The sequence below is a fragment of the Embiotoca jacksoni genome, unplaced genomic scaffold, assembly GCF_022577435.1.
Source record: "Embiotoca jacksoni isolate LCO1_2020_lvr unplaced genomic scaffold, fEmbJac1.0.p SCAF_14, whole genome shotgun sequence".
Classification (NCBI taxonomy): Eukaryota; Metazoa; Chordata; class Actinopteri; family Embiotocidae; genus Embiotoca; species Embiotoca jacksoni.
The window spans coordinates 1,075,065-1,217,031 of NW_027185274.1; the positions used below are offsets into that span (position 1 = coordinate 1,075,065).

At 42.6% G+C, this 141,967-nt stretch overlaps 5 protein-coding genes across 19 annotated transcripts; all 5 read left to right on the forward strand.

Moving 5' to 3' along the window:
• The first annotated feature begins 250 nt into the window (after positions 1-250).
• On the forward strand, positions 251-32,085 carry LOC138197493 (alpha-2-macroglobulin-like). The gene is made up of 37 exons (XM_069148369.1): positions 251-330; positions 983-1,163; positions 1,304-1,460; positions 2,399-2,451; positions 3,146-3,166; positions 4,142-4,307; positions 4,390-4,474; positions 4,568-4,679; positions 6,828-6,896; positions 7,667-7,715; positions 7,811-7,920; positions 7,992-8,159; positions 8,516-8,644; positions 9,616-9,679; positions 9,953-10,098; positions 11,998-12,147; positions 13,705-13,779; positions 13,939-14,029; positions 14,109-14,214; positions 16,166-16,391; positions 18,001-18,127; positions 18,350-18,471; positions 18,563-18,614; positions 19,400-19,483; positions 19,724-19,900; positions 20,277-20,352; positions 20,704-20,860; positions 21,394-21,468; positions 21,724-21,886; positions 21,962-22,149; positions 23,212-23,424; positions 24,589-24,713; positions 24,795-24,885; positions 24,992-25,060; positions 25,148-25,253; positions 28,546-28,587; positions 32,075-32,085. The coding sequence occupies exons 1-37, from the start codon at positions 251-253 to the stop codon at positions 32,083-32,085; spliced, it is 4,116 nt and encodes a 1,371-aa protein (XP_069004470.1).
• Positions 32,086-34,684: 2,599 nt separating this feature from the next.
• On the forward strand, positions 34,685-61,720 carry LOC138196974 (alpha-2-macroglobulin-like). Of its 9 annotated transcripts, none has more exons than XR_011178174.1 (38): positions 34,685-34,770; positions 34,898-35,078; positions 35,247-35,403; positions 36,458-36,510; positions 37,128-37,148; positions 37,374-37,539; positions 37,626-37,710; positions 37,829-37,985; positions 38,423-38,540; positions 39,532-39,641; positions 39,743-39,910; positions 41,785-42,009; positions 42,639-42,702; positions 42,795-42,940; positions 47,719-47,868; positions 48,286-48,426; positions 48,571-48,661; positions 48,773-48,935; positions 49,267-49,492; positions 50,460-50,586; positions 50,742-50,863; positions 51,014-51,065; positions 51,381-51,464; positions 52,371-52,547; positions 52,743-52,824; positions 53,602-53,758; positions 54,090-54,164; positions 55,387-55,549; positions 55,625-55,812; positions 57,090-57,302; positions 58,291-58,409; positions 58,523-58,613; positions 60,124-60,192; positions 60,280-60,385; positions 61,045-61,083; positions 61,338-61,391; positions 61,452-61,475; positions 61,512-61,720. XR_011178174.1 is itself a non-coding variant. In XM_069147380.1 (37 exons), the coding sequence occupies exons 1-36, from the start codon at positions 34,685-34,687 to the stop codon at positions 61,340-61,342; spliced, it is 4,377 nt and encodes a 1,458-aa protein (XP_069003481.1). In that variant the 3' UTR covers positions 61,343-61,379; positions 61,416-61,720. The 9 variants fall into 9 exon arrangements, 4 of the variants coding, with proteins under 4 accessions (XP_069003481.1, XP_069003483.1, XP_069003484.1 ...); XR_011178175.1 differs by lacking the exon at positions 61,452-61,475 and adding an exon at positions 61,416-61,451 and having other exon boundaries at positions 61,338-61,379; XR_011178172.1 differs by having other exon boundaries at positions 61,338-61,475.
• Positions 61,721-64,582: 2,862 nt separating this feature from the next.
• Positions 64,583-116,039, forward strand: LOC138196976 (alpha-2-macroglobulin-like). Of its 6 annotated transcripts, XM_069147390.1 has the most exons (39): positions 64,583-64,668; positions 64,796-64,976; positions 65,145-65,301; positions 66,357-66,409; positions 67,027-67,047; positions 67,273-67,438; positions 67,526-67,610; positions 67,731-67,887; positions 68,325-68,442; positions 69,432-69,541; positions 69,643-69,810; positions 70,048-70,272; positions 70,902-70,965; positions 71,058-71,203; positions 72,825-72,974; positions 73,392-73,532; positions 73,710-73,800; positions 73,912-74,074; positions 74,406-74,631; positions 75,599-75,725; positions 75,881-76,002; positions 76,153-76,204; positions 76,520-76,603; positions 77,510-77,686; positions 77,882-77,963; positions 78,741-78,897; positions 79,229-79,303; positions 80,526-80,688; positions 80,764-80,951; positions 82,229-82,441; positions 83,430-83,548; positions 83,666-83,756; positions 84,934-85,002; positions 85,090-85,195; positions 85,855-85,893; positions 86,148-86,321; positions 86,358-86,417; positions 86,478-86,501; positions 115,831-116,039. In XM_069147390.1, exons 1-36 carry the CDS (start codon positions 64,583-64,585, stop codon positions 86,150-86,152), a joined length of 4,377 nt encoding a protein of 1,458 aa, XP_069003491.1. In that variant the 3' UTR covers positions 86,153-86,321; positions 86,358-86,417; positions 86,478-86,501; positions 115,831-116,039. The 6 variants fall into 6 exon arrangements, with proteins under 6 accessions (XP_069003491.1, XP_069003487.1, XP_069003489.1 ...); XM_069147386.1 differs by having other exon boundaries at positions 86,358-86,501; positions 115,819-116,039; XM_069147388.1 differs by having other exon boundaries at positions 86,358-86,501.
• On the forward strand, positions 89,546-115,895 carry LOC138196975 (alpha-2-macroglobulin-like). The gene is made up of 35 exons (XM_069147384.1): positions 89,546-89,631; positions 89,759-89,939; positions 90,108-90,264; positions 91,319-91,371; positions 91,989-92,009; positions 92,235-92,400; positions 92,488-92,572; positions 92,693-92,849; positions 93,287-93,404; positions 94,394-94,503; positions 94,605-94,772; positions 96,647-96,874; positions 97,504-97,567; positions 97,660-97,805; positions 102,578-102,727; positions 103,145-103,285; positions 103,439-103,529; positions 103,641-103,803; positions 104,135-104,360; positions 105,328-105,454; positions 105,610-105,731; positions 105,882-105,933; positions 106,249-106,332; positions 107,239-107,415; positions 107,611-107,692; positions 108,470-108,626; positions 108,958-109,032; positions 110,255-110,417; positions 110,493-110,680; positions 111,958-112,170; positions 113,159-113,277; positions 113,391-113,481; positions 114,633-114,701; positions 114,789-114,894; positions 115,554-115,895. Exons 1-35 carry the CDS (start codon positions 89,546-89,548, stop codon positions 115,604-115,606), a joined length of 4,389 nt encoding a protein of 1,462 aa, XP_069003485.1. The 3' UTR covers positions 115,607-115,895.
• Positions 116,040-118,899: 2,860 nt separating the features above from the next.
• Positions 118,900-140,763, forward strand: LOC138196978 (alpha-2-macroglobulin-like). 2 transcript variants are annotated; one of them, XR_011178177.1, is made up of 37 exons: positions 118,900-118,985; positions 119,113-119,293; positions 119,462-119,618; positions 120,674-120,726; positions 121,344-121,364; positions 121,590-121,755; positions 121,844-121,928; positions 122,047-122,203; positions 122,641-122,758; positions 123,751-123,860; positions 123,962-124,129; positions 124,367-124,591; positions 125,221-125,284; positions 125,377-125,522; positions 127,165-127,314; positions 127,736-127,876; positions 128,030-128,120; positions 128,232-128,394; positions 128,726-128,951; positions 129,919-130,045; positions 130,201-130,322; positions 130,473-130,524; positions 130,840-130,923; positions 131,830-132,006; positions 132,202-132,283; positions 133,061-133,217; positions 133,549-133,623; positions 134,846-135,008; positions 135,084-135,271; positions 136,548-136,760; positions 137,749-137,867; positions 137,981-138,071; positions 139,251-139,319; positions 139,407-139,512; positions 140,172-140,210; positions 140,465-140,530; positions 140,567-140,763. XR_011178177.1 is itself a non-coding variant. In XM_069147393.1 (36 exons), exons 1-36 carry the CDS (start codon positions 118,900-118,902, stop codon positions 140,467-140,469), a joined length of 4,377 nt encoding a protein of 1,458 aa, XP_069003494.1. In that variant the 3' UTR covers positions 140,470-140,763. The 2 variants fall into 2 exon arrangements, 1 of the variants encoding a protein (XP_069003494.1); XM_069147393.1 differs by having other exon boundaries at positions 140,465-140,763.
• The last annotated feature ends 1,204 nt before the right edge of the window (positions 140,764-141,967 follow it).

Below are 141,967 nucleotides of genomic sequence, written 5' to 3' on the forward strand. Positions count from 1 at the left end.
TTTTAGCAAATGGCTGCAATGAAACAAAGAGTGAAAATTTTAAAGGGGTCTGAATACTTTCCGTACCCACTGTATATATATATTCAGAAGGATTATATATTATCAAAACTGGTGTAGTTACAGACAGCTGTCTATCAATGATTGACAGATGAAGTACATACAGATGATCTGCCTTCAAGTATACTGGGTCAAATGAGGTGGATCTGAAAGCAAAGGTAAAGAGACACTCTGAGGCTCGTCTCAGTCAGTCATGGGTCTGTCAGGGAGTCAAACATGGACGCTGGTCTTCTGCCTCATCTGGATGCTTGTTGGACGACTGTTGGCAAAACCGTAAGTTTACCTGTACTGTCTAAAAGAAATTCAACAACAGCACGTAGCTTTCATGTAGTCATTTTTATGATGTGTGCTAGTTAAGACAGTATAAACATGAAATATATCCAATGTACATTGAAAAATATTAAGGAAATTCAAGAAAGCACATTTTTCTGAAATCTATAATTGTAAAATTGCATAAATGACGCTTCAAAAAGGGCGCAAGCTGTTTGATTTTAATGTGTGGCTTCATCTAAAGTGCTCAGGCAGTTGTAATTGTGTCAGAAAATCAACGCAAGCTTTTAACCCTCCTGTTGTCCTCGGGTCAAAATGACCCGCAGCTGTGTTCAACCAAGTTCTATTTTATTTCTATATTTTTATATTTTTTGGGATCATTGGTCATCATTCTTTAAAGAAACCCTCACAGCCTCCTTGTCACCAATGGTCCCAAAAAATATGAAAATAAAATAGAACTTGGTTGAACACAGTTGCGGGTCATTTTGACCCAAGAACAACACGAGGGTTAAGGGTGAACAGGGATAAACTCTAACTTGGCAAGGAAACACAGCACACAGTGGACCGCAGGGCACTGAGGGAAAGAATACACTGGTTGTGTGCATTTGAGGAGGTTGTTTTGAAAGCAGTAGTGTCTGTGTTTCTGTGTCTGCAGGTTGTATATGGTGACAATACCTGCCGTCCTCGAAGCCGGAGCTCAGACCAAATTCTGTACGAGTCTCCTGCAGGCCAACAAGATTCTGGTCATGACTGTCTCTCTGGTGTCCAAAAATAAAAAAACAATTCTTCTGCAGGAGACATCTGACACACAGTTTCATACCTGCACTGAATTTCAGGTCCGCTGTCCAGACAAACACAACTCATTTGTATTTGACTAATTTATAACAGATACAAAATAGATTGTAGATGAATGTACACTGAAAAGAAACAATAAGTCGCTCCTTTGGCTGATGTCTAAAATATTTTTGTGTCACAGGTTCCTTTAGTACAGGATGAGGAGGTGCAGAAGTTTGAGGTGGAGGTACGAGGCGACACGTTTTACTCAAAAGAAGTCAGAAAAGTCATGATCCGAGTGTATCGACCGATGGCATTCATCCAGACAGATAAACCGATCTACCTCCCCGGACAAACGGGTAACTATTGGAACGAGGAAGACAGGGAACAAACCCTTGATCATTATTTTATTTACTAACATTTATTGTTGAATTAGTGGTGTGCTTATATTGCTTCAGTAGTGACACCAGAGAGATCAGTTATTACATATATTCTACTGTCAATGGTCATATTCTTTTTGCAATACTCATTATTTACAATTATATTAAATTATATACAATTATATCAAACAGTATTTACTCTAATTGTCTCTATATAGCGTGCACTCCCTCTCATTGTTACTGCCTTTCCCACACAGGATTCAAATTACCTGCACGTGCACAAGACAGTTACACTAAAATGATGCATGCATTACTGCTCATAACGTGATCTAATTGACAGAAGGCTCTGTGGTCTGGCTTTTGTTTTGAGGCAGTGACAGGAAATATAATATTGTTATTGCTGGCTAAAAGTAGGGCAACACAAAAAACTAATGGATATGTTGTTTTGCTTTGAGAACGTAACGGGTTAAATATTCCAATGTACTTTGAGATGCACAGCTGTAGATGGTCAGCTCTTAATGTAGTTAGTGTGAACCAGCACACCTCCAGCAAGTCATGAAGGTAAAAAATCAAGGTAATAAATCAAGCTATTTTATTTCAAAGAAATAAATATAGCAATATTCCAACATGAGAGAATTCAAAACGTGTTTAATTCTGCAGTGCCCACGAGGGAATGTAGCTACAGTCCTTTGTTAAATTTGTGCTTTACTGAACAAAATTTTTTGGAAATGCTGATTGAGTTTTCATAAATTCAACCATATAACTTGTGTTTTTACCTCCCAAAAGTTTTGAAAGTTTGATATCAGTGTCAAACCTCACTTGGTGTAAATTAGTCGTGGGGCTACGTTACCTGTTTGGATGCGTAGCATTGCTTTACATTTCCATGAATGCTTCATGTAACATCGTTTTTCTGCCAGTGCATTTCAGAGTCGTTACACTGGACTCCAAGTTGAGACCTGCTCATCAGCTGGTGAGTGTCTGAACCTCCGTCTTCTTCCAGACCCCATAAAAAATAAAACAAATAAAAATTCGCAGTTAGTGAGCCCGTGTACACATCAGCTGGTGCAGTTGAACTATGTCTCCTGTCAGTCTGTATAAATGAGTCAGAGCTCGCCCTGTTTACGCTTGAAGGTCTGTAGTACAATCCCAACCCCTTCTCGTAAACCTGCCTGTGATGAGTTGAAGGTCCTCAAATATTTGTGTGAATGATGCAATGCATCTTCTGACCGGTGACATTGTTTCTTTTGTGTGTTTTTTTTTTTTTAAAACATTTTGTTGCAGAGAATTCAATTTAAAACATAAAAAAACAAGAGTACTAACTTATTAAAACATTTAAACTCTATCATGACTGAAGGTCTCTGCTGCACAAGTCATATGGTTGGCTGTATGTTTTAATGATCAGTATGAGGCTGCACACTGAGGAGCAATCAGTCACCAAAGGAAATACTGCTAATCACTGAACGTTGACAACAGAAAGAAAGTCTTGCAGGTCATCATACGGCCGGATTGAAGCACATTTACACCCACACGAGTCAGAGGACTCTTAATTTTTATAATCAAATGTTTGTGAAAGGTTGTTCGCAAACCAGTTTTGTTCATGTGTGAACATTTGGGCCACTTATAACAACTCACAACAAATCTCTTTATTTTTTTCCCTCTTCCAGTACAACATCATTGCAATTGAGGTAAGACTTATACCCTAATGTCTCTAATGTGTTAAATCTGCTGAAGTCTGGCAGGTTATCACTGCTAAGATTATTTGTGTTTCTGGCCATCTGATGACTGCCGCTCTCCTTTTAGGCCTGTCAGTCCATCTTTTGTCAGATCCTGAAAGAAACATAAAATTCAGTGTTCACCAGGCGGAAAAAACAAGCCTGGCTGCGCCAACAGCTTCAGTTTTCTTTGCTGTGATAACAGTCTGGAAATTCAGCTTGTAACAGTGCTTGCACAACCACTCTGAAGGGCGGACCAATCAGCGACCAGTGTCGGTTGTTAACTGCGTCTGTACCGCCCCTCCTTCACTGTGATTGGACGGCTGGTGCACAGCATTAATATATTTTTCAACTCTCGCCAACCAGAAAAAAAAAATCACATTCAGTGCAGAATAAACACTCAGCACCTCGTCAAGCTGCTGGCGTTCATTAAAACGATCCAAAAAATATGCTGTACTCAGAAAAAAACCCCACTACCAAAGTGTTTTTTTTTTTGTTGCAGCGGTGACAGAGTGTCGGCTGGTTTTGGCGCATCCTGATTGGTTCAAATTACCTGAAGGTTTATGCCCAGTAGAATTAAAACGACTGCAAAAGATTCCCAATGGAGAGTGAACAGACACATATTCATGGAGTGAAAACCACAGTGTCAATGGGTCAAAACATGATTCCAAATAAATGCTGATGCTTCTTAGTAGCTGGTGGATGTGTAACTAGGCAACAGTTTGGTACCAACGTTAACCCTAACTAACCCCTTAAAAGGTGACATGTTAAAGGCTTCTTCTTGCAGTTCTCCCATCTGTTTGCAACTCCATTACAGAGTGAGATAAACAACTGCAGACTGATTATAAATGCTTAAACAGGATGAATTTACCATGACTTTAATATGTTTTCAGTCTGTTTGTGTCTCCAAAGTCCCCCATTGTTCTTCCTGTTTATTTGATCTAACAGGATGCAAAGAACAACTGGATTGGACAGTGGCTGAACGAAACATCCAGCAGTAAAATCCTGCAGCTCTCTCACCCTTTGAACTCTGAGGCCCACGAAGGAACATACTCGGTTATTGTGAGCATCGATGGGAAGAAAACACTACACAGCTTTAAAGTGGAGAAATATGGTGAGTTGTGTTCCTCTGTTACTGTTAGTGGTTTTTATTTTTAAATAACTGAAGAAGACTAACAACCACATTTTCTCCACAGTTTTGCCAAAGTTTGATGTCAAAATAGATGCATTTGATGAAATAAGTATTGAACTGGATGAAATAATAGCCAACGTATGTGCAAAGTAAGTAGTGGATTTTATATTTTTATGCACGTGACACTTGTAGGAGTTGAAAACTTCATTTTGCCAAACCCGTTTCTTTCGTTTTCCTCTCAGTTATACGTACAGACAGCCTGTTCTCGGCAGCGCTGAACTGGAGATTTGCCGAGTTGGACATAGTGCATTCCGCGGGAACAGTTCATCCAGGTGCAAAATCAAGACAGTGCAGGTATTGGACCATCTAACAAATGTTATCTCTGGATCGTCATCAATCCCACCCAGCCCTAACGTGGGCTCATGTGGATGTATACTTGGAGATGTTTAGTCAAAAGTCAGCAGTGTTGTGATAGTTGTCGTTGATCTATCAGTCTAGCCCAGCCTCCTCCCCGCTTGGACTCCTTTAGATGGAAAAATGAAAACGTGTATCATGCAGAGAGAACGGGAGGCCCACTGATTTCACCCAATAGGCTCGTTCGAGATTAACTCCCCCTGGAAAGCGGGCAGGCAGCAGCAGTCGGGGGCAGATAGTCAGACAGTTTTCAGCAGTCTGAACCAGAACAGGGAGTCAGAGAAAAACTCTTTTGGAGCTGATATCGATCTAATAAAATGTTCTCCAACTCGGATATCCGTTTGTATGCAGTCTCTAATTGTTTTAATTATGACAGAGGAGCTTATTACAATATTAAACTGGTGATCTGAGATCTGTGTTTATGGATCAACCTCCAGTTTACATGAATTCTCATGTAAATCTGCAGCCTATCAGTTTGCACCTGTAAATAAATCAGGCAAGCAACCTGTCCCTGTAAAATGAGAGAAAATAGACTTCAAAAATAAACAAATAGTAAAATACAGAGGAAAAAATGCAAGTGTTGTTGCGGCAACATCTGAACCAATCAGCTGAGAGCCAGATGTTTCCCATCATGCTTTGAGGCCGCACAGTCAGTGGAGAGCAACTGCAGCTGCCTGGCTCCAAAATTGCAGCTGCCTTAATCTCGCGACTTCATCCCCCGATGTCCGAAATGGAACCGGCATGCATCTGCTCCTGCCTGCCTCGTTTTAAAAAGGACTATTGTGTCTCTGCCTAAAACATCACCCATGGTTCCATCCCATAGATCAGTACTTGAAAGTTATTGAAAAGGTTCTCTACAGATTAAACAAGGCACTCTGATAACATTGTCTGGTTCATGGACAGCAAACCTGCATCAAAATCAGTGCAGCAGATCCAGAGATGTGAATGTTTTTATGTCAAGCGTTCTGCTTCGTTGTCAAAAACGGGTGCCTCAGTTTAAACTCACATCTGGTGTGTTGTGCTAGTCGTGGCTAGTGAAGCTTTAAGCCGGAGCATGAATCACTATAGAAGTATTCTGTATGGGAGCTCATGTTTCTGACACCACACCCCCAGATATTTTTATTGTTAAATTTGTCGTCTTCAACCCCAACCAACACGGACTCAAATGACAGACCTTGAGGACATTTATCAGACTTTATGCAACTTCGCCTGGCGCTACAAAAGGGCTTTTCACATACACAATGGGGGTTGAACGGTCCAAGTAAAAAGTCCGTCCCGTTGGGTTGTCCGGTCACAGTCCAGGCCATATCTGTATGGTTCGGTCCATGTGAAATAGGCAATGATGCAGCCAGGATTTAAAAAAAATAAAACTGTGCAACTTCTCAGTTGGTACGGATGAAGTGTGGAGAGTAGCTGTCGGTCAGTCTTGGAAATGGTAAGTGGATACGACAATGTGCAGTTAGAGTCCCCGTCGTTTCAGCCTTCTGTATGGGAGCATTACAGGTTCAGTGTTTCTTATGATGAATACGGAAAAAAAGGGGTGGATAAAACGGAGACTTTATGCGAGCACTGTGCAGTACATGTTGCTTAAGCTAGTGGCAATACTTCCATTCTGATGAAGCATATAAGAAGACACCACCCAGGTGTGTCACCAGACAGCGAGAGGAGGAAAGAATGACTCCTTCACCCTACAGTATTTAAACAGCTTCTCGGTGCAGATTCAGACAGAAGAAACTCCACAACTAAAACAATGGGTTTGTTTATTGTTAAAGACTGCTAAAAGCTCCCTTAATACGCAGCAGCTCTCCACCAACACCTGAAAACACACTGATGTAAAACAGATGGAATTCCCCTTGCCTTTGCAAATATTTTTAAAAGTGCATGAAGTATTTGAGTTGTTTCCCCAGTTTATTTTCTTTTATTTGTAAAAGAACAGCATAAAACAGCTGTTACTTGAATTTAAAATTCCAATTTACAGTATTAGTTTGTAGCATGTTTGGGTTACATACATGGTAAAACATGGTAATAACTTCATAGGACGCCCGCTCACAATCATGTCATGTTATTCATTTCTCCTCTACTTTCCAGATGAACAACAATGGCTGTGCCACGTTTACCTTCGAGATGTCCACATTCACAAAACTGAATTACCGAACAGCAAATTCAAATCCTTGGATAAAACAGGTGAGTTCAAATCAACTGTATTTGCTTGTGCTTGTGAGACCATCAAATTCACTAGGAGAGCAGAGTGAAAGTAACTCTTTACAAGTTAATCTTTTAACACTTTTCTTGAAGTTGAACCTGAACTTAAGTTAAAACTCAACTCCCACGAAGAGTACAATTTTACTTTAACCTTGAGTTGTTTGAACGTGAAGTTTTTCATAATGTTGACAGTCAACACTTAAAAGTGTGAATTATTTGACATTTATGGAGTTAAAATTTCATCACATTAAAAAGGTTTTAGGTAATACTGACTACATGATAACATATTCATCACAAATTCATATTGAACAAATACATGCAGTGTGATTATATGTAGTGTGCAACATGTAATGACTGATTAGTATATATGTTACATTCCTGCCTTGTACACTTATGGTTTTGAATGATAGCCCCATTTTATTTATCATTATAATTATCATAATTAATATAATATCATAATTTCTGCCCATCACTTAGATTTTATTTGGTTGCTTTATTCTCAAAAGTTACAAAGACATAACTAAGGCATGCTGGGAAATGCTAATATGGCAACAAAGCTGCACAGTAAACACCGGGAGTGGTGTTGAATCATGCTCCTCAACACTCAGCGAATGAACACTGAAATATTACTCTGCCAAAGAGTCTCTCTGAACACAAGCTGTAGTCTAATTAGAAATTAAACTCCCAAAAGCCAACTCTTTGTTTAACTCCAGGGTATTCCCAAGCATGAAGATCAACTTCTCCTCAGGGCCAAAGTGAAAGAGCATGGAACAGGCAAGTCGTAGATTACTATCCATTATATTTTCAAAATGACTAAACCACTTTTTTTGAACCCACACATTGTTGTAATATGGAAGCTTTTCTTGCAGGCATTTCACACTCACAAGAGAAAGCTGTAAAGATTTCACATTTTGTTGGAAAGTTGTCCTTTATTGAGACACCGGAGATTTATGACCCAGGATCCAACGTGGAAGGAAAAGTACGTGACTTTCACACAGGATGACTGAACCCGTGTGTGTTCTGTATGATACAACTTTGTGCCTCCAACAGGTGAAAGCAGTTCACTACAACAACACACCGATCCATGACATGGAGATCCAACTGTTAGTCAGGCAACAGTGGGGAGCAGGTCTGTCACACACCATCACAACTGACCGAGATGGCGTCGCAGCGTTCTCTCTCAGCACGTCAAACTTTCATGGGGACGTCAGACTCAGAGTAAGATATTCTTAAGGTTATCTCTGGCGGTCGCAAGAAGATACGTGCTTTTTCATTTGTCACTTGCGCTGTAGAATATCTGCCCTCTGATTGGTCGAAATGCAGAATAGGTTTTCTGTGCTTGTTTGTTGGATTTGTTTGCAGCCCTGAGAATACACTTGATAGTGCTTATAATGTCATTTCCAAAATGTTTCCCTTCGCCGCTGAATAGAAAACAGACGTGATGCAATAACAATGAATAAGATGGAGTTTCTTAACAGTGATTCATCTCTATGATCCAGGCTCAGGAAGTGAAAGACGGGTCAACCCTATTACGCTATAAGGCTGCAGAACACAACTTGTTCTCGTCGTCTCAGGGAAAATTGGCCAGTTCTTTGATGCTGAAGAGGAGGGTAGAGCGACTTCGCTGTGACACAGAGGAGACCATCTTCATTCAGTACATCATTACTAGAGACAGGCGGGGCTCGATGGACATCATGTATTTGGTGAGTGGTGGTGAAGTCGCCTGCTTTTAGTCAGGCAGCCGGCAGCAATCTGTGCTGACTGACGTATCAAAAGGGATGAATTCTCGTGACTTTGATGATTGTTTACCTCTAGCACCATCATGAGGTTGACATTTTCTCTTTTAAGTGTCTCAACTGTTTAAATGGACTGCCATGAAATCAGACACACACACACTCGTATGTCCCCCTCAGGATGAAATATAATCACTTCGATGAACTTGAACTTTTCCAGCACCATTACTAAATCTGACATTTTATTAGTCCGATATTGAATATTGAACCAAATACCTGTGAAACTAACCTCAGCAGTGTTTAGTGCTAATTAGCAAATGTTAGCATTAGTGGCCGATATTGGCCTAACAGAGATATCTGTATCATTATGTCCAATACTAAGTATTATATTGTGTGTGTGTGTGTGTGTGTGTGTGTGTGTGTGTGTGTGTGTGTGTTTATACTTATTTTTAATTATTACATTCTCAGCAAAGTTTACTGTTTCAATGCACTAAAGTAATTTTGGACTTTAAATAGTTTAGTTTTGAACCTTGAAATACCCTGAAAGCATTACATATCTTGGTAACAAGTGTTTAATAAGCATGTTTCGGGTCAATATGTTGATATTCAGTGAATAATCTCATTATAGGTCAGGCTGTCCTTAGCATGCCATAAATACATTTATGTGCTGAACAAGGTAGTAAACAGAGTATCTTCCATGGTGGTAAACTATTTATCTCGTTGAATTTGTGGAGATAACAGAGTTTGGTGAAATAAATAAAATAAATAATCAATAAATTAATCAGAGCCACTATTGTAGCTCAAATGCATTTTGGTTACAGGGACCTATGATCATGAATTATTCACTGGATCACAACAGCTGCAACAGCTAAAATCTGTGTTTTAGCTGAACAGGGTTGATAGGCAGATTGTTTGAATTATTTTTATCTTTACCTCTGCAGGTCTTGTCCAGAGGAACCATCATCTTCCACGGATTCAAAACGGTAGATGTGGCGAATCGAGAAGGTGCGTTAACTAGCTTCGTTAATGAGTTTAGCTGTAGCTTGTGTTGTTTTAGATAATAAAGAAAGACTGAGAAGTCTTTGGAATTCGGGACAAGAAAGTTTTGACATCTAAATTTTTACACTGATTTTCAGTCTGTTAAAAGATACAAAATGTCAACTTACTTCAGCATTTAACAACAATGTAGTCAAATTAAAAGTCATTTTTCATCTCACGTGTGTCCAGCCAAAGGCACTTTAAATGCTGCCTTATTGTTTGTTTGCTTTGCTGTTTCAGTGAAAAAGGGCGAGGTCTCCTTTCAGTTGAGGGTGTCTCCGGAGATGGCACCAGAAGTCCAGGTCGTGGCTTACGCCATCCTCCCCAGTGAGAACATGATCTCCCACAGCGCCGACTTCACCACTGAGAAATGCTTCAGTCACCAGGTCAGTGTGAGAAGATGTACGATACGAGGGTCGATCGAAAGTTCAGAGCGCAGCGCAGCGATGCTCATAGCTCATAGAGCAGGAGGAAGGCAATAAACTTTGTGTGTAAGCATTTCAAGTGACAGCACTTTGATCAAACACACATTTTTATGATCACTGGTCGAGCACATTTACAACTTCACCACAGACCTGAAACTTGAGAGTTTACATCAAATTTTGTCTTACATTTTTGGAGAACAGAAAGAAGTCACAGGGAGACAAATCTGATGAGTAGAGGGGGTGTGGAGCAGTGATTGTGTTGAAACCACAGACTGTATATAAAAGTGGACGTAGCTTCCGGCTCTGAAAGATGCGGAACTAAGTTAAGCTGCAGTTCCACCGAGTGCCACTAGAGGTTGGTTCCAAAAAGCCTCCGGCTCCATAGACTCCCATTCAACTAGTCTCATCAAATTCTCAGTCAATAAAATTTCTCCACGAGTTATCTCAGTGTTGTTCGCCAAAGTCGCTGCTTCTTATTAATTTTCTGGCCATCCATCTGAAAATAATCCTGTCAATTATTATTAAATACATTTCAAAAAGCTGTGTTTTTGGAGGTGTGTCTGTTTGATTGACAGGCCTGTGGAGCAGTCAGGTTACGCCTTTCGGTGGGCGGGTTGTAGCATCGCCTGGTTTCCAATCAGATCAGTCAGATCCACCGTTCACACACCCCTCAGCTCGTCCAAATATGGTCACTACTGACTCCAAACCGTTCGGGACTAGCAAACTGGCGCCGGACAAAATCCGAACTGGAGGCTTCATAACAGCCGTTCACAAACCCATGGGCGACGTCACTGCTGGTTGCCCTCTGGTTGAAACATGCTCATTTTCAATGTGCTGTGAGCAGCCATGTTGTCATGTTGGAGGACCAAAGTGGCATCCCGTCACAATTCAGGTCGTTTCTACCGCATGTTTTCCCACTGACGCTTCAGAACGTCAAATGTAGAACTTGACAGTCCGACCCCGGGGATGTCAAAATGTATAAAAAACAACAACACCCAGTCGCCCTCCTGATCTGATCTGCCTTCTTCTGTTGTGGACAGTAATGTTCTGTTCATGTCTCTTATCTTGAAACGTGAATGTCACTGAAAACACTTCACCCAGTTTATTGCTTTATGAAGCATTTCAGGAATCTCTGTTGCCGATTTCTTGAGTTTTGACACAAAGTTTGATGTGCGCCCTCTGCTCATGAAGCCGTTGTCTGCCCAACTGTCACTCACCGTGTCAGTCTTCTCTGTGATTATCGTCTGAAAAGCCTGTGTTCATCACGGTTTGCCCAGTCTCTCTGAAGGGCGGACCAATCAGCAGGTGGCACAGTGTGATGACGCTCACGTTCCAACAATGGTGGTGGTGGTGGTGGTCGAGTTTTGGTGCACAACATACGGTATATGGTGGTCAATGCTGATTGGTTGAAGGCTGCTCCAATAGTTTCAACATTACCTGGAGGTCACCGCCCATTTGGATGCAACGACTGGAAACAATCCTCAGTGGAGCAATGCCAGGCTACTGATCAAGATCCATCATGACAAGACAAATGCAAATATAAGTTATTGCTTCACCCTGCAACACATGCGCATTACTGTCATCTAAGATGTTTTGGATCACTCTGTTTGTATTTTTTAACATGATTAACTACAATCCAAAAATAGGGGTTTTAGCTACCTACAACCTTTTAGCGTGAACATTTGAACTTATGCATGCGATTACTTTGATGAACAGACTGCTGAGATGAAATGGGATGTCGTCAGATGACTAACTACAGTGTCATAGGTTTACCGCTGTGTGTGTGTGTGTGTGTGTGTGTGTGTGTGTGTGTGTGTGTGTGTGTGTGTGTGTGTGTGTGTGTGTGTGTGTGTGTGTCAGGTGGGGCTGGAGTTCTTACCGTCCTTAGTCGTCCCAGGAGAGGACACCACCATGAAGCTGACGGCCCAGCCGAACTCTCTGTGTGGCGTGAACATTGTGGACCAGAGTGTCCTCATCAAGGAACCGCAGAATACTCTGACTGCAGACAAGGTAACTGCAGGAAATATCAGAAAGCAGGCAATAATAATAACGAGATGACCAACTCGCTAAGATAGAAGAAGTTTGGTCAAAAAATGAGCCAAGTCAGGTTAGGTCAGGTCCAAAGTCATATTCTAAAAGTCAAACCAGAAAACACACTTGTGTTTTTCTATGATCTTTTTCTGATGTTTATTTTAACCAATGAGGTGCCATTGTGCTGCAGCTGAGGTAATCTGCAGGGAATCTTTTCCCTCAGGCGCCTCCAAACATCACAGTAATACTCAGCGTTGACAGTCTGACGCTGGGGGATGGATTCATGGTGCACAACCTTACGAATGTCAAAGGAAACCCACGTGGTTGCTCTCCTGACCTGACGCATCCTCTTCGTTCTTACACAGAGACGTTCTGCCCCTTTCGAAATGCGAAAACCTCCCAAAACACCTCGCCAGGCTCATTGATTCATTGTTGTAGATCTTTGTTTCTAATTCCAGGAGTTTGACACCAAATTTCAAGTGCGGCCTCTGCTCAACTCCATGGTGACAAGCGCACATACCAGCAGTCACGAAAGTGAATGTCACTTAGTTGCTGATGTTGATCAAGTGATGTGACATGGAATACTTACTTCCAATATTTAGATCTTCTCCCTGCTCTGTGCACATCACTGTGCTGCACAACAGGAACACTCTCTGAACTTTGTGAATCTCCCTCCTACAGGCAAATATTTGTCCTATGTTTATTTTCTAAAGTATTTCCATGATTAACAATTTACTTTTATGTCACGTTATTGTGATGTGTGTATGTAAAAGCAGTTATCTGTTTTAAAAAGGAATGAAAAGACATTTGTATGGATTGCAAGTGTTCGGCCTTTCAGGAAGGTTTTTGCGTACCACTAGGTGGAGCCTCAACCTTATGAGACACTACATAAAGGCCTGTGTACATAGATATTGTTTTATTTGTGTAGGTGTTTGTTTTAATACCTAATAATAATTATAACAATAATAAGGTAAATCAATAATACCTTTAGATAGACAGACAGACAGACAGACAGACTTTATTGATCACACAAGGGGGACATTTTTCTGCTACAGCAGCATGCAAAGATACAGGGTAAAAGCAATAAATATCCCAGAATTAAAATACAGGTAAAAAGATACAATATAGAAAAATACAACACAGGAAAAAAAAGAAAAAAGGGAAAAAGTCTGAAAATGAAAACACACACCGGGAGCTGGTGCAACAGGCTGCCACTAGCACGGCGCCACCTTGCCTTCAAGATCAGAACTGACAGAAAACGTAGAGAGAGAGAGATGGAAAACAACATGAATCAAACTGTAGATCGTTTTACTGTCCTGGTGCTAATTGTGGTAAATCCTACTGGTATTATCAATAAACACACCTGCAGACAGCAGCACACACACCAAAGAAAGTTAATCTCTTTAGCAGACTTTGTATTTTCATCGTTCATTGTTCATATAATGGAACTGTTTAAAGGACATTCTGATGTGCATGTTTAATTAAGTTTATGTCTTAAGACTCATAATTAATGCATGTTGGAATCTGTCATTTCAGATATTTGACGTGCTGCCCGTCAAGAAATTATCCGGTGTTCCAAGAGAAGTTCAGGATCCTGAAACTCTTTTTAATGTGAGATAAGAAAAGAGCCACTTATTTATTTTTTCATTTAAAAACATGTTTATCGTGCACCAGTTTTCAAAATTCTTTTGCTGCATGATCAACTGCATCACTGATGTTACTGTCCATCTTCTTTTGCAGTCACAATTTATATTTTTCTCGTTTATATAGAACTTTGGGCTGAAGATGGCAACAAATTGGTTGTTGCCGCGTGAAACGATTACCGATGACAGGAGAATGATCTCCAGTTACCCCCGGAATTGTGAGACTTTTTGAGTCCAGTGAACCATGTCCATTGTTAATCAGGATAGTTTGAGCTAAAGTGCATTGTGTTTTTCCAGCTTTTCTTGTGACGAAATCCTTGACGACGAACACAATAGAGAAGCCGATAGAGACAATCCGCTCTTTTTTCCCTGAGACTTGGATTTGGGACCTGGTAGAAACGGGGTGAGCTTCTCTCTCAAGCTTTCATATGATGTTATTTATAGGCTCACACACTCATTCTAAAAGGCATTTAATATCAACAGAGTGTGCTTCTTTCTACCATGACAGACCTGCATCAGGTTCAGCAATTCCACAAACATTTGTGGACACACTGGCAACAAAAAGCCCCCTGGGATGTTTTTTTAGCGGCCTGATTTCATACACGAATTTGACTTCATAGCCTGATTTTATTATTAGAATGATTTAAGTTTGAAGTATTTAACAAATTATTTTTATTGCAGGGCTGGCTTTCAAATATGAAATACCTTTGGCTTCAATAATGCAAAGAAGAAATGATGAGTGGTCAAATTTCCACTTTTATTTGAGCTATTTACAGTCAAAGTTGATTACTCTTTTTCCAACACTTAAGATAAATTTAGAGTAAATGTTTGTGCACTGTGTGTCTGACGAGTTGAACTCTGGAAACTGTCAAACCTGCAGCAGGACTCGGCCTGGAACACACTGCCTGCATGGCGTCATTTCATTTTGGCATCTACATTAACAGATCAGAGCACCCACACTGCCTACTGACACGTGTGTCTCAGCTGCAGCTCATGCTTAGATTGGACGGTGCTGCGAACAGTTTCCACCTAAAATATACAGAGAAACAATCTTTGATCACATTGTTACGGTATAATCATAGAAAAAAACCCAGCGTAGACTCTAATTATGCCATGTAGACACTTTACCAGGTGAAGGTCGGGGTTGTCTACGCTGTTCTCTCTCCCTCTCTGTATCTCTCTTCTGTCACAGTGTGAGTGTCTGTGTCTGTGAGTGTCTGTGTGTCTGTGAGTCTCTGTGAGTCTCTGTGTGTGTCTGTAAGTGTCTGTGTGTCTCTTTGAGTGTCTGTGAGTGTCTGTGAGTAACTGAGTGTCTCTGTGAGTGTCTGTGTGTCTGTAAGTGTCTGTGAGTCTCTGTGAGTCTCTGTGTGTGTCTCTGAGTGTCTGTGAGTAACTGAGTGTCTCTGTGAGTGTCTGTAAGTGTCTGTGAGTGTCTGTGAGTCTGTAAGTGTGTGTGTGTGTGTGCGCTCGCGCGCGTGTGTGTGTGTGTGTGTGTGTGTGTGTGTGTGTGTCTGTATGTCTGTGAGTCGCTGTGAGTCTCTGTGAGTCTCTGTGTGTCTGTGTGTCTCTGCGAGTGTGTGTCTCTGCGAGTGTGTGTCTGTGAGTGTCTGTGAGTGTCTGTGTGTCTCGCTCCATACGAAGATAAACAAAAACCATGTGTCTGTTTACAACTCATCTCTTGTCAGACCTCAAAAATGCCATTCTGATGGCCATTATCAAAGAGAACCTCATCCAGTCAATGGTAGGACCTGCAGCCGCAGCACCGCAGCTGACAGGCTGCTGACAGGCAGCAGGTGTTGATACACACACAATTAACGCACACGGCAGGTAGACAGTGCGCCCCAAGTCTGGACACACCTGGCGTTAACATCCGTCACAGCAGTTCACAGCATTATCTCCAGCGACCAATCGGATCTCACTTCCCTGTTCTTTATGAAAATTAACACATAGCCTACATCACGTGAATATACAATTAAATAGGCACATGAATCACATGCATGAATCTGGCGCATCCAGAAGTGCTGGAGAGGAGTTCAAGATCCCTGCAATTAACAATGCATCCTCGCTCACTGGAGCCTCACTTCAATGATCCGACTTAAAGTTAGAAAACATTTTTCTAACTTTCTATAAAGTGTGTTCTGTAAAACAAAGATTATAACAGAAAACACTTAAGAATTCAAAGTATTGCTGCAATCTTCTGACTTTTGCATTCACACAGATTCTAAGCACATTCAATAATTTGATCTGGATCATATAACAGAACATTTTCCTAACTCACGTGTGTGTGTGTGTGTGTGTGTGTGTGTGTGTGTGTGTGTGTGTGTGTGTGTGTGTGTGTGTGTGTGCTGATTCAGAGCGTCTGGAACGAAGGACGTGTCCCTCACCGTCCCGGACACCATCACCACCTGGGAGACGGAGATTTTCTGTTTGTCCCCTCAGGGTTTCGGTTTGGCTCCTCGTGAAAAGCTCACCGTCTTCCAGCCGTTCTTCCTCGAGCTCACCCTGCCCTACTCCATCATCCGGGGGGAACAGTTTGAGCTGAAGGCGACCACCTTCAACTACCTGACCAGCTGCATCATGGTATCAGTTTACACTCGCAATACTACTCACATATTTAGGTGTTGAAAAAATACATGATTTCTTTTTCACTAAATATTCAAAGAAGTCTTCCAAGGAGGGGAAGAAATGCCAACAGGCACTGTATGTGAAATAGTCATGAAATGATTATTAGGATGAATGTTTTTTTACCAACTAAAACAAGGCCAGTTGTAATAACTTCTAATACAGCACAATAAAGGAGGAAAAAAAAACAATAAACACAACCACAAAAATCTGTGTTTGTGTTCTGACACAAAACATCTTCAGCATTCAAGGTTCTGAGATTGCAACGATTCAAGAACAAGGGATCCGATGCCCTGGAAAGCATGATGACGGCACCCTGAAGGACAGCGGCAACCCTAAAGACATCACGGCTCAACTAAACATCTGGCTCAAGGCAATTCACATCAGCGAGCTGCTTGGAAGGTTTAAGGTGTGGTGCCTCCAGTACAGCATCATAGCCAGACCGCAACAGCCATCCCTGCTGTACGACTTTCCCCACGACTCAAGTGGAAGCAGTGGAGAGACTGCACGAAAATGGCTGGCTGTCCCCTAGCTCGGTTCAGCTCGGTCAACCTTTACAGAAAGACCTCCATGCTCCGCTTACCAGTTTCATCAGTGGAAGGAAGAGTTGAAAGCCACCAAGGCAAGAACCGTCAGCACGCTGCATCCGTCCGATGATGAGAACTTCCGATGCACCAACAAAGACCATCAAGTGCGGCAGGAAGTGGAAGCCCCCAGGAAGCAGTGATGGAAGCAGAAGTGCACTGGAAAATAAGGAGATCGTCGGGGTGGTCTGTCAAGGACGGCTAGTGTCAGGTAAATTATTGTGACACAAGAGCCGGGGTCTCAGGTACAATAATAGCAACAGTTTCAAACAAATGCATTTAGGTTCACAAGCATCACTTCAAAAAGCTCCGCTGAGTAGTGAACAACAATCTCTCATCTCCTTGCCCTGTTAATACCTTTGCTCCCCATCCTTGCATGAGAACTGCACTCCATGCTGTATCACATCTTGACCGGATATCCCAAAGTACTGGGGGTAGGCCGATACAGGTGGAGGCACGACAAAGTCCTTATGGAGATTGCCAATTGGGTGGACTAGCGGAGGGTCAAAGCCAACAGACACCAGGCACCACCACCCAAATTTGGAAGGAGATAAGACTGCAGGGGCAAGAACAACTTCCAAGAACGTGCCTTCCATTTTGCAGCGAGCTTCCAACTGGGAGATGCAAGTGGACCTAAAGAGGAAGCTTGTCTTTCCAGAGGAGGTGGCAGCAACCTCACTCCGACCAGACATGGTTCTCCTATCCAGGGGCACAAACACATCTTAGTAGCCAAACTCACAGTTGCCCTGAGAGGACATGCTGGCCATCTCTCACCAACTGAAGAAAGTCAAGTACCAGGATCTGGTGTTGAGGCTCTTGTCAAAGGATGGCAATGCAACCTTATTCACTATTGAACTCGGCTACCGTGGTTTCCCATCAATATCAGTGCGTTATTTCTTACAGAAGGTCGCAGACATGAGAGCGGTATCAAACTCAAAATGTTGAAGTGTTTTTTTGATTGTTTGATTGTGTCTCTTGAACAGGTCACTGTGACTCCAGCCCCCTCCTCAGATTACACCCTCACCCCCCTCTCTGGTGACCAGTACACATCATGCCTGTGTGGCAACGAGCGCAAGACCCTCAGCTGGACCATGACCCCCACAGCTGTTGGTGAGCTTCACAGCATTATCCTCCAGATATCAGTAATTAAATAAGAAAAATCTCATCATCAACACATCAGACGGCCCCGAGATAAACAACTGACAGGACATGACTTCATTACTAGTAATAGTTTTCATAGTATGTAACCTTCTATTGTCCACGTGTCCTGTAAAAATACATCTGTGACCGACATCCACTGTCCTCCTCCTGAAGAAGAACTATTTCTTTCAGGGGTTGTGAATGTGTCGGTGCGTGCCGAGGCGGTGGCCTCTCATACTTTATGCGATAATGAGATTGTGAGTGTGCCGGACAGAGGTCGCATTGACGTGGTCACACGAGCTGTCTTAGTAAAGGTTTGTGTCTGAATAACAAGAAGAGAAAGAACATTCACTATTACCTTGTTTGGATGTGAAATTAAATAATTTTATGCCTCTTTCGTCTCAGGCTGAAGGAACAGAAATGACAAAGACCAACAACTGGCTGCTCTGCCCGAAAGGTCTGTATGGCTTCGACCTGTCTGTCCTGTAAAGCAGGTTGAACAGGACATATCTCTGTCATCAGGCTTAACTAAACCTAACACACATGATCACGCTAATTGATCACATGACGGTGGTTATCAATTCACTAAGTCAAACCAGAGTTTTTTCAACGTGTGTTCAAGAGGCGGGGTTTGCAGCATCTGACCAATTACAACCGTGGATAAATGTAACGTTAAACAAACACTAATAATTCAAGCACATGATCCAGGCTAAAGATAGCACAGCTGCAACTCTGTGTGATGGTGTAAATTAATAGAACCATAACATCACAGGTAGCACAGGTAAATCTGACTATAGTTGGACTCCATAGTTAATGATTTAACAGATCATGGTGCTATAGTAAACATCAACATTATAATGCTGCAATTTAACAGCTCTTAATGCGAGGATGGATTGTTTGATTGTTTATTTTTGAGGAACTCTTTAGATCCCCGTGGGGAAATTTGTTGTTTTTACTTTGAACCGTCCTATGTGCGCACACACACACACACACACACACACACACACACACACACACACACACACACACACACACACACACACACACACACACAGGAAGCAGCCACACACAGGTGGCACCAGGGGACCAGCTCCAGTTCTAGGTCTTTTTCCACTGCCAGAAGTGTGAACTCCTAACATTCATTTCTTTGACTTCACTTTAAAAGCTTTTTGATCACATCATGGACCACAATCAAAGAGACAAACCCACTTGTCACACTGTTTTGTTTTTCTCTGTTTTCAGGAGCTGCATTGACAGAAGAAGCAGAGCTTCAACTCCCTGAGAACGTGATCAATGGATCTGCCCGAGCTTCAGTATCAGTGCTGGGTAAACTGATAGACTGATCTGACATCAGAGTTCTCTTTTCTGCTTAGTGTTTTTGTAGCACTTTGCCTTGTGTTTGATGGAGGAAGACGTGGAGTAGAAATTCTTGAGTTTTTGTGGGGGACATTCTGTAGGCGACAGCTTTCATAGTTTCTGACCCACTCCGAGCTTCCTTAAAACAAGGGAAGTCTCTTAAAGAAGGCTTTTTTTTGGTCAGTTTAGTCACGTGATGTTCTCATGCAGGCGAAATCCTCGGCCGGGCCCTGAAGAACTTTGACGGACTTTTGAGGATGCCATATGGATGTGGGGAGCAGAATATAGCCCTTCTGGCCCCCAACATCTACATCCTCCAGTTCCTGGACAACACACAGCAGCTCACCTCAGCCATCAAGGAAAGGGCTTACAGCTTCCTGACCAGTGGCAAGTCTTTGTTTGCTTTATTATTGGAGTGAAAAAGAATCTTGTACATTATATAGATATTTAGACTTCGGAATATGGGACAAAAGTCGCTTTCTGATTCCAGGAACTTAACCTAAGAGGTTTTTTTCAGTGTGCAGGTTTGTTTCTACTCTTAAATGAACTTTTTCTACACCGTGTATACAAATGCAAAGGAAACAAAGATGAGAAGTAGCCCTGAGAGTTTAGGCGAGAAGAACTAAAAGCACACAAACATAAGAAAAATTAAAGCAGCATAAACGATTACATTAGAGTATAAAACTGAGAATGTAAAGAAATCCTCTGTGTGCCTTCCACAATGCACCTCGTTTCATGAAAAGCATGTTTCCTGGTCACGCAGGCTACCAGAGACAGCTGAACTACAAGGACGGTGACGGTGCTTACAGCACATTCGGAGCAGGACCCGGGAACACTTGGTGAGGACGGTCCTGAAACTCAATCACAACATGATGTGTATGTGGGATGTTTTCACCTTTTGACTTGTTAAAGAAGGAAACACACATGTGGAAGTAATAACATTAACAGTACTGGGAATGCTCACTTATTGTGGCTCAGTGTAGTTTTTTTTTCTTTTTTTTTTTTTTCTTCCAACACACTGACACAGAGGAGAGATACAGAGAGAGAATGAAAGAGAGCAGCACATCACAGAAACAGTCTCAGAACGTTTTGATCTCACCTAATACAAACCGCTTCTATTTGCAGCTCTTTAAAGAAAAAATAAATCAAATCTGGTTAGAAATGACAAATCTTGTTTTGTGTTTCCTCAGGCTGACTGCTTTTGTGCTGAGATCCTTTGTCAAAGCGCAGTCTTTCGTCTATATTGACCCAACAAAGATTGAACAGTCAAAGACTTGGCTGATTGGCAAACAACAACAAAATGGCTGTTTTCAGCTGTCAGGAAAACTCTTCCACAACAGAATGAAGGTAGGAGCGAAGCGCCTGATGGGGCTGAGTACTGTGTGTACACCTCCAGTAGAAACAGCAACAGTCACCGCAGTAGTGATGTTTAATGTATAAAAGCTGTGTATTAAACAAGGACTATGTAGGAGAGCGGGGTACTTGCAGCAGATGAATGAAGACTTTTCTCTTTATGTGGTAAAAACTTAAAATGTCCTCTCACCTTCCCTTTAATTTCTCAAAATCAAATGAATTTTGAAGTTCGCCATTTATTTACTAACCAAATCCGTATGTAATAAATTCACAGTAGCTGATTTGAGATGGAGCTGGCTCAGTTCTCCTTTGTGTACAGTCATCTTGTGTGATCTAATGATCTGAAAACCAGCAGTTTATGCTTTTAATGACGGTGGGAGCAAAAGACCAGAATCCACTGAGAGCTTTTAAAGCTTGATGGGATCAGCAGGATCAGCAGGAGCTGCGGTGACGACCCCACCGGTCCGTTTGAGCTCCAGATCAAGATGAAGATTCCTGTCGATCGCTGTCATGCTTCTTCTCTACAGGGTGGTGTTTCAGATGAGGTGACTCTCAGTGCGTACATCACCGCTGCGTTTTTGGAGATGAACGTGTCAGCGTCTGTGAGTAGACTCCGTCGTGATTCACTCACTGTGTTTGCAGAACAACACAGAAACACAACAGACAGACAAACTGTTGACAGTAACGTACACTCCCAGCGTGGCATTGAGAGTGAAGTAAAGTTTTTTTTTTTTTTATGTATTTATTTGTCCCCAGAAAAATCACTGTAAAATAGAATAAACCTGCTATGTTTGATTTCAGTAAAATAATTTGAGATCACTTGTGAGATTATTTGTTGTAACATTTTAATTTTGTAGAATCCTGTGCTGAGGAGGAGCCTGTCGTGCCTGAAGGAGTCCATTGGAAACTTCGGCAACACCTACACTACGGCTCTGCTGGCGTACGTCTTCACCCTGGCAGGAGACATGGAGACCCGGGCTCAACTCCTGCAGCACCTCGACACCGTCGCAATCAGACAAGGTGAGTCATCCTGCTGAAGGAAATCATCTCAGGCATCATTACTGTGAATGTAACCTGTGTTGTGTCTGTTTTCAGGGAGTTTCCTCTACTGGTCTCAGACAGCAAAAGAACCATCAGCCTCTCTGTCTGCGGAGATCAGCTCTTATGTGATGATGGCCAAACTCAGTGCCTCGCCTACAGCTGAAGACCTGAGCTACACCACCGGCATCGTCAGGTGGCTGACGGGGCAGCAGAACTCATACGGAGGCTTCTCCTCCACACAGGTACCGACCGGCCTTAAAGCTGCATGCTGCTGGTCTATATTTATTGGTAGAGAGATGCAGCTTTTCTGTTTGCAGTCTGGTTGTGTGGACTGCATTAAATGAGATCTGACACCCTGATGCTGCCCACTGCACGCTAAAAATAGGTGTGGCTTGATGTCATGACATGTGGACTCAAACTATTATTCAAATAAGCTTCCAAGCAACCAGGCTCGGTCAGCAGTCTCTGAATTATTCAAACAACTTTTAATCCACTGGTGGTAAAGTTTCTTGACAAATGAGACCAACAATAAAATACTTGCAGGCTGGCAGAGTTCTGAGTGTTGGTTTCCATGGAAAAGATCCTCCAAAAAAAAAACCTTTTTATCCTCAACTTCTCACTGTCATTTACATAGGCCTTTCAAAAACTCATCATTAACCACACCTGATGGTATGTCAAAAGATCGTCCCATTGGATATCAACTGATGCCCATGCTTTGGGGTGTCTTTCATTGTATAACCACATTTCATTTAATATATCATTTTTATGGGGTTTCCATACCGTGTGGGACGCGTGACCTGCTCTTGAACCTGCTGCCACACTAGCTCTCCACTGTGCTGATGTCTCCCAGATAATTGATGTCAATGCATGTAACTTATTTTTAGACACTTTAATTGACCAACATTTTACTCAATATGAAAAATAAGATCACAACAGGCATTTTGAATCTAATGTTATGTTTAAGACTTAGAGACATAACAGAGACATAAGAGCTGAGAATAATCTACCAGTTTCTTTAGTACTCAGAGGCCTAAGATGAAAGAATAAGTAGTTTATCTTTGATCTTTGGTTAGGTTAGGTTAGGTTAGGTAGTTACTTTATTAATCCCCAAGGGGACATTTTTTAATTTTTGATCATATTTTGCATCTTTAAAGTTTGATCACGCCTTTAAACAGATCACTGACAGAGGATTATACACTACAATATCATCGGTTTTCCCAATCTGGAACACACTCATACAACCAAAGGACAGAAAACGCAGCAGTAAGATGTCATTCTAGTGATCTTCCTACTGGGTGTTGCAGGACACGGTGGTGGCCCTGCAGGCTCTGTCCCTCTACTCCACTCTGGTGTTCAGTCCAACGGGCTCCAGCACCGTGAAGGTCCAGTCTCCCAGTGGACAGCTGACGTTTGAGGTGAATCAGGACAACAAGCTGCTCTACCAAGAGACGATGCTGCCGGCCGTGACAGGAAAGTACAGTCTGGAGGTGACGGGCACCACGTGTGCTTCAGTGCAGGTCAGTGAACATCAGTGTCGGGAGTAACGCTGTAATTCCACTATATTTGGTAGTTACTACTAATGTAACTAATATCTCTTTCAATTTAGATATCACTATGCGTTTACTAAAATATAAGTGGGCCGTTACCTTTGTCATGTATAAATATTAATGGGAAGGTGCAGACTATGGTGGATAAATGTTGATTATTCCGCCTAATGTCGTGCCTGCCCTGCTCTGGAGGACGAAGGAGAGTTTTGGTACCTGGTGACACACGGAGAGCGGTCAAGGTGAAGCCGCCGCACCGCGCCGAGGTTCAGCTTCTGAGTGGTGGACCAGGACCGGGTGTCACCGGGCAGGGACCCCGCACCTCAATGCTCACCGACGTGAAGCCCGTAAACTCTCAGAGCAGTACAGTCGGTTAGGTGGAGGAGGTCGGGACCAAGACCCCGATTAGAGGGGTGTTTTTGCAAGTGTTGGGGCTGCAACCTCGGCAATGTCTGCAGATGGAAACAGGGGTGATGAGAGGTTCATCAATTACTAATTCAGTTACTTTTGAAAGGAATAACTTGGCTCAGGGTTGTGATAAAGAAGGAGTCTACACACAGAAACAAAGTTTAATGCCAAATTAGTTTATTTTAAAATACTCTAAAATTAATGTGGAGTGTGAAAGTGTTAGGCATCAGTTGTGTAAAGCATGTTGGATGAGTATAAGTGTATACAACCAAACCTAAACTAGAGCTGTGGTTACCATTGTGGAGGTGTAAGTGGAGAGCTGGCCATGCTCTTGTAGCTGTAGCCACGCCCACTCCTCTAGTGCAGCTGATTCTCCCGACGACCGAACCCGACTGCACTTGTCAGTTGCTGCATAAAATATAATCCACTCTTTTCTGCTGTTAACTTTCAGACGTCCCAATTGTGCTGTACAAATCTACTGTATGTGCATCATCAAATACATCATCATCACAACTGGTAGAGAATCTGAAAGAAGCTCTCTGTGGTCCTGTAAGACAACGCTGATTGGAACAGAGATCTGTCTCAGTAGAAATGCGGCTAATGTGGAAATTAAATCCCAATCAGCACATTCATAAAGCAATGTTTACAAAATCCAGCCTGCGGGGGGGGGGGAAATAATGTTTTGTTTTTTAATGAATACTAAACCTTTACTGGTTTCCTGTTTTCCAGATTTCTTTCCACTACAACATCCCAACTCCTGCTGATGTCACCACTCTCAGCGTGGAGGTGGATCCAGTGGTCAACTGCTCCTTCACCTCTGAGAGACCCAGACTCACCCTGAATCTGAGGTCCCTGTAAGTGATCAACAAGCCGTCCTCTGTCACAGAAACAATACGAAATAATACGAAGGACTGACAGTGTGTCTGCGCTATCAGGTACAGTGGAGAGGAGAACAGCACGAACATGGTGATCCTGGACATCAAAGTCCTCTCTGGGTTTGTCCCAGACTCAGAGTCTTTGAAGACGGTAACTCACAACACTGATATTAACCACAGTAGGGAAGTTTGTGTCAGTTATTGGTGTCGTCATGGTGACAGTGATGATAATCCACCTGAATATCGTCTCCTCGCAGCTCAAAGGTGCCCCGCAGGTGGATCGTGTTGAACAAAAGGAAGATCACGTCCTGGTGTACTTACGGGAGGTGAGAGGGATTCACAGTGGAGAAACGCTACATGATGCTTTTTGATTGTGTTACTGACTCTGTTGTCTGTTTTGCTGTTGTGTTCAGTTACCGCAGGGCCTCGTCATCCCCCACCGCTTAGTGCTCGTACAGGAGCTCCCGGTGCAGAACCTGAAGCCAGCCGTGGTCAAGATCTACGACTACTACCAGCCAAGTAACACCCTCAATCACACAGCACACACGTTGTTCCTCGGTACAACAAACAGAACAGTTACAAAAGTTCAATTTGTATTTAATCTTTCAATGAGACAACTTCAAAACCTTCATCCTACACATACTACACCTACTTTGACTCAAATTTAATGAATTAAGCTACATTAAATGAAGTTTAAGGGAAAATACAGAGTTAGAGACAGCTTTATGATATTTTTATAAACACATTGTATTGCACTTATTAACAGGTACACATGTTTATTAATGCAAATACAATCAACTATAACCTCTCCTGTGTACAGCCATAAGTTGAGGCTGATGTGTAAACAGGTCGTGAATGACAACAGTGTAGGAATGTGTCTAATTAGAAGCTGAAACCGTTTACAGATTACTGTACTTTCATAAACAATGGAAATGTTCTTAAAATATTACAGTCACATTTATAGTTGGTTATAAACCATTTATTAAATGCTCACAGCCTTCTTATGAAGATACATGTATATCTGCATGTTTATTAAGATGAATAAACATGACCAGGTAAATCTCTTTATCATTGGGTGGCACGGTGGTGCAGTGGTTAGCACTGTCACCTCACAGCAAAAAAGGTTCTGGGTTCGAATCCGGTCCTGGGCCTTTCTGTGCAGAGTTTGCATGTTCTCCCTGTGCTTGCGTGGGTTCTCTCCGGGTTCTCCGGCTTCCTCCCATCATCCAAAAACATGCACCTCAGGTCAGGTTACCTGGTGCCGCGCTAGTGGCAGCCTGCTGCAGTAGCTCCCCCCTGAGAGCCCCCCCTGCTGTAGTGAAGAAATTTCCCCTTAGGGATTAATAAAGTGTATAAAATCAAATCAAAAAAATCAAAATGAGTCATGAACATATACACTCGTGGACAAAATTGTTGGTACCCTTCCGTTAAAGAAAAAAAAAAACACAATGGTCACTGAAATAACTTGAAACTGACAAAAGTAATAATAAATAAACATTTACTGAAAATTAAACTAATGAAAATCTGACATTGCTTTTGAATTGTGGTTCAACAGAATCATTTTAAAAAACAAACTAATGAAAATGGCCTGGACAAAAATGATGGTACCCCTAAAAAAGATTGAAAATAATTTGACCATAGGGACATGTTAAACTAAGGTGTGTCCTCTAATTATCATCACAGGTGTCTTCAAACTTGTAATCAGTCAGTCTGCCTATTTAAAGGGTGAAACGTAATCACTGTGCTGTTTGGTATCATGGTGTGTACCACACTGAACATGGACCACAGAAAGCTAAGGAGAGAGTTGTCTCAGGAGATTAGAAAGAAAATGGTAGACAAGCATGTTAAAGGTAAAGGCTATAAGACCATCTCCAAGCAGCTTGATGTCTACAGTTGAATTTTCTGAACATTGTATGTAATCTCTATATTTATTGGTAGAGACATGCAGTTTTTCTGTTTGTAGTCTGGTTGTGTGGACTGCATTAAATGAGATCTGACATCCTGCTGCTGCCCACTGCACGCTAAAAATAGGTGTGGCTTGATGTCATCATATATGGGCTCAAACTATTATTCAAATAAGCTTCCAAGCAACCAGGCTCAGTTGATTTCAGTCAATGAACAATAGGAATGTGCTGCTCGGTTATGCAAACGTGTCCTTTTGGTGCTCCTCACTTTGGGGATCAGTTAAAGCTGATTTTATGGTTGTAAAGAAATGTAAAAACTTCTTCGCTCCTGCTGTTATTTATCATGATTTTTTTATATTATAGATTGTTTAAAAATTATATTTAAATTTTATAGAGAGAGCCCTGCAATGAAAGCAGATGTCACAAATGTGATGCCAGATGGGGCCCCACTTTGATTTGACAGGCTCACCAAATGAATACTGTTTTCTTTATTTGCTTGTAGTTGGCAGAAGTTAGTATTTCTTTCAAAGAGGTGAACAACTGAGCAACCTCCCTGGATGTGGGCGCAAGAGGAAAATTGATGACAAATTGAAGAGACGGATAATACGAATGGTAACCAAAGAGCCCAGAACAACTTCCAAAGAGATTAGAGGTGAACTCCAACAAGGTACATCAGTTTCAGATCGCACCATCCGTCGCTGTTTGAGCCAAAGTGGACTTCACGGAAGACGACCGAGGAGGACACCACTGTTGAAAGCAAATTAATAAAAAAACGAGACTGGAATTTGCCAAAATGCATATTGACAAGCCACAAAGCTTCTGGGAGAATGTCCTTTGGACAGATGAGACAAAACTGGAGCTTTTTGGCAAGTCACATCAGCTCTATGTTCACAGACGCAAAAATGAAGCACAAAGAAAAGAACACTGTACCTACTGTGAAACATGGAGGAGGCTCGGTTATGTTCTGGGGCTGCTTTGCTGCATCTTGCACAGGGTGTCTTGAATCTGTGCGGGGTACAATGAAATCTCAAGACTATCAAGGCATTCTGGAGCGAAATGTGCTGCCCAGTGTCAGAAAGCTTGGTCTCAGTCGCAGGTCATCGGTCCTCCAACAGGATAATGACCCAAAACACACAGCTAAAAACACCCAAGAATGGCTAAGGGCAAAACATTGGACTATTCTGAAATGGCCTTCTATGAGCACTGATCTAAATCCTATTGAACATCTGTGGAAGGAGCTGAAACATGCAGTCTGGAGAAGGCATCCTTCAAACCTGAGACAGCTGGAGCAGTTTGCTCATGAGGAGTGGGCCAAAATACCTGCCGACAGGTGCAGAAGTCTCATTGAGAGTTACAGAAATCGCTTGATTGCAGTGATTGCCTCAAAAGGTTGTGCAACAAAATATGAAGTGAAGGGTACCATCGTTTTTGTCCAGGCCATTTCCATTTTTTTTTTTTTTTTTTTAAATGATTCTGTTGAACCACAATTCAAAAGCAATGTCTGATTTTCATTAATTCAATTTCAGTCATTTTTTAATTTATTATTACTTTTGTCAGTTTCAAGTTATTTCAGTGACCATTGTGGGTTTTTCTTTCTTTAACAGAAGGGTACCAACAATTTTGTCCACGTGTGTCGTCACTCTGCTTCACAATCGATGCACTCTTGAATATCAAATCATCTTCAGCTTCTTCAATGGGAGCAAATGCTAACAATTACTAATATAAACACACCAAACTGCCAAATATTTAGTACCAAAGATTTCACGTGTGTGAGTCAGGTAAAACAGCCAACCATTTGTGATGACCTATAATAACTACGAATATAATTGCTGTGTTAGAACGAGGTTTCACTGTTGTTCGTTGTGTCTCTCTTTGAACTCTTTGAACCTGTTTTTCCTTTGTGGCAGGCGACCATGCTGAGACAGAATACATCTACACGTGTGCTGCAGGTAACAGTCTGGACTCAAACACAGCAACATTGTCCCTTTAAACAACGTGAGATGTAGAACAGATGATGTATAGTGTATAGCGTGTGCTAGTCTGCTCCAAGAAACTAGTCATGAACGGTATAACCTTTTTTACGATTCATATTTTATTGAGTTTTCGGAAAATGAAAACAATAAGAACAAACATCAAATCTGGGGCAAAAAGAAAAACGACAGCTCTGTCTACAAATGAATGAGAAGCACTGTCATCTGCAGAGAGACTATTAATGCAGTTGGATAAAACGTGTATGACAATACAGAAAGTAATCAACACACAAACACACTAAATACAACAAATTAACCAGAAATAAACAATAAGTCAAATTGAATACATGAACGGTAAAACTTTTAAAGAACATGTTATTGATAATTGTGTTCAGGATAATATGCTGTATAAATAAAACCAATTACCAGTGAGATTAAAAGAACCAATAATGAGTTATTTATAATATTTATTTCCATTTCAAAACTTAAACAAATTAAACAATAGTTTAAGATTTGAAGTGATGGGAATAAACTGTATTTCTTTACTTTTATTTGCAGCTTGAAGAGTGAAGAGTGGTCAACACTGAAGAGCCTCAATGCTTCTGCCATAAATTCACTTTTCTCTGAAACGTTCACATGTACGTGTGCATAGCCTCACCTTTATGCCCTGACAGCTAACGTTCACGCAGAATGAATATCATGTTCTGTTCTTATTGCCTCTTATTTCTGCATTACAATAATTTACAAAACCAGCATCCATTATTTGCCATGACTGTTTATTCATCAAATACAATTTGCTTTCATTTATTATTATCAATTTCATTCACATTCCAAACCAAAGTTGTGCAAATGACCCAGGTGAGACTGAACCAAAACCACAATTATCATTGTAGCATTCAGATATGTCCATCTCTCTACAATTACATTACACAACTCGGAATAATCTGGTTGAATAATGAACAAACGTGTCTGTGTGTGAGTGAACTTGATGATGATGATTATAAACAACGCAGCAACACTGACAGATGAATGTGCGTGTTGCTGCACCTGCAGCAGATCACTACATAAAGAAATCTCAGTGTTCAGAGGACTTTAAAACTTTGGCCACATTCAAAGAGTATTGTAACTTTATGACATAATAATTTGGGAGAATATGATAGGTCCTCTTTAAACACAAAACCTTATAATAATAATAATAATAATAATAATAATAATAATAATAATACACTTTTTTTCAGGATACTCAAAGATGCTTTACAGGAGAAAATGATCAAAAATTTGATTTTTACATAATAAAAGTAAAAATCACACAACATTAGTCACACAGTAAAAGCTATATCATGTAATAAAGTGGGACTCGCCTCAGGACTTGTTATCTAAGGTGTGAGGTCTGAGGGGTTCGGTCCAGAGGGTCCGGTCCGGTCTCCCAGTGGCCCCCTGAAGAGCTGCTCTCCGAGGAGGAGGCGCCTGAAAATTGAAGGACACTTCCTGGACAAGTCCCTGAACACCAGAGCTATTATTGTTTCTCGTCTGTACACACACACACACACACACACTTATTGCTGCTGCAGTGGGCTTGTTGCATTAACAAAAATTCACCTCTTCCTTCAGGCAGTTTCACACATCTCAATCGTGGCCAACTCATCAAACTATTTTCAAAATATCATAAAGTAGAAGTATTTTCGAAGCCAGTCTTTAAAGTCATCTGAAAAGACAATAATAATACAGGACCTGCGATTTAAAGCTGATTTCCTGCTTACAAATTCAACAAAGATGGCCGAAATCAAACAACCTGCCACCTCCGGAAAAGACGGACAAGAAAAAGTTCAGCAGTGATCAGACGTGCAGTGATGAGTCCACCCACCTCTGTGCAGTGCTTTTCCATACAATTTCAAAAAATAGCCACAGATGCGTCTCTTCTGTCACAGTGAGGCTACAGTCGGTCACGTTACAGTGTTTCATGTAATCTGCGGTGTTTACTGTGAACAGATGCAATATGATGATTAGGGGCAACTTAGGAAACTACTCTGTGTAGAGCACTTTACTTGAGAGTGCACAAGAAGAATATTGATTAAAAAGCGATGAATGGTTTCACGGAGACAGTGCACCACCACCCCCCCGACTCAGTGACATATATTCATGGACTAATCATTGAGTCATGATTCACTAATATATTCCACCGTCTGCTCTCTGCCAACTCCTCATCTAGTTTATCATTTCTGATTGAGACTGAGATTGAAACTCAGGAATTTATGAATGATTTATTGTTCTTCCCTCCTTCCTCATATTTTTTGCACCCTATTATAAAGTGGTACTTTACATCAGTGGAAGCAGGGGAGTGCGCTGATAGCTAGCTGAGAGGGAGAATTCAGATTCATAAAATAGCACTGAAAAATATCCCAAAGCAAGTAAAAACCAACTACAGCAAAGTTGGTTGAAAATTAAGCTTGCTTGAACTTCTTGTTTCGTATCTACAATCTTAATCTCGAAGGAAAATAGCAACTCAGCTATCAGATAAATGCAGTGGAGTGCAAAAAATATAAAGTTGGTCAAGTACAACTACCTTTAAATTACGCTAAAGTCAACACACATTTTTTTTTATAGTACTTACATTAAATTACATTACATGTAACTGAGTTATTACATTGATTTAGATTTAAATGTATTTTAGATTTAGATTTTGATGTAGCCTAGTTAAGGGAGAGGGTTAAAGCCAACATTATAGCCACAGTACCAAAACTCTTCTATACTGTAAGGAGTGATGTAATCATATCTATGTTCTGTGTGTGGGGGGGGGGGGGGGGAAGTCCTGAAAATTCCCAGATTTCCTTCATCACAACGTCCAGACTCCTATGATGCTAACCCTGCAGCCAACAGGCCCTGGAGACAAAAAGCCTTCCTGAATGGTGGTTGGATTGTACCAGTTCCACATAAAAGCCTTCAAACAGGGTCAAGACGGACCCAAAATCTCCACCTGGGTAAATGTGACGTTAACTTGAAGGTGAACAGTGAAAGCTTCCCAGACAAAGTCTCCCGACAGGAGAGTCCTGTTCATGCAGCATCAAACAAGACAAAAGTCTTGTTTGATCCCCACCTACGCGTTGCAATTACAGTCTAAGATCTGATAAAACAAACAGTTTTTTGGCTCGGTGTTCTTTCGTAGTGACTACGTCTGTGCAGTTTGTTGTGTTCCCCAAAAAAGGGAACAAGCACAGCTTTTTTTCCAGTAAAACAGATCATCCAGACAAAAGCTAAAAAAAAAAAAAAAAAAAAAAAAAAAAAAAAAAAGGGGAAGTGTTGAAACTTTTAACAGCAGGTTTTATCACAAGTTTTTATATTTGGAGGTTCAACAATGTGACTGAAGCAGGTTTATTCCCTCTGGTCTGGGCTCTCTTCTCTATTCTTTCCATTACGGCTCATTCAATAATGTCTCTTTTCCTTGTTGTCCCTCCTGCATGTCTTGCAGTCTCCCACTGACCCTTGGCCCTTGTGAGGTTAGGAGCTGTTTGCATGACAAAATCGAACAGCCCACACGAAGTAAAGGGCACTGTTGCAGAACTGCGCTGACAGCAAACGCATGGGCCTCGAATTCTGGATGACACTGATGTAAAAGATGTGAGAAATGTGTACAGTAAAAAGTGCTCTGTTTAACCCAAAGACGCTGCCTCTGATATGACAAGAGGAATTCTGCGTTGTAGCTGCAAATCCAACTTTTAAAACACATCGTGTTGAACACTGGGACAATTAATGTTGTGAAGCAGTAGTTTGAAATGTTGAAACAAGACTTAATTGATCTGTAGAACACAGTTGGCTCTCTGAACGTCGAGGTGTTCATCAGTGGCCCTCTGCCACTGGGCAGAGGAGGACCCGAGAGATTCACTGAACACATGTTCATTCAGTGCATTTTATTGACAATTTCAACCTTTTCTGGGCTCACAAACACTTTTTTAAAGCAAATAAAAAAAGCAAGTTGGGAGGAAAACTTTTCACCTTTAACTTTAGTTTTCTTCCTTTGTCACCCATCTGTTCCTCCTGCCAAGGACAAGAGACAAGAGGAATCAAACGGGAGGAAGACGTCACATGTGAGATGTGAGAAATTAAATTCTCTGGTCTGATGAAACAAAGATTGAACTCTTTGGCCCGAATGCCAAGCGTCATGTTTGGAGGAAACCAGGCACCGCTCATCACCTGGCCAATACCATCTCTACGGTGAAGCATGGTGGTGGCAGCATCATGCTGTGGGGATGTTTTTCAGCGGCAGGAACTGGGAGACGAGTCAGGATGGAGGGAAAGATGAATGCAGCAATGTACAGAGACATCCTTGATGAAAACCTTCTCCAGAGCGCTCTGGACCTCAGACTGGGGCGAAGGTTCATCTTCCAACAGGACAACGACCCGAAGCACACAGCCAAGATAACAAAGGAATGGCTTCGGGACAACTCTGTGAATGTCTTTGAGAGGCCCAGGCAGAGCCCAGACTTGAACCCGATTGAACATCTCTGGAGAGATCTGAAAATGTCAGTGCACCGACGCTCCCCATCCAACCTGATGGAGCTTGAGAGGTCCTGCAAAGAAGAACGGGAGAAACTGCCCAAGAATAGGTGCCAAGCTTATAGCATCATACTCAAAAAGACTTGAGGCTGTAATTTCTGCCAAAGGTGCTTCAACAAAGTATTGAGCAAAGGCTGTGAATACTTATGTACGTGTTATATTTTCGTTCATTATTTTTAATAGATTTGAAAAAAATTTAAACAAACTATTTTCACTTTGTCACAATTCTACACGCAATATCCCAATATTGCGTGTAGAATTTTGAGGAAAAAAATGAATTTAATCCATTTTGGAATAAAGCTGTAACATAACAAAATGTGTAAAAAGTGAAGCGCTGTGAATACTTTCCGGATGCACTATAAGCACATTTCAACAAGGTCATTCAGAGAAAATAAAATGATAAAAAACCAGTTGAGGCAGCTGGCCACTCACCACTGAGCCTGACTCTGTCTGAGGTTTCTTCCTGTTAAAGAAGGGTTTGTCCTCCCAGCCGTCGCTCATGTAGGGATTGCTGGCTTCCTTTGTATAATGTTGAAAAGTTCTGTTGTCAGGACTTTACTATGTTGAGGACCTTGAAATAATTTGTGTTGTGAAATAAAATGTAATAAAAAAAGAAAAAACAAGAGTAAAAGTTACAGTGCCGTAAACAATGAGTTATTATTTGATTTAATAAAAGGCAGCAGACAGAAGTCTTCTGTGTTGGTTTATAACACTTGAGAGTTGCAGCAGACCAGCAGGTCTGTGGGAACTTGTTCCAGATATGTGGAACCTAAAAGCTGAACGCTGCTTCTCCATGTTTAGTTTTTAAACCTAGACAAAGAAAACAGACGCGTCCCAGACCACCTAAGGAGTCTGGATGGTTAATACCAGCCGCATATCAGAAATGTGTTCTAGCCCGAAACCATCTAAGACTTCATAAAGTAGTGCAGTATTTTGAAATCAATTCTTGTTGACAGCCACGAAACCAGTCTAAAGATCTGAGAACTGGAATGATAAGATCCACTTTCTTAATCATTGTGAGGACTGAATCAGCCTCAGCTGTCTGATCGATTTTTTTTTTAGAAAGATCATTAAACACATCATTACAGCAATTGACACATGGACAAGTTTCCCAAATCTGTCTGAGAGTTCCATTAAATCCCCAATATGTTCTTTAAGGGATTAGTAGGCCCACTTTGTAATTGTTTTATTGTGCCTTTTTAAAATTCAGGTCCATGACAACACATAGACTTCCAGCTTCGTTGAACCAAATCATTAATTTGTTCAATGCACTTGCTCAGCGCTTATATGGGATTATAGTCCAACCATAGTTATCTGAACTAGACATGCTGGACCAAAAGACACAAAACAATCCCTGTCCTTTAAGTAGGACTCAAATAGCTTGTGTAAATGATTGACTTGAGATACCGGGAAATCATACAGAGGAGGTTTGTATGATGAGTGGGAGTGTGCTGGTGTGGGTGAAGGGTTCCTGTATCAGCAGCTATTTAACAGATGCTGACTCTGAGGATCATCGCAGTCCGTCATGGGTCAGCTGGGGATTCAGATGTGGACATGGACACTGTGTGTCTTCCTGAGTTGGATGTGTGGGAGTCAAGCGGTGGCGGGACCGTAAGTTCATCTGCACTGTCGGAGGAAATAATAGAAGTAGTTTGGTGTGTTTACGTATGCAGTGTTTTCTCCCATGTCAGAGCCGCTGAGGTGACTGCTGTGTGTGTGACTCTGTCTGCGTCTGTAGGCAGTACATGGTGGCTGTTCCTGCCGTTCTTGAAGCTGGAGCTGACACCAAATTCTGCGCGAGTCTCCGGCAGCCCAACGAGACTCTGGTCATGACTGTCACTCTGATGTCCAAAGAGAAGAACACGACTCTTCTCATACATTCATCCAGTGAAGAGTTTCGTACCTGCGCCGAGTTTAAGGTCAGCTCCCGAGATGGGTTTCCATTTAACATCCAAATACACTTTTCTTTCAGCTGGGGTTTTATAACACATAAAATGCTTTTATACACATCCTATGGTTGATTACATTTTTGATTTGGAGTTCATGTCTCTTGACTTTTGGCTAATTGGAATATCTTTGCGTCACAGGTTCCTTTAGTGCAGAATGAGGAGGTGCAGAAGTTTGAGGTGGAGGTACGAGGCGACACGTTTTACTCAAAAGAAGTCAGAAAAGTCATGATCCGAGTGTATCGACCGATGACATTCGTCCAGACAGATAAACCGATCTACCTCCCCGGACAAACGGGTAACTATGAGCTGACGATCTACAGAATGATATTGATGTGTGGTATTTCTCCTTCTGCAAACAGTTAAGGATGGTGGCATAGCAAAGGTGTAGAATATTTATTCTCGCAGTACTATGTCTTATATAACGAATTAATCAGTTTTCAAAAACAAAGCACTGTGCTTGGAAGAAGGAGCCTGTTAAGCTGTATATTCATTTGCAAGCAGCATTCATCCTTTGTTCTGAAAACTTTGCTATGCTGAAGTCTGCAATACAGGCAGTGAGAGATGAATTGTGTGTGTGGTTGAACATAAACAGAAACACCAAAGAAGACATTTGCAGATAGAACAAATTACTTCAAGTAACACTAACGTGAAAAAGTAACATTTCTTTTTTGTAAACAAAGTACAATAAGTGTGTATGCCTTGATTGAATTTGCCTTGATGGAAAAAATATTGCTGGCCTATGTAAGAAGAGTAAAACTATTTTAGATGACAAAAGTAACAACATGAAAAAAGAAACTTTAGAATATACAAAAAAGTAAAAGTAGCATCGATGGGAAAAAAAATGTAGCCATATACAACAAATACAATGAAAAGAAATTGCATAAATGAAAAAGTTACATTGGCAAATATGAATAAAGTACCTTCAGTGTATATAGAAAATATTGACATTGAACATTTACATGAAAAAGCTTTCATAAAAAAAAAAGTGTTGACGTGTAGCAAAAGTAAAACTGTTGTGCTTGTTAAAGGGCTGCTGTCTGCAGGTGGGCCATCATAAACTGAACCTAAAGAAGTTTATTTCAGATTGTAAAGGATGTAAAGACGATGGCAATTTGATAAAGCTGAATGTAAAAAAAAAACCATGAGTACAGTAATGAACACATAAATACAGACTTCTAGAGACCGACTGAGTTTGAATGTGTCGCTCTGTTATAAAGGTTGATGAGAATGCTGGAGATGATTTTAACTTGTAAGTTTGATAATCATGATGTCATTTCTGAGCAGACAGAAGATGTTAGCATTAGCAGCCTGATGGATTAGATGAGATGTAAAATCAAGTCCTCTCTCAGTGCATTTCAGAGTCGTCTCTCTGGACACCAAGCTGAGACCTGCCGGTCAGCTGGTGAGTAATTGAACGGTCTCTTCCTTCTATTAGATCTCATGTACGAACAGCAGCAGTGATACCCTGTGAAAACAGCTCTGTTTGTAATGTGAACTGAGATATACTGTACACACACCGGCCAGTGGAGGTAAGCACAAGTGATGCAATGAAGTGAGCAACATGGGCGCGTGCTCTTTAACCCCAGTTACATTATGTCCACAATCAATCTGATCCTGCTGCAAAATCAATAGTACAGCTGAGGTCTCTTTAGGTAAACCTGTCTGTGTTGACTGTTGTTGATGTTGTAATAATTCTATCGACCTTCTACGCTTGTCATTTTGCAACGTTTTGCTGCAGATAATATCATTTGAGGGAATAAGCATCAAAATGTTTAACTACAAAATACCAACTGGACGAACGTTTGTTTTAATGAATTACAAATACTCCGTTTAAAGCTCTTCTCATGTTAAAGTGTGGTAAATGTTTCTTAAAGCCTTTCTCAAAATCTCTGTTGAGTGCATTGGAATCTGCAATAAATAACGAGTGTAAAAATAAAAAGGTTGGACCCAGACTCCACAGTAGACTTTATGATCAGAACAGTATGAACCAATTTAACATAGCTCTTTTTTCGTTTTCAGTACGATATCATCGAAATCGAGGTAAGAAAATATCTAACAGCATTTTTTTTCTTTTGTAAATTCAGCATGTTAACCTCCTCGACTCATCTGACCTTAAGTTTTCTGTGAGTTTCTATGAACAACATGGAGTTATAGCGCAACAGCTCTGAGATCTTTTACACTAAACAGCTTTTCACAAATGATCACATCAAGTCGAAGAATAGCAAACTTCTCTCTGAATAAATCTGTCATGTGTAACAACAACAGGATCCGAACAACAACAGGATTGGACAGTGGCTGAACAAAACATCCGATGGTAAAATACTGCAGCTGTCTTACTCCTTGAACCCTGAGGCCCGCGAAGGTTTCTACCAAGTCATTGTGTCAATGGGTGAAGAAAAAATAACTTACAGCTTCAAGGTGGAGAAGTATGGTAAGTTAGGGCTTTTTTTTTTTTTTTTTTTGATTGTGTCCATTGATAATGAAGTATGGATGCTAACATGCAGAATTTGTCCCCAGTTTTGCCCAAATTTGACGTAACAGTAAACATACCTGAAGAAGTAAGTATTGGGCACAAAGAAATCGACGTTGAAGTATGTGCAACGTAAGTAAAAGTCATTTTTCTGAGAAGTGACAAACTCAAAGCTCAAAAAATGGGAAGTGCAGTTTGGTGAGTGAATGACTCAGATTTTTTAATGGTTTTTTTTAATTTTTTTTATTAGGTACACATACGGACAGCCTGTCCCAGGAACTGTCAAAGTTCAGATGTGCCGACCTATAAATCATTATATGTACAGGAACTTTTTCATCAACAACGATGATCCAGAGGGAGCCAACAAGCTCCAGATAATTGCCCCGTGCCACATGGAGACAAAACAGGTACAGTTGCTACAGTTACAGTCTCATCTCTCTGCCAACACAACACACATGTAAAGGTAGAACGTTTACAGGATGCACACTGCACATATAACATACTGAAATTTGCACTAAACTCATCATTGTGAATAACCTCGTTCTTTTACTCATCACAAGTTCGTGTCTTTGCTAGAGCCACAAAAATTCCTTTATGACTACATGGACTGAATTTTCAACCTACAACTTAGAGTTTCTCCGTTCCTCCCTTTCCACAACAACAACACATACAATACAATAAAGCAACTTTATAAATAACTATTATAAAAACAAATATACCTCATATTACAGATGTTAAATTGAACCTTCACTTTATCGATGTATCATCCCAACATCACTTAAATAAAGATACATACATGTTCTTTATGCTCTTCTTTTTCTTTGTATTTTCTTGGACTTTCTAGGCGGACATTAAAGGCTGTGCCACTTTAACCTTCAAGATGGCAACTTTCACCAAGATTGACCAAAAGGCGGTGCAAGACGTATTGGATGTCACCGTCACAATGGAAGAGGAGGGAACAGGTGAGTCTTCCTGGTTTTTATATCACATCCAGGGCAGGAAATGAACTTCTTTGCGTGTGGATTTTAAAATCTGTCAGCCTCTCCATGATTTTACCAGACAGACACTTTCCTCTTTTAACTAATGGCAGAACGCAACTGAAGTACTGTACTTAAGTACAAATTGGATTTATTTGTACTTTATTTGAGTATTTTCCATTTCATGCAACTTTATACTTCTACTCCACTCCATCTCAGAGGCAAATCTTGTACCCTCTACTCCACCCCATTTGTCTGATGGTGATTTTAAATTAGAATCTTTCTGATAAACTGAAGAGTTAAATGTTCCTTAATGATATAAAAAAAAAAACTCCTACTTTTAAGCTAAATAGACTATTTTAAATCACACTTTGATTCACTGTAAAACGCTATCTTTCTGATCTTTTTGCATTTTTAGAGATATGTGCTTCTAACAGAACAGAAACAATACAAATATCATAATTTTATTAAATATGATGCATTACTGTAGATTCGCCCAACCAACAGTATATACGTTAATTCAACATTAACAGGAAACATCCTATAAAATAATAAAACACCAACAGGGAGTATTTATTCGATATTTTGTATTTTGACTTTTCATACTTTGAACACATCTTGGTGATTACACACACTTTTATTAAAAAGGGTTTGGATGCAGTACTTTAACTTGTAGTGGAGTATTTTCACAATGTGGTATCAGTACTTTCACTGGAGCAAAAGACCTGAACTCTTCTTCCACCCCTGTCAAGAGTATCGCTTGGTTACGATTGCATTTATTGTTTTGTTTACTCGCTGGTAGGTTGAGCAGATCGTCGCTACACAAAATCTCCTGCATTTAGCAGTTGTTGGGTGATAATTTTCAACCCTGATTATGACTCTATTCCAAAAAGAGAGGGGTTATTACAACGAGAGAATGTTTTGTATTTTTACAACGTGACATGGACATTGTAACATGGAGGCTTTTCATTTTCAGGTGTTTCAGGCCTAAAAATAAGGAGAATAAGGATTTCACATGTTATTGGAAAGCTGTCCTTTACCGACACGCCCAAGATTTACGAACAAGGATCAAATGTGGAAGGAAAAGTAAGTGCAAAATGTTGTCTTCACTTTTTCTGTGTCGTGCAACGGTCAGAGCAGCTCAAATCATGTTCACTCTCAGTGATGCAGCGTTGTGCTTTCATCAGATTAAAGCTGTTTACTACAACGATACGCCCATCGCTGACATGCCGATCTACATGTTCGAGGGTAAACGGTGGTCGCCTCGCTTGCTGCTGAATCTCACAACCGACAGCGATGGTTTCGCCACGTTCTCACTGAGCACAGATGACTTCAATGGAGATGTCATCATCCACGTGAGTAGAAAGTAGCCCAAGAACTACAGTGGGTACGGAAAGTATTCAGACCCCTTTAAATTGTTCACTCTTTGTTTCATTGCAGCCATTTGCTAAAATCAAAAAAGTTCATTTTATTTCTCATTAATGTACACTCAGCACCCCATCTTGACAGAAAAAAACAGAAATGTAGAAATTTGTGCAAATTTATTAAAAAAGAAAAACTGAAATATCACATGTTCATAAGTATTCAGACCCTTTGCTCAGTATTGAGTAGAAGCACCCTTTTGAGCTAGTACAGCCATGAGTCTTCTTGGGAATGATGCAACAAGCTTTTCACACCTGGATTTGGGGATCTTCTGCCATTCTTCCTTGCAGATCCTCTCCAGTTCCGTCAGGTTGGATGGTGAACGTTGGTGGACAGCCATTTTCAGGTCTCTCCAGAGATGCTCAATTGGGTTTAGGTCAGGGCTCTGGCTGGGCCAGTCAAGAATGGTCACAGAGTTGTTCCGAAGCCACTCCTTTGTTATTTTAGCTGTGTGCTTAGGGTCATTGTCTTGTTGGAAGGTGAACCTTCAGCCCAGTCTGAGGTCCAGAGCACTCTGGAAGAGGTTTTCTTCCAGGATATCGCTGTACTTGGCCGCATTCATCTTTCCTTCAATTGCAACCAGTCGTCCTGTCCCTGCAGCTGAAAAACACCCCCATAGCATGATGCTGCCACCACCATGTTTCACTGTTGGGATTGTATTGGGCAGGTGATGAGCAGTGCCTGGTTTTCTCCACACATACCGCTTAGAATTAACGCCAAAAAGTTCAATCTTGGTCTCATCAGACCAGAGAATCTTATTTCTCATAGTCTGGGAGTCCTTCATGTGTTTTTTGGCAAGCTCTATGCGGGCTTTCATATGTCTTGCACTGAGGAGAGGCTTCCGTCGGGCCACTCTGCCATAAAGCCCCGACTGGTGGAGGGCTGCAGTGATCGTTGACTTTGTGGAACTTTCTCCCATCTCCCTACTGCATCTCTGGAGCTCAGCCACAGTGATCTTTGGGTTCTTCTTTACCTCTCTCCCCAAGGCTCTTCTCCCACGATTGCTCAGTTTGGCTGGACGGCCAGGTCTAGGAAGAGTTCTGGTCGTCCCAAACTTCTTCCATTTAAGGATTATGGAGGCCACTGTGCTCTTAGGAACCTTGAGTGCTGCAGAAATTATTTTGTAACCTTGGCCAGATCTGTGTCTTGCCACAATTCTGTCTCTGAGCTCTTTGGACAATTCCTTCGACCTCATGATTCTCATTTGCTCTGACATGCACTGTGAGCTGTAAGGTCTTATATAGACAGGTGTGTGCCTTTCCTAATCAAGTCCAATCAGTTTAATTAAACACAGCTGGACTCCAATGAAGGAGTAGAACCATCTCAAGGAGGATCAGAAGAAATGGACAGCATGTGAGTTAAATATGAGTGTCACAGCAAAGGGTCTGAATACTTATGACCATGTGATATTTCAGTTTTTCTTTTTTAATAAATTTGCACAAATTTCTACTTTTCTGTTTTTTTTTCTGTCAAGATGGGGTGCTTAGTGTACATTAATGAGAAATAAAATGAACTTTTTTGATTTTAGCAAATGGCTGCAATGAAACAAAGAGTGAAAAATGTAAAGGGGTCTGAATACTTTCCGTACCCACTGTATATTTGTCAGGCACATCACAACGATGCAGCCCACAGGCCAAAAGGTTTCTCTATATGCTGCAACTGTTCATGGTGCTGCCATGGTTACTCGTGGCCACACTGAAAGACTTTACTCGTTCCAAACATTGACATTTGCCTCGCCTACGAAAACTGAGCTCACTTTCTCTTACATCAGCCACCATGAGCTCAACGTTTCTTCTCTCTGATCAAGGTGAGCAACATGCTGACACTGGACCACCATGCATACAGAACCGCCTTCTATGAGACTGGATCTCGCACACTGTCTGCGTCCCAACCTTCCTCTCAAGACACAAAAACAGTCAGCACGCTGCAGGTGAAGAAGAAGGAAGCACTTCCCTGCGACACTGAACAGACCATCTCCATCCAGTACACTGTGGTGGGAGAGGCCCAGGGCTCCGTGGATGTCATGTATCTGGTGAGTTATTTCTCAGCTTGCCAACAGCTCTCTCTTCCAGAGAAAACCAACAGAGGATGGAGGTTTTTAAAATGGCCTTCATATCATTTATATATATTCGATTTCAAGGAACACAACTGTGGTACTTTTATAGCACCGCAGATCTGTTTTGATCTACTCTTTGTCATTCCGTGCCAAACTTCTATACCTACGCTACATCCACACTAATGAGTTTTCATTTTGAAATATTTAACTTTCTCTCCATTTACACAGGAGTAAATCTCCTCGCCTACAGAGCTAATACTTGGGCGGCCTGCTCACGTAGATAAAATTGCTCAGTTCCAACTTGTAAATATTCTCTCCGCATGAAAACGAAACATTTGTTGATAACAGAGCTGGTTTAAGACCGGTTACACTCATGTGAGTGACCAGAAACCAGAAACCTCAAACAGACCAAGTTACTTTGTGAAACAGGCCCCACAATCACATGTTTACATCTTAAACACTGAACGTTAGCTGTGCATGAAACGCATGAACATGTTCCACTACAGGTAGCATGAGAGAAGCGCACCGGAACAACAGACAGAATTTAATTGAGAATTCATTCATTCATTCTAATTCTTTGTGTCATTTTCTGTCAAATCCTGCAGGTTTTGTCCAGAGGAGCCATCACCATGCAAGGACTTAAACAGGTTCAAGTGCGAGATACATCCGGTGAGTAAAGACTGTCCGTAATCATGAGTTTACACTGTAATATCATCCGATAGAAAGAAAATAGTTTTATAATAGTTGCTTTGCTGTTTCAGTGAATGAGGGCGAGGTCTCCTTTCAGTTGAGGGTGTCTCCGGAGATGGCACCAGACGTCCAGGTCGTGGCTTACGCCATCCTCCCCAGTGAGAACGTGATCGCCCACAGCGCCGACTTCACCACTGAGAAATGCTTCAGTCACCAGGTCAGTGTGAGAAGAGGAGAAGTGGCACCAACTGCAGCAACAGTGTAAACTCAAAGGGGATGTTATCGTGCGTTCAAGCTGCTGAGAATTGGAAAAGTCTCCATTTGCGAACGTCCCACTTCCTAGTGGACAAAAAGGCATTTCCACAAGTCTTGATGTGCTTCCGTTTTTAACATTTAATACAGATGGCAATCTTGGCGGGCTAAGCTAACCAAGTCTGGGTATTTTCACCTCATTATTTAGAGGAAGTTGATTTTCTTCCCCTTGAATTTGAGGTCTGACAAATGGTCGGAGCCTCCTTTCCAACACCCTGGCATAAGTTTTGCCCGGGACGCTCAGTGGTGTGATACCCCGATAGTTGGAGCACACTCTCCGGTCCCCTTCTTTGAAAATGGGAACCACCCTGTCAGTCCATGCTACATTGAAGAGGCGTGTCCGCCAAGACAGTCAAGCAATGTCCAGCACCTCCAGCATCTCAGGACAGATCTCATCCACCCCCGGCACCTTTTTGACTACCTCAGGGACCTCCACCAGGGATATGGGTGAGACCCCCCCCCCCCAAGTCTTCAGACCCTGCCTCCTCTCCAGAGGGCATGCTGGTCGGGTTTAGGAGTCTTCCCGTGGGTGTTGGCCTCCATCAGGGCTGCCTTTTGTCACCAATCCTGTTTGAGACCTTCATGCAGATGATGTGGTCCTGTTGGCCTCTTCAGACCTCCAGCATTCACTGGGGTGGTTTACAGCCGAGTGTGAAGCGGCCGGGATGAGAGACAGCACCTCCAAAACCGAGGCCATGGTGCTCTGCCCGAAACCGGTGGATTGCTCCCTCCAGTTGGGGACTGTTGGACTCGGGCTCATGCTAGTACAAAGCCAATATACAGTATGTAAGCCCCCAGTCCTGCGTGTTCTTTAATGAGGCAATAGGAGAAGATGTCAGGCTTCAAGATATTTATTTAACAGCAACAGAATAATCAGTGTTACAGAGCTCTGGGTCAAGACTATGCTTCCCTGACAACAACAGAGTATGTGTCAGTTCACGAAGCCTGAACTCCTGATTCTCCCTGACCCAGTCTTCTTATAGTACAGGAACCAAAAAGTCATGTGTGGTGATGTGTCCTTTGTTGATTGGTCGAGGTAGGCCGTCTTGCCTTGTGGGGACGTGTTGCTTAGGTCAGTAACTTATTCCTGTTTTATGACTTGGAAGAAATAAGAAAGACAGGAGGTGAAACTAGTGGTCGTACCATCAACCGTTACAGCCTTGTTATTATGCACAGTAGCATGCTGACCCCAACAGGATCACTGACCTCAGCAGTATGCTGACCTCTACAGAAACAGCCTGTTGCATACGCCTGAGGATTAATAGTTGATTAATACGAGATTGTATATAAGGAATATAATATGGCATACATATATAGTATTATTGTAAGCAAAGACTAGCATAGGATAGCACAATTCCCCCTTTTGGTCTCCCATAGGAGACCAACAATCAGAAGAAAGAAAGAGAACACAAATCAACGCAAAAGAGACACGAGTGCATACAAACAAACCCTACACAACCTGCTCCTCATCATCCTCCGCCTCGTCCATCATGGCGGCCGGCTCTCCGCCCAGGAGCAGGGGCATTTGGTATGGGGGAGGTTCGCCCGTCTTCTCCACAGTGGCCACGATGATGCGGTTGCACAACGACCTAAGGCAGGGAACACAACTTAAGGCAGAGAACACAACCTAAGGCAGGGAACACAACAACAGCCGCACAAACCAAAAGCACATAACATCCCTAACACCGACAGAAACACAGATACAACAACATTCTTCCATTTACCAAACCACCCGCTAAGCATACTATCCAGGGGATTGTCAATACCTGGCATTTCATGCATTTCCTGGGAGAGCGTCTTGAGGCCTTCTAGGGCCCTTGTGACCGACCCATCAGGTGCCGTTTTGTTGGCGATATAAGTACAGCACTGATCCCCAAACATGTGGCACACACCCCCTTTTTCCGCCAGCAGCATGTCCAATGCCATCCTATTCTGCACTGTCACCAGCGAAGTCGCCGTCAGCTGCTCAGAGAGTCCCCTTTGGTCTCCGTCACCTGTGTAGAGAAACCTGACACCAAAGCTGTTAGTTGATCATAGTTTGGCTTATATTTCATCCAGGAACTTGTTTCGATCACCACCGGGTTTCCTGCGCCTGGACCCGGAAACTGCTGTCCAGTCCACAGCTCAAAAGGGGTGAACCCTGTGGTAGAATTCACAGAGTTGCGCACTTCCATCAATGCTACTGGCAGAGCCTCCACCCAGGACAGCTTGGTTTGCGCACATACTTAACTGATTTTACTTTTCAGTGTCTGATTCATTCTTTCTACCCTCCCCTGTGACTGAGGGTGGTGGACCGTGCCAAATGCGTGTTTTAGGCCCAAATGTTTTTCTACTTCTTGTCAGTCTTTATTTTTGAAATGAGAGCCGTTATCTGAACGGATGCGACGAGGAAACCCATGCACGGGTATGTAGTGATTTATCAAGAATTTTATCACTGTTTTTGCATCCTCTTTTTTAGCAGGTATTGCCTCTGGCCAGCCAGTGTATGCATCCACGGCTACCAGGAGGTACCTGTGTCCTCCCGCTCTATCAATCATGTCTGTGTAATCAATGATAATTTCCTTCCCTGGGAGTTGTGGCAGGGGAAACTGTCCTTGGTGAGGCTTAATGGTCGCCTTTACATTGTATACCATACACACACTACATTCTCTCACGTGGTTTTCTATCATAGCCGGTAGAAATAGATGCCACCAATGGGTCAGATGTCGCTGCATCTGTTTCTGTCCACAGTGAGTGAGACCATGTGCTTCCTGTAATGTACTCTGTACCAGGCCTGGTGGCAGAACTAGTCTACCATCCGGGGCTCTCCACAATCCATCCTGTTTTTTGGCTCCTCTGTCCTGCCATACACTGGTGTCCCATGGAGAGGCCTTGGCCTGTTCCTTTCTTATCATGTCTACATCACACTGTGGCAGCATGTCCTGTATTGTCCTGTCAGTTTGCAACATAATGTACGCAGCTCCATATCTTGCCGTTCTCTTGGCAGCCTGGTCAGCTTGATCATTGCCTATTGCAATCCAAGTGTCTGTTTTGTCATGTCCTTTACACTTCATGATAGCCACAGCTTTTGGCTTCATTAGTGCCTCCACCAGTCTTTTCATGTCTGCTTCATGTCTGATGGGTGTCTTTTCTGCAATCAGGAATCCTGCTCTGATCCATTGTCTCAGCTCTATATGAATAGCACCCACTACATATGCTGAGTCTGTGTCGATGTTTACAACTTTCCCTTCTGCCCATTCCAGTGCTTTAATCATGGCCTGTAGTTCTGCTATCCCAACAGGATCGCTGACCTCAGCAGTATGCTGACCTCTACAGAAACAGCCTGTTGCATACGCCTGAGGATTAACAGTTGATTAATACGAGATTGTATATAAGGAATATAATATGGCATACATATATAGTATTATTGTAAGCAAAGACTAGCATAGGATAGCACAGGATGGAGTGCCTGACCCAGGCAAAGGAGTTTAAGTATCTCTGGGTCTTGTTCAAGAGTCAGGGGAGGATGGAGCGGGAGATCGACCGGTGGATCGGGGCGGCTGCAGCAGGAAAACAGGTGCTGCACCGGACCGATTTGGTGAAGAGGTAGCTGAGCCGAAAGGCGAAGCTTTCTATTTACCGGTCGATCTACGTTCTGACCCTCACCGATGGTCACGAGCTCTGGGTCGTGACTGACAGAACGAGATCACGGCTACAAGTGGCTGAAATTAGTTTCCTCCGTAGGTTGGCCGGGCTCAGCCTTAGAGATCGGGTGAGTAGCTTGAACATCAGGAGGGAACTCGGAGTAGAACCAATACTCCTTTGTGTCGAAAGGAGTCAGTTGAGGCGGTTCGGGCATCTGATCAGGATCCTCCTGGGCGCCTCCCTCTGGAGGTTTTCCGGGCATGCCCAACTGGCAGGAGACCCAGAACACGCTGGAGGGATTATATCTCCCAGCTGGCCTGGGAACACCTCGGGATCTCCCAGGATGAGCTGGAAAATGTTGCAGGGGAGAGGGAAGTCTGGGCCAACTCGCTTGGCCTGCTGCCATCGCTACCTGACCCCAGATAAGTGGAAGAACATGGATGGATGAATTTCTTTCTTATACCACAAATGCTGCCATGTCAAGTTGCATCAAACCTACCTCACTGAGCTCTTAGAAAAGTCCTATTTCTAAAGTAGGATGTTCGACAGGCATTCAGGGGTATTTTCCTATTTTAAGGTCGTAACTTTCCCACTTCCCAGTAGCCATTGAACTCACCATTAGCATCCTACATTAGCTGCTGATACAAAAGATCAATATGAAGCTAATCTAAAATTAGAAATATTCTACAGTAGCGTTATGGTGGTTTAATCTGTGTGAAGTCCTCTTGTTATACTAACCAGTGCATTTTAATTCTCGACAAAGTCAGACCAATTCATGGTTTCTGTGTTAACATGGCCACACAGTGACCACACATACGGTCCCTGCTACAGGTGTGCTGACCGAACATGTGCTAGATGAGTAAACTGGACTCTTGTCCGCACCGTGTGTCTGTCCAACTGTTGAACTGTCCAACTGTCTGTCTGATAAGAGCTAAAGATACAGAGCTCAACAAGTGTGTCGTCTGTAAAAAAAAGTTATGCCACTAAAGTCTGTTGTTTAATGTGTGTGTGTGTGTGTGTGTGTGTGTGTGTGTGTGTGTGTGTGTGTGTGTGTGTCAGGTGGGGCTGGAGTTCTCACCGTCCACAGTCGTCCCAGGAGAGGACACCACCATGAAGCTGATGGCCCAGCCTGACTCTCTGTGTGGTGTGAACATTGTGGACCAGAGTGTCCTCATCAAGGAGCCACTGAAGACTCTGACTACAGACAAGGTACCCGCTGCTATCAGCCACAAATCAATGGAAACATCCTTTACTGTTAGTGTCCTCAGTATAATATCATCTTCTTCACTGTCAGAGGTTACAGTTTTATCCTGTCACTGTTTCCTGAACATTTCCTCTTTTTCTCCGATGGACCAGTTGTAAATTTTTACCAAATGTTATAAAATAATTCAATTTGAGTTATTTTCCTGAAAAGCATGATGTTTAAAAAAATTCTATTTTGAAGAAATAATGTATGTACATCTTAAGATTCTACCTCATTAATAAATAACTTTGGACTGACAGACTTAACTTTTAAGTTTCAAAATAAAAGAGCAGGCCTTACTTCTGATTTGCCCAAACGTCCAAACTTCAGAGAACATAAACCCTCCGGACGTTTTTCAACTTGACCCATATTTTTCTTTTCAGATATTTAACTTGCTGCCTGTCACGAAAGTGTCCGATATCCCATATGAGGTTCAAGATCCTACAGAGTGTTTGCCTGTGAGACCAAGAAGGGACATACGGTATCCTGGTCAAGAGAAAAATGATGCCCACACAGTTTTCAAGGTACCTCTTATTCAACAAATAATATGTATTATAAAGAATATGACCGTATTTACCTGTAAGCTGATATTAAATATAATAGTTGTTGTTGTTGTTGTAGCTATAATTGACGTTTTGTTGATGTTTGTGTGTTGTTGGATTTTCTAGAATGTCGGACTGAAGATGGCAACAAACATGTTTGTCCGACTGCCTTCATGCCTCAAGTTCAAAGGGAGAGAATACCATCACTCTATCTACGGTGACTTTTTATTTCTTTAAGTGCCACATGCAGAGTATTTACCAAAAATAAAGCAGTCATCTGTGTCGCTGCTGCTCTCTGCTTCTGATGAGGTATTTCCTCTCTTTGCAGTCTATCGTTTAGGCTACGACAGTCCCATGGCCAGAAAGGAGATCCGTGTATTGACTAGCGTCCCTGGATCTGATTTTGGAAACACCGGATCACCGCCTCCACCGATAGAGACAGTCCGCACTTTCTTCCCTGAGACTTGGCTTTGGGACCTGGTGCAAGTTGGGTGAGCTTCTGCTGCGAAGGGATGAAATCAGGGAAAATGACTTTGAGTGAATTTATGGAGCCAGAGAGCATGTGTACGTCCTTCTGTCTCCCTGCACACGTGATTTTAAGGATGTTCGTGATGCTTAGCAAAATGTTTTACAAATAATTGTGTGTCTAAAAAAATGATACTCTTGATGATGATTCATGAAAATTATTGCATGAATGTTTTTATAAACATGAAACTCTATTACGTTCTGACTCGAACAGTGAAAACGGTTTCACATTTACACAGATCACAGTAACTATACTGTTACACATGTACTTCCATGTGTGTGTCTCTGCTGATTCAGAGCGTCTGGAACGAAGGACGTGTCCCTCACCGTCCCGGACACCATCACCACCTGGGAGACGGAGACTTTCTGTTTGTCCCCTCAGGGTTTCGGTTTGGCTCCTCGTAAAGAAATCACCGTCTTCCAGCCGTTCTTCCTCGAGCTCACCCTGCCCTACTCCATCATCCGGGGGGAACAGTTTGAGCTGAAGGCGACCACCTTCAACTACCTGACCAGCTGCATCATGGTAACGAATCATTTCACATCAGTGTCAGCATCCTCACACGCTCATTATGACACTGTCACCATGCCGATGTTAGTTTGCTGTGTTAGCATGCTAATATTTGCTAAAGGACACTGAACTCAAAGCACAGCTGAGGCTGACGGAAGTGACTTTAGTTTTTCAGGTATTTTTGTCATAAATCAAAGCAATGGGCAGATTTTGACCCGTATGAGAAAAGGCAGAGGGTGCCAAAGGTGTTGCAATGTAAACAGTAGTGCACATGAATTTCTGTATATAATTTTGTGGAAAATCATCCAATATTTAATTGAACATAGTGTTAGTTTAGGCAGGCCATGAAGTCAAGCTCAGCTATTTTGCCAGCTCAGCAGCTGATCTCGAGGCCGGCCCACATCAGCTCATGCATTCATTGGCAAATCTCAAACAGGGCGCCTTCTTTAAGCAGCTTCAGCTTTCCTACCCTTCCTGCTTCCTCTGCAAGACACTTTACAATCCACCGCCCGACCAGCTCCTCCCTTCATGCTGCGTCTGATTTAATCAATGTCATTTCTGTTGTCATTGATGCCTGCTCTGTCCTTGGGGATCTTGCTGCTGTTCTCTGTGCCTTAAGTCACATTAAGTAGTCACATGGAGGGACTCTGCGTGTGCTCTCCCCGTCTCAGGCTGTCCACGTAAGCATGTGGAAGGGCAGCCAGGTCCCAGAACAGATCCATATTGCCAAATGTAACTTACTGTTATGCAATAAAAGCCGTCTTTGACGCAACTGGTCCTGACTGAAATGCAGTTTGTGGTTTTGTTCTAACTTTGATTTGTTATGTCAGAATGTTTCTCTCTCAGATTCCACGACAGCTCGTGATGGTGAACATAAAGTACAGTGACTCTGATGATGAGAGCACTTTGCTCACTTTTCAGATTTGACTTGTTTTGAAGCATTATGATTGTAGATAAATGTATTGTTGTGTCTCTTGAACAGGTCACTGTGACTCCAGCCCCCTCCTCAGATTACACCCTCACCCCCCTCTCTGGTGACCAGTACACATCCTGTCTGTGTGGCAACGAGCGCAAGACCCTCAGCTGGACCATGACCCCCACAGCCTTGGGTGAGGTTTTCATCCACACTGGTGTAAAACTTAAAAGGATGTCAGGGTGCAGGAACCGCTGTCTCTCCGCCTAACACACCTTCATAAAATCAGTGAGATCCATCTAAGGGGCAAAATGTTTTGATGATGAAAACAGGATCTTAAATCTGTTTTAGGGGTTCCAAATGTCACTGTGACTGCGGAGGCCGTGACATCACACGCTTCCTGTGACAATGAGATTGTGAGCGTGCCAGACAGAGGTCGCATCGACGTGGTCACAAAACCTCTCATAGTAAAGGTTGGTGCCACAAAAAAAAAAACGATGACAAAGACAAAGTTTACTTTACCTTTGTTTGGCTTTTAAAAAGGATTTTAAAGTATATTTTCCCTGATAGAGCTGAAACTGTAACTCGTAATAAAGTTTAGTTCCCGCATCTTCTCCTGGCAGGCCGAGGGAACCGAGATGACAAAGACGTACAACTGGCTGCTCTGCCCGAAAGGTCAGTTCGGTTCAGGCCAGGAACGGCCTGTCAAACATTTTGAGAGGGGAAACCCAAATGCTTGAAGTCTGGAAAAGTTCAGGACATTGTACTGTATGTTGCAAAAATTTTAATGAAAAGGTGAAATTACTTCAATCAAACTAGTGGAAGAACTGATCATGCGTTGAGAACCCCTGATATTGTCCCACCTAGTTTCCTGTATGATGTATTATAATTCATGGTCCACTGACTTGATAGTCTAATGAGCCTGTATGTTTTAGTGCTTCCCTCCACTGGAGATCTCTGTGTAAGCAGTTTATTTCTGTCTGTCCACAGGAGAAACGTTGACAGAGGAAACAGAGATTCAATTCCCTGACAATGTGATTGAAGGGTCTGCCCGTGCTTCAGTCTCTGTCCTGGGTAAACTGATGTGGTCATTTAAACTGAGTGCTGATAATTTAAACCAGCTCCTCTTCCTTGTAGCTCTGTTAAAAGAGGCAGTTGTAAATGAAGACTAAATGTAAGTGGAGTTTTAAAGCTGGTTTGTGTTTGTTAAAACATCATGTTTTGTTGTTACACTTCAAACGTGGCATTTTCATGCCATAAAGAAAGCAAATTGATATAATGAAGTACAAAAACAACTTTAAAGTATGCACATCTTTTGTAGTCTGCTATTACCAGACTACAATTCACTGTGTGAACGTTCAGATCTGTCCACGCTCCGTTAAGAATTGTTTCCAGTCCTTGCATCCTAATGGTCGTAGACCTCGGGTTCATTTTGAAACTATTGGAGCAGCCTTTAACCAATCAGCATTGACCACCATATGATGTGTGTGGTGTGCCGAAACTCACCGAGCTACAAACAACAGAGACCATCTACCAATGTAAGCAGAGTGCAACACCATGTTGGTAAATGTCTATCTCAGACATTTAAGACGTTGGTGCTCCGGCCTCAATTGCTCGATATTAAATATCGTGGTACCACTGCTACCATTGTTGGAACCACATTTAGAAACAAAAGTTTGACTGAAACGTCACCGCCCTTAGCCACACCCACTGGTCCCTGATTGGTCAGCCTGACAGAGTGACTGAGTGAACCTTCAGGTGAAAAGACTTTAATCGCAGCAAGAACAGAAGCTCTAAACAGTTGGTGCCAGCGGGCAAAAAAAAATGTTGAACTACTTTTTCAAAGCCTGTTTAGCTGTTTTATAACACCTGCATCCTGGTGAATGTTTTTGAACACATGCATTTATCTAATCCATCTGAGATTAGAGGTAGGCTTCGTTCTCTGTTCCCTCTCAGTGATTCAGTGTCTTCTCTGTGCAGGTGACATCCTCGGCCGGGCCCTGAAGAACCTGGATGGACTGCTGCGGATGCCGTATGGATGTGGAGAGCAGAACATGGCTCTTTTGGCTCCCAACATCTACATCCTTCAGTACCTGAGAGGCACGGAGCAGCTGACCCCGGCTATCATGGAGAAGGCTGCGGGCTTCCTGACCAGTGGTTTGTTTTCTAATGCAGCTAAAAGAGAAAAACTGCCAAATCTGTCAATCTGAGACACACTAGTGCTGATCACACACAATGTACTGTCAGCCAAAGTCATAGAATTCTCCTGTTCCTCGGACATAAACTAAATAAACAACGTGACAATGTGTGTCTCATTAACCCCCTAATCATTGCGTTCCTACCGTTCAACAGGCTACCAGAGACAGCTGAACTACAAACATTACAACGGTCCTTACAGCACGTTTGGAGAAGGAACAGGAGCTGGGAACACTTGGTGAGATCATTAGTGTTCAGTCAACTTAGATAGTAGCCTGCGAACGTTGATCTTCCCAAGGGCCTCATCTTTTCCCTTTGTGCCTTAACATTCCCTGCATGACGTTATCTCCCTGTTAGCTTGCCAAATTTTTAGTCTCTGTGGCTTCTAGATGTCGTCCACGTTGTCGTTGCCTAGAAACTGTGTTTTTACAACTAAACCCACTTGAACGTCAAACACACGGTGCCCACGACTTCCCACGTTGTAACCACGAGCTCACGAGTTCCATTCGAACGCAGCAGTAGAATTCACCTCAGAAACAAAACCTTATACGTTCACCACAAAGATTACACCGTGGTTGTCTTGCTTCAGATTAGCGTGTCAGAGAAATGGGATTTTACTCCCCCATAAATGACTTTTAATTACTCAAAGTTTCTTCACAGTGATACAGACACGAGCATATTCAGCTGTGTTGCTAAAATATAGGACTGTACTCGTATCTGCTTTTGTCACTCAAATCAGATTTGGCTGTTTAATATGAGGATGGTACATTCAATCTCTGAGTGCAAAATAATCCTCACCCTAAAAAACTGTTTAAAAAACTATTGGACTTGAAGAATCTGTTGTCTCCAACACAGGATTCGAGTCAGTGACTTTCAGGCAGCAGCCGTTCTGAAAACTTAATTAGCTTCACTTACAACCTTAATTATAACGTTTGATCAATACTGTGTCATGTTGACATCATGGTGAGACATGAGTTAGTTAAATGTCTTTGTAAGTTGTTTTGCTTTTCTTCAGGCTGACTGCGTTCGTACTGAGAACTTTTGCCAAAGCGAAGTCTTTCATCTACATCGATCCAACAAACATCGAAGAGTCGAAGACGTGGCTGGAAAGCAAACAACGAGAAAGTGGCTGTTTCGAACAGTCAGGAAGACTGTTCAACAACAGAATGAAGGTAAGCCGGTTGTTCCTGTAGAGTCTGTGCATAATGGAAACGTTCATTTTCACACAGTGACATCTCGCATTAGCAGAACTTAAATCAGCACCATTTTATTCATAGATCATAGTGCATAACACCAGCCTGGGTCACAACTCTCCCTGCAGAGGTTGATGAAGTTATTCTGAGTTTGATTTGTAACAAGCAAGAAATAATTTGCAGTATGAGAGGATGCCCTCTCAAATTATTATAACAGGTTGCAACACTGTGACCCCTGACTGAGCTCATGCAGTAAGAGTCATGTAGGACTGAAATGTATTAAAGTCTCTGTGCTGCGTTCTCTCTGCAGGGGGGGGTGTCTGATGAAGTCACCCTCAGTGCCTACATCACTGCTGCCTTCTTGGAGATGAACGGGTCCACAAATGTGAGTGAATTGCTCTTTCAATTTTGTACAGTTAGACAGAAAAACTAAAATTATTCATTTACTTTTTTGCTCATTTAATTGACATTTCTCATGTTATGTCAGTACTTCCTGGCTGGAGATGAAGAAGAAGTATTTTCAAAAACATTTATATTTATGTAATGTCAAGAACACTGAGAAGACTGTTGGCTTTTTTGACATATTTAAACAACGCCTTTGGCTGCAGATTGTGGTGTTGCTGTTTTTGCTTTTGCAAAATTGTTCACCAGTCTCTGACATGAGCTGGCTGAAAGGTTTGATCCCTCGTCCATGAAAAACTCCTTCAGTTGTGAAATATTTCAGAGTTTGTTGCATGATTCACAGCATTTCAGTGAAATTCAAATCCAGCTCCATCTCGTCTTTTAAAGCCATTCCTTGTTTTGCATTGCATTGTACTGTTTAACAGAGGATCACGTTTTTAATGGTAGAAATGTCAAAAAGCGCACAATCGCACATCAGTGCACATACAAAAATTCATAAAATAGCACCGCAGGTAAGCAAAGGAGAATTATCCACAAATTAAACACAATCAATTTCAAAGCAACCCGTTGCTTGGTCCCCATCTGGCTCCGCCCACCTATTGCTCACTGCTTCTGTCTTCGCTGTGATTACAGTCTGGAAACCCTGTTCGCATTAAGGTTTGTTCAGCCACCAATCAGCGACCAGCGGGGGTGACTATGTGCGATGACATTACAGTAGTTACAACATTTGTCAGTGTTAGAGTTTTAGTGCCCAACATAGAGTATATGGGGGTCAATGCTGATTAGTTGAAGGCTCCTTCAATAGTTTCACCACTTACTGGAGTTCCACGTCCGTAAGGATGCAATCACTGCAAACAATCCTGAGTGGAGTCACCAGACCCAGACATTCACACAGTGAGTTTAAGCATTAATCCTGATAAACACATAGTACTGCATTCACTTTTCCAACACACAGCCAAGTGAAATGACTGCTATTCCTCTGAAACTGGGAAAAGATAGATGAAACATTAATGCTGTTCAGTATTATCGCCACCATCCATTGAATCCTTCTCCTAAAGTTTCCTGAGTTCCTGTGTTCAAAGACTATCTGAGCACCACCACTTTGGCTCAGTGGCAGTGATGAAGATCACAGATGTGTTTGAATCAATAGAATCAGTCCTACCCTGAAATGTTGAAATATAATGTGTTCCTTTAATCTGTTAAAGAATCCTGTGGTGAACAAAAGCCTGTCGTGCCTGAAGGAGTCCATTGGAAACTTCAGCAACACCTACACTACGGCTCTGCTGGCGTACGTCTTCACCCTGGCAGGAGACATGGAGACCCGGGCTCAACTCCTGCAGCACCTCGACACCGTCGCAATCAGACAAGGTGAGTCATCCTGCTGAAGGAAATCATCTCAGGCATCATTCCTGTGAATGTAACCTGTGTTGTGTCTGTTTTCAGGGAGTTTCCTCCACTGGTCTCAGACAGCAAAAGAAACATCAGCCTCTCTGTCTGTGGAGATCAGCTCTTATGTGATGATGGCCAAACTCAGTGCCTCGCCTACAGCTGAAGACTTGGGCTATACCGCCGGCATCGTCAGGTGGCTGACGGGGCAGCAGAACTCATACGGAGGCTTCTCCTCCACACAGGTACCGACATGTCCGTGACTACCTCAGACCTAATATTAAAGCTCTATCATTCCATTCCTTTCCTGTGAAAACCACGTATCTCCACATCGCCAACTTTTCATGAGATGGCAGATCAACCTCGTTTTATCTTTGTGACAAAACAACTTTCAGATAATTCAGTGGTTTGACTTTACGAATGAAGTAGGGGACTTTTCTCAACCCATAAAGACGTGCTAACACCGTTAGTTTATCTGAAAGTTCATTGTTTTCACAGGACAATGATGGTACCTCTCTTATCGCTACCGTTTAACACACCATGAGAAGACCGCTCATCCAATTTTGTGTCACCAGTTGGTTTGTGAACGGCTGTTATGAAGCCTCCAGTTTCGGATTTTGGCCGGCGCCATCTTGTTAGTTTGGAGCGGTTTGTTTTTGGATCTCGAGGCGTTCCCAGGCCAGATGGGAGATATAATCCCTCCAGCGTGTTCTGGGTCTCCTGCCAGTTGGCCGTGCTGGAAAACCTCCAGAGGGAGGCGCCCAGGAGGATCCTGATCAGATGTCCGAACCACCTCAGCTGACACCTTTCGACGCAAAGGAGTAGCGGCTCTACTCCAAGTTCCCTCCTGATGTCCGAGCTCCTCACCCGATCTCTAAGGCTGAGCCCGGCCACCCGACGAAGGAAACTCATTTCAGACACTCGTTCTTTCGGTCACGACCCAGAGCTCGTGACTATCGGTGAGGGTCGGACCGTAAATCGACCGGTAAATAGAAAGTTTCGCCTTCCGGCTCAACTCCTCCCCTCACTCGTGAACAAGACCCCGATATACTTAAACTTCTTCGCTTGAGGCTGGCACTCCGTCCCCACCTGGAGGGAGCAATCCACCGGTTTCCGGCAAAGCACCATGGCCTCAGATTTGGAGGTGCTGACTCTCGTCCCGGCCGCTTCACACTCGACTGCAAACCGCCCCAGTGAATGCTGAAGGTCTGAAGAGGCCAACAGGACCACATCATCTGCAAACAGCAGAGAGACGATCCGGAGACTCCCTAACCTGAAGTTCTCCTCCCCCCGGCTGCACCTAGACATCCTGTCCATGAAGGTCACAAACAGGACGGGTGACAAAGAACAGCCCTGGCGGAGGCCAACACCCCCCAGAAACGTGTCTGACTTATTGCCCAGAATACGAACACACTTCTAAATATGAAAGCTGCTGCGTGTAAACAAAAGTTAATGATGACATTTGTATAAATTGACAGTATTAGCTGTTGCTGCTATTGTGTGTTTTGTGTGTGTGTTGCAGGACACGGTGGTGGCCCTGCAGGCTCTGTCTCTCTACTCCACTCTGGTGTTCAGTCCAACGGGCTCCAGCACTGTTAAGGTCCAGTCTCCCAGTGGACAGCTGACGTTTGACGTGAATCAGGACAACAAGCTGCTCTACCAAGAGACGATGCTGCCGGCAGTGACAGGAAAGTACGGCCTGGAGGTGACGGGCACCACGTGTGCTTCAGTGCAGGTCAGTGACAGGAGCACTTGAAGAAGTCCTGATGGGTTCTGACTCTCACGCATGTAATACACCCTTCACTACGTCATACTGTGTCAGGGCCTCGTTTTGTGTCGCCTAGACCTGAAAAAGCACGTGTTTACGGTTCGGAAAAGATTAATTTCACGTTGCTTTCTCACAGACTTGAGGTTCACAGATCATCCCCAACACCCCTCCCTTCCTGGACTTTATCACTTTTGTGCTTCATCACATCACCTCCTGTGTCACGGCAAAGCTTGTAATACTCACGCTCTTCTACTGAAGGGAAAGCATGCATTTGACATGGTGTCTCTTAGCTTGGTGTCTTCTAGATATGAGAAGAACAAGTACGTAAACAGAGGTGGGTCACGTGATGGATGTCATGAGACGAAGTGCAAAGGTTAAAGTAAGTCGCGGACTCTCAACCATGGATGGATCGAGTCCAGCAGGCAACAATTTTGTTGTGTTTTTAATTGCATTTTCTTTGTTTTCTTACTGAAACCACTTGGTTTTCCCCACATGGTTTTGTTTTCCTTAAGCACCTTACACTGATACTCTTCCATCTAGTGGACAGACGTGTGTATTACACACTTTGCCGTGAAACAGGGTTTCTTTCTTCAACCTGTCATATGTGCATGTAATTTTCACACTAAAGCAAAGTAAAGCGTGACACTGACACGGTTTCCTCTACTGGACTAACGGCTGTATTACGCACTTTGCTGTAAGACTGGAATGGACTATTTCAATTATTAGAAAAAAAGATGAAAGAATAAAGATTGACATTTTCTTTAAAATGAAATTATATTTTTTTATTGTATATGCGTAGATAGTCCACTTACAAATTCAGCATGGGAAAGAGAAGTTGTCTTACACAAGGTTTCTTTGGTAACGTAAATTTGAACAGAATTGATCAAAACACTTTCTGACACTCTTGTTCACTCGTCAGGAGCGTTAACCTCTCTCCGGGTTTCCTGTTTCCCAGATTTCTCTCCTCTATAACATCCCGATTCTTGCTGATGTCACCACTCTCAGCGTGGAGGTCGACACAGAGGTCGACTCCTCGAGCCGCAAACTCAAACTCAACCTGAAGCTGAAGTCCCTGTAAGTGATCGACAAGCAGCTAAAGATGTGATGGAGGACTGTTGTGTGTGCCAGTGGGTGGATGGACATGTACATTCAAAAAAATACCATCATGTTTTATTGTTCCACTACAGGTACAGTGGAAAGGAGAACAGCACGAACATGGTGATCCTGGATATCAAAGTCCTCTCTGGATTTGTCCCAGACCCTGAGTCTCTAAAGGCGGTAACTTACAACACTGATATTAACCACGCTGAGGGGTGAACCACGAAGGGAGATTAGTGGGTTAGCGAGGTATGTTGAGGCTAAAGACAGGGTTGTCACAAAGGTGGCTCTTTTAAACTAGCTAGATCACCGTGGTTACTTACCCGGTGCGGAGCAGGTCATGTTGGAGAAATCGGATCAAAACATATCAAAGTAGCACCTACTGACCAATCAGTTCTCTGAAAAGTGTCACCACCAATCAGAGAAGATCCCGTAGAACTCGGTGAGAGACAGTGAGACGTTCCTCTGTAGAGTGAGACAGTGAGACAGTCCTCTGTGGAGTGAGACAGTGAGACGTTCCTCTGTAGAGTGAGACAGTGAGACAGTCCTCTGTGGAGTGAGACAGTGAGACGGTCATCTGTGGAGTGAGACGTTCCTCTGTAGAGTGAGACAGTGAGACAGTCTTCTGTGGAGTGAGACAGTCGTCTGTGGAGTGAGACAGTCCTCTGTAGAGTGAGACAGTGAGACAGTCCTCTGTGGAGTGAGACAGTGAGACGTTCCTCTGTAGAGTGAGACAGTGAGACAGTCCTCTGTGGAGTGAGACAGTGAGACGGTCATCTGTGGAGTGAGACGTTCCTCTGTAGAGTGAGACAGTGAGACGTTCCTCTGTAGAGTGAGACAGTGAGACAGTCCTCTGTGGAGTGAGACAGTGAGACGTTCCTCTGTAGAGTGAGACAGTGAGACAGTCCTCTGTGGAGTGAGACAGTGAGACGGTCATCTGTGGAGTGAGACGTTCCTCTGTAGAGTGAGACAGTGAGACAGTCTTCTGTGGAGTGAGACAGTCGTCTGTGGAGTGAGACAGTCCTCTGTGGAGTGAGACAGTGAGACTGTCCTCTGTGGAGTGTTCAGAGACCAACCAACCTCGGTGTCTTTCCCCGGTGATTTTTGTACGAGTTGTAGATAAATTTCATTGTGTTTTATACACAGGTGAAACTATAAAACTAAAACGTTCATACACATCATGAGAATACATTTAAGAATTCATTAACGTAATGAAATATGCACATGTAATTACAGTCAGATCTTCCAGAGAACTTTTTGGGAAGGTGATATTAGAAGCTTTCAACTTAGCAGTCTGTGATTTTTTTTTTTGCCAGCACATCCATTATGTTTTTTAACTTCATATTTCTTTTAATTAGAATTTGCTCCTCATTTTGTAAAATAAGTCGCTCTGCTGTCAGTACACTTGTCCATGTTTGTGATTGGTCAGAGGCTACAAACACCCCCTCTTCTATGTGAAATCACTCAGAGCCTAAAGCAGAAAGTCTGAGCTAACAGAGAAAGTTGATAAACACCGTTGTGGCACCGATTATCTCTGACTGAGAGTTTCAGCTTTGTGGAGCTCAAACACAGAAAGTCTGCGTATGTTGAACTTGCGTCGTAGTACACCCCTCTGGAAAAGTTTGTGTCAGTTATTGGTGTCGTCATGGTGACAGTGATGATAATCTACCTGAATATCGTCTCCTCGCAGCTCAAAGGTGCCCCGCAGGTGGATCGTGTTGAACAAAAGGAAGATCACGTCCTGGTGTACTTACGGGAGGTGAGAGGGATTCACAGTGGAGAAACGCTACATGATGCTTTTTGATTGTGTTACTGACTCTGTTGTCTGTTTTGCTGTTGTGTTCAGTTACCGCAGGGCCTCGTCATCCCCCACCGCTTAGTGCTCGTACAGGAGCTCCCGGTGCAGAACCTGAAGCCAGCCGTGGTCAAGATCTACGACTACTACCAGCCAAGTAACACCCTCAATCACACAGCACACACGTTGTTCCTCGGTACAACTGTCGAGTCAATAAATCTTCAGTCGGGCCAGTCGTGTTCACATTCTTCCAAAAATATTTACTGTAAAAATGAGAGTAAAATACAATCAGGCTGGCAGAGTTCAATGCCATGAAAGATTTACTGCTTAAGCAGAAGACAGAGCAGCAAACCTGAGAGTTGGTTTCCATTAAAGAGCCTCTGACAAGATCACTGAGGATCCCGCTTGTTATAACTGCTGTAAGATAAACAGGCCTTGTAGTGTGCGGTTTCACATACACTCTGTTCATTTCATTCATTTTCTGAGGATTTCCCACCAGATGGTCGAGGCCACTGTTTCCCTCCTTATCTGCACCTGTCGCTTTACATGAGTTCTCCACAGAATCTTCCATTATTCTCAGGAGGAGAAATACAAATCATGTAAAGGCTTTATGGGCCTAAGATAAAAGAATAAATGATTTACGGCCTCCTTATGAGTTATTTAAACTTTGACCACACATCACACTTTTGAAATGATTACTGATAGATTACATACAGTTGTATTTCACAATAAACAGAACAGTTTTAAGAGTTATTATTTTAAGTTAAAGCCTTGAGAAATTAGACTTTAAAACTTTTCCTCTCCCTCATTTCCCAGGTGACCAGGCTGAGGCACAATACCTCTACAGTGCTGCAGGTAACAGTCAGTAATAATCACCACAAACTTTTTTCACAAAATTCATACAGTAGTCCCAAAATATTTTTACCTCAACTCAAAAATCAAGTCTTCAGTTCACATTAACAGATGTGTCTAACAAGTATGAACAGCAATTAAGAAAATCAACCAATGATTCAGTAGATTATTAGAATTATTCAAAAAGAAACTAACAACTACTGTAAATGGACTGAAACTTTTAACTGAGTTATTACTTTTTATTGTTTCTGTTGCAGATTAAAGAAAGATGTGAGGTCATCACTGAGGTCATCACTGAGGTCGTCACTGAGGTCTTCACTGAGGTCGTCAATGAGGTCGTCACTGAGGTCGTCACTGAGGTCATCACTGAGGTCGTCACTGAGGTCGTCACTGAGGTCTTCACTGAGGTCGTCAATGAGGTCGCCACTGAGGTCGTCACTGAGGTCGTCCAGTATAATATAAAAAGCAGCATTTTATTAAAGACACCTTTCCAATACATTTTGTATTTCATCGTCTCTTTGTGTTCTCGTACACAAACAGGTTTCTGTCACAACTCCTCCACAGCTGCGAAACTCTTGTCGGTGTTTAATATCAAATTCAACCATACTGTACAATAAAACACAATGAAGTGACCTTTAAACTGGTTTCTGTTTTCCTACAGTCGCACTTCATCCTGCGGCTTTAATGTTCTTTATATATCTGATGTCGTTTTATCCACCAAGCAGAAAATAAGTTAAGAAAGTCATTTTAGTGTGAAATTAGAAACACAAACAACAAAGAAGAAAGTGTTTTTTTCTTTAGAATCAGTCATTAAGAGGAGCAGACGGGTAAATTACAGACAGTCTACAGCTTTTGTACTAATACAGTTCGTACCAAGACGTACTTGTAGGTTTAAGGGAACCACACATGAAGTTAGCATTAGCAGTAGCTTTATTGTTAGCAATGTTAGCGGTGGTTTTCACGTCGCCGCTTTCCCTTGGAGCCCATTTTTGTCACGACCACGTGAACAGACATGCACTGGAACGATCATCAATCATTTTGATGCAATGAGCCGCACATTCACTGGTGCCATGAAGAAGAATTGTTTCATTATTATTTAATTCAGCATATTTAACTTCTAACCTGTCATACTCACACTATTTTGTCTTATCCTGGTATTAATCATGTTAGTTATCATGTTAATATGGGACATTAGAAGCTCTGTGACTTATAACATTATTCCATGTTACTGAGTGTGCAGGTACGTCTGTGACTCCTCCCAGAGATGCAGGAATTGTCCATATCTGACATTTGCAAATGTTGTGACCATGTTTGGTTTAACAATACACTTACATTAAAATCAGTAAACCCCACATTAGGAAAACATAACATTCCTCTGATCGTTTTCTGTATTTCTGTATCATTTAAGATGTCGGATCTGTTGTGGCAGGAAGCTTTGAACTCATTTTCAACCTCTGAAAGGGGTCAGATCTAAACTGATCGTTATCACTGCCTCACAATCTGTCGACACAATAAAGATTCATGTGTTTTGCAGATCTCATATCTAACCGAGTAATACGTAGCTAAATGTACACCCAAAACAATAAAAACAGCCTGAGCATGATCATCTGATCAATAAATCTGTCATGAGTTCATGAATACACTCTGTGCCAACATGTTTGAGAATGAAGAGGTTTTTACTGCTGCGACCCGGTATCACGGTAAAGCGTGAAATAGACACGCCGGTCCACTACAGCAAGACGTGAAATAACCACACTTTGCGCTGCCAAAGCGTGAAAGTTTAGCAAAATCACGTGGTTGGGGTTGGGGAAAAGTAAAAACATGGCTGGGGTTAGGACACAAAAAGAAAACTCAAGAAAAACAATCTTACCTCCTTTATTCTAACCTCATAATCCCATGTGGCAGTCTGCAACCAATGCCACCAAACCACCCCTCTTTCTTTATAATACTGCCAAAAAATGCCCTTTGTACTTGGTCTCAAAACCTCTGTTGTGGAGCCTTGGTCACATGAACCCGCGTCACATGACATTTATAAGTATGTGAGTGTAAGTTTCAAAGTTTCAAAACGTATAACTTTCACACCAAGACAACCCAAAGCGTGGCAACCTCACGTTTTGCTACAGTGGATCGGCGTGTCTATTTCATGCTTTGGCGTGATACAAAAAATAAACCCCTTTCTAAAGGGACGGAAACAAAGTGACCCTCAGCAGGTTGATCTTTGAATCTGTTGACACTCTGAAGGCCAGTCAGCCTCTGCTTATATTAAATATCCAACTGAAAAAAACTGGACAGTAAGATTATAACACTGATAAAGCTGTCTGAAAGCAGACTAATATCTACAGAGCTGGACGTGGCTGAAGGGCCTGTTTGTCAGACCGGGTCGGGCTACATGGGACAGAGTCACTGGGTTTTGTATTATTCCTCAATTTTACTCTCTTATTTCACTCATTTCTCTTTATCTGGTGAAACATGAAAACTTTATTGGAATTTAATCTTTTGTGTACCAAACCATTATTTTTATCCTGGATTTAGTGTTGATAGGGTTTTGTTTTCAGTAGGTGGTGCTGTTGTATTGGTTTTTTTAGTTTAGTTTGTTTTTTTTCTCTGTATTTTCCCTATAAGTAAAATCATTAGTGGGGTGAACTATAGAAAAACACGAAAGTTTCTTTATTAAAGAAGTGTAGGTTGAGAAAATATCATGTTTTTAAAATGCAGGCACATTTTCTGAATATTACATGAAGAAACCAACACGAGTTCAAATTTCAAATTGATCCCTGGTGATCATTTGTTTATTGGTTCAGCCCCAGAATATTCAGCTAAAACCTTTTTTTCATAGATTTTTTTTTTCAAAGCAGACATATTGATTTGTTACAGCAGGAGGATAATTAGTGCTGCTCATCAAACCAGCAGCACTGATTTCAGACCAGCCTTACTTTTATCACAAGATACTTTAACAGTTTCTATTAGAGGAGATTGTAGTTTAGCTCAGCAGATTTCACACAAAACCAAAACTGTTATTTGGTTTAAAACTATGGAGCCTCATATTGGCTGTAGCTCTACCTGCTGCAGTGCACAGGGTGAGGTTAAGAAACGGTTGCAATATATAGTAATAAGTCAACTTTCCACATATTTTTTTGTTTGTTTTAATAATTAACCAGAATCACCAATACATGTATTTGATCACTGCACACACTCTACTATTATCTGGTCTAGAATGAAATATTATATAGTGGGTAAAATAAATATAAATATATAAAGTGCTGGAAAATTACTGTTTGTACTGGGTTAGCTATAGTCTTTGGTAGAAAAGCCAATCTCCATTGAAATATTTTTCAATTCTGTGGTGTTTGGCCTGTTTAATTGTAAATGATTGACTTGAGATACCGGGAAATCATACAGAGGAGGTTTGTATGATGAGTGGGAGTGTGCTGGTGTGGGTGAAGGGTTCCTGTATCAGCAGCTATTTAACAGATGCTGACTCTGAGGATCATCGCAGTCCGTCATGGGTCAGCTGGGGATTCAGATGTGGACATGGACACTGTGTGTCTTCCTGAGTTGGATGTGTGGGAGTCAAGCGGTGGCGGGACCGTAAGTTCATCTGCACTGTCGGAGGAAATAATAGAAGTAGTTTGGTGTGTTTACGTATGCAGTGTTTTCTCCCATGTCAGAGCCGCTGAGGTGACTGCTGTGTGTGTGACTCTGTCTGCGTCTGTAGGCAGTACATGGTGGCTGTTCCTGCCGTTCTTGAAGCTGGAGCTGACACCAAATTCTGCGCGAGTCTCCGGCAGCCCAACGAGACTCTGGTCATGACTGTCACTCTGATGTCCAAAGAGAAGAACACGACTCTTCTCATACATTCATCCAGTGAAGAGTTTCGTACCTGCGCCGAGTTTAAGGTCAGCTCCCGAGATGGGTTTCCATTTAACATCCAAATACACTTTTCTTTCAGCTGGGGTTTTATAACACATAAAATGCTTTTATACACATCCTATGGTTGATTACATTTTTGATTTGGAGTTCATGTCTCTTGACTTTTGGCTAATTGGAATATCTTTGCGTCACAGGTTCCTTTAGTGCAGAATGAGGAGGTGCAGAAGTTTGAGGTGGAGGTACGAGGCGACACGTTTTACTCAAAAGAAGTCAGAAAAGTCATGATCCGAGTGTATCGACCGATGACATTCGTCCAGACAGATAAACCGATCTACCTCCCCGGACAAACGGGTAACTATGAGCTGACGATCTACAGAATGATATTGATGTGTGGTATTTCTCCTTCTGCAAACAGTTAAGGATGGTGGCATAGCAAAGGTGTAGAATATTTATTCTCGCAGTACTATGTCTTATATAACGAATTAATCAGTTTTCAAAAACAAAGCACTGTGCTTGGAAGAAGGAGCCTGTTAAGCTGTATATTCATTTGCAAGCAGCATTCATCCTTTGTTCTGAAAACTTTGCTATGCTGAAGTCTGCAATACAGGCAGTGAGAGATGAATTGTGTGTGTGGTTGAACATAAACAGAAACACCAAAGAAGACATTTGCAGATAGAACAAATTACTTCAAGTAACACTAACGTGAAAAAGTAACATTTCTTTTTTGTAAACAAAGTACAATAAGTGTGTATGCCTTGATTGAATTTGCCTTGATGGAAAAAATATTGCTGGCCTATGTAAGAAGAGTAAAACTATTTTAGATGACAAAAGTAACAACATGAAAAAAGAAACTTTAGAATATACAAAAAAGTAAAAGTAGCATCGATGGGAAAAAATTTTTTAGCCATATACAACAAATACAATGAAAAGAAATTGCATAAATGAAAAAGTTACATTGGCAAATATGAATAAAGTACCTTCAGTGTATATAGAAAATATTGACATTGAACATTTACATGAAAAAGCTTTCATAAAAAAAAAAGTGTTGACGTGTAGCAAAAGTAAAACTGTTGTGCTTGTTAAAGGGCTGCTGTCTGCAGGTGGGCCATCATAAACTGAACCTAAAGAAGTTTATTTCAGATTGTAAAGGATGTAAAGACGATGGCAATTTGATAAAGCTGAATGTAAAAAAAAAACCATGAGTACAGTAATGAACACATAAATACAGACTTCTAGAGACCGACTGAGTTTGAATGTGTCGCTCTGTTATAAAGGTTGATGAGAATGCTGGAGATGATTTTAACTTGTAAGTTTGATAATCATGATGTCATTTCTGAGCAGACAGAAGATGTTAGCATTAGCAGCCTGATGGATTAGATGAGATGTAAAATCAAGTCCTCTCTCAGTGCATTTCAGAGTCGTCTCTCTGGACACCAAGCTGAGACCTGCCGGTCAGCTGGTGAGTAATTGAACGGTCTCTTCCTTCTATTAGATCTCATGTACGAACAGCAGCAGTGATACCCTGTGAAAACAGCTCTGTTTGTAATGTGAACTGAGATATACTGTACACACACCGGCCAGTGGAGGTAAGCACAAGTGATGCAATGAAGTGAGCAACATGGGCGCGTGCTCTTTAACCCCAGTTACATTATGTCCACAATCAATCTGATCCTGCTGCAAAATCAATAGTACAGCTGAGGTCTCTTTAGGTAAACCTGTCTGTGTTGACTGTTGTTGATGTTGTAATAATTCTATCGACCTTCCACGCTTGTCATTTTGCAACGTTTTGCTGCAGATAATATCATTTGAGGGAATAAGCATCAAAATGTTTAACTAGAAAATACCAACCGGACGAACGTTTGTTTTAATGAATTACAAATACTCCGTTTAAAGCTCTTCTCATGTTAAAGTGTGGTAAATGTTTCTTAAAGCCTTTCTCAAAATCTCTGTTGAGTGCATTGGAATCTGCAATAAATAACGAGTGTAAAAATAAAAAGGTTGGACCCAGACTCCACAGTAGACTTTATGATCAGAACAGTATGAACCAATTTAACATAGCTCTTTTTTCGTTTTCAGTACGATATCATCGAAATCGAGGTAAGAAAATATCCAACAGCATTTTTTTTCTTTTGTAAATTCAGCATGTTAACCTCCTCGACTCATCTGACCTTAAGTTTTCTGTGAGTTTCTATGAACAACATGGAGTTATAGCGCAACAGCTCTGAGATCTTTTACACTAAACAGCTTTTCACAAATGATCACATCAAGTCGAAGAACAGCAAACTTCTCTCTGAATAAATCTGTCGTGTGTAACAACAACAGGATCCGAACAACAACAGGATTGGACAGTGGCTGAACAAAACATCCGATGGTAAAATACTGCAGCTGTCTTACTCCTTGAACCCTGAGGCCCGCGAAGGTTTCTACCAAGTCATTGTGTCAATGGGTGAAGAAAAAATAACTTACAGCTTCAAGGTGGAGAAGTATGGTAAGTTAGGGCTTTTTTTTTTTTTTATGTGTGATTGTGTCCATTGATAATGAAGTATGGATGCTAACATGCAGAATTTGTCCCCAGTTTTGCCCAAATTTGACGTAACAGTAAACATACCTGAAGAAGTAAGTATTGGGCACAAAGAAATCGACGTTGAAGTATGTGCAAAGTAAGTAAAAGTCATTTTTCTGAGACGTGACAAACTCAAAGCTCAAAAAATGGGAAGTGCAGTTTGGTGAGTGAATGACTCAGATTTTTTAATGTTTTTTTTTTTAATTTTTTTTATTAGGTACACATACGGACAGCCTGTCCCAGGAACTGTCAAAGTTCAGATGTGCCGACCTATAAATCATTATATGTACAGGAACATTTTCATCAACAACGATGATCCAGAGGGAGCCAACAAGCTCCAGATAATTGCCCCGTGCCACATTGAGACGAAACAGGTACAGTTGCTACAGTTACAGTCTCATCTCTCTGCCAACACAACACACATGTATAGGTAGAACATTTACAGGATGCACACTGCACATATAACATACTGAAATTTGCACTAAACTCATCATTGTGAATAACCTCGTTCTTTTACTCATCACAAGTTCGTGTCTTTGCTAGAGCCACAAAAATTCCTTTATGACTACATGGACTGAATTTTCAACCTACAACTTAGAGTTTCTCCGTTCCTCCCTTTCCACAACAACAACACATACAATACAATAAAGCAACTTTATAAATAACTATTATAAAAACAAATATACCTCATATTACAGATGTTAAATTGAACCTTCACTTTATCGATGTATCATCCCAACATCACTTAAATAAAGATACATACATGTTCTTTATGCTCTTCTTTTTCTTTGTATTTTCTTGGACTTTCTAGGCGGACATTAAAGGCTGTGCCACTTTAACCTTCAAGATGGCAACTTTCACCAAGATTGACCAAAAGGCGGTGCAAGACGCATTGGATGTCACCGTCACAATGGAAGAGGAGGGAACAGGTGAGTCTTCCTGGTTTTTATATCACGTCCAGGGCAGGAAATGAACTTCTTTGTGTGTGGATTTTAAAATCTGTCAGCCTCTCCATGATTTCACCAGACAGACACTTTCCTCTTTTAACTAATGGCAGAACGCAACTGAAGTACTGTACTTAAGTACAAATTGGATTTATTTGTACTTTATTTGAGTATTTTCCATTTCATGCAACTTTATACTTCTACTCCACTCCATCTCAGAGGCAAATCTTGTACCCTCTACTCCACCCCATTTGTCTGATGGTGATTTTAAATTAGAATCTTTCTGATAAACTGAAGAGTTAAATGTTCCTTAGTGATCTAAAAAAAACTCCGACTTTTCAAGCTAAATAGAATATTTTAAATCACACTTTGATTCACTGTAAAACGCTATCTATCTGATATTTTTGCATTTTTAGAGATATGTGCTTCTAACAGAACAGAAACAATACAAATATCATAATTTTATTAAATATGATGCATTACTGTAGATTAGCCCAACCAACAGTATATACGTTAATTCAACATTAACAGGAAACATCCTATAAAATAATAAAACACCAACAGGGAGTATTTATTCGATATTTTGTATTTTGACTTTTCATACTTTGAACACATCTTGGTGATTACACACACTTTTATTAAAAAGGGTTTGGATGCAGTACTTTAACTTGTAGTGGAGTATTTTCACAATGTGGTATCAGTACTTTCACTGGAGCAAAAGACCTGAACTCTTCTTCCACCCCTGTCAAGAGTATCGCTTGGTTACGATTGCATTTATTGTTTTGTTTACTCGCTGGTAGGTTGAGCAGATAGTCGCTACACAAAATCTCCTGCATTTAGCAGTTGTTGGGTGATAATTTTCAACCCTGATTATGACTCTATTCCAAAAAGAGAGGGGTTATTACAACGAGAGAATGTTTTGTATTTTTACAACGTGACATGGACATTGTAACATGGAGGCTTTTCATTTTCAGGTGTTTCAGGCCTAAAAATAAGGAGAATAAGGATTTCATATGTTATTGGAAAGCTGTCCTTTACCGACACGCCCAAGATTTACGAACAAGGATCAAATGTGGAAGGAAAAGTAAGTGCAAAATGTTGTCTTCACTTTTTCTGTGTCGTGCAACGGTCAGAGCAGCTCAAATCATGTTCACTCTCAGTGATGCAGCGTTGTGCTTTCATCAGATTAAAGCTGTTTACTACAACGATACGCCCATCGCTGACATGCCAGTCTTCATGTTCGAGGGTAAACGGTGGTCGCCTCGCTTGCTGCTGAATCTCACAACCGACAGCGATGGTTTCGCCACGTTCTCACTGAGCACAGATGACTTCAATGGAGATGTCACCATCCACGTGAGTAGAAAGTAGCCCAAGAACTATATTTGTCAGGCACAGGCACACGATGCAGCCCACAGGCCAAAAGGTTTCTCTATATGCTGCAACTGTTCATGGTGCTGCCATGGTTACTCGTGGCCACACTGAAAGACTTTACTTGTTCCAAACATTGACATTTGCCTCGCCTACGAAAACTGAGCTCACTTTCTCTTACATCAGCCACCATGAGCTCAACGTTTCTTCTCTCTGATCAAGGTGAGCAACATGCTGACACTGGACCACCATGCATACAGAACCGCCTTCTATGAGATTGGATCTCGCACACTGTCTGCGTCCCAACCTTCCTCTCAAGACACAAAAACAGTCAGCACGCTGCAGGTGAAGAAGAAGGAAGCACTTCCCTGCGACACTGAACAGACCATCTCCATCCAGTACACTGTGGTGGGAGAGGCCCAGGGCTCCGTGGATGTCATGTATCTGGTGAGTTATTTCTCAGCTTGCCAACAGCTCTCTCTTCCAGAGAAAACCAACAGAGGATGGAGGTTTTTAAAATGGCCTTCATATCATTTATATATATTTGATTTCAAGGAACACAACTGTGGTACTTTTATAGCACCGCAGATCTGTTTTGATCTACTCTTTGTCATTCTGTGCCAAACTTCTATACCTACGCTACATCCACACTAATAAGTTTTCATTTTGAAATATTTAACTTTCTCTCCATTTACACAGGAGTAAATCTCCTCGCCTACAGAGCTAATACTTGGGCGGCCTGCTCACGTAGATAAGATTGCTCAGTTCCAACTTGTAAATATTCTCTCCGCATGAAAACGAAACATTTGTTGATAACAGAGCTGGTTTAAGACCGGTTACACTCATGTGAGTGACCAGAAACCAGAAACCTCAAACAGACCAAGTTACTTTGTGAAACAGGCCCCACAATCACATGTTTACATCTTAAACACTGAACGTTAGCTGTGCATGAAACGCATGAACATGTTCCACTACAGGTAGCATGAGAGAAGCGCACCGGAACAACAGACAGAATTTAATTGAGAATTCATTCATTCATTCTAATTCTTTGTGTCATTTTCTGTCAAATCCTGCAGGTTTTGTCCAGAGGAGCCATCACCATGCAAGGACTTAAACAGGTTCAAGTGCGAGATACATCCGGTGAGTAAAGACTGTCCGTAATCATGAGTTTACACTGTAATATCATCCGATAGAAAGAAAATAGCTTTATAATAGTTGCTTTGCTGTTTCAGTGAATGAGGGCGAGGTCTCCTTTCAGTTGAGGGTGTCTCCGGAGATGGCACCAGACGTCCAGGTCGTGGCTTACGCCATCCTCCCCAGTGAGAACGTGATCGCCCACAGCGCCGACTTCACCACTGAGAAATGCTTCAGTCACCAGGTCAGTGTGAGAAGAGGAGAAGTGGCACCAACTGCAGCAACAGTGTAAACTCAAAGGGGATGTTATCGTGCGTTCAAGCTGCTGTGAATTGGAAAAGTCTCCATTTGCGAACGTCCCACTTCCTAGTGGACAAAAAGGCATTTCCACAAGTCTTGATGTGCTTCAGTTTTTAACATTTAATACAGATGGCAATCTTGGCGGGATAAGCTAACCAAGTCTGGGTATTTTCACCTCATTATTTAGAGGAAGTTGATTTTCTTCCTCTTCAAATTTGAGGTTTGACAAACAGTCGGAGCCTCCTTTCCAGCACCCTGGCATAAGCTTTGCCCGGGACGCTCAGTGGTGTGATACCCCGATAGTTGGAGCACACTCTCCGGTCCCCTTCTTTGAAAATGGGAACCACCACCCCGGTCTGTCAGTCCATGGGTACTGGTCCCGAACCCCATGCTACATTGAAGAGGCGTGTCAGCCAAGACAACGCAACTTTAGCATCTCAGGTCTTGCCACCGAGGAGCTTTTTGACTACCTCAGAGACCTCTACCAGGGATATGAGTGAGACCCCCCCAAGTCTTCAGACCCTGCCTCATTTCGAGGGGGCATGCTGGTCAGGTTTAGGAATTCCTCAAATTGCTCTTTCCACCACCTGACGATATCCGTCCGAGTCAGCAGTCCCTCACTACACGTTTGGGCTTGCCAGATCTTTCAAGCCGACTCCCCCGCCATCTTTTCCAACTCACCACCAGGTGGTGATCAGTTGACAGCTCTGCTCCTCTCGGCCGCTGATCAGTTGATACAACTACAAAGTCCGTCATTGATCTGCGCCTAAGGTGTTCTGGTCCCAGGTACACATGGTGTTTGTTATGGCCAACTGTGACTAGCACAGAAGTCCAACAACGAAATACCATTCCGGTTCAGATCGGGCAGGCCGGTCCTCCCAACCACCCCTCCCAGGTTTCTCCATCTCCCAGGAGAACTATGTAGGCTGCGCCCTTTCCAGGACTCCTCCCACCAGCTCCAAGAAGGACGGATCCCCCGAAGTCTTCCTCCCTGCAACACGCAGGTGCATTGAGGGCACCCTCTCGTTCTCCAGGGAGAACTCCAACACGGTGGCGCTCAGCCGGGGGCTCGTGAGGATCCTCACTCCTGCCCAGCACCTCTCACCTTGGGCAAATCCAGAAAAGGATAAAGTCCAGCCCCTCTCCAGGAGTTTGGTTCCAGAGCCAGTGCTGTGCGTGGAGGTGAGCCCAACTATATCTAGCTGGTACCGCTCCACCTCCCGCATCAGCTCCGGCTCTTTCCCCGCTAGCGAGGTGATGTTCCACGTCCCTAGAGCTAGTCTATGCTGCCGGCGATCGGCTTGCCGAGGCCCCCGGCCCGGCCTGCCACCGGTACTGCAATGCACCCGACCCCTATGCTTGTCCCTGCGGGTGGCGGGTCCACAGGGTGGCTGCTCCATGATGTTTCTTTGGGCTGAGCCTGACTGGGCCCCATGGACGAAGGCCTGACCACTAGACTCTCTTCGGTAGGGTGCCCCGGTTTCCCTGAGTCTCTGTTGTTTAATGTGTGTTTTGTGTGTGTGTGTGTGTGTGTGTGTGTGTGTGTGTGTGTGTGTGTGTGTCAGGTGGGGCTGGAGTTCTCACCGTCCACAGTCGTCCCAGGAGAGGACACCACCATGAAGCTGATGGCCCAGCCTGACTCTCTGTGTGGTGTGAACATTGTGGACCAGAGTGTCCTCATCAAGGAGCCACTGAAGACTCTGACTACAGACAAGGTACCCGCTGCTATCAGCCACAAATCAATGGAAACATCCTTTACTGTTAGTGTCCTCAGTATAATATCATCTTCTTCACTGTCAGAGGTTACAGTTTTATCCTGTCACTGTTTCCTGAACATTTCCTCTTTTTCTCCGATGGACCAGTTGTAAATTTTTACCAAATGTTATAAAATAATTCAATTTGAGTTATTTTCCTGTAAAGCATGATGTTTAAAAAAATCCTATTTTGAAGAAATAATGTATGTACATCTTAAGATTCTACCTCATTAATAAATAATTTTGGACTGACAGACTTAACGTTTAAGTTTCAAAATAAAAGAGCAGGCCTTACTTCTGATTTGCCCAAACGTCCAAACTTCAGAGAACATAAACCCTCCGGACGTTTTTCAACTTGACCCATATTTTTCTTTTCAGATATTTAACTTGCTGCCTGTCACGAAAATGTCCGATATCCCATATGAGGTTCAAGATCCTACAGAGTGTTTGCCTGTGAGACCAAGAAGGGACATACGGTATCCTGGTCAAGAGAAAAATGATGCCCACACAGTTTTCAAGGTACCTCTTATTCAACAAATAATATGTATTATAAAGAATATGACCGTATTTACCTGTAAGCTGATATTAAATCTAATAGTTGTTGTTGTTGTTGTTGTTGTTGTTGTTGTTGTTGTTGTTGTTGTTGTAGCTATAATTGACGTTTTGTTGATGTTTGTGTGTTGTTGGATTTTCTAGAATGTCGGACTGAAGATGGCAACAAACGTGTTTGTCCGACTGCCTTCATGCCTCAAGTTCAAAGGGAGAGAATACCATCATTCTATCTACGGTGACTTTTTATTTCTTTAAGTGCCACATGCAGAGTATTTACCAAAAATAAAGCAGTCATCTGTGTCGCTGCTGCTCTCTGCTTCTGATGAGGTATTTCCTCTCTTTGCAGACTATCGTGTCTACCACCATCCCGTGGCCATGGAGATAGTTGAGGCAGATTGGGTAGACAGCAGTAGATCTGATTTTGGAAACACCGGATCACCGCCTCCACCGATAGAGACAGTCCGCACTTTCTTCCCTGAGACTTGGCTTTGGGACCTGGTGCAAGTTGGGTGAGCTTCTGCTGCGAAGGGATGAAATCAGGGAAAATGACTTTGAGTGAATTTATGGAGCCAGAGAGTATGTGTACGTCCTTCTGTCTCCCTGCACACGTGATTTTAAGGATGTTCGTGATGCTTAGCAAAATGTTTTACAAATAATTGTGTGTCTAAAAAAATGATACTCTTGATGATGATTCATGAAAATTATTGCATGAATGTTTTTATAAACATGAAACTCTATTACGTTCTGACTCGAACAGTGAAAACGGTTTCACATTTACACAGATCACAGTAACTATACTGTTACACATGTACTTCCATGTGTGTGTCTCTGCTGATTCAGAGCGTCTGGAACGAAGGACGTGTCCCTCACCGTCCCGGACACCATCACCACCTGGGAGACGGAGACTTTCTGTTTGTCCCCTCAGGGTTTCGGTTTGGCTCCTCGTAAAGAAATCACCGTCTTCCAGCCGTTCTTCCTCGAGCTCACCCTGCCCTACTCCATCATCCGGGGGGAACAGTTTGAGCTGAAGGCGACCACCTTCAACTACCTGACCAGCTGCATCATGGTAACGAATCATTTCACATCAGTGTCAGCATCCTCACACGCTCATTATGACACTGTCACCATGCCGATGTTAGTTTGCTGTGTTAGCATGCTAATATTTGCTAAAGGACACTGAACTCAAAGCACAGCTGAGGCTGACGGAAGTGACTTTAGTTTTTCAGGTATTTTTGTCATAAATCAAAGCAATGGGCAGATTTTGACCCGTATGAGAAAAGGCAGAGGGTGCCAAAGGTGTTGCAATGTAAACAGTAGTGCACATGAATTTCTGTATATAATTTTGTGGAAAATCATCCAATATTTAATTGAACATAGTGTTAGTTTAGGCAGGCCATGAAGTCAAGCTCAGCTATTTTGCCAGCTCAGCAGCTGATCTCGAGGCCGGCCCACATCAGCTCATGCATTCATTGGCAAATCTCAAACAGGGCGCCTTCTTTAAGCAGCTTCAGCTTTCCTACCCTTCCTGCTTCCTCTGCAAGACGCTTTACAATCCACCGCCCGACCAGCTCCTCCCTTCATGCTGCGTCTGATTTAATCAATGTCATTTCTGTTGTCATTGATGCCTGCTCTGTCCTTGGGGATCTTGCTGCTGTTCTCTGTGCCTTAAGTCACATTAAGTAGTCACATGGAGGGACTCTGCGTGTGCTCTCCCCGTCTCAGGCTGTCCACGTAAGCATGTGGAAGGGCAGCCAGGTCCCAGAACAGATCCATATTGCCAAATGTAACTTACTGTTATGCAATAAAAGCCGTCTTTGACGCAACTGGTCCTGACTGAAATGCAGTTTGTGGTTTTGTTCTAACTTTGATTTGTTATGTCAGAATGTTTCTCTCTCAGATTCCACGACAGCTCATGATGGTGAACATAAAGTACAGTGACTCTGATGATGAGAGCACTTTGCTCACTTTTCAGATTTGACTTGTTTTGAAGCATTATGATTGTAGATAAATGTATTGTTGTGTCTCTTGAACAGGTCACTGTGACTCCAGCCCCCTCCTCAGATTACACCCTCACCCCCCTCTCTGGTGACCAGTACACATCCTGTCTGTGTGGCAACGAGCGCAAGACCCTCAGCTGGACCATGACCCCCACAGCCTTGGGTGAGGTTTTCATCCACACTGGTGTAAAACTTAAAAGGATGTCAGGGTGCAGGAACCGCTGTCTCTCCGCCTAACACACCTTCATAAAATCAGTGAGATCCATCTAAGGGGCAAAATGTTTTGATGATGAAAACAGGATCTTAAATCTGTTTTAGGGGTTCCAAATGTCACTGTGACTGCGGAGGCCGTGACATCACACGCTTCCTGTGACAATGAGATCGTGAGCGTGCCAGACAGAGGTCGCATCGACGTGGTCACAAAACCTCTCATAGTAAAGGTTGGTGCCACAAAAAAAAAAACGATGACAAAGACAAAGTTTACTTTACCTTTGTTTGGCTTTTAAAAAGGATTTTAAAGTATATTTTCCCTGATAGAGCTGAAACTGTAACTCGTAATAAAGTTTAGTTCCCGCATCTTCTCCTGGCAGGCCGAGGGAACCGAGATGACAAAGACGTACAACTGGCTGCTCTGCCCGAAAGGTCAGTTCGGTTCAGGCCAGGAACGGCCTGTCAAACATTTTGAGAGGGGAAACCCAAATGCTTGATGTCTGGAAAAGTTCAGGACATTGTACTGTATGTTGCAAAAATTTTAATGAAAAGGTGAAATTACTTCAATCAAACTAGTGGAAGAACTGATCATGCGTTGAGAACCCCTGATATTGTCCCACCTAGTTTCCTGTATGATGTATTATAATTCATGGTCCACTGACTTGATAGTCTAATGAGCCTGTATGTTTTAGTGCTTCCCTCCACTGGAGATCTCTGTGTAAGCAGTTTATTTCTGTCTGTCCACAGGAGAAACGTTGACAGAGGAAACAGAGATTCAATTCCCTGACAATGTGATTGAAGGGTCTGCCCGTGCTTCAGTCTCTGTCCTGGGTAAACTGATGTGTTCATTTAAACTGAGTGCTGATAATTTAAACCAGCTCCTCTTCCTTGTAGCTCTGCTAAAAGAGGCAGTTGTAAATGAAGACTAAATGTAAGTGGAGTTTTAAAGCTGGTTTGTGTTTGTTAAAACATCATGTTTTGTTGTTACACTTCAAACGTGGCATTTTCATGCCATAAAGAAAGCAAATTGATATAATGAAGTACAAAAACAACTTTAAAGTATGCACATCTTTTGTAGTCTGCTATTACCAGACTACAATTCACTGTGTGAACGTTCAGATCTGTCCACGCTCCGTTAAGAATTGTTTCCAGTCCTTGCATCCTAATGGTCGTAGACCTCGGGTTCATTTTGAAACTATTGGAGCAGCCTTTAACCAATCAGCATTGACCACCATATGATGTGTGTGGTGTGCCGAAACTCACCGAGCTACAAACAACAGAGACCATCTACCAATGTAAGCAGAGTGCAACACCATGTTGGTAAATGTCTATCTCAGACATTTAAGACGTTGGTGCTCCGGCCTCAATTGCTCGATATTAAATATCGTGGTACCACTGCTACCATTGTTGGAACCACATTTAGAAACAAAAGTTTGACTGAAACGTCACCGCCCTTAGCCACACCCACTGGTCCCTGATTGGTCAGCCTGACAGAGTGACTGAGTGAACCTTCAGGTGAAAAGACTTTAATCGCAGCAAGAACAGAAGCTCTAAACAGTTGGTGCCAGCGGGCAAAAAAAAATGTTGAACTACTTTTTCAAAGCCTGTTTAGCTGTTTTATAACACCTGCATCCTGGTGAATGTTTTTGAACACATGCATTTATCTAATCCATCTGAGATTAGAGGTAGGCTTCGTTCTCTGTTCCCTCTCAGTGATTCAGTGTCTTCTCTGTGCAGGTGACATCCTCGGCCGGGCCCTGAAGAACCTGGATGGACTGCTGCGGATGCCGTATGGATGTGGAGAGCAGAACATGGCTCTTTTGGCTCCCAACATCTACATCCTTCAGTACCTGAGAGGCACGGAGCAGCTGACCCCGGCTATCATGGAGAAGGCTGCGGGCTTCCTGACCAGTGGTTTGTTTTCTAATGCAGCTAAAAGAGAAAAACTGCCAAATCTGTCAATCTGAGACACACTAGTGCTGATCACACACAATGTACTGTCAGCCAAAGTCATAGAATTCTCCTGTTCCTCAGACATAAACTAAATAAACAACGTGACAATGTGTGTCTCATTAACCCCCTAATCATTGCGTTCCTACCGTTCAACAGGCTACCAGAGACAGCTGAACTACAAACATTACAACGGTCCTTACAGCACGTTTGGAGAAGGAACAGGAGCTGGGAACACTTGGTGAGATCATTAGTGTTCAGTCAACTTAGATAGTAGCCTGCGAACGTTGATCTTCCCAAGGGCCTCATCTTTTCCCTTTGTGCCTTAACATTCCCTGCATGACGTTATCTCCCTGTTAGCTTGCCAAATTTTTAGTCTCTGTGGCTTCTAGATGTCGTCCACGTTGTCGTTGCCTAGAAACTGTGTTTTTACAACTAAACCCACTTGAACGTCAAACACACGGTGCCCACGACTTCCCACGTTGTAACCACGAGCTCACGAGTTCCATTCGAACGCAGCAGTAGAATTCACCTCAGAAACAAAACCTTATACGTTCACCACAAAGATTACACCGTGGTTGTCTTGCTTCAGATTAGCGTGTCAGAGAAATGGGATTTTACTCCCCCATAAATGACTTTTAATTACTCAAAGTTTCTTCACAGTGATACAGACACGAGCATATTCAGCTGTGTTGCTAAAATATAGGACTGTACTCGTATCTGCTTTTGTCACTCAAATCAGATTTGGCTGTTTAATATGAGGATGGTACATTCAATCTCTGAGTGCAAAATAATCCTCACCCTAAAAAACTGTTTAAAAAACTATTGGACTTGAAGAATCTGTTGTCTCCAACACAGGATTCGAGTCAGTGACTTTCAGGCAGCAGCCGTTCTAAAAACTTAATTAGCTTCACTTACAACCTTAATTATAACGTTTGATCAATACTGTGTCATGTTGACATCATGGTGAGACATGAGTTAGTTAAATGTCTTTGTAAGTTGTTTTGCTTTTCTTCAGGCTGACTGCGTTCGTACTGAGAACTTTTGCCAAAGCGAAGTCTTTCATCTACATCGATCCAACAAACATCGAAGAGTCGAAGACGTGGCTGGAAAGCAAACAACGAGAAAGTGGCTGTTTTGAACAGTCAGGAAGACTGTTCAACAACAGAATGAAGGTAAGCCGGTTGTTCCTGTAGAGTCTGTGCATAATGGAAACGTTCATTTTCACACAGTGACATCTCGCATTAGCAGAACTTAAATCAGCACCATTTTATTCATAGATCATAGTGCATAACACCAGCCTGGGTCACAACTCTCCCTGCAGAGGTTGATGAAGTTATTCTGAGTTTGATTTGTAACAAGCAAGAAATAATTTGCAGTATGAGAGGATGCCCTCTCAAATTATTATAACAGGTTGCAACACTGTGACCCCTGACTGAGCTCATGCAGTAAGAGTCATGTAGGACTGAAATGTATTAAAGTCTCTGTGCTGCGTTCTCTCTGCAGGGGGGGGTGTCTGATGAAGTCACCCTCAGTGCCTACATCACTGCTGCCTTCTTGGAGATGAACGGGTCCACAAATGTGAGTGAATTGCTCTTTCAATTTTGTACAGTTAGACAGAAAAACTAAAATTATTCATTTACTTTTTTGCTCATTTAATTGACATTTCTCATGTTATGTCAGTACTTCCTGGCTGGAGATGAAGAAGAAGTATTTTCAAAAACATTTATATTTATGTAATGTCAAGAACACTGAGAAGACTGTTGGCTTTTTTGACATATTTAAACAACGCCTTTGGCTGCAGATTGTGGTGTTGCTGTTTTTGCTTTTGCAAAATTGTTCACCAGTCTCTGACATGAGCTGGCTGAAAGGTTTGATCCCTCGTCCATGAAAAACTCCTTCAGTTGTGAAATATTTCAGAGTTTGTTGCATGATTCACAGCATTTCAGTGAAATTCAAATCCAGCTCCATCTCGTCTTTTAAAGCCATTCCTTGTTTTGCATTGCATTGTACTGTTTAACAGAGGATCACGTTTTTAATGGTAGAAATGTCAAAAAGCGCACAATCGCACATCAGTGCACATACAAAAATTCATAAAATAGCACCGCAGGTAAGCAAAGGAGAATTATCCACAAATTAAACACAATCAATTTCAAAGCAACCCGTTGCTTGGTCCCCATCTGGCTCCGCCCACCTATTGCTCACTGCTTCTGTCTTCGCTGTGATTACAGTCTGGAAACCCTGTTCGCATTAAGGTTTGTTCAGCCACCAATCAGCGACCAGCGGGGGTGACTGTGTGCGATGACATTACAGTAGTTACAACATTTGTCAGTGTTAGAGTTTTAGTGCCCAACATAGAGTATATGGGGGTCAATGCTGATTAGTTGAAGGCTCCTTCAATAGTTTCACCACTTACTGGAGTTCCACGTCCGTAAGGATGCAATCACTGCAAACAATCCTGAGTGGAGTCACCAGACCCAGACATTCACACAGTGAGTTAAAGCATTAATCCTGATAAACACATAGTACTGCATTCACTTTTCCAACACACAGCCAAGTGAAATGACTGCTATTCCTCTGAAACTGGGAAAAGATAGATGAAACATTAATGCTGTTCAGTATTATCGCCACCATCCATTGAATCCTTCTCCTAAAGTTTCCTGAGTTCCTGTGTTCAAAGACTATCTGAGCACCACCACTTTGGCTCAGTGGCAGTGATGAAGATCACAGATGTGTTTGAATCAATAGAATCAGTCCTACCCTGAAATGTTGAAATATAATGTGTTCCTTTAATCTGTTAAAGAATCCTGTGGTGAACAAAAGCCTGTCGTGCCTGAAGGAGTCCATTGGAAACTTCAGCAACACCTACACTACGGCTCTGCTGGCGTACGTCTTCACCCTGGCAGGAGACATGGAGACCCGGGCTCAACTCCTGCAGCACCTCGACACCGTCGCAATCAGACAAGGTGAGTCATCCTGCTGAAGGAAATCATCTCAGGCATCATTCCTGTGAATGTAACCTGTGTTGTGTCTGTTTTCAGGGAGTTTCCTCCACTGGTCTCAGACAGCAAAAGAAACATCAGCCTCTCTGTCTGTGGAGATCAGCTCTTATGTGATGATGGCCAAACTCAGTGCCTCGCCTACAGCTGAAGACTTGGGCTATACCGCCGGCATCGTCAGGTGGCTGACGGGGCAGCAGAACTCATACGGAGGCTTCTCCTCCACACAGGTACCGACATGTCCGTGACTACCTCAGACCTAATATTAAAGCTCTATCATTCCATTCCTTTCCTGTGAAAACCACGTATCTCCACATCGCCAACTTTTCATGAGATGGCAGATCAACCTCGTTTTATCTTTGTGACAAAACAACTTTCAGATAATTCAGTGGTTTGACTTTACGAATGAAGTAGGGGACTTTTCTCAACCCATAAAGACGTGCTAACACCGTTAGTTTATCTGAAAGTTCATTGTTTTCACAGGACAATGATGGTACCTCTCTTATCGCTACCGTTTAACACACCATGAGAAGACCGCTCATCCAATTTTGTGTCACCAGTTGGTTTGTGAACGGCTGTTATGAAGCCTCCAGTTTCGGATTTTGGCCGGCGCCATCTTGTTAGTTTGGAGCGGTTTGTTTTTGGATCTCGAGGCGTTCCCAGGCCAGATGGGAGATATAATCCCTCCAGCGTGTTCTGGGTCTCCTGCCAGTTGGCCGTGCTGGAAAACCTCCAGAGGGAGGCGCCCAGGAGGATCCTGATCAGATGTCCGAACCACCTCAGCTGACACCTTTCGACGCAAAGGAGTAGCGGCTCTACTCCAAGTTCCCTCCTGATGTCCGAGCTCCTCACCCGATCTCTAAGGCTGAGCCTGGCCACCCGACGAAGGAAACTCATTTCAGACACTCGTTCTTTCGGTCACGACCCAGAGCTCGTGACTATCGGTGAGGGTCGGACCGTAAATCGACCGGTAAATAGAAAGTTTCGCCTTCCGGCTCAACTCCTCCCCTCACTCGTGAACAAGACCCCGATATACTTAAACTTCTTCGCTTGAGGCTGGCACTCCGTCCCCACCTGGAGGGAGCAATCCACCGGTTTCCGGCAAAGCACCATGGCCTCAGATTTGGAGGTGCTGACTCTCGTCCCGGCCGCTTCACACTCGACTGCAAACCGCCCCAGTGAATGCTGAAGGTCTGAAGAGGCCAACAGGACCACATCATCTGCAAACAGCAGAGAGACGATCCGGAGACTCCCTAACCTGAAGTTCTCCTCCCCCCGGCTGCACCTAGACATCCTGTCCATGAAGGTCACAAACAGGACGGGTGACAAAGAACAGCCCTGGCGGAGGCCAACACCCCCCAGAAACGTGTCTGACTTATTGCCCAGAATACGAACACACTTCTAAATATGAAAGCTGCTGCGTGTAAACAAAAGTTAATGATGACATTTGTATAAATTGACAGTATTAGCTGTTGCTGCTATTGTGTGTTTTGTGTGTGTGTTGCAGGACACGGTGGTGGCCCTGCAGGCTCTGTCTCTCTACTCCACTCTGGTGTTCAGTCCAACGGGCTCCAGCACTGTGAAGGTCCAGTCTCCCAGTGGACATCTGACGTTTGACGTGAATCAGGACAACAAGCTGCTCTACCAAGAGACGATGCTGCCGGCAGTGACAGGAAAGTACGGCCTGGAGGTGACGGGCACCACGTGTGCTTCAGTGCAGGTCAGTGACAGGAGCACTTGAAAAAGTCCTGATGGGTTCTGACTCTCACGCATGTAATACACCCTTCACTACGTCATACTGTGTCAGGGCCTCGTTTTGTGTCGGCTAGACCTGAAAAAGCACGTGTTTACGGTTCGGAAAAGATTAATTTCACGTTGCTTTCTCACAGACTTGAGGTTCACAGATCATCCCCAACACCCCTCCCTTCCTGGACTTTATCACTTTTGTGCTTCATCACATCACCTCCTGTGTCACGGCAAAGCTTGTAATACTCACGCTCTTCTACTGAAGGGAAAGCATGCATTTGACATGGTGTCTCTTAGCTTGGTGTCTTCTAGATATGAGAAGAACAAGTACGTAAACAGAGGTAGGTCACGTGATGGATGTCATGAGACGAAGTGCAAAGGCTAAAGTAAGTCGCGGACTCTCAACCATGGATGGATCGAGTCCAGCAGGCAACAATTTTGTTGTGTTTTTAATTGCATTTTCTTTGTTTTCTTACTGTAACCACTTGGTTTTCCCCACATGGTTTTGTTTTCCTTAAGCACCTTACACTGATACTCTTCCATCTAGTGGACAGACGTGTGTATTACACACTTTGCCGTGAAACAGGGTTTCTTTCTTCAACCTGTCATATGTGCATGTAATTTTCACACTAAAGCAAAGTAAAGCGTGACACTGACACGGTTTCCTCTACTGGACTAACGGCTGTATTACGCACTTTGCTGTAAGACTGGAATGGACTATTTCAATTATTAGAAAAAAAGATGAAAGAATAAAGATTGACATTTTCTTTAAAATGAAATTATAATTTTTTATTGTATATGCGTAGATAGTCCACTTACAAATTCAGCATGGGAAAGAGAAGTTGTCTTACACAAGGTTTCTTTGGTAACGTAAATTTGAACAGAATTGATCAAAACACTTTCTGACACTCTTGTTCACTCGTCAGGAGCGTTAACCTCTCTCCGGGTTTCCTGTTTCCCAGATTTCTCTCCTCTATAACATCCCGATTCTTGCTGATGTCACCACTCTCAGCGTGGAGGTCGACACAGAGGTCGACTCCTCGAGCCGCAAACTCAAACTCAACCTGAAGCTGAAGTCCCTGTAAGTGATCGACAAGCAGCTAAAGATGTGATGGAGGACTTTGTGTTGTGTGTGCCAGTGGGTGGATGGACATGTACATTCAAAAAAATACCATCATGTTTTATTGTTCCACTACAGGTACAGTGGAAAGGAGAACAGCACGAACATGGTGATCCTGGATATCAAAGTCCTCTCTGGATTTGTCCCAGACCCTGAGTCTCTGAAGGCGGTAACTTACAACACTGATATTAACCACGCTGAGGGGTGAACCACGAAGGGAGATTAGTGGGTTAGCGAGGTATGTTGAGGCTAAAGACAGGGTTGTCACAAAGGTGGCTCTTTTAAACTAGCTAGATCACCGTGGTTACTTACCCGGTGCGGAGCAGGTCATGTTGGAGATATCGGATCAAAACATATCAAAGTAGCACCTACTGACCAATCAGTTCTCTGAAAAGTGTCACCACCAATCAGAGAAGATCCCGTAGAACTCGGTGAGAGACAGTGAGACGTTCCTCTGTAGAGTGAGACAGTGAGACAGTCCTCTGTGGAGTGAGACAGTGAGACGGTCATCTGTGGAGTGAGACAGTGAGACGTTCCTCTGTAGAGTGAGACAGTGAGACAGTCCTCTGTGGAGTGAGACAGTGAGACGGTCATCTGTGGAGTGAGACGTTCCTCTGTAGAGTGAGACAGTGAGACAGTCTTGTGTGGAGTGAGACAGTCGTCTGTGGAGTGAGACAGTCCTCTGTGGAGTGAGACAGTGAGACTGTCCTCTGTGGAGTGTTCAGAGACCAACCAACCTCGGTGTCTTTCCCCGGTGATTTTTGTACGAGTTGTAGATAAATTTCATTGTGTTTTATACACAGGTGAAACTATAAAACTAAAACATTCATACACATCATGAGAATACATTTAAGAATTCATTAATGTAATGAAATATGCACATGTAATTACAGTCAGATCTTCCAGAGAACTTTTTGGGAAGGTGATATTAGAAGCTTTCAACTTAGCAGTCTGTGATTTTTTTTTTGCCAGCACATCCATTATGTTTTTTAACTTCATATTTCTTTTAATTAGAATTTGCTCCTCATTTTGTAAAATAAGTCGCTCTGCTGTCAGTACACTTGTCCATGTTTGTGATTGGTCAGAGGCTACAAACACCCCCTCTTCTATGTGAAATCACTCAGAGCCTAAAGCAGAAAGTCTGAGCTAACAGAGAAAGTTGATAAACACCGTTGTGGCACCGATTATCTCTGACTGAGAGTTTCAGCTTTGTGGAGCTCAAACACAGAAAGCCTGCGTATGTTGAACTTGCGTCGTAGTACACCCCTCTGGAAAAGTTTGTGTCAGTTATTGGTGTCGTCATGGTGACAGTGATGATAATCTACCTGAATATCGTCTCCTCGCAGCTCAAAGGTGCCCCGCAGGTGGATCGTGTTGAACAAAAGGAAGATCACGTCTTGGTGTACTTACGGGAGGTGAGAGGGATTCACAGTGGAGAAACGCTACATGATGCTTTTTGATTGTGTTACTGACTCTGTTGTCTGTTTTGCTGTTGTGTTCAGTTACCGCAGGGCCTCGTCATCCCCCACCGCTTAGTGCTCGTACAGGAGCTCCCGGTGCAGAACCTGAAGCCAGCCGTGGTCAAGATCTACGACTACTACCAGCCAAGTAACACCCTCAATCACACAGCACACACGTTGTTCCTCGGTACAACTGTCGAGTCAATAAATCTTCAGTCGGGCCAGTCGTGTTCACATTCTTCCAAAAATATTTACTGTAAAAATGAGAGTAAAATACAATCAGGCTGGCAGAGTTCAATGCCATGAAAGATTTACTGCTTAAGCAGAAGACAGAGCAGCAAACCTGAGAGTTGGTTTCCATTAAAGAGCCTCTGACAAGATCACTGAGGATCCCGCTTGTTATAACTGCTGTAAGATAAACAGGCCTTGTAGTGTGCGGTTTCACATACACTCTGTTCATTTCATTCATTTTCTGAGGATTTCCCACCAGATGGTCGAGGCCACTGTTTCCCTCCTTATCTGCACCTGTCGCTTTACATGAGTTCTCCACAGAATCTTCCATTATTCTCAGGAGGAGGAATACAAATCATGTAAAGGCTTTATGGGCCTAAGATAAAAGAATAAATGATTTACGGCCTCCTTATGAGTTATTTAAACTTTGACCACACATCACACTTTTGAAATGATTACTGATAGATTACATACAGTTGTATTTCACAATAAACAGAACAGTTTTAAGAGTTATTATTTTAAGTTAAAGCCTTGAGAAATTAGACTTTAAAACTTTTCCTCTCCCTCATTTCCCAGGTGACCAGGCTGAGGCACAATACCTCTACAGTGCTGCAGGTAACAGTCAGTAATAATCACCACAAACTTTTTTCACAAAATTCATACAGTAGTCCCAAAATATTTTTACCTCAACTCAAAAATCAAGTCTTCAGTTCACGTTAACAGATGTGTCTAACAAGTATGAACAGCAATTAAGAAAATCAACCAATGATTCAGTAGATTATTAGAATTATTCAAAAAGAAACTAACAACTACTGTAAATGGACTGAAACTTTTAACTGAGTTATTACTTTTTATTGTTTCTGTTGCAGATTAAAGAAAGATGGGAGGTCATCACTGAGGTCATCACTGAGGTCGTCACTGAGGTCTTCACTGAGGTCTTCACTGAGGTCATCACTGAGGTCATCACTGAGGTCATCACTGAGGTCATCACTGAGGTCGTCACTGAGGTCTTCACTGAGGTCGTCAATGAGGTCGTCACTGAGGTCATCACTGAGGTCATCACTGAGGTCATCACTGAGGTCGTCACTGAGGTCATCACTGAGGTCGTCAATGAGGTCGTCACTGAGGTCGTCACTGAGGTCATCACTGAGGTCGTCACTGAGGTCATCACTGAGGTCGTCACTGAGGTCGTCAATGAGGTCGTCACTGAGGTCGTCACTGAGGTCGTCCAGTATAATATAAAAAGCATCATTTTATTAAAGACACCTTTCCAATACATTTTGTATTTCATCGTCTCTTTGTGTTCTCGTACACAAACAGGTTTCTGTCACAACTCCTCCACAGCTGCGAAACTCTTGTCGGTGTTTAATATCAAATTCAACCATACTGTACAATAAAACACAATGAAGTGACCTTTAAACTGGTTTCTGTTTTCCTACAGTCGCACTTCATCCTGCGGCTTTAATGTTCTTTATATATCTGATGTCGTTTTATCCACCAAGCAGAAAATAAGTTAAGAAAGTCATTTTAGTGTGAAATTAGAAACACAAACAACAAAGAAGAAAGTGTTTTTTTCTTTAGAATCAGTCATTAAGAGGAGCAGACGGGTAAATTACAGACAGTCTACAGCTTTTGTACTAATACAGTTCGTACCAAGACGTACTTGTAGGTTTAAGGGAACCACACATGAAGTTAGCATTAGCAGTAGCTTTATTGTTAGCAATGTTAGCGGTGGTTTTCACGTCGCCGCTTTCCCTTGGAGCCCATTTTTGTCACGACCACGTGAACAGACATGCACTGGAACGATCATCAATCATTTTGATGCAATGAGCCGCACATTCACTGGTGCCATGAAGAAGAATTGTTTCATTATTATTTAATTCAGCATATTTAACTTCTAACCTGTCATACTCACACTATTTTGTCTTATCCTGGTATTAATCATGTTAGTTATCATGTTAATATGGGACATTAGAAGCTCTGTGACTTATAACATTATTCCATGTTACTGAGTGTGCAGGTACGTCTGTGACTCCTCCCAGAGATGCAGGAATTGTCCATATCTGACATTTGCAAATGTTGTGACCATGTTTGGTTTAACAATACACTTACATTAAAATCAGTAAACCCCACATTAGGAAAACATAACATTCCTCTGATCGTTTTCTGTATTTCTGTATCATTTAAGATGTCGGATCTGTTGTGGCAGGAAGCTTTGAACTCATTTTCAACCTCTGAAAGGGGTCAGATCTAAACTGATCGTTATCACTGCCTCACAATCTGTCGACACAATAAAGATTCATGTGTTTTGCAGATCTCATATCTAACCGAGTAATACGTAGCTAAATGTACACCCAAAACAATAAAAACAGCCTGAGCATGATCATCTGATCAATAAATCTGTCATGAGTTCATGAATACACTCTGTGCCAACATGTTTGAGAATGAAGAGGTTTTTACTGCTGCGACCCGGTATCACGGCAAAGCGTGAAATAGACACGCTGGTCCACTACAGCAAGACGTGAAATAACCACACTTTGCGCTGCCAAAGCGTGAAAGTTTAGCAAAATCACGTGGTTGGGGTTGGGGAAAAGTAAAAACATGGCTGGGGTTAGGACACAAAAAGAAAACTCAAGAAAAACAATCTTACCTCCTTTATTCTAACCTCATAATCCCATGTGGCAGTCTGCAACCAATGCCACCAAACCACCCCTCTTTCTTTATAATACTGCCAAAAAATGCCCTTTGTACTTGGTCTCAAAACCTCTGTTGTGGAGCCTTGGTCACATGACATTTATAAGTATGTGAGTGTAAGTTTCAAAGTTTCAAAACGTATAACTTTCACACCAAGACAACCCAAAGCGTGGCAACCTCACGTTTTGCTACAGTGGATCGGCGTGTCTATTTCATGCTTTGGCGTGATACAAAAAATAAACCCCTTTCTAAAGGGACGGAAACAAAGTGACCCTCAGCAGGTTGATCTTTGAATCTGTTGACACTCTGAAGGCCAGTCAGCCTCTGCTTATATTAAATATCCAACTGAAAAAAACTGGACAGTAAGATTATAACACTGATAAAGCTGTCTGAAAGCAGACTAATATCTACAGAGCTGGACGTGGCTGAAGGGCCTGTTTGTCAGACCGGGTCGGGCTACATGGGACAGAGTCACTGGGTTTTGTATTATTCCTCAATTTTACTCTCTTATTTCACTCATTTCTCTTTATCTGGTGAAACATGAAAACTTTATTGGAATTTAATCTTTTGTGTACCAAACCATTATTTTTATCCTGGATTTAGTGTTGATAGGGTTTTGTTTTCAGTAGGTGGTGCTGTTGTATTGGTTTTTTTAGTTTAGTTTGTTTTTTTTCTCTGTATTTTCCCTATAAGTAAAATCATTAGTGGGGTGAACTATAGAAAAACACGAAAGTTTCTTTATTAAAGAAGTGTAGGTTGAGAAAATATCATGTTTTTAAAATGCAGGCACATTTTCTGAATATTACATGAAGAAACCAACACGAGTTCAAATTTCAAATTGATCCCTGGTGATCATTTGTTTATTGGTTCAGCCCCAGAATATTCAGCTAAAACCTTTTTTTCATAGATTTTTTTTTTCAAAGCAGACATATTGATTTGTTACAGCAGGAGGATAATTAGTGCTGCTCATCAAACCAGCAGCACTGATTTCAGACCAGCCTTACTTTTATCACAAGATACTTTAACAGTTTCTATTAGAGGAGATTGTAGTTTAGCTCAGCAGATTTCACACAAAACCAAAACTGTTATTTGGTTTAAAACTATGGAGCCTCATATTGGCTGTAGCTCTACCTGCTGCAGTGCACAGGGTGAGGTTAAGAAACGGTTGCAATATATAGTAATAAGTCAACTTTCCACATATTTTTTTGTTTGTTTTAATAATTAACCAGAATCACCAATACATGTATTTGATCACTGCACACACTCTACTATTATCTGGTCTAGAATGAAATATTATATAGTGGGTAAAATAAATATAAATATATAAAGTGCTGGAAAATTACTGTTTGTACTGGGTTAGCTATAGTCTTTGGTAGAAAAGCCAATCTCCATTGAAATATTTTTCAATTCTGTGGTGTTTGGCCTGTTTAATTGTAAATGATTGACTTGAGATACCGGGAAATCATACAGAGGAGGTTTGTATGATGAGTGGGAGTGTGCTGGTGTGGGTGAAGGGTTCCTGTATCAGCAGCTATTTAACAGATGCTGACTCTGAGGATCATCGCAGTCCGTCATGGGTCAGCTGGGGATTCAGATGTGGACATGGACACTGTGTGTCTTCCTGAGTTGGATGTGTGGGAGTCAAGCGGTGGCGGGACCGTAAGTTCATCTGCACTGTCGGAGGAAATAATAGAAGTAGTTTGGTGTGTTTACGTATGCAGTGTTTTCTCCCATGTCAGAGCCGCTGAGGTGACTGCTGTGTGTGTGACTCTGTCTGCGTCTGTAGGCAGTACATGGTGGCTGTTCCTGCCGTTCTTGAAGCTGGAGCTGACACCAAATTCTGCGCGAGTCTCCGGCAGCCCAACGAGACTCTGGTCATGACTGTCACTCTGATGTCCAAAGAGAAGAACACGATTCTTCTCATACATTCATCCAGTGAAGAGTTTCGTACCTGCGCCGAGTTTAAGGTCAGCTCCCGAGATGGGTTTCCATTTAACATCCAAATACACTTTTCTTTCAGCTGGGGTTTTATAACACATAAAATGCTTTTATACACATCCTATGGTTGATTACATTTTTGATTTGGAGTTCATGTCTCTTGACTTTTGGCTAATTGGAATATCTTTGCGTCACAGGTTCCTTTAGTGCAGAATGAGGAGGTGCAGAAGTTTGAGGTGGAGGTACGAGGCGACACGTTTTACTCAAAAGAAGTCAGAAAAGTCATGATCCGAGTGTATCGACCGATGACATTCGTCCAGACAGATAAACCGATCTACCTCCCCGGACAAACGGGTAACTATGAGCTGACGATCTACAGAATGATATTGATGTGTGGTATTTCTCCTTCTGCAAACAGTTAAGGATGGTGGCATAGCAAAGGTGTAGAATATTTATTCTCGCAGTACTATGTCTTATATAACGAATTAATCAGTTTTCAAAAACAAAGCACTGTGCTTGGAAGAAGGAGCCTGTTAAGCTGTATATTCATTTGCAAGCAGCATTCATCCTTTGTTCTGAAAACTTTGCTATGCTGAAGTCTGCAATACAGGCAGTGAGAGATGAATTGTGTGTGTGGTTGAACATAAACAGAAACACCAAAGAAGACATTTGCAGATAGAACAAATTACTTCAAGTAACACTAACGTGAAAAAGTAACATTTCTTTTTTGTAAACAAAGTACAATAAGTGTGTATGCCTTGATTGAATTTGCCTTGATGGAAAAAATATTGCTGGCCTATGTAAGAAGAGTAAAACTATTTTAGATGACAAAAGTAACAACATGAAAAAAGAAACATTAGAATATACAAAAAAGTAAAAGTAGCATCGATGGGAAAAAAAATGTAGCCATATACAACAAATACAATGAAAAGAAATTGCATAAATGAAAAAGTTACATTGGCAAATATGAATAAAGTACCTTCAGTGTATATAGAAAATATTGACATTGAACATTTACATGAAAAAGCTTTCATAAAAAAAAAAGTGTTGACGTGTAGCAAAAGTAAAACTGTTGTGCTTGTTAAAGGGCTGCTGTCTGCAGGTGGGCCATCATAAACTGAACCTAAAGAAGTTTATTTCAGATTGTAAAGGATGTAAAGACGATGGCAATTTGATAAAGCTGAATGTAAAAAAAAAACCATGAGTACAGTAATGAACACATAAATACAGACTTCTAGAGACCGACTGAGTTTGAATGTGTCGCTCTGTTATAAAGGTTGATGAGAATGCTGGAGATGATTTTAACTTGTAAGTTTGATAATAATGATGTCATTTCTGAGCAGACAGAAGATGTTAGCATTAGCAGCCTGATGGATTAGATGAGATGTAAAATCAAGTCCTCTCTCAGTGCATTTCAGAGTCGTCTCTCTGGACACCAAGCTGAGACCTGCCGGTCAGCTGGTGAGTAATTGAACGGTCTCTTCCTTCTATTAGATCTCATGTACGAACAGCAGCAGTGATACCCTGTGAAAACAGCTCTGTTTGTAATGTGAACTGAGATATACTGTACACACACCGGCCAGTGGAGGTAAGCACAAGTGATGCAATGAAGTGAGCAACATGGGCGCGTGCTCTTTAACCCCAGTTACATTATGTCCACAATCAATCTGATCCTGCTGCAAAATCAATAGTACAGCTGAGGTCTCTTTAGGTAAACCTGTCTGTGTTGACTGTTGTTGATGTTGTAATAATTCTATCGACCTTCCACGCTTGTCATTTTGCAACGTTTTGCTGCAGATAATATCATTTGAGGGAATAAGCATCAAAATGTTTAACTACAAAATACCAACCGGACGAACGTTTGTTTTAATGAATTACAAATACTCTGTTTAAAGCTCTTCTCATGTTAAAGTGTGGTAAATGTTTCTTAAAGCCTTTCTCAAAATCTCTGTTGAGTGCATTGGAATCTGCAATAAATAACGAGTGTAAAAATAAAAAGGTTGGACCCAGACTCCATAGTAGACTTTATGATCAGAACAGTATGAACCAATTTAACATAGCTCTTTTTTCGTTTTCAGTACGATATCATCGAAATCGAGGTAAGAAAATATCCAACAGCATTTTTTTTCTTTTGTAAATTCAGCATGTTAACCTCCTCGACTCATCTGACCTTAAGTTTTCTGTGAGTTTCTATGAACAACATGGAGTTATAGCGCAACAGCTCTGAGATCTTTTACACTAAACAGCTTTTCACAAATGATCACATCAAGTCGAAGAACAGCAAACTTCTCTCTGAATAAATCTGTCGTGTGTAACAACAACAGGATCCGAACAACAACAGGATTGGACAGTGGCTGAACAAAACATCCGATGGTAAAATACTGCAGCTGTCTTACTCCTTGAACCCTGAGGCCCGCGAAGGTTTCTACCAAGTCATTGTGTCAATGGGTGAAGAAAAAATAACTTACAGCTTCAAGGTGGAGAAGTATGGTAAGTTAGGGCTTTTTTTTTTTTTTATGTGTGATTGTGTCCATTGATAATGAAGTATGGATGCTAACATGCAGAATTTGTCCCCAGTTTTGCCCAAATTTGACGTAACAGTAAACATACCTGAAGAAGTAAGTATTGGGCACAAAGAAATCGACGTTGAAGTATGTGCAAAGTAAGTAAAAGTCATTTTTCTGAGACGTGACAAACTCAAAGCTCAAAAAATGGGAAGTGCAGTTTGGTGAGTGAATGACTCAGATTTTTTAATGTTTTTTTTTTTAATTTTTTTTATTAGGTACACATACGGACAGCCTGTCCCAGGAACTGTCAAAGTTCAGATGTGCCGACCTATAAATCATTATATGTACAGGAACATTTTCATCAACAACGATGATCCAGAGGGAGCCAACAAGCTCCAGATAATTGCCCCGTGCCACATTGAGACGAAACAGGTACAGTTGCTACAGTTACAGTCTCATCTCTCTGCCAACACAACACACATGTATAGGTAGAACATTTACAGGATGCACACTGCACATATAACATACTGAAATTTGCACTAAACTCATCATTGTGAATAACCTCGTTCTTTTACTCATCACAAGTTCGTGTCTTTGCTAGAGCCACAAAAATTCCTTTATGACTACATGGACTGAATTTTCAACCTACAACTTAGAGTTTCTCCGTTCCTCCCTTTCCACAACAACAACACATACAATACAATAAAGCAACTTTATAAATAACTATTATAAAAACAAATATACCTCATATTACAGATGTTAAATTGAACCTTCACTTTATCGATGTATCATCCCAACATCACTTAAATAAAGATACATACATGTTCTTTATGCTCTTCTTTTTCTTTGTATTTTCTTGGACTTTCTAGGCGGACATTAAAGGCTGTGCCACTTTAACCTTCAAGATGGCAACTTTCACCAAGATTGACCAAAAGGCGGTGCAAGACGCATTGGATGTCACCGTCACAATGGAAGAGGAGGGAACAGGTGAGTCTTCCTGGTTTTTATATCACGTCCAGGGCAGGAAATGAACTTCTTTGTGTGTGGATTTTAAAATCTGTCAGCCTCTCCATGATTTCACCAGACAGACACTTTCCTCTTTTAACTAATGGCAGAACGCAACTGAAGTACTGTACTTAAGTACAAATTGGATTTATTTGTACTTTATTTGAGTATTTTCCATTTCATGCAACTTTATACTTCTACTCCACTCCATCTCAGAGGCAAATCTTGTACCCTCTACTCCACCCCATTTGTCTGATGGTGATTTTAAATTAGAATCTTTCTGATAAACTGAAGAGTTAAATGTTCCTTAGTGATCTAAAAAAAACTCCGACTTTTCAAGCTAAATAGAATATTTTAAATCACACTTTGATTCACTGTAAAACGCTATCTATCTGATCTTTTTGCATTTTTAGAGATATGTGCTTCTAACAGAACAGAAACAATACAAATATCATAATTTTATTAAATATGATGCATTACTGTAGATTAGCCCAACCAACAGTATATACGTTAATTCAACATTAACAGGAAACATCCTATAAAATAATAAAACACCAACAGGGAGTATTTATTTGATATTTTGTATTTTGACTTTTCATACTTTGAACACATCTTGGTGATTACACACACTTTTATTAAAAAGGGTTTGGATGCAGTACTTTAACTTGTAGTGGAGTATTTTCACAATGTGGTATCAGTACTTTCACTGGAGCAAAAGACCTGAACTCTTCTTCCACCCCTGTCAAGAGTATCGCTTGGTTACGATTGCATTTATTGTTTTGTTTACTCGCTGGTAGGTTGAGCAGATCGTCGCTACACAAAATCTCCTGCATTTAGCAGTTGTTGGGTGATAATTTTCAACCCTGATTATGACTCTATTCCAAAAAGAGAGGGGTTATTACAACGAGAGAATGTTTTGTATTTTTACAACGTGACATGGACATTGTAACATGGAGGCTTTTCATTTTCAGGTGTTTCAGGCCTAAAAATAAGGAGAATAAGGATTTCACATGTTATTGGAAAGCTGTCCTTTACCGACACGCCCAAGATTTACGAACAAGGATCAAATGTGGAAGGAAAAGTAAGTGCAAAATGTTGTCTTCACTTTTTCTGTGTCGTGCAACGGTCAGAGCAGCTCAAATCATGTTCACTCTCAGTGATGCAGCGTTGTGCTTTCATCAGATTAAAGCTGTTTACTACAACGATACGCCCATCGCTGACATGCCGATCTACATGTTCGAGGGTAAACGGTGGTCGCCTCGCTTGCTGCTGAATCTCACAACCGACAGCGATGGTTTCGCCACGTTCTCACTGAGCACAGATGACTTCAATGGAGATGTCATCATCCACGTGAGTAGAAAGTAGCCCAAGAACTACAGTGGGTATGGAAAGTATTCAGACCCCTTTAAATTGTTCACTCTTTGTTTCATTGCAGCCATTTGCTAAAATCAAAAAAGTTCATTTTATTTCTCATTAATGTACACTCAGCACCCCATCTTGACAGAAAAAAACAGAAATGTAGAAATTTGTGCAAATTTATTAAAAAAGAAAAACTGAAATATCACATGTTCATAAGTATTCAGACCCTTTGCTCAGTATTGAGTAGAAGCACCCTTTTGAGCTAGTACAGCCATGAGTCTTCTTGGGAATGATGCAACAAGCTTTTCACACCTGGATTTGGGGATCTTCTGCCATTCTTCCTTGCAGATCCTCTCCAGTTCCGTCAGGTTGGATGGTGAACGTTGGTGGACAGCCATTTTCAGGTCTCTCCAGAGATGCTCAATTGGGTTTAGGTCAGGGCTCTGGCTGGGCCAGTCAAGAATGGTCACAGAGTTGTTCCGAAGCCACTCCTTTGTTATTTTAGCTGTGTGCTTAGGGTCATTGTCTTGTTGGAAGGTGAACCTTCAGCCCAGTCTGAGGTCCAGAGCACTCTGGAAGAGGTTTTCTTCCAGGATATCGCTGTACTTGGCCGCATTCATCTTTCCTTCAATTGCAACCAGTCGTCCTGTCCCTGCAGCTGAAAAACACCCCCATAGCATGATGCTGCCACCACCATGTTTCACTGTTGGGATTGTATTGGGCAGGTGATGAGCAGTGCCTGGTTTTCTCCACACATACCGCTTAGAATTAACGCCAAAAAGTTCAATCTTGGTCTCATCAGACCAGAGAATCTTATTTCTCATAGTCTGGGAGTCCTTCATGTGTTTTTTGGCAAGCTCTATGCGGGCTTTCATATGTCTTGCACTGAGGAGAGGCTTCCATCGGGCCACTCTGCCATAAAGCCACGACTGGTGGAGGGCTGCAGTGATAGTTGACTTTGTGGAACTTTCTCCCATCTCCCTACTGCATCTCTGGAGCTCAGCCACAGTGATCTTTGGGTTCTTCTTTACCTCTCTCCCCAAGGCTCTTCTCCCACGATTGCTCAGTTTGGCTGGACGGCCAGGTCTGGGAAGAGTTGTGGTCGTCCCAAACTTCTTCCATTTAAGGATTATGGAGGCCACTGTGCTCTTAGGAACCTTGAGTGCTGCAGAAATTATTTTGTAACCTTGGCCAGATCTGTGTCTTGCCACAATTCTGTCTCTGAGCTCCTTGGACAGTTCCTTCGACCTCATGATTCTCATTTGCTCTGACATGCACTGTGAGCTGTAAGGTCTTATGTAGACAGGTGTGTGCCTTTCCTAATCAAGTCCAATTAGTTTAATTAAACACAGCTGGACTCCAATGAAGGAGTAGAACCATCTCAAGGAGGATCAGAAGAAATGGACAGCATGTGAGTTAAATATGAGTGTCACAGCAAAGGGTCTGAATACTTATGACCATGTGATATTTCAGTTTTTCTTTTTTAATAAATTTGCACAAATTTCTACTTTTCTGGTTTTTTTTCTGTCAAGATGGGGTGCTGAGTGTACATTAATGAGAAATAAAATGAACTTTTTTGATTTTAGCAAATGGCTGCAATGAAACAAAGAGTGAAAAATGTAAAGGGGTCTGAATACTTTCCGTACCCACTGTATATTTGTCAGGCACATCACAACGATGCAGCCCACAGGCCAAAAGGTTTCTCTATATGCTGCAACTGTTCATGGTGCTGCCATGGTTACTCGTGGCCACACTGAAAGACTTTACTCGTTCCAAACATTGACATTTGCCTCGCCTACGAAAACTGAGCTCACTTTCTCTTACATCAGCCACCATGAGCTCAACGTTTCTTCTCTCTGATCAAGGTGAGCAACATGCTGACACTGAACCACCCTGCATACAGAACCGCCTTCTATGAGACTGGATCTCGCACACTGTCTGCGTCCCAACCTTCCTCTCAAGACACAAAAACAGTCAGCACGCTGCAGGTGAAGAAGAAGAAGGAAGCACTTCCCTGCGACACTGAACAGACCATCTCCATCCAGTACACTGTGGTGGGAGAGGCCCAGGGCTCCGTGGATGTCATGTATCTGGTGAGTTATTTCTCAGCTTGCCAACAGCTCTCTCTTCCAGAGAAAACCAACAGAGGATGGAGGTTTTTAAAATGGCCTTCATATCATTTATATATATTCGATTTCAAGGAACACAACTGCGGTACTTTTATAGCACCGCAGATCTGTTTTGATCTACTCTTTGTCATTCCGTGCCAAACTTCTATACCTACGCTACATCCACACTAATGAGTTTTCATTTTGAAATATTTAACTTTCTCTCCATTTACACAGGAGTAAATCTCCTCGCCTACAGAGCTAATACTTGGGCGGCCTGCTCATGTAGATAACATTGCTCAGTTCCAACTTGTAAATATTCTCTCCGCATGAAAACGAAACATTTGTTGATAACAGAGCTGGTTTAAGACCGGTTACACTCATGTGAGTGACCAGAAACCAGAAACCTCAAACAGACCAAGTTACTTTGTGAAACAGGCCCCACAATCACATGTTTACATCTTAAACACTGAACGTTAGCTGTGCATGAAACGCATGAACATGTTCCACTACAGGTAGCATGAGAGAAGCGCACCGGAACAACAGACAGAATTTAATTGAGAATTCATTCATTCATTCTAATTCTTTGTGTCATTTTCTGTCAAATCCTGCAGGTTTTGTCCAGAGGAGCCATCACCATGCAAGGACTTAAACAGGTTCAAGTGCGAGATACATCCGGTGAGTAAAGACTGTCCGTAATCATGAGTTTACACTGTAATATCATCCGATAGAAAGAAAATAGCTTTATAATAGTTGCTTTGCTGTTTCAGTGAATGAGGGCGAGGTCTCCTTTCAGTTGAGGGTGTCTCCGGAGATGGCACCAGACGTCCAGGTCGTGGCTTACGCCATCCTCCCCAGTGAGAACGTGATCGCCCACAGCGCCGACTTCACCACTGAGAAATGCTTCAGTCACCAGGTCAGTGTGAGAAGAGGAGAAGTGGCACCAACTGCAGCAACAGTGTAAACTCAAAGGGGATGTTATCGTGCGTTCAAGCTGCTGAGAATTGGAAAAGTCTCCATTTGCGAACGTCCCACTTCCTAGTGGACAAAAAGGCATTTCCACAAGTCTTGATGTGCTACCGTTTTTAACATTTAATACAGATGGCAATCTTGGCGGGCTAAGCTAACCAAGTCTGGGTATTTTCACCTCATTATTTAGAGGAAGTTGATTTTCTTCCCCTTGAATTTGAGGTTTGACAAATGGTCGGAGCCTCCTTTCCAACACCCTGGCATAAGTTTTGCCCGGGACGCTCAGTGGTGTGATACCCCGATAGTTGGAGCACACTCTCCAGTCCCCTTCTTTGAAAATGGGAACCACCCTGTCAGTCCATGCTACATTGAAGAGGCGTGTCCGCCAAGACAGTCAAGCAATGTCCAGCACCTCCAGCATCTCAGGACAGATCTCATCCACCCCCGGCACCTTTTTGACTACCTCAGGGACCTCCACCAGGGATATGGGTGAGACCCCCCCCCCCCAAGTCTTCAGACCCTGCCTCCTCTCCAGAGGGCATGCTGGTCGGGTTTAGGAGTCTTCCCGTGGGTGTTGGCCTCCATCAGGGCTGCCTTTTGTCACCAATCCTGTTTGAGACCTTCATGCAGATGATGTGGTCCTGTTGGCCTCTTCAGACCTCCAGCATTCACTGGGGTGGTTTACAGCCGAGTGTGAAGCAGCCGGGATGAGAGACAGCACCTCCAAAACCGAGGCCATGGTGCTCTGCCCGAAACCGGTGGATTGCTCCCTCCAGTTGGGGACTGTTGGACTCGGGCTCATGCTAGTACAAAGCCAATATACAGTATGTAAGCCCCCAGTCCTGCGTGTTCTTTAATGAGGCAATAGGAGAAGATGTCAGGCTTCAAGATATTTATTTAACAGCAACAGAATAATCAGTGTTACAGAGCTCTGGGTCAAGACTATGCTTCCCTGACAACAACAGAGTATGTGTCAGTTCACGAAGTCTGAACTCCTGATTCTCCCTGACCCAGTCTTCTTATAGTACAGGAACCAAAAAGTCATGTGTGACTGATTGGTCGAGGTAGGCCGTCTTGCCTTGTGGGGACGTGTTGCTCAGGTCAGTAACTTATTCCTGTTTTATGACTCGGAAGAAATAAGAAAGACAGGAGGTGAAACTAGTGGTCGTACCATCAACCGTTACAGCCTTGTTATTATGCACAGTAGCATGCTGACCCCAACAGGATCACTGACCTCAGCAGTATGCTGACCTCTACAGAAACAGCCTGTTGCATACGCCTGAGGATTAATAGTTGATTAATACGAGATTGTATATAAGGAATATAATATGGCATACATATATAGTATTATTGTAAGCAAAGACTAGCATAGGATAGCACAATTCCCCCTTTTGGTCTCCCATAGGAGACCAACAATCAGAAGAAAGAAAGAGAACACAAATCAACGCAAAAGAGACACGAGTGCATACAAACAAACCCTACACAACCTGCTCCTCATCATCCTCCGCCTCGTCCATCATGGCGGCCGGCTCTCCGCCCAGGAGCAGGGGCATTTGGTATGGGGGAGGTTCGCCCGTCTTCTCCACAGTGGCCACGATGATGCGGTTGCACAACGACCTAAGGCAGGGAACACAACCTAAGGCAGAGAACACAACCTAAGGCAGGGAACACAACAACAGCCGCACAAACCAAAAGCACATAACATCCCTAACACTGACAGAAACACAGATACAACAACATTCTTCCATTTACCAAACCACCCGCTAAGCATACTATCCAGGGGATTGTCAATACCTGGCATTTCATGCATTTCCTGGGAGAGCGTCTTGAGGCCTTCTAGGGCCCTTGTGACCGACCCATCAGGTGCCGTGTTGTTGGCGATATAAGTACAGCACTGATCCCCGAACATGTGGCACACACCCCCTTTTTCCGCCAGCAGCATGTCCAATGCCATCCTATTCTGCACTGTCACCAGCGAAGTCGCCGCCAGCTGCTCAGAGAGTCCCCTTTGGTCTCCGTCACCTGTGTAGAGAAACCTGACACCAAAGCTGTTAGTTGATCATAGTATGGCTTATATTTCATCCAGGAACTTGTTTCGATCACCACCGGGTTTCCTGCGCCTGGACCCGGAAACTGCTGTCCAGTCCACAGCTCAAAAGGGGTGAACCCTGTGGTAGAATTCACAGAGTTGCGCACTTCCATCAATGCTACTGGCAGAGCCTCCACTCAGGACCGCTTGGTTTGCGCACATACTTAACTGATTTTACTTTTCAGTGTCTGATTCATTCTTTCTACCCTCCCCTGTGACTGAGGGTGGTGGACCGTGCCAAATGCGTGTTTTAGGCCCAAATGTTTTTCTACTTCTTGTCAGTCTTTATTTTTGAAATGGGAGCCGTTATCTGAACGGATGCGACGAGGAAACCCATGCACGGGTATGTAGTGATTTATCAAGAATTTTATCACTGTTTTTGCATCCTCTTTTTTAGCAGGTATTGCCTCTGGCCAGCCAGTGTATGCATCCACGGCTACCAGGAGGTACCTGTGTCCTCCCGCTCTGTCAATCATGTCGGTGTAATCAATGATAATTTCCTGCCCCGGGAGCTGTGGCAGGGGAAACTGTCCTTGGTGCGGCTTAATGGTCGCCTTTACATTGTATACTACACACTACATTCTCTCACGTGGTTTTCTATCATAGCCGGTAGAAATAGATGCCACCAATGGGTCAGATGTCGCTGCATCTGTTTCTGTCCACAGTGAGTGAGACCATGTGCTTCCTGTAATGTACTCTGTACCAGGCCTGGTGGCAGAACTAGTCTACCATCCGGGGCTCTCCACAATCCATCCTGTTTTTTGGCTCCTCTGTCCTGCCATACACTGGTGTCCCATGGAGAGGCCTTGGCCTGTTCCTTTCTTATCATGTCTACATCACACTGTGGCAGCATGTCCTGTATTGTCCTGTCAGTTTGCAACATAATGTACGCAGCTCCATATCTTGCCGTTCTCTTGGCAGCCTGGTCAGCTTGATCATTGCCTATTGCAATCCAAGTGTCTGTTTTGTCATGTCCTTTACACTTCATGATAGCCACAGCTTTTGGCTTCATTAGTGCCTCCACCAGTCTCTTCATGTCTGCTTCATGTCTGATGGGTGTCTTTTCTGCAGTCAGGAATCCTGCTCTGATCCATTGTCTCAGCTCTATATGAATAGCACCCACTACATATGCTGAGTCTGTGTCGATGTTTACAACTTTCCCTTCTGCCCATTCCAGTGCTTTAATCATGGCCTGTAGTTCTGCTATCCCAACAGGATCGCTGACCTCAGCAGTATGCTGACCTCTACAGAAACAGCCTGTTGCATACGCCTGAGGATTAACAGTTGATTAATACGAGATTGTATATAAGGAATATAATATGGCATACATATATAGCATTATTGTAAGCAAAGACTAGCATAGGATAGCACAGGATGGAGTGCCTGACCCAGGCAAAGGAGTTTAAGTATCTCTGGGTCTTGTTCAAGAGTCAGGGGAGGATGGAGCAGGAGATCGACCGGTGGATCGGGGCGGCTGCAGCAGGAAAACAGGTGCTGCACCGGACCGATTTGGTGAAGAGGTAGCTGAGCCGAAAGGCGAAGCTTTCTATTTACCGGTCGATCTACGTTCTGACCCTCACCGATGGTCACGAGCTCTGGGTCGTGACTGACAGAACGAGATCACGGCTACAAGTGGCTGAAATTAGTTTCCTCCGTAGGTTGGCCGGGCTCAGCCTTAGAGATCGGGTGAGTAGCTTGAACATCAGGAGGGAACTCGGAGTAGAACCAATACTCCTTTGTGTCGAAAGGAGTCAGTTGAGGCGGTTCGGGCATCTGATCAGGATCCTCCTGGGCGCCTCCGTCTGGAGGTTTTCCGGGCATGCCCAACTGGCAGGAGACCCAGAACACGCTGGAGGGATTATATCTCCCAGCTGGCCTGGGAACACCTCGGGATCTCCCAGGATGAGCTGGAAAATGTTGCAGGGGAGAGGGAAGTCTGGGCCAACTCGCTTGGCCTGCTGCCATCGCTACCTGATCCCAGATAAGTGGAAGAACATGGATGGATGAATTTCTTTCTTATACCACAAATGCTGCCATGTCAAGTTGCATCAAACCTACCTCACTGAGCTCTTAGAAAAGTCCTATTTCTAAAGTAGGATGTTCGACAGGCATTCAGGGGTATTTTCCTATTTTAAGGTCGTAACTTTCCCACTTCCCACTAGCCATTGAACTCACCATTAGCATCCTACATTAGCTGCTGATACAAAAGATCAATATGAAGCTAATCTAAAATTAGAAATATTCTACAGTAGCGTTATGGTGGTTTAATCTGTGTGAAGTCCCCTTGTTATACTAACCAGTGCATTTTAATTCTCGACAAAGTCAGACCAATTCATGGTTTCTGTGTTAACATGGCCACACAGTGACCACACATACGGTCCCTGCTACAGGTGTGCTGACCGAACATGTGCGAGATGAGTAAACTGGACTCTTGTCCGCACCGTGTGTCTGTCCAACTGTTGAACTGTCCAACTGTCTGTCTGATAAGAGCTAAAGATACAGAGCTCAACAAGTGTGTCGTCTGTAAAAAAAAGTTATGCCACTAAAGTCTGTTGTTTAATGTGTGTGTGTGTGTGTGTGTGTGTGTGTGTGTGTGTGTGTGTGTGTGTATGTGTGTGTGTGTGTGTCAGGTGGGGCTGGAGTTCTCACCGTCCACAGTCGTCCCAGGAGAGGACACCACCATGAAGCTGATGGCCCAGCCTGACTCTCTGTGTGGTGTGAACATTGTGGACCAGAGTGTCCTCATCAAGGAGCCACTGAAGACTCTGACTACAGACAAGGTACCCGCTGCTATCAGCCACAAATCAATGGAAACATCCTTTACTGTTAGTGTCCTCAGTATAATATCATCTTCTTCACTGTCAGAGGTTACAGTTTTATCCTGTCACTGTTTCCTGAACATTTCCTCTTTTTCTCCAATGGACCAGTTGTAAATTTTTACCAAATGTTATGAAATAATTCAATTTGAGTTATTTTCCTATAAAGCATGATGTTTAAAAAAATCCTATTTTGAAGAAATAATGTATGTACATCTTAAGATTCTACCTCATTAATAAATAATTTTGGACTGACAGACTTAAAGTTTAAGTTTTAAAATAAAAGAGCAGGCCTTACTTCTGATTTGCCCAAACGTCCAAACTTCAGAGAACATAAACCCTCCGGACGTTTTTCAACTTGACCCATATTTTTCTTTTCAGATATTTAACTTGCTGCCTGTCACGAAAGTGTCCGATATCCCATATGAGGTTCAAGATCCTACAGAGTGTTTGCCTGTGAGACCAAGAAGGGACATACGGTATCCTGGTCAAGAGAAAAATGATGCCCACACAGTTTTCAAGGTACCTCTTATTCAACAAATAATATGTATTATAAAGAATATGACCGTATTTACCTGAAAGCTGATATTAAATCTAATAGTTGTTGTTGTTGTTGTTGTTGTTGTAGCTATAATTGACGTTTTGTTGATGTTTGTGTGTTGTTGGATTTTCTAGAATGTCGGACTGAAGATGGCAACAAACGTGTTTGTCCGACTGCCTTCATGCCTCAAGTTCAAAGGGAGAGAATACCATCACTCTATCTACGGTGACTTTTTATTTCTTTAAGTGCCACATGCAGAGTATTTACCAAAAATAAAGCAGTCATCTGTGTCGCTGCTGCTCTCTGCTTCTGATGAGGTATTTCCTCTCTTTGCAGACTATCGTGTCTCCCACCATCCCGGGGCCATGGTGATAGGTAAGGCAGGTTCGATAGGCAGCAGTAGATCTGATTTTGGAAACACCGGATCACCGCCTCCACCGATAGAGACAGTCCGCACTTTCTTCCCTGAGACTTGGCTTTGGGACCTGGTGCAAGTTGGGTGAGCTTCTGCTGCGAAGGGATGAAATCAGGGAAAATGACTTTGAGTGAATTTATGGAGCCAGAGAGCATGTGTACGTCCTTCTGTCTCCCTGCACACGTGATTTTAAGGATGTTCGTGATGCTTGGCAAAATGTTTTACAAATAATTGTGTGTCTAAAAAAATGATACTCTTGATGATGATTCATGAAAATTATTGCATGAATGTTTTTATAAACATGAAACTCTATTACGTTCTGACTCGAACAGTGAAAACGGTTTCACATTTACACAGATCACAGTAACTATACTGTTACACATGTACTTCCATGTGTGTGTCTCTGCTGATTCAGAGCGTCTGGAACGAAGGACGTGTCCCTCACCGTCCCGGACACCATCACCACCTGGGAGACGGAGACTTTCTGTTTGTCCCCTCAGGGTTTCGGTTTGGCTCCTCGTAAAGAAATCACCGTCTTCCAGCCGTTCTTCCTCGAGCTCACCCTGCCCTACTCCATCATCCGGGGGGAACAGTTTGAGCTGAAGGCGACCACCTTCAACTACCTGACCAGCTGCATCATGGTAACGAATCATTTCACATCAGTGTCAGCATCCTCACACGCTCATTATGACACTGTCACCATGCCGATGTTAGTTTGCTGTGTTAGCATGCTAATATTTGCTAAAGGACACTGAACTCAAAGCACAGCTGAGGCTGACGGAAGTGACTTTAGTTTTTCAGGTATTTTTGTCATAAATCAAAGCAATGGGCAGATTTTGACCCGTATGAGAAAAGGCAGAGGGTGCCAAAGGTGTTGCAATGTAAACAGTAGTGCACATGAATTTCTGTATATAATTTTGTGGAAAATCATCCAATATTTAATTGAACATAGTGTTAGTTTAGGCAGGCCATGAAGTCAAGCTCAGCTATTTTGCCAGCTCAGCAGCTGATTTCGAGGCCGGCCCACATCAGCTCATGCATTCATTGGCAAATCTCAAACAGGGCGCCTTCTTTAAGCAGCTTCAGCTTTCCTACCCTTCCTGCTTCCTCTGCAAGACACTTTACAATCCACCGCCCGACCAGCTCCTCCCTTCATGCTGCGTCTGATTTAATCAATGTCATTTCTGTTGTCATTGATGCCTGCTCTGTCCTTGGGGATCTTGCTGCTGTTCTCTGTGCCTTAAGTCACATTAAGTAGTCACATGGAGGGACTCTGCGTGTGCTCTCCCCGTCTCAGGCTGTCCACGTAAGCATGTGGAAGGGCAGCCAGGTCCCAGAACAGATCCATATTGCCAAATGTAACTTACTGTTATGCAATAAAAGCCGTCTTTGACGCAACTGGTCCTGACTGAAATGCAGTTTGTGGTTTTGTTCTAACTTTGATTTGTTATGTCAGAATGTTTCTCTCTCAGATTCCACGACAGCTCGTGATGGTGAACATAAAGTACAGTGACTCTGATGATGAGAGCACTTTGCTCACTTTTCAGATTTGACTTGTTTTGAAGCATTATGATTGTAGATAAATGTATTGTTGTGTCTCTTGAACAGGTCACTGTGACTCCAGCCCCCTCCTCAGATTACACCCTCACCCCCCTCTCTGGTGACCAGTACACATCCTGTCTGTGTGGCAACGAGCGCAAGACCCTCAGCTGGACCATGACCCCCACAGCCTTGGGTGAGGTTTTCATCCACACTGGTGTAAAACTTAAAAGGATGTCAGGGTGCAGGAACCGCTGTCTCTCCGCCTAACACACCTTCATAAAATCAGTGAGATCCATCTAAGGGGCAAAATGTTTTGATGATGAAAACAGGATCTTAAATCTGTTTTAGGGGTTCCAAATGTCACTGTGACTGCGGAGGCCGTGACATCACACGCTTCCTGTGACAATGAGATTGTGAGCGTGCCAGACAGAGGTCGCATCGACGTGGTCACAAAACCTCTCATAGTAAAGGTTGGTGCCACAAAAAAAAAAACGATGACAAAGACAAAGTTTACTTTACCTTTGTTTGGCTTTTAAAAAGGATTTTAAAGTATATTTTCCCTGATAGAGCTGAAACTGTAACTCGTAATAAAGTTTAGTTCCCGCATCTTCTCCTGGCAGGCCGAGGGAACCGAGATGACAAAGACGTACAACTGGCTGCTCTGCCCGAAAGGTCAGTTCGGTTCAGGCCAGGAACGGCCTGTCAAACATTTTGAGAGGGGAAACCCAAATGCTTGAAGTCTGGAAAAGTTCAGGACATTGTACTTTATGTTGCAAAAATTTTAATGAAAAGGTGAAATTACTTCAATCAAACTAGTGGAAGAACTGATCATGCATTGAGAACCCCTGATATTGTCCCACCTAGTTTCCTGTATGATGTATTATAATTCATGGTCCACTGACTTGATAGTCTAATGAGCCTGTATGTTTTAGTGCTTCCCTCCACTGGAGATCTCTGTGTAAGCAGTTTATTTCTGTCTGTCCACAGGAGAAACGTTGACAGAGGAAACAGAGATTCAATTCCCTGACAATGTGATTGAAGGGTCTGCCCGTGCTTCAGTCTCTGTCCTGGGTAAACTGATGTGGTCATTTAAACTGAGTGCTGATAATTTAAACCAGCTCCTCTTCCTTGTAGCTCTGCTAAAAGAGGCAGTTGTAAATGAAGACTAAATGTAAGTGGAGTTTTAAAGCTGGTTTGTGTTTGTTAAAACATCATGTTTTGTTGTTACACTTCAAACGTGGCATTTTCATGCCATAAAGAAAGCAAATTGATATAATGAAGTACAAAAACAACTTTAAAGTATGCACATCTTTTGTAGTCTGCTATTACCAGACTACAATTCACTGTGTGAACGTTCAGATCTGTCTACGCTCCGTTAAGAATTGTTTCCAGTCCTTGCATCCTAATGGTCGTAGACCTCGGGTTCATTTTGAAACTATTGGAGCAGCCTTTAACCAATCAGCATTGACCACCATATGATGTGTGTGGTGTGCCGAAACTCACCGAGCTACAAACAACAGAGACCATCTACCAATGTAAGCAGAGTGCAACACCATGTTGGTAAATGTCTATCTCAGACGTTTAAGACGTTGGTGCTCTGGCCTCAATTGCTCGATATTAAATATCGTGGTACCACTGCTACCATTGTTGGAACCACATTTAGAAACAAAAGTTTGACTGAAACGTCACCGCCCTTAGCCACACCCACTGGTCCCTGATTGGTCAGCCTGACAGAGTGACTGAGTGAACCTTCAGGTGAAAAGACTTTAATCGCAGCAAGAACAGAAGCTCTAAACAGTTGGTGCCAGCGGGCAAAAAAAAATGTTGAACTACTTTTTCAAAGCCTGTTTAGCTGTTTTATAACACCTGCATCCTGGTGAATGTTTTTGAACACATGCATTCATCTAATCCATCTGAGATTAGAGGTAGGCTTCGTTCTCTGTTCCCTCTCAGTGATTCAGTGTCTTCTCTGTGCAGGTGACATCCTCGGCCGGGCCCTGAAGAACCTGGATGGACTGCTGCGGATGCCGTATGGATGTGGAGAGCAGAACATGGCTCTTTTGGCTCCCAACATCTACATCCTTCAGTACCTGAGAGGCACGGAGCAGCTGACCCCGGCTATCATGGAGAAGGCTGCGGGCTTCCTGACCAGTGGTTTGTTTTCTAATGCAGCTAAAAGAGAAAAACTGCCAAATCTGTCAATCTGAGACACACTAGTGCTGATCACACACAATGTACTGTCAGCCAAAGTCATAGAATTCTCCTGTTCCTCGGACATAAACTAAATAAACAACGTGACAATATGTGTATCATTAACCCCCTAATCATTGCGTTCCTACCGTTCAACAGGCTACCAGAGACAGCTGAACTACAAACATTACAACGGTCCTTACAGCACGTTTGGAGAAGGAACAGGAGCTGGGAACACTTGGTGAGATCATTAGTGTTCAGTCAACTTAGATAGTAGCCTACGAACGTTGATCTTCCCAAGGGCCTCATCTTTTCCCTTTGTGCCTTAACATTCCCTGCATGACGTTATCTCCCTGTTAGCTTGCCAAATTTTTAGTCTCTGTGGCTTCTAGATGTCGTCCACGTTGTCGTTGCCTAGAAACTGTGTTTTTACAACTAAACCCACTTGAACGTCAAACACACGGTGCCCACGACTTCCCACGTTGTAACCACGAGCTCACGAGTTCCATTCGAACGCAGCAGTAGAATTCACCTCAGAAACAAAACCTTATACGTTCACCACAAAGATTACACCGTGGTTGTCTTGCTTCAGATTAGCGTGTCAGAGAAATGGGATTTTACTCCCCCATAAATGACTTTTAATTACTCAAAGTTTCTTCACAGTGATACAGACACGAGCATATTCAGCTGTGTTGCTAAAATATAGGACTGTACTCGTATCTGCTTTTGTCACTCAAATCAGATTTGGCTGTTTAATATGAGGATGGTACATTCAATCTCTGAGTGCAAAATAATCCTCACCCTAAAAAACTGTTTAAAAAACTATTGGACTTGAAGAATCTGTTGTCTCCAACACAGGATTCGAGTCAGTGACTTTCAGGCAGCAGCCGTTCTGAAAACTTAATTAGCTTCACTTACAACCTTAATTATAACGTTTGATCAATACTGTGTCATGTTGACATCATGGTGAGACATGAGTTAGTTAAATGTCTTTGTAAGTTGTTTTGCTTTTCTTCAGGCTGACTGCGTTCGTACTGAGAACTTTTGCCAAAGCGAAGTCTTTCATCTACATCGATCCAACAAACATCGAAGAGTCGAAGACGTGGCTGGAAAGCAAACAACGAGAAAATGGCTGTTTCGAACAGTCAGGAAGACTGTTCAACAACAGAATGAAGGTAAGCCGGTTGTTCCTGTAGAGTCTGTGCATAATGGAAACGTTCATTTTCACACAGTGACATCTCGCATTAGCAGAACTTAAATCAGCACCATTTTATTCATAGATCATAGTGCATAACACCAGCCTGGGTCACAACTCTCCCTGCAGAGGTTGATGAAGTTATTCTGAGTTTGATTTGTAACAAGCAAGAAATAATTTGCAGTATGAGAGGATGCCCTCTCAAATTATTATAACAGGTTGCAACACTGTGACCCCTGACTGAGCTCATGCAGTAAGAGTCATGTAGGACTGAAATGTATTAAAGTCTCTGTGCTGCGTTCTCTCTGCAGGGGGGGGTGTCTGATGAAGTCACCCTCAGTGCCTACATCACTGCTGCCTTCTTGGAGATGAACGGGTCCACAAATGTGAGTGAATTGCTCTTTCAATTTTGTACAGTTAGACAGAAAAACTAAAATTATTCATTTACTTTTTTGCTCATTTAATTGACATTTCTCATGTTATGTCAGTACTTCCTGGCTGGAGATGAAGAAGAAGTATTTTCAAAAACATTTATATTTATGTAATGTCAAGAACACTGAGAAGACTGTTGGCTTTTTTGACATATTTAAACAACGCCTTTGGCTGCAGATTGTGGTGTTGCTGTTTTTGCTTTTGCAAAATTGTTCACCAGTCTCTGACATGAGCTGGCTGAAAGGTTTGATCCCTCGTCCATGAAAAACTCCTTCAGTTGTGAAATATTTCAGAGTTTGTTGCATGATTCACAGCATTTCAGTGAAATTCAAATCCAGCTCCATCTCGTCTTTTAAAGCCATTCCTTGTTTTGCATTGCATTGTACTGTTTAACAGAGGATCACGTTTTTAATGGTAGAAATGTCAAAAAGCGCACAATCGCACATCAGTGCACATACAAAAATTCATAAAATAGCACCGCAGGTAAGCAAAGGAGAATTATCCACAAATTAAACACAATCAATTTCAAAGCAACCCGTTGCTTGGTCCCCATCTGGCTCCGCCCACCTATTGCTCACTGCTTCTGTCTTCGCTGTGATTACAGTCTGGAAACCCTGTTCGCATTAAGGTTTGTTCAGCCACCAATCAGCGACCAGCGGGGGTGACTATGTGCGATGACATTACAGTAGTTACAACATTTGTCAGTGTTAGAGTTTTAGTGCCCAACATAGAGTATATGGGGGTCAATGCTGATTAGTTGAAGGCTCCTTCAATAGTTTCACCACTTACTGGAGTTCCACGTCCGTAAGGATGCAATCACTGCAAACAATCCTGAGTGGAGTCACCAGACCCAGACATTCACACAGTGAGTTTAAGCATTAATCCTGATAAACACATAGTACTGCATTCACTTTTCCAACACACAGCCAAGTGAAATGACTGCTATTCCTCTGAAACTGGGAAAAGATAGATGAAACATTAATGCTGTTCAGTATTATCGCCACCATCCATTGAATCCTTCTCCTAAAGTTTCCTGAGTTCCTGTGTTCAAAGACTATCTGAGCACCACCACTTTGGCTCAGTGGCAGTGATGAAGATCACAGATGTGTTTGAATCAATAGAATCAGTCCTACCCTGAAATGTTGAAATATAATGTGTTCCTTTAATCTGTTAAAGAATCCTGTGGTGAACAAAAGCCTGTCGTGCCTGAAGGAGTCCATTGGAAACTTCAGCAACACCTACACTACGGCTCTGCTGGCGTACGTCTTCACCCTGGCAGGAGACATGGAGACCCGGGCTCAACTCCTGCAGCACCTCGACACCGTCGCAATCAGACAAGGTGAGTCATCCTGCTGAAGGAAATCATCTCAGGCATCATTCCTGTGAATGTAACCTGTGTTGTGTCTGTTTTCAGGGAGTTTCCTCCACTGGTCTCAGACAGCAAAAGAAACATCAGCCTCTCTGTCTGTGGAGATCAGCTCTTATGTGATGATGGCCAAACTCAGTGCCTCGCCTACAGCTGAAGACTTGGGCTATACCGCCGGCATCGTCAGGTGGCTGACGGGGCAGCAGAACTCATACGGAGGCTTCTCCTCCACACAGGTACCGACATGTCCGTGACTACCTCAGACCTAATATTAAAGCTCTATCATTCCATTCCTTTCCTGTGAAAACCACGTATCTCCACATCGCCAACTTTTCATGAGATGGCAGATCAACCTCGTTTTATCTTTGTGACAAAACAACTTTCAGATAATTCAGTGGTTTGACTTTACGAATGAAGTAGGGGACTTTTCTCAACCCATAAAGACGTGCTAACACCGTTAGTTTATCTGAAAGTTCATTGTTTTCACAGGACAATGATGGTACCTCTCTTATCGCTACCGTTTAACACACCATGAGAAGACCGCTCATCCAATTTTGTGTCACCAGTTGGTTTGTGAACGGCTGTTATGAAGCCTCCAGTTTCGGATTTTGGCCGGCGCCATCTTGTTAGTTTGGAGCGGTTTGTTTTTGGATCTCGAGGCGTTCCCAGGCCAGATGGGAGATATAATCCCTCCAGCGTGTTCTGGGTCTCCTGCCAGTTGGCCGTGCTGGAAAACCTCCAGAGGGAGGCGCCCAGGAGGATCCTGATCAGATGTCCGAACCACCTCAGCTGACACCTTTCGACGCAAAGGAGTAGCGGCTCTACTCCAAGTTCCCTCCTGATGTCCGAGCTCCTCACCCGATCTCTAAGGCTGAGCCCGGCCACCCGACGAAGGAAACTCATTTCAGACACTCGTTCTTTCGGTCACGACCCAGAGCTCGTGACTATCGGTGAGGGTCGGACCGTAAATCGACCGGTAAATAGAAAGTTTCGCCTTCCGGCTCAACTCCTCCCCTCACTCGTGAACAAGACCCCGAGATACTTAAACTTCTTCGCTTGAGGCTGGCACTCCGTCCCCACCTGGAGGGAGCAATCCACCGGTTTCCGGCAGAGCACCATGGCCTCAGATTTGGAGGTGCTGACTCTCGTCCCGGCCGCTTCACACTCGACTGCAAACCGCCCCAGTGAATGCTGAAGGTCTGAAGAGGCCAACAGGACCACATCATCTGCAAACAGCAGAGAGACGATCCGGAGACTCCCTAACCTGAAGTTCTCCTCCCCCCGGCTGCACCTAGACATCCTGTCCATGAAGGTCACAAACAGGACGGGTGACAAAGAACAGCCCTGGCGGAGGCCAACACCCCCCAGAAACGTGTCTGACTTATTGCCCAGAATACGAACACACTTCTAAATATGAAAGCTGCTGCGTGTAAACAAAAGTTAATGATGACATTTGTATAAATTGACAGTATTAGCTGTTGCTGCTATTGTGTGTTTTGTGTGTGTGTTGCAGGACACGGTGGTGGCCCTGCAGGCTCTGTCTCTCTACTCCACTCTGGTGTTCAGTCCAACGGGCTCCAGCACTGTTAAGGTCCAGTCTCCCAGTGGACATCTGACGTTTGACGTGAATCAGGACAACAAGCTGCTCTACCAAGAGACGATGCTGCCGGCAGTGACAGGAAAGTACGGCCTGGAGGTGACGGGCACCACGTGTGCTTCAGTGCAGGTCAGTGACAGGAGCACTTGAAGAAGTCCTGATGGGTTCTGACTCTCACGCATGTAATACACCCTTCACTACGTCATACTGTGTCAGGGCCTCGTTTTGTGTCGGCTAGACCTGAAAAAGCACGTGTTTACGGTTCGGAAAAGATTAATTTCACGTTGCTTTCTCACAGACTTGAGGTTCACAGATCATCCCCAACACCCCTCCCTTCCTGGACTTTATCACTTTTGTGCTTCATCACATCACCTCCTGTGTCACGGCAAAGCTTGTAATACTCACGCTCTTCTACTGAAGGGAAAGCATGCATTTGACATGGTGTCTCTTAGCTTGGTGTCTTCTAGATATGAGAAGAACAAGTACGTAAACAGAGGTAGGTCACGTGATGGATGTCATGAGACGAAGTGCAAAGGTTAAAGTAAGTCGCGGACTCTCAACCATGGATGGATCGAGTCCAGCAGGCAACAATTTTGTTGTGTTTTTAATTGCATTTTCTTTGTTTTCTTACTGTAACCACTTGGTTTTCCCCACATGGTTTTGTTTTCCTTAAGCACCTTACACTGATACTCTTCCATCTAGTGGACAGACGTGTGTATTACACACTTTGCCGTGAAACAGGGTTTCTTTCTTCAACCTGTCATATGTGCATGTAATTTTCACACTAAAGCAAAGTAAAGCGTGACACTGACACGGTTTCCTCTACTGGACTAACGGCTGTATTACGCACTTTGCTGTAAGACTGGAATGGACTATTTCAATTATTAGAAAAAAAGATGAAAGAATAAAGATTGACATTTTCTTTAAAATGAAATTATAATTTTTTATTGTATATGCGTAGATAGTCCACTTACAAATTCAGCATGGGAAAGACAAGTTGTCTTACACAAGGTTTCTTTGGTAACGTAAATTTGAACAGAATTGATCAAAACACTTTCTGACACTCTTGTTCACTCGTCAGGAGCGTTAACCTCTCTCCGGGTTTCCTGTTTCCCAGATTTCTCTCCTCTATAACATCCCGATTCTTGCTGATGTCACCACTCTCAGCGTGGAGGTCGACACAGAGGTCGACTCCTCGAGCCGCAAACTCAAACTCAACCTGAAGCTGAAGTCCCTGTAAGTGATCGACAAGCAGCTAAAGATGTGATGGAGGACTGTTGTGTGTGCCAGTGGGTGGATGGACATGTACATTCAAAAAAATACCATCATGTTTTATTGTTCCACTACAGGTACAGTGGAAAGGAGAACAGCACGAACATGGTGATCCTGGATATCAAAGTCCTCTCTGGATTTGTCCCAGACCCTGAGTCTCTGAAGGCGGTAACTTACAACACTGATATTAACCACGCTGAGGGGTGAACCACGAAGGGAGATTAGTGGGTTAGCGAGGTATGTTGAGGCTAAAGACAGGGTTGTCACAAAGGTGGCTCTTTTAAACTAGCTAGATCACCGTGGTTACTTACCCGGTGCGGAGCAGGTCATGTTGGAGATATCGGATCAAAACATATCAAAGTAGCACCTACTGACCAATCAGTTCTCTGAAAAGTGTCACCACCAATCAGAGAAGATCCCGTAGAACTCGGTGAGAGACAGTGAGACGTTCCTCTGTAGAGTGAGACAGTGAGACAGTCCTCTGTGGAGTGAGACAGTGAGACGGTCATCTGTGGAGTGAGACAGTGAGACGGTCATCTGTGGAGTGAGACGTTCCTCTGTAGAGTGAGACAGTGAGACAGTCTTCTGTGGAGTGAGACAGTTGTCTGTGGAGTGAGACAGTCCTCTGTGGAGTGAGACAGTGAGACTGTCCTCTGTGGAGTGAGACAGTGAGACTGTCCTCTGTGGAGTGTTCAGAGACCAACCAACCTCGGTGTCTTTCCCCGGTGATTTTTGTACGAGTTATAGATAAATTTCATTGTGTTTTATACACAGGTGAAACTATAAAACTAAAACGTTCATACACATCATGAGAATACATTTAAGAATTCATTAACGTAATGAAATATGCACATGTAATTACAGTCAGATCTTCCAGAGAACTTTTTGGGAAGGTGATATTAGAAGCTTTCAACTTAGCAGTCTGTGATTTTTTTTTTTTTCCAGCACATCCATTATGTTTTTTAACTTCATATTTCTTTTAATTAGAATTTGCTCCTCATTTTGTAAAATATGTCGCTCTGCTGTCAGTACACTTGTCCATGTTTGTGATTGGTCAGAGGCTACAAACACCCCCTCTTCTATGTGAAATCACTCAGAGCCTAAAGCAGAAAGTCTGAGCTAACAGAGAAAGTTGATAAACACCGTTGTGGCACCGATTATCTCTGACTGAGAGTTTCAGCTTTGTGGAGCTCAAACACAGAAAGCCTGCGTATGTTGAACTTGCGTCGTAGTACACCCCTCTGGAAAAGTTTGTGTCAGTTATTGGTGTCGTCATGGTGACAGTGATGATAATCTACCTGAATATCGTCTCCTCGCAGCTCAAAGGTGCCCCGCAGGTGGATCGTGTTGAACAAAAGGAAGATCACGTCCTGGTGTACTTACGGGAGGTGAGAGGGATTCACAGTGGAGAAACGCTACATGATGCTTTTTGATTGTGTTACTGACTCTGTTGTCTGTTTTGCTGTTGTGTTCAGTTACCGCAGGGCCTCGTCATCCCCCACCGCTTAGTGCTCGTACAGGAGCTCCCGGTGCAGAACCTGAAGCCAGCCGTGGTCAAGATCTACGACTACTACCAGCCAAGTAACACCCTCAATCACACAGCACACACGTTGTTCCTCGGTACAACTGTCGAGTCAATAAATCTTCAGTCGGGCCAGTCGTGTTCACATTCTTCCAAAAATATTTACTGTAAAAATGAGAGTAAAATACAATCAGGCTGGCAGAGTTCAATGCCATGAAAGATTTACTGCTTAAGCAGAAGACAGAGCAGCAAACCTGAGAGTTGGTTTCCATTAAAGAGCCTCTGACAAGATCACTGAGGATCCCGCTTGTTATAACTGCTGTAAGATAAACAGGCCTTGTAGTGTGCGGTTTCACATACACTCTGTTCATTTCATTCATTTTCTGAGGATTTCCCACCAGACGGTCGAGGCCACTGTTTCCCTCCTTATCTGCACCTGTCGCTTTACATGAGTTCTCCACAGAATCTTCCATTATTCTCAGGAGGAGAAATACAAATCATGTAAAGGCTTTATGGGCCTAAGATAAAAGAATAAATGATTTACGGCCTCCTTATGAGTTATTTAAACTTTGACCACACATCACACTTTTGAAATGATTACTGATAGATTACATACAGTTGTATTTCACAATAAACAGAACAGTTTTAAGAGTTATTATTTTAAGTTAAAGCCTTGAGAAATTAGACTGTAAAACTTTTCCTCTCCCTCATTTCCCAGGTGACCAGGCTGAGGCACAATACCTCTACAGTGCTGCAGGTAACAGTCAGTAATAATCACCACAAACTTTTTTCACAAAATTCATACAGTAGTCCCAAAATATTTTTACCTCAACTCAAAAATCAAGTCTTCAGTTCACATTAACAGATGTGTCTAACAAGTATGAACAGCAATTAAGAAAATCAACCAATGATTCAGTAGATTATTAGAATTATTCAAAAAGAAACTAACAACTACTGTAAATGGACTGAAACTTTTAACTGAGGTCGCCACTGAGGTCGTCACTGAGGTCGTCCAGTATAATATAAAAAGCAGCATTTTATTAAAGACACCTTTCCAATACATTTTGTATTTCATCGTCTCTTTGTGTTCTCGTACACAAACAGGTTTCTGTCACAACTCCTCCACAGCTGCGAAACTCTTGTCGGTGTTTAATATCAAATTCAACCATACTGTACAATAAAACACAATGAAGTGACCTTTAAACTGGTTTCTGTTTTCCTACAGTCGCACTTCATCCTGCGGCTTTAATGTTCTTTATATATCTGATGTCGTTTTATCCACCAAGCAGAAAATAAGTTAAGAAAGTCATTTTAGTGTGAAATTAGAAACACAAACAACAAAGAAGAAAGTGTTTTTTTCTTTAGAATCAGTCATTAAGAGGAGCAGACGGGTAAATTACAGACAGTCTACAGCTTTTGTACTAATACAGTTCGTACCAAGACGTACTTGTAGGTTTAAGGGAACCACACATGAAGTTAGCATTAGCAGTAGCTTTATTGTTAGCAATGTTAGCGGTGGTTTTCACGTCGCCGCTTTCCCTTGGAGCCCATTTTTGTCACGACCACGTGAACAGACATGCACTGGAACGATCATCAATCATTTTGATGCAATGAGCCGCACATTCACTGGTGCCATGAAGAAGAATTGTTTCATTATTATTTAATTCAGCATATTTAACTTCTAACCTGTCATACTCACACTATTTTGTCTTATCCTGGTATTAATCATGTTAGTTATCATGTTAATATGGGACATTAGAAGCTCTGTGACTTATATCATTATTCCATGTTACTGAGTGTGCAGGTACGTCTGTGACTCCTCCCAGAGATGCAGGAATTGTCCATATCTGACATTTGCAAATGTTGTGACCATGTTTGGTTTAACAATACACTTACATTAAAATCAGTAAACCCCACATTAGGAAAACATAACATTCCTCTGATCGTTTTCTGTATTTCTGTATCATTTAAGATGTCGGATCTGTTGTGGCAGGAAGCTTTGAACTCATTTTCAACCTCTGAAAGGGGTCAGATCTAAACTGATCGTTATCACTGCCTCACAATCTGTTGACACAATAAAGATTCATGTGTTTTGCAGATCTCATATCTAACCGAGTAATACGTAGCTAAATGTACACCCAAAACAATAAAAACAGCCTGAGCATGATCATCTGATCAATAAATCTGTCATGAGTTCATGAATACACTCTGTGCCAACATGTTTGAGAATGAAGAGGTTTTTACTGCTGCGACCCGGTATCACGGTAAAGCGTGAAATAGACACGCCGGTCCACTACAGCAAGACGTGAAATAACCACACTTTGCGCTGCCAAAGCGTGAAAGTTTAGCAAAATCACGTGGTTGGGGTTGGGGAAAAGTAAAAACATGGCTGGGGTTAGGACACAAAAAGAAAACTCAAGAAAAACAATCTTACCTCCTTTATTCTAACCTCATAATCCCATGTGGCAGTCTGCAACCAATGCCACCAAACCACCCCTCTTTCTTTATAATACTGCCAAAAAATGCCCTTTGTACTTGGTCTCAAAACCTCTGTTGTGGAGCCTTGGTCACATGAACCCGCGTCACATGACATTTATAAGTATGTGAGTGTAAGTTTCAAAGTTTCAAAACGTATAACTTTCACACCAAGACAACCCAAAGCGTGGCAACCTCACGTTTTGCTACAGTGGATCGGCGTGTCTATTTCATGCTTTGGCGTGATACAAAAAATAAACCCCTTTCTAAAGGGACGGAAACAAAGTGACCCTCAGCAGGTTGATCTTTGAATCTGTTGACACTCTGAAGGCCAGTCAGCCTCTGCTTATATTAAATATCCAACTGAAAAAAACTGGACAGTAAGATTATAACACTGATAAAGCTGTCTGAAAGCAGACTAATATCTACAGAGCTGGACGTGGCTGAAGGGCCTGTTTGTCAGACCGGGTCGGGCTACATGGGACAGAGTCACTGGGTTTTGTATTATTCCTCAATTTTACTCTCTTATTTCACTCATTTCTCTTTATCTGGTGAAACATGAAAACTTTATTGGAATTTAATCTTTTGTGTACCAAACCATTATTTTTATCCTGGATTTAGTGTTGATAGGGTTTTGTTTTCAGTAGGTGGTGCTGTTGTATTGGTTTTTTTAGTTTAGTTTGTTTTTTTCTCTGTATTTTCCCTATAAGTAAAATCATTAGTGGGGTGAACTATAGAAAAACACGAAAGTTTCTTTATTAAAGAAGTGTAGGTTGAGAAAATATCATGTTTTAAAAATGCAGGCACATTTTCTGAATATTACATGAAGAAACCAACACGAGTTCAAATTTCAAATTGATCCCTGGTGATCATTTGTTTATTGGTTCAGCCCCAGAATATTCAGCTAAAACCTTTTTTTCATAGATTTTTTTTTCAAAGCAGACATATTGATTTGTTACAGCAGGAGGATAATTAGTGCTGCTCATCAAACCAGCAGCACTGATTTCAGACCAGCCTTACTTTTATCACAAGATACTTTAACAGTTTCTATTAGAGGAGATTGTAGTTTAGCTCAGCAGATTTCACACAAAACCAAAACTGTTATTTGGTTTAAAACTATGGAGCCTCATATTGGCTGTAGCTCTACCTGCTGCAGTGCACAGGGTGAGGTTAAGAAACGGTTGCAATATATAGTAATAAGTCAACTTTCCACATATTTTTTTGTTTGTTTTAATAATTAACCAGAATCACCAATACATGTATTTGATCACTGCACACACTCTACTATTATCTGGTCTAGAATGAAATATTATATAGTGGGTAAAATAAATATAAATATAAAAAGTGCTGGAAAATTACTGTTTGTACTGGGTTAGCTATAGTCTTTGGTAGAAAAGCCAATCTCCATTGAAATATTTTTCAATTCTGTGGTGTTTGGCCTGTTTAATTGTAAATGATTGACTTGAGATACCGGGAAATCATACAGAGGAGGTTTGTATGATGAGTGGGAGTGTGCTGGTGTGGGTGAAGGGTTCCTGTATCAGCAGCTATTTAACAGATGCTGACTCTGAGGATCATCGCAGTCCGTCATGGGTCAGCTGGGGATTCAGATGTGGACATGGACACTGTGTGTCTTCCTGAGTTGGATGTGTGGGAGTCAAGCGGTGGCGGGACCGTAAGTTCATCTGCACTGTCGGAGGAAATAATAGAAGTAGTTTGGTGTGTTTACGTATGCAGTGTTTTCTCCCATGTCAGAGCCGCTGAGGTGACTGCTGTGTGTGTGACTCTGTCTGCGTCTGTAGGCAGTACATGGTGGCTGTTCCTGCCGTTCTTGAAGCTGGAGCTGACACCAAATTCTGCGCGAGTCTCCGGCAGCCCAACGAGACTCTGGTCATGACTGTCACTCTGATGTCCAAAGAGAAGAACACGACTCTTCTCATACATTCATCCAGTGAAGAGTTTCGTACCTGCGCCGAGTTTAAGGTCAGCTCCCGAGATGGGTTTCCATTTAACATCCAAATACACTTTTCTTTCAGCTGGGGTTTTATAACACATAAAATGCTTTTATACACATCCTATGGTTGATTACATTTTTGATTTGGAGTTCATGTCTCTTGACTTTTGGCTAATTGGAATATCTTTGCGTCACAGGTTCCTTTAGTGCAGAATGAGGAGGTGCAGAAGTTTGAGGTGGAGGTACGAGGCGACACGTTTTACTCAAAAGAAGTCAGAAAAGTCATGATCCGAGTGTATCGACCGATGACATTCGTCCAGACAGATAAACCGATCTACCTCCCCGGACAAACGGGTAACTATGAGCTGACGATCTACAGAATGATATTGATGTGTGGTATTTCTCCTTCTGCAAACAGTTAAGGATGGTGGCATAGCAAAGGTGTAGAATATTTATTCTCGCAGTACTATGTCTTATATAACGAATTAATCAGTTTTCAAAAACAAAGCACTGTGCTTGGAAGAAGGAGCCTGTTAAGCTGTATATTCATTTGCAAGCAGCATTCATCCTTTGTTCTGAAAACTTTGCTATGCTGAAGTCTGCAATACAGGCAGTGAGAGATGAATTGTGTGTGTGGTTGAACATAAACAGAAACACCAAAGAAGACATTTGCAGATAGAACAAATTACTTCAAGTAACACTAACGTGAAAAAGTAACATTTCTTTTTTGTAAACAAAGTACAATAAGTGTGTATGCCTTGATTGAATTTGCCTTGATGGAAAAAATATTGCTGGCCTATGTAAGAAGAGTAAAACTATTTTAGATGGCAAAAGTAACAACATGAAAAAATAAACTTTAGATAATACAAAAAAGTAAAAGTAGCATCGATGGGGAAAAAAAATGTAGCCATATACAACAAATACAATGAAAAGAAATTGCATAAATGAAAAAGTTACATTGGCAAATATGAATAAAGTACCTTCAGTGTATATAGAAAATATTGACATTGAACATTTACATGAAAAAGCTTTCATAAAAAAAAAAGTGTTGACGTGTAGCAAAAGTAAAACTGTTGTGCTTGTTAAAGGGCTGCTGTCTGCAGGTGGGCCATCATAAACTGAACCTAAAGAAGTTTATTTCAGATTGTAAAGGATGTAAAGACGATGGCAATTTGATAAAGCTGAATGTAAAAAAAAAACCATGAGTACAGTAATGAACACATAAATACAGACTTCTAGAGACCGACTGAGTTTGAATGTGTCGCTCTGTTATAAAGGTTGATGAGAATGCTGGAGATGATTTTAACTTGTAAGTTTGATAATAATGATGTCATTTCTGAGCAGACAGAAGATGTTAGCATTAGCAGCCTGATGGATTAGATGAGATGTAAAATCAAGTCCTCTCTCAGTGCATTTCAGAGTCGTCTCTCTGGACACCAAGCTGAGACCTGCCGGTCAGCTGGTGAGTAATTGAACGGTCTCTTCCTTCTATTAGATCTCATGTACGAACAGCAGCAGTGATACCCTGTGAAAACAGCTCTGTTTGTAATGTGAACTGAGATATACTGTACACACACCGGCCAGTGGAGGTAAGCACAAGTGATGCAATGAAGTGAGCAACATGGGCGCGTGCTCTTTAACCCCAGTTACATTATGTCCACAATCAATCTGATCCTGCTGCAAAATCAATAGTACAGCTGAGGTCTCTTTAGGTAAACCTGTCTGTGTTGACTGTTGTTGATGTTGTAATAATTCTATCGACCTTCCACGCTTGTCATTTTGCAACGTTTTGCTGCAGATAATATCATTTGAGGGAATAAGCATCAAAATGTTTAACTAGAAAATACCAACCGGACGAACGTTTGTTTTAATGAATTACAAATACTCCGTTTAAAGCTCTTCTCATGTTAAAGTGTGGTAAATGTTTCTTAAAGTCTTTCTCAAAATCTCTGTTGAGTGCATTGGAATCTGCAATAAATAACGAGTGTAAAAATAAAAAGGTTGGACCCAGACTCCATAGTAGACTTTATGATCAGAACAGTATGAACCAATTTAACATAGCTCTTTTTTCGTTTTCAGTACGATATCATCGAAATCGAGGTAAGAAAATATCTAACAGCATTTTTTTTCTTTTGTAAATTCAGCATGTTAACCTCCTCGACTCATCTGACCTTAAGTTTTCTGTGAGTTTCTATGAACAACATGGAGTTATAGCGCAACAGCTCTGAGATCTTTTACACTAAACAGCTTTTCACAAATGATCACATCAAGTCGAAGAACAGCAAACTTCTCTCTGAATAAATCTGTCATGTGTAACAACAACAGGATCCGAACAACAACAGGATTGGACAGTGGCTGAACAAAACATCCGATGGTAAAATACTGCAGCTGTCTTACTCCTTGAACCCTGAGGCCCGCGAAGGTTTCTATCAAGTCATTGTGTCAATGGGTGAAGAAAAAATAACTTACAGCTTCAAGGTGGAGAAGTATGGTAAGTTAGGGCTTTTTTTTTTTTTTTATGTGTGATTGTGTCCATTGATAATGAAGTATGGATGCTAACATGCAGAATTTGTCCCCAGTTTTGCCCAAATTTGACGTAACAGTAAACATACCTGAAGAAGTAAGTATTGGGCACAAAGAAATCGACGTTGAAGTATGTGCAACGTAAGTAAAAGTCATTTTTCTGAGAAGTGACAAACTCAAAGCTCAAAAAATGGGAAGTGCAGTTTGGTGAGTGAATGACTCAGATTTTTTAATGTTTTTTTTTAATTTTTTTTATTAGGTACACATACGGACAGCCTGTCCCAGGAACTGTCAAAGTTCAGATGTGCCGACCTATAAATCATTATATGTACAGGAACATTTTCATCAACAACGATGATCCAGAGGGAGCCAACAAGCTCCAGATAATTGCCCCGTGCCACATGGAGACAAAACAGGTACAGTTGCTACAGTTACAGTCTCATCTCTCTGCCAACACAACACACATGTATAGGTAGAACATTTACAGGATGCACACTGCACATATAACATACTGAAATTTGCACTAAACTCATCATTGTGAATAACCTCGTTCTTTTACTCATCACAAGTTCGTGTCTTTGCTAGAGCCACAAAAATTCCTTTATGACTACATGGACTGAATTTTCAACCTACAACTTAGAGTTTCTCCGTTCCTCCCTTTCCACAACAACAACACATACAATACAATAAAGCAACTTTATAAATAACTATTATAAAAACAAATATACCTCATATTACAGATGTTAAATTGAACCTTCACTTTATCGATGTATCATCCCAACATCACTTAAATAAAGATACATACATGTTCTTTATGCTCTTCTTTTTCTTTGTATTTTCTTGGACTTTCTAGGCGGACATTAAAGGCTGTGCCACTTTAACCTTCAAGATGGCAACTTTCACCAAGATTGACCAAAAGGCGGTGCAAGACGCATTGGATGTCACCGTCACAATGGAAGAGGAGGGAACAGGTGAGTCTTCCTGGTTTTTATATCACGTCCAGGGCAGGAAATGAACTTCTTTGCGTGTGGATTTTAAAATCTGTCAGCCTCTCCATGATTTTACCAGACAGACACTTTCCTCTTTTAACTCATGGCAGAATGCAACTGAAGTACTGTACTTAAGTACAAATTGGATTTATTTGTACTTTATTTGAGTATTTTCCATTTCATGCAACTTTATACTTCTACTCCACTCCATCTCAGAGGCAAATCTTGTACCCTCTACTCCACCCCATTTGTCTGATGGTGATTTTAAATTAGAATCTTTCTGATAAACTGAAGAGTTAAATGTTCCTTAGTGATCTAAAAAAAAAAACTCCGACTTTTCAAGCTAAATAGAATATTTTAAATCACACTTTGATTCACTGTAAAACGCTATCTTTCTGATCTTTTTGCATTTTTTGAGATATGTTCTTCTAACAGAACAGAAACAATACAAATATCATAATTTTATTAAATATGATGTATTACTGTAGATTAGCCCAACCAACAGTATATACGTTAATTCAACATTAACAGGAAACATCCTATAAAATAATAAAACACCAACAGGGAGTATTTATTCGATATTTTGTATTTTGACTTTTCATACTTTGAACACATCTTGGTGATTACACACACTTCTATTAAAAAGGGTTTGGATGCAGTACTTTAACTTGTAGTGGAGTATTTTCACAATGTGGTATCAGTACTTTCACTGGAGCAAAAGACCTGAACTCTTCTTCCACCCCTGTCAAGAGTATCGCTTGGTTACGATTGCATTTATTGTTTTGTTTACTCGCTGGTAGGTTGAGCAGATCGTCGCTACACAAAATCTCCTGCATTTAGCAGTTGTTGGGTGATAATTTTCAACCCTGATTATGACTCTATTCCAAAAAGAGAGGGGTTATTACAACGAGAGAATGTTTTGTATTTTTACAACGTGACATGGACATTGTAACATGGAGGCTTTTCATTTTCAGGTGTTTCAGGCCTAAAAATAAGGAGAATAGGGATTTCATATGTTATTGGAAAGCTGTCCTTTACCGACACGCCCAAGATTTACGAACAAGGATCAAATGTGGAAGGAAAAGTAAGTGCAAAATGTTGTCTTCACTTTTTCTGTGTCGTGCAACGGTCAGAGCAGCTCAAATCATGTTCACTCTCAGTGATGCAGCGTTGTGCTTTCATCAGATTAAAGCTGTTTACTACAACGATACGCCCATCGCTGACATGCCAGTCTTCATGTTCGAGGGTAATTGGTGGTCGCCTCGCTTGCTGCTGAATCTCACAACTGACAGCGATGGTTTCGCCACGTTCTCACTGAGCACAGATGACTTCAATGGAGATGTCACCATCCACGTGAGTAGAAAGTAGCCCAAGAACTATATTTGTCAGGCACAGGCACACGATGCAGCCCACAGGCCAAAAGGTTTCTCTATATGTTGCAACTGTTCATGGTGCTGCCATGGTTACTCGTGGCCACACTGAAAGACTTTACTTGTTCCAAACATTGACATTTGCCTCGCCTACGAAAACTGAGCTCACTTTCTCTTACATCAGCCACCATGAGCTCAACGTTTCTTCTCTCTGATCAAGGTGAGCAACATGCTGACACTGGACCACCATGCATACAGAACCGCCTTCTATGAGATTGGATCTCACACACTGTCTGCGTCCCAACCTTCCTCTCAAGACACAAAAACAGTCAGCACGCTGCAGGTGAAGAAGAAGGAAGCACTTCCCTGCGACACTGAACAGACCATCTCCATCCAGTACACTGTGGTGGGAGAGGCCCAGGGCTCCGTGGATGTCATGTATCTGGTGAGTTATTTCTCAGCTTGCCAACAGCTCTCTCTTCCAGAGAAAACCAACAGAGGATGGAGGTTTTTAAAATGGCCTTCATATCATTTGTATATATTCGATTTCAAGGAACACAACTGTGGTACTTTTATAGCACCGCAGATCTGTTTTGATCTACTCTTTGTCATTCCGTGCCAAACTTCTATACCTACGCTACATCCACACTAATGAGTTTTCATTTTGAAATATTTAACTTTCTCTCCATTTACACAGGAGTAAATCTCCTCGCCTACAGAGCTAATACTTGGGCGGCCTGCTCACGTAGATAAAATTGCTCAGTTCCAACTTGTAAATATTCTCTCCGCATGAAAACGAAACATTTGTTGATAACAGAGCTGGTTTAAGACCGGTTACACTCATGTGAGTGACCAGAAACCAGAAACCTCAAACAGACCAAGTTACTTTGTGAAACAGGCCCCACAATCACATGTTTACATCTTAAACACTGAACGTTAGCTGTGCATGAAACGCATGAACATGTTCCACTACAGGTAGCATGAGAGAAGCGCACCGGAACAACAGACAGAATTTAATTGAGAATTCATTCATTCATTCTAATTCTTTGTGTCATTTTCTGTCAAATCCTGCAGGTTTTGTCCAGAGGAGCCATCACCATGCAAGGACTTAAACAGGTTCAAGTGCGAGATACATCCGGTGAGTAAAGACTGTCCGTAATCATGAGTTTACACTGTAATATCATCCGATAGAAAGAAAATAGTTTTATAATAGTTGCTTTGCTGTTTCAGTGAATGAGGGCGAGGTCTCCTTTCAGTTGAGGGTGTCTCCGGAGATGGCACCAGACGTCCAGATCGTGGCTTACGCCATCCTCCCCAGTGAGAACGTGATCGCCCACAGCGCCGACTTCACCACTGAGAAATGCTTCAGTCACCAGGTCAGTGTGAGAAGAGGAGAAGTGGCACCAACTGCAGCAACAGTGTAAACTCAAAGGGGATGTTATCGTGCGTTCAAGCTGCTGAGAATTGGAAAAGTCTCCATTTGCGAACGTCCCACTTCCTAGTGGACAAAAAGGCATTTCCACAAGTCTTGATGTGCTTCCGTTTTTAACATTTAATACAGATGGCAATCTTGGCGGGCTAAGCTAACCAAGTCTGGGTATTTTCACCTCATTATTTAGAGGAAGTTGATTTTCTTCCTCTTCAAATTTGAGGTTTGACAAACAGTCGGAGCCTCCTTTCCAGCACCCTGGCATAAGCTTTGCCCGGGACGCTCAGTGGTGTGATACCCCGATAGTTGGAGCACACTCCCCTTCTTTGAAAATGGGAACCACCACCCCGGTCTGTCAGTCCATGGGTACTGGTCCCGAACCCCATGCTACATTGAAGAGGCGTGTCAGCCAAGACAACGCAACTTTAGCATCTCAGGTCTTGCCACCGAGGAGCTTTTTGACTACCTCAGAGACCTCTACCAGGGATATGAGTGAGACCCCCCCAAGTCTTCAGACCCTGCCTCATTTCGAGGGGGCATGCTGGTCAGGTTTAGGAATTCCTCAAATTGCTCTTTCCACCACCTGACGATATCCGTCCGAGTCAGCAGTCCCTCACTACACGTTTGGGCTTGCCAGATCTTTCAAGCCGACTCCCCCGCCATCTTTTCCAACTCACCACCAGGTGGTGATCAGTTGACAGCTCTGCTCCTCTCGGCCGCTGATCAGTTGATACAACTACAAAGTCCGTCATTGATCTGCGCCTAAGGTGTTCTGGTACCAGGTACACATGGTGTTTGTTATGGCCAACTGTGACTAGCACAGAAGTCCAACAACGAAATACCATTCCGGTTCAGATCGGGCAGGCCGGTCCTCCCAACCACCCCTCCCAGGTTTCTCCGTCTCCCAGGAGAACTATGTAGGCTGCGCCCTTTCCAGGACTCCTCCCACCAGCTCCAAGAAGGACGGATCCCCCGAAGTCTTCCTCCCTGCAACACGCAGGTGCATTGAGGGCACCCTCTCGTTCTCCAGGGAGAACTCCAACACGGTGGCGCTCAGCCGGGGGCTCGTGAGTATCCTCACTCCTGCCCAGCACCTCTCACCTTGGGCAAATCCAGAAAAGGACAAAGTCCAGCCCCTCTCCAGGAGTTTGGTTCCAGAGCCAGTGCTGTGCGTGGAGGTGAGCCCAACTATATCTAGCTGGTACCGCTCCACCTCCCGCATCAGCTCCGGCTCTTTCCCCGCTAGCGAGGTGATGTTCCACGTCCCTAGAGCTAGTCTATGCTGCCGGCGATCGGCTTACCGAGGCCCCCGGCCCGGCCTGCCACCGGTACTGCAATGCACCCGACCCCTATGCTTGTCCCTGCGGGTGGCGGGTCCACAGGGTGGCTGCTCCATGATGTTTCTTTGGGCTGAGCCTGACTGGGCCCCATGGACGAAGGCCTGACCACTAGACTCTCTTCGGTAGGGTGCCCCGGTTTCCCTGAGTCTCTGTTGTTTAATGTGTGTTTTGTGTGTGTGTGTGTGTGTGTGTGTGTGTGTGTGTGTGTGTGTGTGTGTGTGTGTGTGTGTGTGTGTGTGTGTGTGTCAGGTGGGGCTGGAGTTCTCACCGTCCACAGTCGTCCCAGGAGAGGACACCACCATGAAGCTGATGGCCCAGCCTGACTCTCTGTGTGGTGTGAACATTGTGGACCAGAGTGTCCTCATCAAGGAGCCACTGAAGACTCTGACTACAGACAAGGTACCCGCTGCTATCAGCCACAAATCAATGGAAACATCCTTTACTGTTTGTGTCCTCAGTATAATATCATCTTCTTCACTGTCAGAGGTTACAGTTTTATCCTGTCACTGTTTCCTGAACATTTCCTCTTTTTCTCCGATGGACCAGTTGTAAATTTTTACCAAATGTTATAAAATAATTCAATTTGAGTTATTTTCCTGTAAAGCATGATGTTTAAAAAAAAAATTTCTATTTTGAAGAAATAATGTATGTACATCTTAAGATTCTACCTCATTAATAAATAATTTTGAACTGACAGACTTAACGTTTAAGTTTTAAAATAAAAGAGCAGGCCTTACTTCTGATTTGCCCAAACGTCCAAACTTCAGAGAACATAAACCCTCCGGACGTTTTTCAACTTGACCCATATTTTTCTTTTCAGATATTTAACTTGCTGCCTTTCACGAAAATGTCCGATATCCCATATGAGGTTCAAGATCCTACAGAGTGTTTGCCTGTGAGACCAAGAAGGGACATACGGTATCCTGGTCAAGAGAAAAATGATGCCCACACAGTTTTCAAGGTACCTCTTATTCAACAAATAATATGTATTATAAAGAATATGACCGTATTTACCTGAAAGCTGATATTAAATATAATAGTTGTTGTTGTTGTTGTTGTTGTTGTAGCTATAATTGACGTTTTGTTGATGTTTGTGTGTTGTTGGATTTTCTAGAATGTCGGACTGAAGATGGCAACAAACGTGTTTGTCCGACTGCCTTCATGCCTCAAGTTCAAAGGGAGAGAATACCATCACTCTATCTACGGTGACTTTTTATTTCTTTAAGTGCCACATGCAGAGTATTTACCAAAAATAAAGCAGTCATCTGTGTCGCTGCTGCTCTCTGCTTCTGATGAGGTATTTCCTCTCTTTGCAGACGTTCGTGTCTACCACCATCCCGTGGCCGTGGCGATGGGACTGGAAGGTTTGGTAGACAGCAGTAGATCTGATTTTGGAAACACCGGATCACCGCCTCCACCGATAGAGACAGTCCGCACTTTCTTCCCTGAGACTTGGCTTTGGGACCTGGTGCAAGTTGGGTGAGCTTCTGCTGCGAAGGGATGAAATCAGGGAAAATGACTTTGAGTGAATTTATGGAGCCAGAGAGCATGTGTACGTCCTTCTGTCTCCCTGCACATGTGATTTTAAGGATGTTCGTGATGCTTAGCAAAATGTTTTACAAATAATTGTGTGTCTAAAAAAATGATACTCTTGATGATGATTCATGAAAATTATTGCATGAATGTTTTTATAAACATGAAACTCTATTACGTTCTGACTCGAACAGTGAAAACGGTTTCACATTTACACAGATCACAGTAACTATACTGTTACACATGTACTTCCATGTGTGTGTCTCTGCTGATTCAGAGCGTCTGGAACGAAGGACGTGTCCCTCACCGTCCCGGACACCATCACCACCTGGGAGACGGAGACTTTCTGTTTGTCCCCTCAGGGTTTCGGTTTGGCTCCTCGTAAAGAAATCACCGTCTTCCAGCCGTTCTTCCTCGAGCTCACCCTGCCCTACTCCATCATCCGGGGGGAACAGTTTGAGCTGAAGGCGACCACCTTCAACTACCTGACCAGCTGCATCATGGTAACGAATCATTTCACATCAGTGTCAGCATCCTCACACGCTCATTATGACACTGTCACCATGCCGATGTTAGTTTGCTGTGTTAGCATGCTAATATTTGCTAAAGGACACTGAACTCAAAGCACAGCTGAGGCTGACGGAAGTGACTTTAGTTTTTCAGGTATTTTTGTCATAAATCAAAGCAATGGGCAGATTTTGACCCGTATGAGAAAAGGCAGAGGGTGCCAAAGGTGTTGCAATGTAAACAGTAGTGCACATGAATTTCTGTATATAATTTTGTGGAAAATCATCCAATATTTAATTGAACATAGTGTTAGTTTAGGCAGGCCATGAAGTCAAGCTCAGCTATTTTGCCAGCTCAGCAGCTGATCTCGAGGCCGGCCCACATCAGCTCATGCATTCATTGGCAAATCTCAAACAGGGCGCCTTCTTTAAGCAGCTTCAGCTTTCCTACCCTTCCTGCTTCCTCTGCAAGACACTTTACAATCCACCGCCCGACCAGCTCCTCCCTTCATGCTGCGTCTGATTTAATCAATGTCATTTCTGTTGTCATTGATGCCTGCTCTGTCCTTGGGGATCTTGCTGCTGTTCTCTGTGCCTTAAGTCACATTAAGTAGTCACATGGAGGGACTCTGCGTGTGCTCTCCCCGTCTCAGGCTGTCCACGTAAGCATGTGGAAGGGCAGCCAGGTCCCAGAACAGATCCATATTGCCAAATGTAACTTACTGTTATGTAATAAAAGCCGTCTTTGACGCAACTGGTCCTGACTGAAATGCAGTTTGTGGTTTTGTTCTAACTTTGATTTGTTATGTCAGAATGTTTCTCTCTCAGATTCCACGACAGGTCGTGATGGTGAACATAAAGTACAGTGACTCTGATGATGAGAGCACTTTGCTCACTTTTCAGATTTGACTTGTTTTGAAGCATTATGATTGTAGATAAATGTATTGTTGTGTCTCTTGAACAGGTCACTGTGACTCCAGCCCCCTCCTCAGATTACACCCTCACCCCCCTCTCTGGTGACCAGTACACATCCTGTCTGTGTGGCAACGAGCGCAAGACCCTCAGCTGGACCATGACCCCCACAGCCTTGGGTGAGGTTTTCATCCACACTGGTGTAAAACTTAAAAGGATGTCAGGGTGCAGGAACCGCTGACTATCCGCCTAACACACCTTCATAAAATCAGTGAGATCCATCTAAGGGGCAAAATGTTTTGATGATGAAAACAGGATCTTAAATCTGTTTTAGGGGTTCCAAATGTCACTGTGACTGCGGAGGCCGTGACATCACACGCTTCCTGTGACAATGAGATCGTGAGCGTGCCAGACAGAGGTCGCATCGACGTGGTCACAAAACCTCTCATAGTAAAGGTTGGTGCCACAAAAAAAAAAACGATGACAAAGACAAAGTTTACTTTACCTTTGTTTGGCTTTTAAAAAGGATTTTAAAGTATATTTTCCCTGATAGAGCTGAAACTGTAACTCGTAATAAAGTTTAGTTCCCGCATCTTCTCCTGGCAGGCCGAGGGAACCGAGATGACAAAGACGTACAACTGGCTGCTCTGCCCGAAAGGTCAGTTCGGTTCAGGCCAGGAACGGCCTGTCAAACATTTTGAGAGGGGAAACCCAAATGCTTGATGTCTGGAAAAGTTCAGGACATTGTACTGTATGTTGCAAAAATTTTAATGAAAAGGTGAAATTACTTCAATCAAACTAGTGGAAGAACTGATCATGCGTTGAGAACCCCTGATATTGTCCCACCTAGTTTCCTGTATGATGTATTATAATTCATGGTCCACTGACTTGATAGTCGAATGAGCCTGTATGTTTTAGTGCTTCCCTCCACTGGAGATCTCTGTGTAAGCAGTTTATTTCTGTCTGTCCACAGGAGAAACGTTGACAGAGGAAACAGAGATTCAATTCCCTGACAATGTGATTGAAGGGTCTGCCCGTGCTTCAGTCTCTGTCCTGGGTAAACTGATGTGTTCATTTAAACTGAGTGCTGATAATTTAAACCAGCTCCTCTTCCTTGTAGCTCTGCTAAAAGAGGCAGTTGTAAATGAAGACTAAATGTAAGTGGAGTTTTAAAGCTGGTTTGTGTTTGTTAAAACATCATGTTTTGTTGTTACACTTCAAACGTGGCATTTTCATGCCATAAAGAAAGCAAATTGATATAATGAAGTACAAAAACAACTTTAAAGTATGCACATCTTTTGTAGTCTGCTATTACCAGACTACAATTCACTGTGTGAACGTTCAGATCTGTCTACGCTCCGTTAAGAATTGTTTCCAGTCCTTGCATCCTAATGGTCGTAGACCTCGGGTTCATTTTGAAACTATTGGAGCAGCCTTTAACCAATCAGCATTGACCACCATATGATGTGTGTGGTGTGCCGAAACTCACCGAGCTACAAACAACAGAGACCATCTACCAATGTAAGCAGAGTGCAACACCATGTTGGTAAATGTCTATCTCAGACATTTAAGACGTTGGTGCTCCGGCCTCAATTGCTCGATATTAAATATCGTGGTACCACTGCTACCATTGTTGGAACCACATTTAGAAACAAAAGTTTGACTGAAACGTCACCGCCCTTAGCCACACCCACTGGTCCCTGATTGGTCAGCCTGACAGAGTGACTGAGTGAACCTTCAGGTGAAAAGACTTTAATCGCAGCAAGAACAGAAGCTCTAAACAGTTGGTGCCAGCGGGCAAAAAAAAATGTTGAACTACTTTTTCAAAGCCTGTTTAGCTGTTTTATAACACCTGCATCCTGGTGAATGTTTTTGAACACATGCATTTATCTAATCCATCTGAGATTAGAGGTAGGCTTCGTTCTCTGTTCCCTCTCAGTGATTCAGTGTCTTCTCTGTGCAGGTGACATCCTCGGCCGGGCCCTGAAGAACCTGGATGGACTGCTGCGGATGCCGTATGGATGTGGAGAGCAGAACATGGCTCTTTTGGCTCCCAACATCTACATCCTTCAGTACCTGAGAGGCACGGAGCAGCTGACCCCGGCTATCATGGAGAAGGCTGCGGGCTTCCTGACCAGTGGTTTGTTTTCTAATGCAGCTAAAAGAGAAAAACTGCCAAATCTGTCAATCTGAGACACACTAGTGCTGATCACACACAATGTACTGTCAGCCAAAGTCATAGAATTCTCCTGTTCCTCGGACATAAACTAAATAAACAACGTGACAATGTGTGTATCATTAACCCCCTAATCATTGCGTTCCTACCGTTCAACAGGCTACCAGAGACAGCTGAACTACAAACATTACAACGGTCCTTACAGCACGTTTGGAGAAGGAACAGGAGCTGGGAACACTTGGTGAGATCATTAGTGTTCAGTCAACTTAGATAGTAGCCTACGAACGTTGATCTTCCCAAGGGCCTCATCTTTTCCCTTTGTGCCTTAACATTCCCTGCATGACGTTATCTCCCTGTTAGCTTGCCAAATTTTTAGTCTCTGTGGCTTCTAGATGTCGTCCACGTTGTCATTGCCTAGAAACTGTGTTTTTACAACTAAACCCACTTGAACGTCAAACACACGGTGCCCACGACTTCCCACGTTGTAACCACGAGCTCACGAGTTCCATTCGAACGCAGCAGTAGAATTCACCTCAGAAACAAAACCTTATACGTTCACCACAAAGATTACACCGTGGTTGTCTTGCTTCAGATTAGCGTGTCAGAGAAATGGGATTTTACTCCCCCATAAATGACTTTTAATTACTCAAAGTTTCTTCACAGTGATACAGACATGAGCATATTCAGCTGTGTTGCTAAAATATAGGACTGTACTCGTATCTGCTTTTGTCACTCAAATCAGATTTGGCTGTTTAATATGAGGATGGTACATTCAATCTCTGAGTGCAAAATAATCCTCACCCTAAAAAACTGTTTAAAAAACTATTGGACTTGAAGAATCTGTTGTCTCCAACACAGGATTCGAGTCAGTGACTTTCAGGCAGCAGCCGTTCTAAAAACTTAATTAGCTTCACTTACAACCTTAATTATAACGTTTGATCAATACTGTGTCATGTTGACATCATGGTGAGACATGAGTTAGTTAAATGTCTTTGTAAGTTGTTTTGCTTTTCTTCAGGCTGACTGCGTTCGTACTGAGAACTTTTGCCAAAGCGAAGTCTTTCATCTACATCGATCCAACAAACATCGAAGAGTCGAAGACGTGGCTGGAAAGCAAACAACGAGAAAGTGGCTGTTTCGAACAGTCAGGAAGACTGTTCAACAACAGAATGAAGGTAAGCCGGTTGTTCCTGTAGAGTCTGTGCATAATGGAAACGTTCATTTTCACACAGTGACATCTCGCATTAGCAGAACTTAAATCAGCACCATTTTATTCATAGATCATAGTGCATAACACCAGCCTGGGTCACAACTCTCCCTGCAGAGGTTGATGAAGTTATTCTGAGTTTGATTTGTAACAAGCAAGAAATAATTTGCAGTATGAGAGGATGCCCTCTCAAATTATTATAACAGGTTGCAACACTGTGACCCCTGACTGAGCTCATGCAGTAAGAGTCATGTAGGACTGAAATGTATTAAAGTCTCTGTGCTGCGTTCTCTCTGCAGGGGGGGGTGTCTGATGAAGTCACCCTCAGTGCCTACATCACTGCTGCCTTCTTGGAGATGAACGGGTCCACAAATGTGAGTGAATTGCTCTTTCAATTTTGTACAGTTAGACAGAAAAACTAAAATTATTCATTTACTTTTTTGCTCATTTAATTGACATTTCTCATGTTATGTCAGTACTTCCTGGCTGGAGATGAAGAAGAAGTATTTTCAAAAACATTTATATTTATGTAATGTCAAGAACACTGAGAAGACTGTTGGCTTTTTTGACATATTTAAACAACGCCTTTGGCTGCAGATTGTGGTGTTGCTGTTTTTGCTTTTGCAAAATTGTTCACCAGTCTCTGACATGAGCTGGCTGAAAGGTTTGATCCCTCGTCCATGAAAAACTCCTTCAGTTGTGAAATATTTCAGAGTTTGTTGCATGATTCACAGCATTTCAGTGAAATTCAAATCCAGCTCCATCTCGTCTTTTAAAGCCATTCCTTGTTTTGCATTGCATTGTACTGTTTAACAGAGGATCACGTTTTTAATGGTAGAAATGTCAAAAAGCGCACAATCGCACATCAGTGCACATACAAAAATTCATAAAATAGCACCGCAGGTAAGCAAAGGAGAATTATCCACAAATTAAACACAATCAATTTCAAAGCAACCCGTTGCTTGGTCCCCATCTGGCTCCGCCCACCTATTGCTCACTGCTTCTGTCTTCGCTGTGATTACAGTCTGGAAACCCTGTTCGCATTAAGGTTTGTTCAGCCACCAATCAGCGACCAGCGGGGGTGACTATGTGCGATGACATTACAGTAGTTACAACATTTGTCAGTGTTAGAGTTTTAGTGCCCAACATAGAGTATATGGGGGTCAATGCTGATTAGTTGAAGGCTCCTTCAATAGTTTCACCACTTACTGGAGTTCCACGTCCGTAAGGATGCAATCACTGCAAACAATCCTGAGTGGAGTCACCAGACCCAGACATTCACACAGTGAGTTTAAGCATTAATCCTGATAAACACATAGTACTGCATTCACTTTTCCAACACACAGCCAAGTGAAATGACTGCTATTCCTCTGAAACTGGGAAAAGATAGATGAAACATTAATGCTGTTCAGTATTATCGCCACCATCCATTGAATCCTTCTCCTAAAGTTTCCTGAGTTCCTGTGTTCAAAGACTATCTGAGCACCACCACTTTGGCTCAGTGGCAGTGATGAAGATCACAGATGTGTTTGAATCAATAGAATCAGTCCTACCCTGAAATGTTGAAATATAATGTGTTCCTTTAATCTGTTAAAGAATCCTGTGGTGAACAAAAGCCTGTCGTGCCTGAAGGAGTCCATTGGAAACTTCAGCAACACCTACACTACGGCTCTGCTGGCGTACGTCTTCACCCTGGCAGGAGACATGGAGACCCGGGCTCAACTCCTGCAGCACCTCGACACCGTCGCAATCAGACAAGGTGAGTCATCCTGCTGAAGGAAATCATCTCAGGCATCATTCCTGTGAATGTAACCTGTGTTGTGTCTGTTTTCAGGGAGTTTCCTCCACTGGTCTCAGACAGCAAAAGAAACATCAGCCTCTCTGTCTGTGGAGATCAGCTCTTATGTGATGATGGCCAAACTCAGTGCCTCGCCTACAGCTGAAGACTTGGGCTATACCGCCGGCATCGTCAGGTGGCTGACGGGGCAGCAGAACTCATACGGAGGCTTCTCCTCCACACAGGTACCGACATGTCCGTGACTACCTCAGACCTAATATTAAAGCTCTATCATTCCATTCCTTTCCTGTGAAAACCACGTATCTCCACATCGCCAACTTTTCATGAGATGGCAGATCAACCTCGTTTTATCTTTGTGACAAAACAACTTTCAGATAATTCAGTGGTTTGACTTTACGAATGAAGTAGGGGACTTTTCTCAACCCATAAAGACGTGCTAGCACCGTTAGTTTATCTGAAAGTTCATTGTTTTCACAGGACAATGATGGTACCTCTCTTATCGCTACCGTTTAACACACCATGAGAAGACCGCTCATCCAATTTTGTGTCACCAGTTGGTTTGTGAACGGCTGTTATGAAGCCTCCAGTTTCGGATTTTGGCCGGCGCCATCTTGTTAGTTTGGAGCGGTTTGTTTTTGGATCTCGAGGCGTTCCCAGGACAGTGGGAGATATAATCCCTCCAGCGTGTTCTGGGTCTCCTGCCAGTTGGCCGTGCTGGAAAACCTCCAGAGGGAGGCGCCCAGGAGGATCCTGATCAGATGTCCGAACCACCTCAGCTGACACCTTTCGACGCAAAGGAGTAGCGGCTCTACTCCAAGTTCCCTCCTGATGTCCGAGCTCCTCACCCGATCTCTAAGGCTGAGCCCGGCCACCCGACGAAGGAAACTCATTTCAGACACTCGTTCTTTCGGTCACGACCCAGAGCTCGTGACTATCGGTGAGGGTCGGACCGTAAATCGACCGGTAAATAGAAAGTTTCGCCTTCCGGCTCAACTCCTCCCCTCACTCGTGAACAAGACCCCGAGATACTTAAACTTCTTCGCTTGAGGCTGGCACTCCGTCCCCACCTGGAGGGAGCAATCCACCGGTTTCCGGCAGAGCACCATGGCCTCAGATTTGGAGGTGCTGACTCTCGTCCCGGCCGCTTCACACTCGACTGCAAACCGCCCCAGTGAATGCTGAAGGTCTGAAGAGGCCAACAGGACCACATCATCTGCAAACAGCAGAGAGACGATCCGGAGACTCCCTAACCTGAAGTTCTCCTCCCCCCGGCTGCACCTAGACATCCTGTCCATGAAGGTCACAAACAGGACGGGTGACAAAGAACAGCCCTGGCGGAGGCCAACACCCCCCAGAAACGTGTCTGACTTATTGCCCAGAATACGAACACACTTCTAAATATGAAAGCTGCTGCGTGTAAACAAAAGTTAATGATGACATTTGTATAAATTGACAGTATTAGCTGTTGCTGCTATTGTGTGTTTTGTGTGTGTGTTGCAGGACACGGTGGTGGCCCTGCAGGCTCTGTCTCTCTACTCCACTCTGGTGTTCAGTCCAACGGGCTCCAGCACTGTTAAGGTCCAGTCTCCCAGTGGACATCTGACGTTTGACGTGAATCAGGACAACAAGCTGCTCTACCAAGAGACGATGCTGCCGGCAGTGACAGGAAAGTACGGCCTGGAGGTGACGGGCACCACGTGTGCTTCAGTGCAGGTCAGTGACAGGAGCACTTGAAGAAGTCCTGATGGGTTCTGACTCTCACGCATGTAATACACCCTTCACTACGTCATACTGTGTCAGGGCCTCGTTTTGTGTCGGCTAGACCTGAAAAAGCACGTGTTTACGGTTCGGAAAAGATTAATTTCACGTTGCTTTCTCACAGACTTGAGGTTCACAGATCATCCCCAACACCCCTCCCTTCCTGGACTTTATCACTTTTGTGCTTCATCACATCACCTCCTGTGTCACGGCAAAGCTTGTAATACTCACGCTCTTCTACTGAAGGGAAAGCATGCATTTGACATGGTGTCTCTTAGCTTGGTGTCTTCTAGATATGAGAAGAACAAGTACGTAAACAGAGGTAGGTCACGTGATGGATGTCATGAGACGAAGTGCAAAGGTTAAAGTAAGTCGCGGACTCTCAACCATGGATGGATCGAGTCCAGCAGGCAACAATTTTGTTGTGTTTTTAATTGCATTTTCTTTGTTTTCTTACTGTAACCACTTGGTTTTCCCCACATGGTTTTGTTTTCCTTAAGCACCTTACACTGATACTCTTCCATCTAGTGGACAGACGTGTGTATTACACACTTTGCCGTGAAACAGGGTTTCTTTCTTCAACCTGTCATATGTGCATGTAATTTTCACACTAAAGCAAAGTAAAGCGTGACACTGACACGGTTTCCTCTACTGGACTAACGGCTGTATTACGCACTTTGCTGTAAGACTGGAATGGACTATTTCAATTATTAGAAAAAAAGATGAAAGAATAAAGATTGACATTTTCTTTAAAATGAAATTATAATTTTTTATTGTATATGCGTAGATAGTCCACTTACAAATTCAGCATGGGAAAGACAAGTTGTCTTACACAAGGTTTCTTTGGTAACGTAAATTTGAACAGAATTGATCAAAACACTTTCTGACACTCTTGTTCACTCGTCAGGAGCGTTAACCTCTCTCCGGGTTTCCTGTTTCCCAGATTTCTCTCCTCTATAACATCCCGATTCTTGCTGATGTCACCACTCTCAGCGTGGAGGTCGACACAGAGGTCGACTCCTCGAGCCGCAAACTCAAACTCAACCTGAAGCTGAAGTCCCTGTAAGTGATCGACAAGCAGCTAAAGATGTGATGGAGGACTGTTGTGTGTGCCAGTGGGTGGATGGACATGTACATTCAAAAAAATACCATCATGTTTTATTGTTCCACTACAGGTACAGTGGAAAGGAGAACAGCACGAACATGGTGATCCTGGATATCAAAGTCCTCTCTGGATTTGTCCCAGACCCTGAGTCTCTGAAGGCGGTAACTTACAACACTGATATTAACCACGCTGAGGGGTGAACCACGAAGGGAGATTAGTGGGTTAGCGAGGTATGTTGAGGCTAAAGACAGGGTTGTCACAAAGGTGGCTCTTTTAAACTAGCTAGATCACCGTGGTTACTTACCCGGTGCGGAGCAGGTCATGTTGGAGATATCGGATCAAAACATATCAAAGTAGCACCTACTGACCAATCAGTTCTCTGAAAAGTGTCACCACCAATCAGAGAAGATCCCGTAGAACTCGGTGAGAGACAGTGAGACGTTCCTCTGTAGAGTGAGACAGTGAGACAGTCCTCTGTGGAGTGAGACAGTGAGACGGTCATCTGTGGAGTGAGACAGTGAGACGTTCCTCTGTAGAGTGAGACAGTGAGACAGTCCTCTGTGGAGTGAGACAGTGAGACGGTCATCTGTGGAGTGAGACGTTCCTCTGTAGAGTGAGACAGTGAGACAGTCTTGTGTGGAGTGAGACAGTCGTCTGTGGAGTGAGACAGTCCTCTGTGGAGTGAGACAGTGAGACTGTCCTCTGTGGAGTGTTCAGAGACCAACCAACCTCGGTGTCTTTCCCCGGTGATTTTTGTACGAGTTGTAGATAAATTTCATTGTGTTTTTTACACAGGTGAAACTATAAAACTAAAACGTTCATACACATCATGAGAATACATTTAAGAATTCATTAACGTAATGAAATATGCACATGTAATTCCAGTCAGATCTTCCAGAGAACTTTTTGGGAAGGTGATATTAGAAGCTTTCAACTTAGCAGTCTGTGATTTTTTTTTTTTTCCAGCACATCCATTATGTTTTTTAACTTCATATTTCTTTTAATTAGAATTTGCTCCTCATTTTGTAAAATAAGTCGCTCTGCTGTCAGTACACTTGTCCATGTTTGTGATTGGTCAGAGGCTACAAACACCCCCTCTTCTATGTGAAATCACTCAGAGCCTAAAGCAGAAAGTCTGAGCTAACAGAGAAAGTTGATAAACACCGTTGTGGCACCGATTATCTCTGACTGAGAGTTTCAGCTTTGTGGAGCTCAAACACAGAAAGCCTGCGTATGTTGAACTTGCGTCGTAGTACACCCCTCTGGAAAAGTTTGTGTCAGTTATTGGTGTCGTCATGGTGACAGTGATGATAATCCACCTGAATATCGTCTCCTCGCAGCTCAAAGGTGCCCCGCAGGTGGATCGTGTTGAACAAAAGGAAGATCACGTCCTGGTGTACTTACGGGAGGTGAGAGGGATTCACAGTGGAGAAACGCTACATGATGCTTTTTGATTGTGTTACTGACTCTGTTGTCTGTTTTGCTGTTGTGTTCAGTTACCGCAGGGCCTCGTCATCCCCCACCGCTTAGTGCTCGTACAGGAGCTCCCGGTGCAGAACCTGAAGCCAGCCGTGGTCAAGATCTACGACTACTACCAGCCAAGTAACACCCTCAATCACACAGCACACACGTTGTTCCTCGGTACAACTGTCGAGTCAATAAATCTTCAGTCGGGCCAGTCGTGTTCACATTCTTCCAAAAATATTTACTGTAAAAATGAGAGTAAAATACAATCAGGCTGGCAGAGTTCAATGCCATGAAAGATTTACTGCTTAAGCAGAAGACAGAGCAGCAAACCTGAGAGTTGGTTTCCATTAAAGAGCCTCTGACAAGATCACTGAGGATCCCGCTTGTTATAACTGCTGTAAGATAAACAGGCCTTGTAGTGTGCGGTTTCACATACACTCTGTTCATTTCATTCATTTTCTGAGGATTTCCCACCAGACGGTCGAGGCCACTGTTTCCCTCCTTATCTGCACCTGTCGCTTTACATGAGTTCTCCACAGAATCTTCCATTATTCTCAGGAGGAGGAATACAAATCATGTAAAGGCTTTATGGGCCTAAGATAAAAGAATAAATGATTTACGGCCTCCTTATGAGTTATTTAAACTTTGACCACACATCACACTTTTGAAATGATTACTGATAGATTACATACAGTTGTATTTCACAATAAACAGAACAGTTTTAAGAGTTATTATTTTAAGTTAAAGCCTTGAGAAATTAGACTTTAAAACTTTTCCTCTCCCTCATTTCCCAGGTGACCAGGCTGAGGCACAATACCTCTACAGTGCTGCAGGTAACAGTCAGTAATAATCACCACAAACTTTTTTCACAAAATTCATACAGTAGTCCCAAAATATTTTTACCTCAACTCAAAAATCAAGTCTTCAGTTCACATTAACAGATGTGTCTAACAAGTATGAACAGCAATTAAGAAAATCAACCAATGATTCAGTAGATTATTAGAATTATTCAAAAAGAAACTAACAACTACTGTAAATGGACTGAAACTTTTAACTGAGTTATTACTTTTTATTGTTTCTGTTGCAGATTAAAGAAAGATGTGAGGTCATCACTGAGGTCATCACTGAGGTCATCACTGAGGTCGTCACTGAGGTCATCACTGAGGTCATCACTGAGGTCATCACTGAGGTCGTCCAGTATAATATAAAAAGCAGCATTTTATTAAAGACACCTTTCCAATACATTTTGTATTTCATCGTCTCTTTGTGTTCTCGTACACAAACAGGTTTCTGTCACAACTCCTCCACAGCTGCGAAACTCTTGTCGGTGTTTAATATCAAATTCAACCATACTGTACAATAAAACACAATGAAGTGACCTTTAAACTGGTTTCTGTTTTCCTACAGTCGCACTTCATCCTGCGGCTTTAATGTTCTTTATATATCTGATGTCGTTTTATCCACCAAGCAGAAAATAAGTTAAGAAAGTCATTTTAGTGTGAAATTAGAAACACAAACAACAAAGAAGAAAGTGTTTTTTTCTTTAGAATCAGTCATTAAGAGGAGCAGACGGGTAAATTACAGACAGTCTACAGCTTTTGTACTAATACAGTTCGTACCAAGACGTACTTGTAGGTTTAAGGGAACCACACATGAAGTTAGCATTAGCAGTAGCTTTATTGTTAGCAATGTTAGCGGTGGTTTTCACGTCGCCGCTTTCCCTTGGAGCCCATTTTTGTCACGACCACGTGAACAGACATGCACTGGAACGATCATCAATCATTTTGATGCAATGAGCCGCACATTCACTGGTGCCATGAAGAAGAATTGTTTCATTATTATTTAATTCAGCATATTTAACTTCTAACCTGTCATACTCACACTATTTTGTCTTATCCTGGTATTAATCATGTTAGTTATCATGTTAATATGGGACATTAGAAGCTCTGTGACTTATATCATTATTCCATGTTACTGAGTGTGCAGGTACGTCTGTGACTCCTCCCAGAGATGCAGGAATTGTCCATATCTGACATTTGCAAATGTTGTGACCATGTTTGGTTTAACAATACACTTACATTAAAATCAGTAAACCCCACATTAGGAAAACATAACATTCCTCTGATCGTTTTCTGTATTTCTGTATCATTTAAGATGTCGGATCTGTTGTGGCAGGAAGCTTTGAACTCATTTTCAACCTCTGAAAGGGGTCAGATCTAAACTGATCGTTATCACTGCCTCACAATCTGTTGACACAATAAAGATTCATGTGTTTTGCAGATCTCATATCTAACCGAGTAATACGTAGCTAAATGTACACCCAAAACAATAAAAACAGCCTGAGCATGATCATCTGATCAATAAATCTGTCATGAGTTCATGAATACACTCTGTGCCAACATGTTTGAGAATGAAGAGGTTTTTACTGCTGCGACCCGGTATCACGGTAAAGCGTGAAATAGACACGCCGGTCCACTACAGCAAGACGTGAAATAACCACACTTTGCGCTGCCAAAGCGTGAAAGTTTAGCAAAATCACGTGGTTGGGGTTGGGGAAAAGTAAAAACATGGCTGGGGTTAGGACACAAAA

Coding starts and splice junctions, on each gene's coding strand:
- LOC138197493 (XM_069148369.1), top strand. CDS start 251: ATGGGTCTGTCAGGGAGTCAAACATGGACGCTGGTCTTCTGCCTCATC. Junction 7,716..7,810: donor AGTGAAAGAGCATGGAACAG/GCAAGTCGTAGA, acceptor CTTTTCTTGCAG/GCATTTCACACTCACAAGAG. Junction 8,645..9,615: donor CGATGGACATCATGTATTTG/GTGAGTGGTGGT, acceptor TTACCTCTGCAG/GTCTTGTCCAGAGGAACCAT.
- LOC138196975 (XM_069147384.1), top strand. CDS start 89,546: ATGGGTCAGCTGGGGATTCAGATGTGGACATGGACACTGTGTGTCTTC. Junction 105,732..105,881: donor CAAAACCTCTCATAGTAAAG/GTTGGTGCCACA, acceptor TTCTCCTGGCAG/GCCGAGGGAACCGAGATGAC. Junction 109,033..110,254: donor AGATGAACGGGTCCACAAAT/GTGAGTGAATTG, acceptor AATCTGTTAAAG/AATCCTGTGGTGAACAAAAG.
- LOC138196976 (XM_069147386.1), top strand. CDS start 64,583: ATGGGTCAGCTGGGGATTCAGATGTGGACATGGACACTGTGTGTCTTC. Junction 66,410..67,026: donor TGAGACCTGCCGGTCAGCTG/GTGAGTAATTGA, acceptor TTTCGTTTTCAG/TACGATATCATCGAAATCGA. Junction 70,273..70,901: donor CCGTGGATGTCATGTATCTG/GTGAGTTATTTC, acceptor CAAATCCTGCAG/GTTTTGTCCAGAGGAGCCAT.
- LOC138196978 (XM_069147393.1), top strand. CDS start 118,900: ATGGGTCAGCTGGGGATTCAGATGTGGACATGGACACTGTGTGTCTTC. Junction 119,294..119,461: donor GTACCTGCGCCGAGTTTAAG/GTCAGCTCCCGA, acceptor TTTGCGTCACAG/GTTCCTTTAGTGCAGAATGA. Junction 127,877..128,029: donor ATGCCCACACAGTTTTCAAG/GTACCTCTTATT, acceptor TGGATTTTCTAG/AATGTCGGACTGAAGATGGC.
- LOC138196974 (XM_069147379.1), top strand. CDS start 34,685: ATGGGTCAGCTGGGGATTCAGATGTGGACATGGACACTGTGTGTCTTC. Junction 42,703..42,794: donor TCAAGTGCGAGATACATCCG/GTGAGTAAAGAC, acceptor TTGCTGTTTCAG/TGAATGAGGGCGAGGTCTCC. Junction 52,825..53,601: donor ACAGGAGCTGGGAACACTTG/GTGAGATCATTA, acceptor GCTTTTCTTCAG/GCTGACTGCGTTCGTACTGA.